The sequence below is a fragment of the Cannabis sativa genome, chromosome 5 (genome assembly GCF_029168945.1).
Source record: "Cannabis sativa cultivar Pink pepper isolate KNU-18-1 chromosome 5, ASM2916894v1, whole genome shotgun sequence".
Taxonomy (NCBI): domain Eukaryota; kingdom Viridiplantae; phylum Streptophyta; class Magnoliopsida; order Rosales; family Cannabaceae; genus Cannabis; species Cannabis sativa.
In genome coordinates this window covers 36,191,112-36,335,290 of record NC_083605.1, presented here as the reverse complement: position 1 = coordinate 36,335,290, position 144,179 = coordinate 36,191,112, and the positions used below count along the sequence as shown (strand labels likewise).

General features: G+C 32.5%; 11 protein-coding genes and 4 long non-coding RNA genes across 17 annotated transcripts; 10 read left to right on the top strand and 5 right to left on the bottom strand.

Moving 5' to 3' along the window:
* Positions 1-4,134: 4,134 nt before the first annotated feature.
* LOC133038312 (uncharacterized) lies at positions 4,135-6,787 on the top strand. The gene is made up of 4 exons (XM_061116418.1): positions 4,135-4,197; positions 4,940-4,992; positions 5,414-5,567; positions 5,672-6,787. The coding sequence occupies exons 1-4, from the start codon at positions 4,135-4,137 to the stop codon at positions 6,785-6,787; spliced, it is 1,386 nt and encodes a 461-aa protein (XP_060972401.1).
* Positions 6,788-10,379: 3,592 nt separating this feature from the next.
* Positions 10,380-13,975, bottom strand: LOC133037893 (uncharacterized). 2 transcript variants are annotated; one of them, XM_061115647.1, is made up of 4 exons: positions 12,025-12,434; positions 11,773-11,934; positions 11,279-11,667; positions 10,380-11,186 (listed from the first exon to the last, which is right to left on the bottom strand). In XM_061115647.1, the coding sequence occupies exons 1-4, from the start codon at positions 12,341-12,343 to the stop codon at positions 10,710-10,712; spliced, it is 1,347 nt and encodes a 448-aa protein (XP_060971630.1). In that variant the 5' UTR covers positions 12,344-12,434; the 3' UTR covers positions 10,380-10,709. The 2 variants fall into 2 exon arrangements, 1 of the variants encoding a protein (XP_060971630.1); XR_009687879.1 differs by lacking the exons at positions 10,380-11,186; positions 11,279-11,667; positions 12,025-12,434 and adding an exon at positions 13,214-13,975 and having other exon boundaries at positions 11,830-11,934.
* A 13,306-nt stretch (positions 13,976-27,281) lies between these two features.
* Positions 27,282-28,880, top strand: LOC133037892 (uncharacterized). Of its 2 annotated transcripts, XR_009687878.1 has the most exons (3): positions 27,345-27,801; positions 27,921-28,171; positions 28,655-28,880. It is a non-coding gene; the product is annotated as an uncharacterized LOC133037892 (long non-coding RNA). The 2 variants fall into 2 exon arrangements; XR_009687877.1 differs by lacking the exon at positions 27,921-28,171 and having other exon boundaries at positions 27,282-27,801.
* A 33,250-nt stretch (positions 28,881-62,130) lies between these two features.
* Positions 62,131-63,006, bottom strand: LOC133038311 (uncharacterized). The gene has a single exon (XM_061116416.1). It carries the CDS (start codon positions 63,004-63,006, stop codon positions 62,131-62,133), a length of 876 nt encoding a protein of 291 aa, XP_060972399.1.
* A 10,579-nt stretch (positions 63,007-73,585) lies between these two features.
* On the top strand, positions 73,586-78,222 carry LOC133037891 (uncharacterized). Its single transcript, XR_009687876.1, has 4 exons — positions 73,586-73,758; positions 73,825-73,947; positions 74,945-75,003; positions 77,562-78,222. It is a non-coding gene; the product is annotated as an uncharacterized LOC133037891 (long non-coding RNA).
* Positions 78,223-78,432: 210 nt separating this feature from the next.
* LOC133038575 (uncharacterized) lies at positions 78,433-78,941 on the top strand. The gene is made up of 2 exons (XR_009688080.1): positions 78,433-78,598; positions 78,684-78,941. It is a non-coding gene; the product is annotated as an uncharacterized LOC133038575 (long non-coding RNA).
* Positions 78,942-83,909: 4,968 nt separating this feature from the next.
* LOC133038310 (uncharacterized) lies at positions 83,910-85,469 on the top strand. The gene has a single exon (XM_061116415.1). The coding sequence runs from the start codon at positions 83,910-83,912 to the stop codon at positions 85,467-85,469; it is 1,560 nt and encodes a 519-aa protein (XP_060972398.1).
* Positions 85,470-96,712: 11,243 nt separating this feature from the next.
* Positions 96,713-100,279, bottom strand: LOC133037890 (uncharacterized). Its single transcript, XM_061115646.1, has 3 exons — positions 99,768-100,279; positions 97,836-98,491; positions 96,713-97,538 (listed from the first exon to the last, which is right to left on the bottom strand). The coding sequence occupies exons 2-3, from the start codon at positions 98,196-98,198 to the stop codon at positions 97,062-97,064; spliced, it is 840 nt and encodes a 279-aa protein (XP_060971629.1). The 5' UTR covers positions 98,199-98,491; positions 99,768-100,279; the 3' UTR covers positions 96,713-97,061.
* Positions 100,280-111,575: 11,296 nt separating this feature from the next.
* Positions 111,576-116,770, top strand: LOC133038308 (uncharacterized). The gene is made up of 3 exons (XM_061116412.1): positions 111,576-112,742; positions 116,267-116,518; positions 116,609-116,770. Exons 2-3 carry the CDS (start codon positions 116,267-116,269, stop codon positions 116,768-116,770), a joined length of 414 nt encoding a protein of 137 aa, XP_060972395.1. The 5' UTR covers positions 111,576-112,742.
* Positions 113,129-114,265, top strand: LOC115703988 (uncharacterized). The gene has a single exon (XM_061116414.1). The coding sequence runs from the start codon at positions 113,129-113,131 to the stop codon at positions 114,263-114,265; it is 1,137 nt and encodes a 378-aa protein (XP_060972397.1).
* Positions 114,267-116,147, top strand: LOC133038309 (uncharacterized). The gene is made up of 3 exons (XM_061116413.1): positions 114,267-114,832; positions 114,921-115,502; positions 115,997-116,147. The coding sequence occupies exons 1-3, from the start codon at positions 114,279-114,281 to the stop codon at positions 116,145-116,147; spliced, it is 1,287 nt and encodes a 428-aa protein (XP_060972396.1). The 5' UTR covers positions 114,267-114,278.
* LOC133037889 (uncharacterized) lies at positions 116,771-119,713 on the top strand. Its single transcript, XM_061115644.1, has 10 exons — positions 116,771-116,827; positions 116,903-116,995; positions 117,075-117,185; positions 117,264-117,376; positions 117,470-118,104; positions 118,185-118,504; positions 118,754-118,927; positions 119,004-119,105; positions 119,201-119,372; positions 119,458-119,713. Exons 5-10 carry the CDS (start codon positions 117,637-117,639, stop codon positions 119,551-119,553), a joined length of 1,332 nt encoding a protein of 443 aa, XP_060971627.1. The 5' UTR covers positions 116,771-116,827; positions 116,903-116,995; positions 117,075-117,185; positions 117,264-117,376; positions 117,470-117,636; the 3' UTR covers positions 119,554-119,713.
* Positions 119,714-126,566: 6,853 nt separating this feature from the next.
* On the bottom strand, positions 126,567-127,019 carry LOC133038574 (uncharacterized). Its single transcript, XR_009688079.1, has 3 exons — positions 126,910-127,019; positions 126,702-126,800; positions 126,567-126,623 (listed from the first exon to the last, which is right to left on the bottom strand). It is a non-coding gene; the product is annotated as an uncharacterized LOC133038574 (long non-coding RNA).
* Positions 127,020-127,707: 688 nt separating this feature from the next.
* LOC115696918 (uncharacterized) lies at positions 127,708-130,074 on the bottom strand. Its single transcript, XM_061116410.1, has 4 exons — positions 129,171-130,074; positions 128,660-129,059; positions 128,473-128,563; positions 127,708-128,397 (listed from the first exon to the last, which is right to left on the bottom strand). The coding sequence occupies exons 1-4, from the start codon at positions 130,072-130,074 to the stop codon at positions 127,708-127,710; spliced, it is 2,085 nt and encodes a 694-aa protein (XP_060972393.1).
* An 8,940-nt stretch (positions 130,075-139,014) lies between these two features.
* On the top strand, positions 139,015-140,541 carry LOC133038307 (uncharacterized). The gene has a single exon (XM_061116409.1). The coding sequence runs from the start codon at positions 139,015-139,017 to the stop codon at positions 140,539-140,541; it is 1,527 nt and encodes a 508-aa protein (XP_060972392.1).
* The last annotated feature ends 3,638 nt before the right edge of the window (positions 140,542-144,179 follow it).

The window sequence follows — 144,179 nt, the reverse complement described above, 5'->3', positions numbered from 1 at the left end:
TATTATATTATTAATCAAAAATAATATTTTATTTAATTACATGGTTATAATAAGAATTTAAAAATTGACCTAAATTAGATTTTGAGTAAGATTGATAAATCTTAGCTATATTCAAAATTAATTAGTCTATTATTTTAATTAAATAAATAATTAACTTAAAACTGAGAGCTTATATAAAAAAAAATAAATGAACAAATATAGAATGTAGTTACATGTCTATTTAAAGAAAATAAGATTTGGGTCGGGTTGAGTACTTAGTGATATGTAAATCAAAAATTCAAAAGTTAAAGCCATTTATTCAGTTGTGTTTCCAATGTAAGAAAAATTCTAAATTTTTATATACTTATGTAATCATTTTAGAAATATATTTTAAGTCGCTAATTAATATAATGTAAAATAAGTTCTAATAGTAATTTGTACTACACTAGAAATCATAGTCGAGGTTACATATTCATAATACCACATAAATCGTAGATAATTCTTGATCGAAATAATCCTCATCCTCATCATCATGCTCATCCTCCTTCTGGTCAACATGATTCAACACTTGATCATCATTATCATCACCATGCTCTTCTTCCTCCTTCTCATGATCATGATGAAGCACTTGATCATTATTACTTGTGGACGAAGATGGTGGCTGATGTACTTCAGGATCAACCTGACCGGGGAGAGAGGCGGTAACAGGTCTTCTGTTAAGTACTTGTTCCCATGCGTGAGCAATACGTAGATCAAGCAAACCGTTGTTAGGGATCATGATCCTGTTATCCACGGTCAAGGTTATAGAGACATCACGACGGTGACGAGAGCGGTGTATGTGAAGGAGAATACTGATGAGGGTGAGGGGCAACGAGACCATGGTGACCATGGTGTCGAAGCTTACCGCCATCTTTAACTGGGACATGTTAGGAAGGTTGGGGTTGCTCCAGTACATGTTAACCAAGGGGAAGGGGATCAGTTCGCCTGAAAACATGGAGGTAATGAGTGTGTTGATGGAAGGTGAGGTCTCTTGGAATAGGTGATCAATTTGGTGTTGGAATCGGTGAGTGGAGTTGTATGAGATGAAGGTGTCGCTGTGATCGGTATCTGAATAGTACATTTGGATCACTTTCAACTCCACCTTCATTAATGGTGATGGTGATGGATTATTTTCTTCAAAACCACTATTAAATTTTGCGTAAATAAAAACTTGAGAGAATGGTTGATTATCCATATTTACTACGTGTGTGTTATCTCTCGTAACATAGGTTTCTTAAATATTCGTTCTTAATTAGTGTATCCCTACCTATATATATAGGGCAGATGATAGAATAATATTAATTCTAATTTTATTAGGAATATGAGTATTCCAATTGATCCATATTATAATCGGAATATGTTTGATTAAAAAAAAAGATATTATTTATTATATAAAATATAATTTTCAAACTTTTTTTAATGAGGTTGAGTAATTATCATATTAATTCCTAACCAAATTAGAATTATATATGACCAATTTAATAATCTATATATTCGTATAGATAAATAATCTTTATAATTAAGTACTCACACTACCCACCCATAGCTAGTCATAGCAGTTCTCGATCGGACGTAGGTACGTATAAGACTATAATCAATTAAAGTATGGGTACTAAACTAAACTCTAAAGTTTTGGTATACATGGAAATAACTGTGGAAATCCCATTCACCTTGGATAACATGTATTTTAAAAAACAAGATCAGCGCTGTCGACCCATGATAAAACGTGTTTGGTTTGACAAGATGGCGAGGATGGTCTCTGAGTCCATCAACAGTGTGGTTCAGACCAAGTTGAAGTACGGTGATGGACAGAGTCTCACTCTACGACTGGCTGTGGAGAAACTTGTCCATATCCCTAAGCTTCGTTTGGAAAATAAAAATCATGATCATCAGCAACATTTATTGGTTCAGAGCTCTTATTTGGAGCAACTCCACCGACGTATAAAGATGCTGAGTTCTATGAACAATGTTGGCGATGATCATAATAATGATGTCGTTCCTACTGTTGCGGATGATGTTGATACTAATGACGATGATTTGTTTAATAACGACTTAAAGACTTTTGCTGGAATCGACCTTGGCTTTCTAGAAGACTAATCATGATTTCTTCTTTATTTATTAAAACAACTTGGAAAGTAATGGGGTTGTATTTTATCTAATAATAATTAAATTATAAAATTATTTAATATTTATTAAAACAACTTGGAAACGAATGGGGTTGTGCGGCAATTTGAAATATTCTTTTGTTTTTTTTTTTTGCAGTAATTTAGATGTTTTAATATTTATTTTATATTTAGATTTTTTTTTTGCAGTGAATTATTAGATATCAATTATTTCAAATTCAAATTTTAAATGTGAATATTAACTATATTTTTTTTATTATTATACTTAAAATAGTTTAAAAAATAGATATATAATTTTAATTAATTAATCAAAAATATTTATAAACTTAATAAAATCAAATACACGGTATTTAATTATTAACCATTAAATTTGATCAAAGGAATGATATTTACTAATTATTTTTTTGAAATTAATATTTTTTATTTTAACCTGATGATATAGAAGTCATCTTATATTTCAAATCTCATCTCATTCTTTGTATTCTTTTTTATTCCCGAATGAATGAAACTATTAAAAAAAATATTAATTTATAAATTAAACTGTTAAAAAAAGAGTTGACTGTAATTGTTGTTACCCTTACTTTTTCCAATTATAAATTTTTGATTGGCTCATGGAAATTTGGTGGAAATATGTTAAACAACCAGCCTTTGAAAAAGCCTTTACGATTTGGGAATTCTTGTTTGGGATTCTTGTTATTGTTATGGGGAGAGAAGTTTGTAGATAATATATCCAGTAATCAATTTTCTAATAGAGATATTGGTTATGACATCAGTGAAACAATTAGTTAAAACTTTGTGGTTTTAAAAGTTTAATGCAGAATTTATCATTGACAAGATCATAATTATTTGCATTATCATTTTAAGGTATCTCTCGTTCTTGAATATGTTAGTGCATGAAGTTCTTTCAAATAAGGGAAAAAAATCATCTGTCACCAACTGTCTCTATCCTGTCCCACCAATTAATTACAGTCACCTCATTAATTTAATTTAATTATTTAATAAAAAATTATGTTAATTTTAACAGTTAAACTAACAGAATTGGTATTCTCTCTCCATATTAATGGCTAACTTTTCTCTTTTCAAAAATATCAAAAGTCTTTTATTAATTAACCTCCAATGTTATAAAAATTCAAGTATTTATATAAACTTACATTTTATAATATTAATTTATTAGATATCTTTCATAATCAAATATCTTTTTTTAGTTTCTTCTCCAAAACATTCATTCATTTTCTTATGGGATTTTGGGGAGAAAATAAAAAGTAAGTATAATATGCTATAGATATCATAGATTGTATTGATATTTATTAATTTCTACTAAAATATTCTATCAAAATATTTTTTTTATTGTTTTTACTGTATAATAACAATACGATTTATCTTCTTCATTTATTTTTTTATACACTGAGTAATATAATTGGATTAGACATAGTTAAGGGTAGGGGCGGAGGGATGTTATGCTATACAGGGGCCATGGCTCCCTCATCTTTCTATGAAATATATACATATATACAATATGTTATAGCTCCCTGGTGTATATATGTATACTAGCAAAAAGCTACGTGCAAGACACATATACTAAATTTTATGTCAGTTTTTTTCTATGTTAGTTGAAAGTGATACAATTAAAAAATTATAGAAAAAATATTATTAGTTATTAGGTGAGATTATTATTATATGTATCTAAATATTATAGTTTATTAAACAAAATCAGAGAGCAATATCATACAAAGAGGAATTATACAAGACAAACATTCTCAGTTTGTTAGAGCAAAAAAAGAACTTTCACCACATCAAAATAACATAAATTCATTTTGCATATATTAGTGGATGGACATATCTTTCTCTACAAAAGAAGATAGCTAAAAATATATAACTCAACAATACACAAACACATAGACACAGACACACACACATATATAAAATTTATTTTTTTCTAACATTGCAACAGAGAGTAGAGTACAAAGACAAATACTACCTGAAATATCCAACAATGAGTGAAGAAGAGGAGAGCCTCAATATTCCAAGAGTGAAACTGAGAAACCAAGGATTAGAAGTAAAACTAAAACTATTACACATATTAAAACGACACTAATACATTGTTAAGCTATGAGAGGTCAAACTAGGAAACCATAAGTTTGTGCTAAAACCTATACCATACATTGATCACCAACATAAGAAAGCTTTGAACCCATTTTACAAAAGAAAAGAATCACATTCAAATATAAAAACATGAAAATTATATATAGTCTTTACAGGAAAGACAACATAAAGTAGCAGGAATCTTGAGGAATTGAAAAAGAAAAAAATCATTAATCTATATAGTCAATCTCAATCTGGTCTAATCACCATTACTGAATATTAATACAAAAATTCATATTCTTATTGGTGCGATGTCGTTAGTTTTCTCGGAGACATATGCATTGATTCTCGGCAAGTCACTATTGAAAAACAAAAAGATCTCTACCACACCTAATTTTTCCCATCATCAATCAACAAATTAATATCTAATTAATAATTTTGTGGACTCCACCCATTTTTATTATTAATCTTTTTTTTTTTTACTAAATTTAACCGAGTCTTCACATAAATATTTTAAATAATTTGTTGCATAATTATATGTATACTCGATATTGGTTAGAGCTTAGAAGGTTCTTAAATTTGTCCACGCATATCAAAACTTCATTTAATTATATGAACTCGGTGATATTAAAATCATACCACTTAATTTACCAGTTATTTGTTAAGAAATTAAGTGATGATTATTATGCTTTGATGAAATATATTATATGTTTCAGGTGAAATTGAATATTGGAGAACAAGGCAACACAAGTAAAGAAATAATTGACCAGTAAAGAAAAAAATGATCATCAGGTGATTTGCATTTATAAGAAATTAAGTAATGATTATTATACTTTGATCATAATATATTATATAATTCAGGTGATAATTTTGCATAAATTTATAACTTATTTAGATAAATATGTTAAATTAAAGCCATATATATATATTTATTTTATATAAAGTGTGCCTATATAACTAAATTCTTGGTTTATGAGAAATTCATGGGTCACTTTATATTTTTATTTAATAAAATAATAAAATATTATTTATATATAATAAAATAAAAATAAAACAAATCATATTAATATTAACTGATATTTGATACGAGTCACAACGCATTTAAAGTGAGGGAAATTAATTTTTTTTATATATAAAACAAGAGGGAAAAAATAAAGTTAAAAAGAAAACAACGGGGATTTGATACGGAGAGTGAAGCTTCTGAATCCTCTGTTTGAGGAATTGAGGGACAACGATAAAGCCCTGGCCAAAGAAGAATTGAAACCACCGAAGCTCGACCTTTCTCTATTCTACGCCACCACACGAAGCCGTTCCTCAGCCTCCACCGTCACCTCCATTAGCAAGGTAAGATTTTAAATTTGATTTTAAGTTTTAGGTTCAATTCTTGATAAGTTTGAAGTCGATACGATTGAGTAGTTGATTGGTTCAATTCTTGATTCCAAATCAAGTGGGAAGAAGATGAAGTCAACTACTACAGTTCCTCTCCAAGAAAAGAGACTCGCAGAGATTCTAGAGTAGACAGACGGCACAACGACAAACGGTCTGAGCCATACCCGACTTCTAACAAGTCAGAGAACCGAAGAAGGGATTACAACCGGCCCACTGACACATATCCTCGAAGTGGACCGAAGATGCCCGAGTACAACTTGTCCATCTCACCTGCTGAGGCTGTTCAAGTACTTAAGGGGCTTGGAAGCAAAGTAAAGTGGCCTGAGAAGATGAGGACTCCAGCTGAGCAGAGGGACAGAAGCAAGTGGTGTGACTTCCACAACGACCATGGCCACCGGACTGAAGAGTGCATTGCCTTAAGATTAGAAGTAATCAACTTGCTAAAACGGGGCCACTTAGTCGACCACCTCACCGACAAAGGAAAGAAGACTTACCAGGGTCAGAGGGACACGATAGACAACCAGAGGGACATAACACCGCCCAGGCCACCTGTTCATGAGAGAACGGTCAACGTAATAACAGGTGGCTCAGAAGTAAGTGGAGTCACCCAGCCAGCTGCAAAGAAACATGCACATCAGGCTAACTGGACCAAAGGTGAGACCAGCAGAACATCTTCCTTACCGGAGCAAACCATCAGCTTCACGACATCAGAATCAACTAGGCTTCTTAACCCTCATCATGATGCTCTTGTTATTTCACTTTATATAGCTAACTATTTGACTAAACGTATACTTGTCGATAATGGCAGTTCAGCTAACATCCTTTTTTTGAGTGTTCTCAGGGAAATGGGAATTGACGAATCCAAAATTATGAGGAATACAACTGTCCTAATTGGATTTAGTGGTGAACAGAAAAATACCTCGGGAGAGATCGAGCTGCCTGTGTATGCTGAAGGAGTCAACTTGTGCACCAGGTTCCTGGTGATAGACTCCCCTTCTGCCTACAACGTCATCCTCGGCAGGCCATGGATCCATGAGATGGAAGTTGTACCTTCAACTTACCACCAAGCTTTAAGGTTTCCAACCAAATGGGGGCCGAAAGAAATTAGAGGGGAGCAGAAAGATTCAAGAGAATGCTACCGAACCACCATGAAGGCAAAACCAGCACAGTCATAGCAATTACAGCAGCGAGAGCTACCCAACTCCCAATCTGACCAACCTAATGTGGAGGAGCTAGACGAAGTCCAAATCCATCCAGACTTCCCAGACCACAAAGTCCAAATCGGAGCCCAGGTGGACCCCGACATGAGATCTAAACTTATTGAATTTTTGATTGCTAACCATGATCAATTTGCTTGGTCCCATGCGGATATGACCGGTATTAACCCTGAGATTATTGTCCACAGGTTACAGGTAGATCCAAATTACCCACCCAGGAGACAAAAGAGAAGAAAGTTTGCCCCTGAGAGAAACCAAGCAATAAATGAAGAAGTCCAGAAGTTAATCGAGAACGGGTTTATAAGAGAAGTCCAGTACCCGGATCGGGCCGGCAAACGTAGTGATTGTGAAAAAGAAAAATGGCAAGTGGAGGGTCTGCATCGATTTTACAGACCTCAACAAGGCGTGCCCAAAAGACTCATTTCCATTACCACATATTGACATGCTGGTAGACGCCACAGCAGGACACGAACTCCTTAGCTTCATGGATGCTTTCTCAGGATATAACCAGATCCTTATGCATCCAGAAGACCAGGAGAAGACAACTTTAATGACCAACCTAGGAATCTTTTGTTACAAGGTGATGCCGTTCGGACTGAAGAATGCCGGAGCAACCTACCAACGCCTCGTGAACAAGATGTTCGCTGACCACCTGGGAAAGACCATAGAAGTCTACATCGACGACATGCTAGTGAAATCACTAGTTGCAGAAGAGCACACTAATCATTTAAAACAATCTTTTGAAATACTTAGAAAATATAACATGAAGTTAAATCCTACTAAGTGTTCTTTTGGTGTAACTGCAGGCAAGTTCTTAGGCTACTTGGTGACACAACGAGGGATCGAAGCCAACCCATCTCAGATTGATTCAATCCTAAGGATCCCCTCACCAACATGCATCAAAGATGTCCAAAAACTAACATGCCGAATCGTTGCGCTAGGCCGATTCATCTCAAAGTCTTCCGAGCGATGCCACTCTTTCTTCAATACACTTAGAAAATCAAAGACATTCGAATGGACAGCCGAGTGTGAAGAAGCGTTGGACAAATTAAAGCAATACCTGACTAGCCCTCCACTATTATCAAAGCCAAAAGATAACGAAAACCTCTTTGTGTACCTAGCTGTCTCTGAGGCGGCAGTCAGCGCAGTCTTAGTAAGAGAGGATAAAGGTAAACAACTTCCAATTTATTATGTCTCTAAATCCTTACTTGATGCAGAAACTAAGTACAGTCAGCTGGAGAAGTTAGCATTGGCACTCATTCACGCAGCCAGAAAGTTGCGTCCATACTTCCAATGCCACCCAATCACAGTACTCACCACCTTTCCCCTCAAGACCATACTACATAAACCAGAGTTGTCTGGAAGATTGACCAAGTGGGCAGTGGAGCTCAGCGAATATGACATCTCCTACAAGCCACGAACCGCATTAAAATCTCAGGTATTAGCTGATTTCATTGCAGACTTTACACCTAACTCTCAAGTGCAAGCGGAAAAAGAACTTTGCCACCTTACAGAGGGACAGGCAAATGGCACATGGGAATTACATGTAGACGGTTCAAGCAATGTAAGAGGAAGCGGATTAGGACTTGTTCTAACCTCACCCCAAGGCGAGAAGATCGAGCAAGCAATCAGATGTGGGTTTAAAGCTACAAACAATGAGGCAGAGTATGAGGCTATGATTCTTTGGACTCGGACTGGCCAAAGAAATGGGAGCCAAAAGAATCAACGTCTTTAGCGATTCACAACTTGTAGTCAACCAAATGCAAGGTAGCTATCAGGCCCGAGATAGCAAAATGACAGCTTATCTTGAGAAAACAAAAGAGTTGCAATCGACCTTCGACGAGTTCACAGTCAGTCAGGTGCCTAGGGAAAATAATAGTCACGCAGACGCCTTAGCCAACCTTGGGTCTTCCATCCAGACAACCAGCCCCAAAACAATCCCAATGGTGTACCTCCAATGGCCTCATTGTACGGAAGAAAGAAGAAGAAGAAGAAGTAAATGACATCGCCAACGAAAAGACATGGATGACGCCCATCATCGAGTACTTAGAAAAAGATGTGCTACCAGAAGATAAGAATGAAGCCCGAAGAGTCAAGGCTCAGGTAGCCAGATTCTCAATAATACGAGGTAAGCTCTATAAACGATCCTATTCTGGTCCATATTTGAGATGTGTTAACCCTGCAGAAGCAAAATATATACTAGCTGAGCTTCACGAGGGCGAATGTGGCAACCATTCGGGAGGCAGAAGCTTAGCACACCGGGCCCTCACACAAGGCTACTATTGGCCTACTATGAGAGCCGACTCATCTGAATATACAAGACGGTGTGACAAATGCCAACGTTTTGCACAAGTATCCCATCAGACTCCTGAACGTCTCACATCGATCACATCCCCATGGCCCTTTATGAAGTGGGGAATGGACATAGTTGGAAAATTGCCAACTGCACCTGGACAGAAGGTATATATGCTTGCAGTGACCGACTACTTCAGCAAGTGGATAGAAGCGGAATTGTTCCACCAAGTTCGAGACAAAGAAGTTAAGGGGTTTATTTTGAGAAATGTTATCTGTAGATATGGAATTCCGAAAGAAATTGTGACAGACAATGGCTCACAGTTCATCAGCCTCGACTTTCAAAACTTTTGCAAATTCTGGAACATTAAGTTAAGCTTCTCAACACCTAGATACCCTCAAGCCAATGGACAAGCAGAATCGTCTAATAAGACCATCATGCACACAATCAAAAAACGGCTAGAGAATGCAAAGGGTAGATGGGCCGATGAATTGCCAGGAGTACTATGGTCCTACCGCACAACAGCCAGAACATCCACAGGAGAAACACCTTTCTCTCTAGCCTATGGAATGGAAGTGGTCATACCAACAGAAAGTGAAGTCCCAACAGCTAGACATGAACTGACTACAGAAATGCAAAATTGGGAAGACAGGTGCCACAAACTAGACACAGTCGACGAGAGAAGAGAAAGGGCATCTATAAGAATGGCAGCCTACCAACAGTGTCTAGCAAAGCATTACAACAAGAATGCCCGTACTCGGTCATTCAAGGTGGGAGACTGGGTGCTTCGTCGAGTTTTTCAAAACACCAAGGAAGCGGGAGCAGGTAAGCTAGCCCCAACATGGGAAGGGCCCTACCTGATCACTAAGGTAGTCGGCAATGGAGCTTACAAAATCCAAACGGACAAAGGACGAGACATCAACAACAGTTGGAATGCTATTCACCTAAAGCAGTATCACACTTAAACCCCAAACTATTGTTCTGTTCTCTTTGCATTTGTTTTCTTTATCGGTCTTACGAGACCCACTCTTCTCAACGCACTATTGCTAACAAATATTCATGCAGGGAGACAGAACTACATTTGGGCTTGATCCCTGGAAAGGGTATGTAGGCAGCTCTACGGAGTGCAGCCCCCTATCATAACCATTTTTTTTCCATTTTAGGATAATGCGTCATTCAAGCTATTTGACATACAACATCCATTTGATAGTTTCATTTGACAACCCACCGAACGAAAATAAATTCAAGACAATATTCTACTGAAGTAGAAGCACAACGCATATAACGAACCACATAGTCCAAACATCATTCTGAACTACTAAGTCTAAATCTAACTCAGCTGACCTACATTTAGACTAAGGGGAAAATAGGGTACCAGACCCATACAAGTCAGCCAAACCAGTTACTACAACAAATACATAGCGCATACAACAAACATCATTCCAAAATACTAAGTCTAAGTCCAATTTGGCTGACCAACATTTAGACTAAGGGGAAAATGGGGCACCAGACCCATGCAAGTCAGCCAACCAGACAAAAGTTCATATTACAACATTAAAAACATAAAACACTTTACATATAGTTAACTCAAGAAAGATGTGAGTCATCCACCGGGAGATCGTTCGTAGTCATCTCTTCAAACGAGTTAGCCAGTTGGCTAGTTCGAGCGTCTTCCTCGGCCCTCATCCGCAACAATTCTTCATAGTCAGCAATGTACTGGGGTATGTCCCAAGACTCGGCCTTGTTGTCTCGATACTCCATCGCCATCTTTCCACGACACTGGATCTCAGCCTCCAGTCCAATTTCGACTAACCGACCTTCCAACATGTCCACACGAGCTTGGGCAGTAGCAAGATCAGCCAAGGCAGACTTCAAACGATTAGAATCTTGCTCCTTAGCATCAAGTTGAGTTCGTAACTCTTCTCTAACACGCTCAAGCTCTTTCTTGCAGCTCTTTAGCTCCTTAATCTCCCCGCGCAAAGTATCACGCTCAGTCCTCATGTCCTTCATTTGCTCCTTCATGTTCTTAATCTTATCCAAGGCGTACATAAGTCCTTGCATACCCTGTCATGCAATATAAAGTACCATAATAGTCAGACACAATAATATCGCGAGTTTGTCCACACATAAATTGTAACATGGGAATGCATGCATACCTGAAAGGAGCGAGAGATGGACAACTCCATGGAAGCTATTTCTCCGATGTTCTCAAAACGAGCTCGATCCTCTGGAAATAATAGCTTACTGGCCTCACCAAGGTGTAGGCCAAACTCAGAATGTGCAGCCGCTGAAGATGGAAAAGAAAGATCAACTGTATTACTCAACCAATCGGTCGACTCAACCGGAGACGGTCTCTTTTTATTCTTCTTCTGAGCCCTCGCAGAAGGACAAGAAGGAGCAGCAGTAGTAACAGCCTCCTTCTCAACACTAGGAGTCGTCCTAGTCTTCTGTTTGCGTGAGCGTAAATGTTCCATAGCAGCGTCACCAGCCAGAGGAAGAGTGAAAGAAGATTGGGCCATGAATCGATCTGCAAAATCTCGTCCGTCTGATGTCAATTCAGGTAGAAATAAAGGTTCGCATCCCAAAATCTCCAAACTTCTTTGGAGTATAGTAACTTGAGACTTAGCACGATTCTTAGGATGAGATATACCTTCGGGTTGACGGGGAACGTGATCCGATAAAGTGCTGTCTCGAAGAGAAGAATCAGACAATAGAACGTTCCAATAGCGCTCCTCCTCCGCAATTCGAAGAACTTGATCAACTCTCCCTGGCGCCTGCCCACACACCCAACTAAATGGAAGGCCAATCCTACCTACAAAGAAGACAAATCAACCAGTTAGGCATGCATCAATAAACCATAACAAATAAGGGCGTAATTCAACACCAAAACTATGACACTCACTAGCAGGAGACCACGAATGGGGAATCCCACGATCAATCGATAATCCTAGAGCATCAAAAGGAACAAAGAAAAAATCCTCCTTCCATCGCTTAGCTTCTTTAATGCCAAGAATCAAATGGTCACTACCGTTTCTAACGGTAAGTTGGTACCTACCTTTATCATGTGGATGCTCTTTCAAGTAGTAGACGTACAAGACTTCAGCAACCGTAAATGTAATGTTATGCCTTTCGGTCAACACTTCTATGGCCATAAGAACACGCCAAGCATTTGGCATTAGCTGACTGGGAGAGATACCATGATAGGAGCATAGTTCAGACATCAATCTAGGGAGAGGAAATCTGAAACCATACTTAAATGGAAGCTTGTACAAACATGTCCAACCCGGTATCTTCCAGTCAGCCCGTTCCCCGCTAGCCGAAGCATACAAACTAATGTGTATGGGAATATTATAACGACGACGAATTTTCGGAAAGTCATTCAAGGTTATTACTGACCTAGGATTAACACCCGAAAGTATATCGCCCGACTCAGTATCACTCCTAGGGCGATCAGTATCTACTCCAACCCCAGACGCATAGCAATAGACATCTGTATCCTCACACCCGTCATCCAACACATAACCTACCACCCCAGTAGGAATATTCGAAGGATCATCAGACGAACTGGTCGTCTTATTAGACGAAGTGGCACAACTACCATGGTTGCTCATAGACATAGCAAAAAACCCACCTAGAACAAAGATACTGGACTAAGAGCGAGTTCACCAAAAATATAATCATATACAAAGCAAAACACCGGCTAGACAGAATAAAAAGATATGTATATATACCTATATCAAAGCTCAAGTGGCAAAAAAAAATAACTAGACATAAAAATGGACGCCATAATAATGCTCACCAACTGGACATACGTGTTCTAAATAGACCACCAGTTATGGTCATTTAATTAACTAAAGGGAGACAATATTCCACTAGCCGGAGACAGTCATTATTCAAATCACACTTACTACTATGTAAAGACAAACGGTAAAATGTAGATTTTTACTACCCATGAAAGATCAAACACAAACACAAATATACAACAAGTAAAATATATTTACTCATCTACATCACAAAAATAAATATGAACATGTACAAGAACATGAAGAACATAACAAGAACATTCAAGGGAGAAGGTTTAGAAAACTTACCTCTTGAAAGCCTCCTTCTAAAACTCCAAGTCTCACTTCACCAAGAGCTCCAACAAATGTGAGCAAGAGTGAAAGTAACTCTCTATATTTATAACCAAAGAGGAGCATTGGATGAGTGACAAGTGTCTCCCATCCCATCTGATCATCACATAAAAAATATATATATTGGAGTATATACGGACATCACAAATATTACTCATATATGCATATGTCTATCTCCCTTGTAAACTGTAGAGGTATCATCAAATAAGACGGACAAGTTGTCTACTCATCTGTGAAATAGACATATGATACACAAGAGTAATATATCATGGAGATAGACATGATAATAATCTACTACAATGATAATATAGGTTTGGTACTTTTCAGTGGACAAGTATGCAATAAGGAGTACTATATACATATGCCTATCTCACAAAGCTGTCAATCTATCAATCTCGTAAAACAAGAACCATCAATATATGTTAGCACATATATATATTACCATTAATATATGTCACCGCATGTCAATCTTGACATCTCACAAAGCTATAACCATCAATATATGTCAGTACATATATATGTATATTACTATCAATATATGTCAGCACATATATATATTACCATCAATATATGTCAACACATTTCTATCTCATAAAGCTATGAATTGGCTATCTCACATTGGTATTAATAAGTACCAGTTAGGCGTGTATCAAAAGAGCTCGTGGGTACCGCTGATCCTCACTTAATGTCCATCTCCTCACAACACTTAATGTATGTCTGTCTACCCCCTTCTATTATTTATATATATGTCTACCTCCTCCCATTATCTACATACATGCCTATATATTATGTCCGTCTACCCCCTTCTATTATTTATATATATGTCTACCTCCTCCCATTATCTACATACATGCCTATATATTATGTCCGTCTACCTCCTTCCATTATTTATATACACGTCTATCTCCTCCCATTATCTACATACATGCCTATATATTATGTCTGTCTACCTCCTTCCATTATTTATATACATGTCTTTCTCCTCCCACTATCTACATACATGCCTATATATTATGTCTGTCTACCTCCTTCCATTATTTATATACATGTCTTTCTCCTCCCATTATCTACATACATGCCTATATATTATGTCTGTCTACCTCCTTCCATAATTTATATATATGTCTATCTCCTCCCATTATCTACATACATGCCTATATATTATGTCTGTCTACCTCCTCTCATTCATATATATATATATATATCCATCTCCCTACAATATATATATGCATATAAATGTCTATTTACTTACACCTCATACACATGTACGTCTATCTACTCTCATCTCATATTTTGAGATAGACAGCCAAATATTTTTTATTTGACCCAACAAGACGACTTGGTCTAGTTAAGAATCTCTTTGAAGAACTAATTGATCACACAAAAATTATTGGCCAAGGTAGCCACATACACGCATGCGACAAGGACTACCCAACCACCATGCTCGAACCGTTCAGACTATTTTCTTGTCTCAAACAGCAAGACAAGCGTACAACGCTTACTTAGACAAAACTCTTGGCCAACACCTAATTTGGTATTAATAACTCTCCAGCTAAAATAAATTCTAGCTAGAGAGTGAGGGACAAACTGTAGAGGTAAAAATTTGCTTAATATTTATGATATTTTTGAGAAGTCCAATATGCAAGTCAGACGAGCCCATCAATAATGGATCCAACAATATTGGGCCCAATAAGACGATCGGACGGACTCGCTAGGCCTTGACATAGACTAACGAGTGTGCCTATGGGCCACAAGCCGGATCGTCCCGCAACCGGGTTTGAGCCGGCCAGTCAGCCAAACGGGTGAAATCAAGTTAATATGGAACCGATCGAAGACGGTTACTACTCCCTAATAATTAGGGAAGTAACCAATTTGAACGAGTCCAACGGTGACGTGGACAGAGGGCAACAGCACTGAGAACACACGATAAAAGGAACCATACGATAGACGCTGGAGAGAACACATTCGATACTCACACTACTCATTGACTCAAGCAGACAGTCGTTTTTTCTAAGCTTTTCTCTTAAGCCTCACCATCGGAGTTACTCTTTTAGTCCGTCTGTCCGCTTGTCCACTCATCCGTCCGGCTACCATTTATATTACATTTATTTTCCATTATTATAATTTTTTACTATAATCGTACTGACTTGAGCGTCGGAGTCCCTTTGGCTGACACCCCACCGGTGCTCCCAATTGAACTTTTGTCTCTCTCTTTGTTCTTGACAGGTTGCTGGTGCCCAAATTCCGTATTGTAGATTTCACCCTCTACATTATCTAATTCATAAAGTCTGAGATTATTATGTGTCAAGTACTTTTATTTATACTATCCTATTAATTGCTTTTGATACAATAATGATGTTTTTCTTATAAACAGTAGTAAAATGCCTTATAAGAATTTGATTTTTTAAAGATTCAATTGTCATGACTTGATCTGTGATACTAAAATTATCAAAACAACTTGATTTAATGTATACTTGCCTTACAAAAATAAATGTATGTAAATTTGTAATCAGTGTTGTTGAGTTGAAGTGTAGCCAGGAGCAAGATTCAAGACTTGAGACTAAGAAGGAAGATACAGAATATCAACCCATGTTCAATATTAAGAAGGATGACATGAAAAAATTGCCTTTTGATTTACCAACAAATCTTCATAGATAATCAATGCTTCTTTTTTGTTGCATTTAGGGTAATCATTTTATCATGGCACCAAATGTTTTTGCTCTGCAGCTTGTATGTTTTTCTACTAGCCTTATCTTATACAAGACTCAAGATATGAAGTTTACTTGTTTTGCATGTTCATATTAGGGTAGATTTTTATTTGATTTTTTTTTTTTGCTAAGTTGTGACTTGTATGCAGTCTTTCTCTCCCCCAACTCTTAGTACCCGAGGCAAGTCTTCTCTATAGTCGCTATTTGAATCTCAATGAGTTCTTTGTAGAAGATATTCTTTGGGTCGATGATGCTGAAGCTCTACACAATGCAACAAGCCACATTGAAGGATGTAAAGTTGTTGGTATTGATTATGAATGGAAACCGAATTATGTAAAAGGCAGCGAACCTAACAAGGTAACTATGTCAATTTTGTGCAATTCATGTTGTATCTCTTATTGCCTTTTGATTTACCAACAAATCTTCATAGATAATCAATGCTTCTTTTTGTTGCATTTAGGGAAATTATTTTATCTTTATATTCTACCTTTTGTATAGCCAAAGTGAGGACCAAGTAAAACTATCCTATTGTTCCTATGTTTTGTTCATATAATAAACTATTTTTCTTTATCTTATTTCAGGTTTCTATTATGCAAATTGCTTCTTATTTCAGGTCTTGCAAAAGAAAATTAAAACCCAACTATTAAGAGTATCCTTATTTTTCTTTTTTACAACTTTTACATGTGTTATCTTCACCTATCAACAATTTAATTTACAAATTAAATTTTAGTATTTTTTTTATTCAACTCAAATTTAAATTCTGTATGCTTTATTTTTTGAACATTGATTTTTGGTTTAGTTTTGGATTAACTTAAGATCAAATTGCAATTAGATTATCAAAATTTCTTAAACTTTCATATATTGTATTTAGTATTTACTTTTAATTATTAACAACATTATTTACATTAATTGAATATACATATTAATGATCTCAATTACAATAATTAATAATATTTTTTTAATTATTTATTGTATTATTTTTAAATAAAACAAGACACACCTAACATAAAACTTATATACGTGCCTTGCACGTAGCATTCTACTAGTATATATATATATATATATATATATATCTAATTTTGAAGTTTGTAAAAAAAAAATAACTACTGCCACTTTTTTTACATTTTATTTGTGGACATTCAAAAAAACTAGTTTTTGTTGTCAAGAAGTTAAGCAATAATATTTCCAATTTTTATTATTATGAGATCATTTATATTTTTCATTATGGATTGTTTGGGTCAAAAGTTATTGTTATTATTTTTCTGATCTCTTGATCTTCTTTTTTCTTTTTTTGGAGTTTTGCTGTCAATTTTGTATAAAATTTTGCTGCCTTGATTCTCTTGATTTCAAATTAAAGTATTTTATTGTATGATAAAATGTCTAACTAATTTATTTTTGTAGGTTAATTATATTATGTTGATTTATTGATAAATGGATGTATGTAATTGGTCAAAAGTTTGTTTATTATTGTCTTGTTCGTTTAATTCTTAGACAATGATGTAGATACTTGCTAAACAAAACAAGTACACGATTTTCATTTACTTACTTTATTTTTTCCTTTGGATATAGAGTAAATTAACAATGACCTCTATATATGGTACTCTTCTAGGTTAAGCATGTGGAAATTGCAGTGCAATAATGACAGATTGTGATATGAAATTATGTGATGAGCTTCTTGCATTCTTGATAAGGAAAGTCACATATATTTATACAATATTTGTGTACTTATTTTTTCTCAATGCTTAATGATAGTTTTGGTGGGACTTTTATCATGATCATTTTTGTTTTGACTATTCAATTTGGTGTGATGTTTCTATTACAGTTGAAGAATTATGGTGCAGGAAATGGTTCATGAGTTCAAAAAATATTCAGAGAGAAAGGCTCAATAGACATACTAAATTAATTGAATTTTTTTACTGTTGAAACATTTTCTAAGCATGTTAGAACGACTATTTGAATGTAAAAATAAAAATTGAACAAATCAGCATACTTTATCACTTGTTAAATAAAATTGAATATATATGACTAAGAATACGTGCAATGCGCACGTAACTTTCGCCTAGTATGATATAAGTGTATGAATAAGAAAATATAAGATATTTATGTCACACATATTTTTATAATATATGGGGTAAATATGCATAAGTACTAAAAGTTTTAAGTTTGTAAGCGGCATAAACTTAATATTTATTTTTAGCGGTATAAGTACCTAAAGTTTGTAAAACTATAATTTTTCTCTAATTTTGTCAGTACTGACTCTGTTATTATTTTAAATAGGGCACACATAAGACCCGAATTCGAAATCATTGGGTCTAAATAGAAACATATAGTATCAGTTACTTCGAAATATTTTTTTTAATAAATTCAAAACGAAATCTGTACTTACGAAACTAGAAGAAAATTACAGTTTTAGAAAAATTGGGTATCTATGTCGCTAAAAATAAACATTGAGTTTATGCTGCTTGCAAACTTAAACTTTTGGGTACTTATGCCGCTATTAACCCTATATTAAACTTATATTATATTATTAATAAAAAATAATATTTTATTTAATTACATGGTTATAATAAGAATTTAAAAATTGACCTAAATTAGATTTTGAGTAAGATTGATAAATCTTAGCTATATTCAAAATTAATTAGTCTATTATTTTAATTAAATAAATAATTAACTTAAAACTGAGAGCTTATATAAAAAAAAATAAATGAACAAATATAGAATGTAGTTACATGTCTATTTAAAGAAAATAAGATTTGGGTCGGGTTGAGTACTTAGTGATATGTAAATAAAAAATTCAAAAGTTAAAGCCATTTATTCAGTTGTGTTTCCAATGTAAGAAAAATTCTAAATTTTTATATACTTATGTAATCATTTTAGAAATATATTTTAAGTCGCTAATTAATATAATGTAAAATAAGTTCCAATAGTAGTTTGTACTACACTAGAAATCATAGTCGAGGTTACATATTCATAATACCACATATAGCGTAGATAATTCTTGATCGAAATAATCCTCATCCTCATCATCATGCTCGTCCTCCTTCTGGTCAACATGATTCAACACTTGATCATCATTATCATCACCATGCTCTTCCTCCTCCTTCTCATGATCATGATCAAGCACTTGATCATTATTACTTGTGGGCGAAGATGGTGGCTGATGTACTTCGGGATCGACGGCGGGGAAAGAGGCGGTAACAGGTCTTTTTTTAAGTACTTGTTCCCATGCGTGAGCAATACGTAGATCAAGCAAACCGTTGTTAGGGATCATGATCCTGTTATCCACGGTCAAGGTCATAGAGACATCACGACGGTGACGAGAGCGGTGTATGTGAAGGAGAATACTGATGAGGGTGAGGGGCAACGAGACCATGGTGACCATGGTGTCGAAGCTTACCGCCATCTTTAACTGGGACATGTTAGGAAGGTTGGGGTTGCTCCAGTACATGTTAACCAAGGGGAAGGGGATCAGTTTGCCTGAAAACATGGAGGTAATGAGTGTGTTGATGGAAGGTGAGGTCTCTTGGAATAGGTGATCAATTTGGTGTTGGAATCGGTGAGTGGAGTTGTATGAGATGAAGGTGTCGCTGTGATCGCATCGAATAGTACATTTGGATCACTTTCAACTCCACCTTCATTAATGGTGATGGTGATGGATTATTTTCTTCAAAACCACTATTAAATTTTGCGTAAATAAAAACTTGAGAGAATGGTTGATTATCCATATTTACTACGTGTGTGTTATCTCTCGTAATATAGGTTTCTTAAATATTCGTTCTTAATTAGTGTATCCCTACCTATATATATAGGGCAGATGATAGAATAATATTAATTCTAATTTTATTAGGAATATGAGTATTCCAATTGATCCATATTATAATCGGAATATGTTTGATTAAAAAAAAGATATTATTTATTATATAAAATATAATTTTCAAACTTTTTTTAATGAGGTTGAGTAATTATCATATTAATTCCTAACCAAATTAGAATTATATATGACCAATTTAATAATCTATATATTCGTATAGATAAATAATCTTTATAATTAAGTACTCACACTACCCACCCATAGCTAGTCATAGCAGTTCTCGATCGGACGTAGGTACGTATAAGACTATAATCAATTAAAGTATGGGTACTAAACTAAACTCTAAAGTTTTGGTATACATGGAAATAACTGTGGAGGCAGACCCAGATGTGTATGATTATAATGATGATTTACTCACGATAGAGTTCAACACCATCCAGAAGTACCATTACCATAATAATCATCACACTGTCGTTAACCACAATTCCACTGTCCATTTTGTATACCCCATAGATGAATTATATGAATCAACAGAGGAGTCATTACTGGCACTAGTTTGCAAAATGTTCTCAACTGTGGAAATCCCATTCACCTTGGATATATAATTTTAATTAATTAATCAAAAATATTTATAAACTTAATAAAATCAAATACACGGTATTTAATTATTAACCATTAAATTTGATCAAAGGAATGATATTTACTAATTATTTTTTTGAAATTAATATTTTTTATTTTAACCTGATGATATAGAAGTCATCTTATATTTCAAATCTCATCTCATTCTTTGTATTCTTTTTTATTCCCGAATGAATGAAACTATTAAAAAAAATATTAATTTATAAATTAAACTGTTAAAAAAAGAGTTGACTGTAATTGTTGTTACCCTTACTTTTTCCAATTATAAATTTTTGATTGGCTCATGGAAATTTGGTGGAAATATATTAAACAACCAGCCTTTGGAAAAGCCTTTACGATTTGGGAATTCTTGTTTGGGATTCTTGTTATGGGGAGAGAAGTTTGTAGATAATATATCCAGTAATCAATTTTCTAATAGAGATATTGGTTATGACATCAGTGAAACAATTAGTTAAAACTTTGTGGTTTTAAAAGTTTAATGCAGAATTTATCATTGACAAGATCATAATTATTTGCATTATCATTTTCTGGGTATCTCTCGTTCTTGAATATGTTAGTGCATGAAGTTCTTTCAAATAAGGGAAAAAAATCATCTGTCATCAACGGTCTCTATTCTGTCCCACCAATTAATTACAGTCACCTCATTAATTTAATTTAATTATTTAATAAAAAATTATGTTAATTTTAACAGTTAAACTAACAGAATTGGTATTCTCTCTCCATATTAATGGCTAACTTTTCTCTTTTCAAAAATATCAAAAGTCTTTTATTAATTAACCTCCAATGTTATAAAAATTCAAGTATATATATAAACTTACATTTTATAATATTAATTTATTAGATATCTTTCATAATCAAATATCTTTTTTTAGTTTCTTCTCCAAAACATTCATTCATTTTCTTATGGGATTTTGGGGAGAAAATAAAAAAAGTAAGTATAATATGCTATAGATATCATAGATTGTATTGATATTTATTAATTTCTACTAAAATATTCTATCAAAATATTTTTTTTATTGTTTTTACTGTATAATAACAATACGATTTATCTTCTTCATTTATTTTTTTATACACTGAGTAATATAATTGGATTAGACATACACTACAACAATAATGGTTTATACCAACGCCACTATTACCAACGCCAAAAAGTCCTCATTAAAAATGGTACTATCAATAACGACACTTACCTGTCGTTGGGACAACTATTATTATTTTTTTTTTTTAAAAAAAATTTATCATCAATAACGACAATGTCGTTATTGAAAATACTTCAATAACGACATTGTCGTTGGGAAAGGTTTTGATTATTTTTGAAAAATGGCCGTTGTAAAAGGCGGTAAATTTCCCTCCTATTTCAGCTCCCAACGACATTGTCGTTGGTGACAGACTGACACGTTGCAGTGATCAGTCTGCCACCAACGACAATGTCGTTGGTGTATGTCGTTGGGAACTTCGGTGTATATAAAGAAAAATTACAGCGAGCCTTCTTCATTTCTCAGCCAAAACTAAAAACCCTAACCCATTTCTCAGCCAAAAATTCCTCTCTATTCAGCCAGCCCCTTCAAAACTCAAAAAACCCTAACCCATTCAACCCTCCGCCTGAAGCTACGTCCGGCCACCACCATCGTCCACCTGAAGTCGCGCGTCAGCTCAGCCCAGCACCGGGTCTCTCCTCCGCCTGAACCTCCGTCAGCCCACCACCGGCGGCGATTTTTGAGGTATACCCTCATTTGTAATATGTATATATACTGTTTTATATTTATATATGTATTTATAAATATGTAGATAAATTTTCTTGTTTAGATGTTTGTAATATTTATTTTAGATATATGTTTAAATATATATGTATTTGAGTTATATGTATGCGTTTTTAATAATGTATGTATTGTTTTAAGTGATTGTAATTTTTCTTTTTTCTTTTTAATATAGATGTGTATAATCTGAAAGTAGTATGTGTGTTTGTATTTGTTTTTTTTGTTATTTTTTGTATTGTAATAAATTTTTGATTTACTTTGAAAATTTGTAATATTTAAAAATGTGTAATGTATTTTAAAGTTGTTAAGATTGTATAAATCAGGTTTAAAATTTTTTGGGTATAGTGTAAAATATAAATGTTATGCTGTCCAATTTTTTTTAAAATTTCCTATAGTAAAAAAAATTAGGTTAATTTAATAAATTAGTAATTTTTTTATAAAAAATATTAAAGTGGTATTTAAAAAGAAAAATTATAAGTTAATAATTATTTATAAAAACTAATGAAATTAATGTTAAAATTAAGTAATTTAAGTAAATCAAATTTGTATTTTGTTTAAAAAATAATAATAAATAATTAAATATTTAATAAATAACTTTTTTTTTTGAATCAATAAATAACTTTTATTAGTTGAGAATAGATAATTAATAATTGAATAAGTAATGAATTTAACATTGAATAAATTCTTTCAATAAAAAATATTAGGAAATAATTATATTAATAAAAAAAATATAATATTTTATTAAATAAAAATAATTTAAATAAAAGAATTTTGGTAAAATTTTGAGGTAATAAAAATTTTGTTATTTTAATAATTTATAATAAGTTAATAGTTTCTTATAAAACTAGTAACAAGTTATTTTTTAAATGGACAATTATTTAAATTAATATTTATTTAACAAAATTAGTGAAATAAATCCTAAAATTAAGTAATTGAATTTAAAAGATTTTTTGTATATTTATAAAAAATAATAATAAATAATTAAATAATTATAAATAACTCTAATTAGTTGAATATAAATAATTAATAATTGAATAAGTGATAAATTTTATAATTAATAAATCCTTGTAATAAAAAAAAATTAACAAATAATTTGATAAATACTATAATATTTAATGTAAGTATAGTTTAAAAGAAAAGTTAAAAAAAGTTTCATAAAATGACGTAAGTGAAATTTGTATTTTGTTTAAAAAATAATAAAAAATAATTAAATATTTAATAGATAACTTTTTTTTTTTTGAATCAATAAATAACTTTTATTATTTTATTAAATAAAAATAATTTAAATAAAAGAATTTCGGTAAAATTTTGAGATAATAAAAATTTTGTTATTTTAATAATTTATAATAAGTTAATAGTTTCTTATAAAACTAGTAACAAGTTATTTTTTAAATGGACAATTATTTAAATTAATATTTATTTAACAAAATTAGTGAAATAAATCCTAAAATTAAGTAATTGAATTTAAAAGATTTTTTGTATATTTATAAAAAATAATAATAAATAATTAAATAATTATAAATAACTTTAATTAGTTAAATATAAATAATTAATAATTGAATAAGTGATAAATTTTATAATTAATAAATTCTTGTAATAAAAAAAATTAACAAATAATTTGATAAATACTATAATATTTAATGTAAGTATAGTTTAAAAGAAAAGTTAAAAAAAGTTTCATAAAATGACGTAAGTGAAATTTGTATTTTGTTTAAAAAATAATAAAAAATAATTAAATATTTAATAGATAACTTTTTTTTTTTGAATCAATAAATAACTTTTATTATTTTATTAAATAAAAATAATTTAAATAAAAGAATTTCGGTAAAATTTTGAGATAATAAAAATTTTGTTATTTTAATAATTTATAATAAGTTAATAGTTTCTTATAAAACTAGTAACAAGTTATTTTTTAAATGGACAATTATTTAAATTAATATTTATTTAACAAAATTAGTGAAATAAATCCTAAAATTAAGTAATTGAATTTAAAAGATTTTTTGTATATTTATAAAAAATAATAATAAATAATTAAATAATTATAAATAACTTTAATTAGTTAAATATAAATAATTAATAATTGAATAAGTGATAAATTTTATAATTAATAAATTCTTGTAATAAAAAAAATTAACAAATAATTTGATAAATACTATAATATTTAATGTAAGTATAGTTTAAAATAAAAGTTAAAAAAAGTTTCATAAAATGACGTAAGATTAGCCTTAGTTCAACTACACATTCAAAATTACCAAATTCGTGTGAGAGTAGTCAATTTGATTATAATGTAGTCAACGTAAATTTTTTGGTAGATGGCAATCGATAAGACTTGGGTGACCATGAGAAATCGTAAGGATCCAGCTTACTGGGAATGTTAAGTCCTGAGCAATTTCACAGTCAAATGTACCAATCATACTTGCAGTTTATGTTTCAGTCGCCAAACAATTCGCAAGTATTGTTGAATATGATGACGCAGTCGCCTCAGACGTCTCATGTGTCAGAGCCTCGGATGCCACAAATGTCACAGATGCCGCAAAATGTTCAGATGTCGACACAAGGGCAGAAATATCAGAACACATCGCGGACGATGCCGACACAACCATGGGAGCAGACATCTCAAATGATGCCGACACATCTAGGACAACAGACTTCTCAGATGATGCCGACACAACAAGGGCAACAGACATCTCAAATGATGCCGACACTACATGGGCAGCAAACATCTCAGATGATGACCAGCTCGCAAATGCCGCCATACTACCCACAGATGCCGGATGTTCCTGGGTCGGATGTTCCTCGAGATGCTAGTGATGAGGACGATGCAACTACAAACTTCTTTTAGAATATCTATTTTAATTTTACGAACTATCGGTCTAATATGTTTGTTAATATTTTATGAACACTAATTTATATTTAGGTAGGCAGCACTATAATGTTTATGACTTACTCTTATTGTAACATTAGTGACTCTAAATATTTTCTTTTAGTTAAATGATTTTATATCTTAATTAATTCAATAATTTTATATATTAATTAATTAAATAATTAAAAAAAATTAAAATTAAAATTAATAATTTTAATATAATAATATATATAAATAATTAATTACAAATAATTTTAATATAATTATTTATTTATTTTTTTCGTAGAAGCTCTTCAATAACGACATTGTCGTCATTGATAATAATATCAATAACGACAATGTCGTTGTTGATGCACTCAGATTTTAAAAAATAAAAAATAAATAAATATTATTCCCAACGACATTGTCGTTGTTGATAATTTTTATTCCCAACGACATTAAAAGTCGTTGTTGATAATCGTTTTTCCCAACGAAGTATTCCCAACGACTTTTTACCAACGAAATGTCCTCATTGATGCGCAATACTGACGAAAACAGGAGTTTTTACCAACGAAATTTGTCCTCAGTAATGCTCATTTTTCTTGTAGTGATAGTTAAGGGTAGGGGCGGAGGGATGTTATGCTATACAGGGGCCATGGCTCCCTCATCTTTCTATGAAATATATACATATATACAATATGTTATAGCTCCCTGGTGTATATATGTATACTAGCAAAAAGCTACGTGCAAGACACATATACTAAATTTTATGTCAGTTTTTTTCTATGTTAGTTGAAAGTGATACAATTAAAAAATTATAGAAAAAATATTATTAGTTATTAGGTGAGATTATTATTATATGTATCTAAATATTATAATTTATTAAACAAAATCAGAGAGCAATATCATACAAAGAGGAATTATACAAGACAAACATTCTCAGTTTGTTAGAGCAAAAAAAGAACTTTCACCACATCAAAATAACATAAATTCATTTTGCATATATTAGTGGATGGACATATCTTTCTCTACAAAAGAAGATAGCTAAAAATATATAACTCAACAATACACAAACACATAGACACAGACACACACACATATATAAAATTTATTTTTTTCTAACATTGCAACAGAGAGTAGAGTACAAAGACAAATACTACCTGAAATATCCAACAATGAGTGAAGAAGAGGAGAGCCTCAATATTCCAAGAGTGAAACTGAGAAACCAAGGATTAGAAGTAAAACTAAAACTATTACACATATTAAAACGACACTAATACATTGTTAAGCTATGAGAGGTCAAACTAGGAAACCATAAGTTTGTGCTAAAACCTATACCATACATTGATCACCAACATAAGAAAGCTTTGAACCCATTTTACAAAAGAAAAGAATCACATTCAAATATAAAAACATGAAAATTATATAGTCTTTACAGGAAAGACAACATAAAGTAGCAGGAATCTTGAGGAATTGAAAAAGAAAAAAATCATTAATCTATATAGTCAATCTCAATCTGGTCTAATCACCATTACTGAATATTAATACAAAAATTCATATTCTTATTGGTGCGATGTCGTTAGTTTTCTCGGAGACATATGCATTGATTCTCGGCAAGTCACTATTGAAAAACAAAAAGATCTCTACCACACCTAATTTTTCCCATCATCAATCAACAAATTAATATCTAATTAATAATTTTGTGGACTCCACCCATTTTTATTATTAATCTTTTTTTTTTTACTAAATTTAACCGAGTCTTCACATAAATATTTTAAATAATTTGTTGCATAATTATATGTATACTCGATATTGGTTAGAGCTTAGAATGTTCTTAAATTTGTCCACGCATATCAAAACTTCATTTAATTATATGAACTCGGGTCACTAAAGAGTTGGGAGTGATTTTTAGTGACATGCAATATTAGACTCTAAAAATTGAGTGTTAGTCTCTTGTAATGTGGGTCACTAAAAATATAGAGTGTCACTAAAGAGTAAAACCCAAAATAATTTTATTTTTATTAATATAAAAAATATTGACATATAGTGACACGCCGTACGCGAATGGATAAATATATCCCCACGCATCTGGCGTGTCACTATATCATTACCTAATATTTTTATAAAAAAAGTACAACTGTAATTAATAAATAAAAAATAATAAAAATATATTTAATAATAGTAAATCTTAATTATTCATGCAACTCTTTCTTTCTTAATCAATTTAAATTCTCAATCAATTAAAACATTTACCAGCTAATATAAAATATTAAATAATAGAATATAAAATAAACATTAAAAAAACTTAATAAAAAAAGAAAAAAAAAAGCTAAGTATAATCAGTCCATTTAAAAAAATAATATAGAATAAACCTCTTTCTCTCTCTCTCGACTATTCCTATTCCATAGCAAGAAAACCCTAATTTCCTTTTCCATCTATCTCTCTCGCCTCCCCTGTCTAATGAGTTGAACGAAACGGGGTGGGAGCTTGGGGACGACGGCGCCGTGGATGTCGAGCTTAGGTCGTGGACGACAGGGAGGAGAAGTTTAGGCCATGGATGTGACGGCGAGTTGGGGATTTGGGCAGGTTTGACCGGGAGTTGCGCGAGGATATTGGTCCTCTCTTTATCTCTTGATCCTCATTTCTTTCTCTCTTTAATTATAACCATTAAAATGCCTTGGCCAAGTGTTCAATTCCAAGTTCCATCGCAAATTCCCCATTTTGGATCCTCATTCATATTGTGATCCCAGAACGACCAACTGAGTGCGAAGTGTTCAATGTTGTAACAGGTATTACACACCCTTCTTTGCAAATGTTGCTCCTTTTTTACTGTCTATGACTATGAGTTTTTGCTTCAATTATAAATCAAATACTTCAGATAACTGTTAAGATATTTTTATGAAATTAGGAACATCATATTTGATCCACAGACATTTTAATAACAAGGTAGATTAAAATGTCTGTCATTTGTTGCTTTGAATTGAGAGCAGTTGATTATTTATACAATGTTGAGCTCATTCATTTTCTCTGTTTTTGGTGGGTTTGGTCCATGGTAACTCATCGAGCCAAAAAAGGGAAATGTTTGAAATCTGCTTCATCAACTTTTCTGCACATTATTTTATCTTAAAGTATTATTACATCATGAAGAAAATAAAAAAGGTCAGTAGTAGTTTTAGGGGAAAAAAATAATTAATCATTTTAAAATTTGAGGTCTGAACGCAAGATTGTTTTCCTGATTTTTGTCTAAAGAGATATAGTAGTTAAATAATTTTATTTAATATAGTGCTTGTTTCTTATCTTCAATAACTTATTTATTAGTTATAATAGTTATATATTAAAGAAAGAATAATATAGAAAGAACAACTTCAATCCTTAGAAGCTAACAGCAGACAATATTACCTTTTATTTTTAGTTAGTTTTCGATTAATGTTAGTTATTAGTGCTGAAATTTTATTTGTAACCATATATTTAAGGTGATTTATTATGGATTCTATATTCTTTCATTTCAATTAGATTTTGAAGCATATGTTAGTTATATATATAATTTGCTATATGTGTATTTAAAATAATTTAGCTTGGAGTTTCTTTTTTCGAGTTTCATATTGATAATGTTTTTTTGGGTATTTTTATTTTCTTTTTTAGGTCCCTAATAATGAAAAAGAAGACATTGGTTTATGGCAAAGAAGCTCATGTGAATAAGCTTACAAGTTCAAGATCTGTTTTGTTTGAAAATATCAGATTGCAATTCTTGAATGTTATACCTATTATGATTTACTCAAGATTTTTATTTTATCTCTTGTATAGATTTGATATAATTTGTAAAAAAATCGACAATTTTATAGTACATTAAGTTTTGTTCTTGTTTAATTAATTTTTAGTTTTAAGTATTATTATTATTTTTTTTGTCAGGAAAAATAAAATAAAATAAAATAATTTTGATATATCATGCATATTTTTTTTTTATTTTTATTTTTTTTAAAAAAAAAATGTGATATAGTGACACTCTATAAGTGTGGCCCTTGGCAGGAAAATTATTAAAAAAAGAAAAAAAAATAGATTTAGTGACACGCTGTGGTTGTGGCTGTTGTCTTTAGGGTCTGACAATGTGAGATTCTAAAAGTCTATAGTGACACGCAGTGAGCGTGTCTAAAAGGTTTCAGTGACTCGTACTGAAAGTCACTAAATATTACTTTTACTGACACCCACATTAGTGACACGCAATGGAGTGTCACTAAAAATCTTTAGAGTCTCTCAAAATGGGTCACTGAATCCCATTTTTCTAGTAGTGTAAAACTATTACACATATTAAAACGACACTAATACATTGTTAAGCTATGAGAGGTCAAACTAGGAAACCATAAGTTTGTGCTAAAACCTATACCATACATTGATCACCAACATAAGAAAGCTTTGAACCCATTTTACAAAAGAAAAGAATCACATTCAAATATAAAAACATGAAAATTATATAGTCTTTACAGGAAAGACAACATAAAGTAGCAGGAATCTTGAGGAATTGAAAAAGAAAAAAATCATTAATCTATATAGTCAATCTCAATCTGGTCTAATCACCATTACTGAATATTAATACAAAAATTCATATTCTTATTGGTGCGATGTCGTTAGTTTTCTCGGAGACATATGCATTGATTCTCGGCAAGTCACTATTGAAAAACAAAAAGATCTCTACCACACCTAATTTTTCCCATCATCAATCAACAAATTAATATCTAATTAATAATTTTGTGGACTCCACCCATTTTTATTATTAATCTTTTTTTTTTTTACTAAATTTAACCGAGTCTTCACATAAATATTTTAAATAATTTGTTGCATAATTATATGTATACTCGATATTGGTTAGAGCTTAGAAGGTTCTTAAATTTGTCCACGCATATCAAAACTTCATTTAATTATATGAACTCGGTGATATTAAAATCATACCACTTAATTTACCAGTTATTTGTTAAGAAATTAAGTGATGATTATTATGCTTTGATGAAATATATTATATGTTTCAGGTGAAATTGAATATTGGAGAACAAGGCAAAGTAAAGAAATAATTGACCAGTAAAGAAAAAAATGATCATCAGGTGATTTGCATTTATAAGAAATTAAGTAATGATTATTATACTTTGATCATAATATATTATATAATTCAGGTGATAATTTTGCATAAATTTATAACTTATTTAGATAAATATGTTAAATTAAACCCATATATATATATATATATCTATTCTATATAAAGTGTGCCTATATAACTGAATTCTTGATTTATGAGAAATTCATGGGTCACTTTTTATTTTTATTTAATAAAATAATAAAATATTATTTATATATAATAAAATAAAAATAAAACAAATCATATTAATATTTGAACTGATATTTGATACGAGTCACAACCCAGAGGGAAACTAATTTTTTTTTTTTTATATATAAAACAAGAGGGCAAAAATAAAGTTAAGAAGAAAACAACGGGGATTTGATACGGAGAGTGAAGCTTCTGAGTCCTCTGTTTGAAGAATTGAGGGACAACGATAAAGCCCTGGCCAAAGAAGAATTGAAACCACCGAAGCTCGACCTTTCTCTATTCTACGCCACCACACGAAGCCGTTCCTCAGCCTCCACCGTCACCTCCATTAGCAAGGTAAGATTTTAAATTTGATTTTAAGTTTTAGGTTCAATTCTTGATAAGTTTGAAGTCGATACGATTGAGCAGTTGATTGGTTCAATTCTTGATTCAGAATTGATCTGTTGTCGATTGGTCCTATTGAACATCAGAATGGTCTCGATGCTTAGAGCTTCACCGTTCTAGGTGAAATGTGATTAGTTTAAAGTCCATTCAATTGACCAGTTGATTGGTCTGATTCTTAATTCAGAATTGGGTTTTGATGTTAGACATTTATATGTATAATATAATATATATGTATGTGTATATAACATGCGGAATAAATAAACATATACACTATATGAATATAAGGATCGAAATACCTCCAGCCATTGATTCTTTGAGTATTAATCCCACATAAGCTTGATCTGCAAAAGAAACCGATTGATGTGGGTAATCGGGCTTCCTCGCTCTCTCAACTCTCTTTAGATGGATTTTGCTGTTATGAACAGAATGAGTGAGGAGCTCGGGGACCGAGACCCTATATTTATAGGTGAGATACTCCATCAGTATCTATGCCACATTAATTGTCAGAATATTATGACAATTAATTCAGGAAATCAAATCAGGTAATGAATATAGAAATCTGACCATATATAGAATATTACGTAATTGATTCTGTCCAGATTCAATGAATATAAAATATTCATTTATCAGAATCAATAATATTATTTTATTTCCTTAATTAGAAATATTCTAATATTCTCCCACTTGGTCAGCATTTAAACTAAAACATTCAAACCCAAACGTTCCTCATTATATAATAAACATACGAATCATAGCGACATGTCCTCATTATAAGTCGAGTATTATCTTCCATGTATTACGATATATTTATTATATAACAATGTACTTTATGTGACAATGTACTTAAGTGAATAAACCCTAACCCTTATGTTTATTCAGGTCCTCTTACGATAATTTTCTCAGATGAAATTAAGGTGCACATAAATATGAGAAAATATCGAAATTAGAGTTTCATTAAATAATTTTTGGTTGTACAAATAAAAAAAAAAAACTGCATATGGGTTAACTGAATCCCATATTTACTTTATGATCCTTGAATTTGTGTTGCGGCATGCCTTTAGTCAAGGATCTATGCGATCACCCAATTCAGTTTGCGTGATTAATGACCACTTATCACGCCTTTTTATGGCTAAATACTTAATGTCGATATGCTAGCTTCGACCAGTACTCTTAGAGTTATTAGCCATAAATATTGTAGCCGAATTTATCGCAAAATTTTCTTAATGGCCTAATGAAACTGTAATTCTGAACTCTAGGCCTACTATGAAACTCTATAATACATCATACGAGATGTATCCTCAAAACAATAAATGAATCTGACTTCTATAGTGAAATAACAATCAAGATTCTCTACAATATAACTTACTGGTAATCTTAAGGACGTAATAAAATATTGATTTACGTTAATAAATACAACCAGTGAAGTATGTTAGAATCTAATTGGTTAACTATATTTCCATATGGTCAATTCATCTTAAAATATGTATGAATATAATTTTTAGTATCTTAAAGATACCTCATCACTTTGTATGAAAAATAAAGTGGTCTTAACTTTAGTTATTCTGATACTACTTAACGATCCTGAAACAAATGTAATGCAAAGTCTTATTCGGACTCTTAGGCATACATTAGGCTTCTAAAATAGAAGCAAATGAATGTTCTTAATTTATTCTCACTCCAGATCATTTTTCAGATGCTGGTTCGAGTTGAATTTATCACACTTAAAGATAAAAGTTATATCAGATGAATAATACATAATTTTAATTAATCAGAAATGCTGTGGCTACTCTCTAATTAATTAAAATTATATATATTATTTATATTCCTTATCTCAAAATAATAATTTGAGATATGAATTATTTCAACTTATATAGAAAACTTTTATCATCATTTGCAAGTAACATATTGTCTACGTATAAAACAAATATTACTCTCACTAACATTCTGGTATATAATTATTTCCATAATTCTCTTTTCAAACCTAAAGGAAAAGATGATATAATACCAATTTGTGAGATGTTTGTTTTAATCTATAGGTAGACATCTTAAGCTTGCATATGTTCACCACTATTAGAGAAAAATCTTTATGGCATTTCGTATACCTTCTTCTCTAGTTCACCCGTTTGGAATTGATTAATGAATTGAAACAAGCAACAAATGCCAAGGTCTATAATAGAATCTTTTTAAAGACAAGTGAGAATGTAAATCTCATTTGTTATTGATTCTTAGTTCAAAATGAATTTCTTAGCAATGAATATTCTTTTATATCTTTATGTTTCTCAATGTTGCCTAATGAATATTATTGGTGAAAAAACCTATGCTTAATTAATGTTCTCCACCCCATTAGACAACTTTACTAAAGATAAACTTTATTGCTATTTAAGATATTCATTTCTTCATTCATGGCATATTGTACTACAACTTCAATTCTTTATCATTCTATAATTTAATTTGTGTCTCAAATTAATATTGTAGTTGAACTCTTATTGTACAAAATGTAATCACTAGAAAACATTGATCTTACTGTTCTAATAAGTCATCTTAAGGATGGACCAACAAACTCTTAAAAGAGCAAATGGTTCAATAACATGTTATTTTAGAAATTGTAAGCAATTACTAAATAACATAACTTATTAGAATTTTACCAATGACTTGTATATTATTAATGATTAGTTATGAATTCTCAATAACCATTAATCTTAAGGGATGTTGTGAATCATAATTAATCTAACACTTGAGGTGGAAGTTTGAGAAAATATGAATGATCTTTCTCGGAAACTAGGTTCCTAGATTGATCACTCCCACTGATCAAGTCAATTCTTAATTCCACAATTCTAGTGTTGTGAGATGGATAATAAAATATGTAACCCTTAAACCTTATAGCTTTTCAAATGAAATATGCTCATTTATGGTTTAGGGCCCAGATCTTTTCTTTGACAATTGTACTCTAACTATATATGGGTATTTATAAAATGTGTACATGTCATCAAGTCGGTTTTCAACCTTATCACAACTCAAAATATGTTTGAGAAACAACTTTGGTTAGAACACGATTCGATATGTACACCCCATTGTTGAGTATCAATAGACAAAGATTTAGGAAAGATTGGAGTTTGCTATGTAGGCTCCACCCCATGTCCAAAAAATGCTTAGTTTCTTAAATCTGTTACACACTATAATTTGGGTGTACCAAGCATATGTATCGGGCAATGAACCCATGCTTTTAAAGAAACTTTACAAATACACTGGGAGTTTATCCATACTCACGAATTTTGATGTAGTATTCTCCATTTTATATTTGATCTCACTATCTTAATATGCAAAATGCACCATTTCTCTACTTAAGATTTAAATGTCTTTGAAACATATAAATCCATACTTTTGTAGAAAAATTATTTATGTGAGTAATCGTTAAAAAAGAGATGCAAAATTTGAGTCCATGTCTTCAAAATTAATTGACTTGTATGATTTCTAATATGATAGAATTCTAGTATGCACCGATTTTGACTTGTTGGAATACATATTCTTAATGAAATTCACACAAGTTCTAAATAAAGTTAGTAAAATCAAGTGTAATGAAGATCCCCACCATTTACTAACATTTATTCTATTTATGGAGATATATTCCATAATATTTGGTGCTATAATGTAGAAGAATTCTTATTAATAACACATTTCTAGCTTACTGTCAGATTGAACTTGCATATCTTTATGAGTGACATCATTTGTAGTAAAGACCTCTAAATGTGTCTAAATCAAGTTTCAATAGAATCTTGGAACATAAAGATCTTTGCCAATTTTAAAACAAAGTCACTACTATATTGCTTGTTCCTTAAACTTCTAAATGTGAGAAGTTATCTTGTCTGTGGATAAGATTTGCTCACAGTTACTGACTTTCTTAGGTTTATTTGTAAACCTTGCAAGAAATTATGAATGTGGAATAACAATCTAAAATAATCCACTATGTGTTAATAATCACATTAACTATATTAGAATGAATTCATACACAATAAATTAAAATTTATTGGTGATAATAAAGTGTGATTTATTTTTCTTAATTATACAGTAAAAACTGTATATGCTAGATGAAATTATCAAAATAAATTTTGAAAATTTCTACTGTTATGGAAGAAATTTTCTACTAGTATGGAAGAAATTTATGAATAGTGATGTAATAAAATTACATATATAGTTTTGAGGTTTAAATGAATCATGTTTTTACCAATGAATAAACATGCTTAAATATGAAATCTTATTAAACAAAAATTGCCTGTGGGCTAAATTTTTAATTTAATAAGATTAGATTTAGATGTAGATTATGATAGATTTACACAATTTATGAAAAACTTAAAGTTTAATATTTCTATCTTAATGAAAGGTATGAAACACTTAATTATTTATAAATGTTTCAAAATTTTATACTTTATGATAAAATTATTAAATTAAATCTACATAATTTCCTGTGGGATAAATTAAGAGAATTTAATTTAACATATTAATCATGTGAATATAATAAAATCCCTGTAGGGTAAGATTATTATGTTCACATAATTCATGTCCATTATGTGATCTTAATCCACTTAATATATATAATTTTATATAATTAAGGATGCTGTGGCTACTCCCTAATTATTTAAAATTATGTGGTTCACTAGACACCAAAGTATAAACTGAAGATTAAAATTTTACTAAATCCAAAATTGCCTGTGGGCTAAATTTTAAATTTAATAAAATTAGATGAACTTTATGATAGATTTAATTAAACAATTAGTTTTGGAAAATGAAGGTTTATTATCTATCTTTAATTAAATTTGTGATAACACTATTAAATTAAATCCCCATAACTCCCTGTGGGGTAAATTAAGAGAATTTAATTTAACATATTATCCTAATTAATTATACAAATATAATAAAATCCCTGTGGGGTAAAATTATTATACCTATATAATTAATTACAAGTTATGTCCATTAAGGTGAATTTTAATTAATATATAATTTTATACAAATAAGGATGCTGTGGCTACTCCCTAATTATATAAAATTATATTTTCACTTTGACATTAGGTATTGGGCTCTACCTAAAAGTAATTTCGTTATTAACATAGTAAACAATCACTGAGATTAATGCTCCTAGTGTGGTCGTCCGAAGATCATTAAAAACCGTTCTAGATATGAGCATTTGTCCCAAATTCATGTTTTCTTATGTCAAACGACAAAATTACTTACATTTTATTCATATTTTATACATTTTAGGAAGTTTTATGAATATTTTATGAAGTTTTATGAAACTTAATGTGCTATATAAAATATTCAACCTATCTTAATGTTTGAATATTTCTAAATATATCTAGCACTATAAAAGGAATTTATGTATAGCATTTAAATCATACAAATCTAAATTAATTGCATTAAACATAAATTTGCCAAATAAATACAAATTAATACAATTATTGTATGATAATAAATTAAATGCTTAATTCCATAATATATAATTAATTATGCATTTATGACCATATAATATCTTAAATATTTATACTAATAATTAATTTGTATAAATAAGGTAATTATACAAATTAGTACAATTAATTATATGGAATGAATTAAATGCAAAATTAAAGACTATACTTAATGGCAGATTTTTCAAATTTTATTAATTTAAACAATAAATTACATAAATTTGGTAATAAATAATTAAATGCACAATTATACAAATTGCACAAATTATTACATGCCTAAATAAATCATGTAATTAATTACCATATTAAAACAAATTTCCATTTTCAGTTTATACTAAATAACATATTAATTCTAAATATATGTATTAAATTAAAAATGGAAATTAATGAATGTAATTTATTGACTAAATTAACAATAGGAGAATAATTTATATTTCCAAATAAATAAAAAATATATAAAAAAAAAATCGAAATTTTTTTCCCTTTTTTTTTTTTTTTTTGAAAAATACACTGCCATAAACGACATGATAAAATTTCCTTAAACTTCCAAAAATCATGAAATCAATTCCAAATGAATCTAAATGCAAAAATTAAGACATTCATATAGATTTTATGCATCGAAAATACATAAAACAAAGACTTTAAAAATCACCAAAATTTTCTGAAAAATAATTTTGAGATTTCTTTGTTTTTTCAAAGTGGATTTTCATGCTTAGAACAATCTATATTAATATATGAATGTATTAATACATATACAATATATATATAAATATATATACATATATATACAGAAAAATAAAAATACTGTATGTATATATATAAACATGAAATGTATATATGTATATATTTGTATATAGCATTTAGATATATAAATAATATATATATACAACATATATACGTAATGAAATGAAGAAAAAATATATATATATATGTATATGAATATATATATATATGATCTGAATGAATAAACAAGTATATATGTATGAAAATACATATGTATATATAATTGGGATTGAATGAATATGAATATATAAATATATACACAAACGAAAATAAATATATATATCAACACTGAATTAAATATATATATAAACACTGTATATACGAGTATGTATATATATATGAAACTCAAACTAAAATCAAGGCAGAGATAAAAACCGCTCTGATACCAACTGTTAGACATTTATATGTATAATATAATATATATGTATGTGTATATAACATGCGGAATAAATAAACATATACACTATATGAATATAAGGATCGAAATACCTCCAGCCATTGATTCTTTGAGTATTAATCCCACATAAGCTTGATCTGCAAAAGAAACCGATTGATGTGGGTAATCGGGCTTCCTCGCTCTCTCAACTCTCTTTAGATGGATTTTGCTGTTATGAACAGAATGAGTGAGGAGCTCGGGGACCGAGACCCTATATTTATAGGTGAGATACTCCATCAGTATCTATGCCACATTAATTGTCAGAATATTATGACAATTAATTCAGGAAATCAAATCAGGTAATGAATATAGAAATCTGACCATATATAGAATATTACGTAATTGATTCTGTCTAGATTCAATGAATATAAAATATTCATTTATCAGAATCAATAATATTATTTTATTTCCTTAATTAGAAATATTCTAATATTTGATTGATTGGATTGTCGATTGGTCCTATTGAGTATCGGAGCCTCGTCGAGTAAGTATCCATTCATACTACGATTATTTCCATGGCCAAATTTTACACAATGTTGTTTTACAAATTTCTTTGTTAAAATGAATAATACAATCTGTATATATTTCAATTGAAATGGAAAATATCTACATCAGGGCTGCCATAGATGAATATTTCAGTTGGGGTAGCACAAGGATTGTAATATCTACATCAGGGTTGCCAAAGATGAATATTTCATAGAGATATTGAGGCCTCTAACATACTACTCACCCAAGATTACGAGGCTCAGGTACTTTCATTTCATTATCTCACCCATTCAAATCCAATCCAATGCACAACCCTCTAAGTAAATTCATTTGTTTTTTTAAATTGATTTTGTTGTTGTATAGTAATAATTAATGCAGATTTTTTATTTTGGACTTCTAAATGTCTTACTGGAAAAATAGACTCACCATATTGTTTTCCCAATTGAAGGCACATTCGGGTTTGCAAACACTTTTTATTACTACCCTTTCTTTCTTCAATTAATTTGTTTTGTTCTATAAATTATTTAGTTTATGGATTTGTTCTTTTTTCAAATGGTTTTAAATATTTGGCACCAGGATACTTCATGCATGGAATTAAAGATGAGAAGTAAATGTCTTTGCTTATGGAGTTTTACTGCTCGAGCTCATAAGCGAGGTCGTCAAGCAAAAGAGATTCAAGCCAACAAAGTTTTGTGATCTATGTAAGAATTTATGACTCTTATTATCTAATTCATAAAGTCTGAGATTATTATGTGTCAAGTACTTTTATTTATACTATCCTATTAATTGCTTTTGATACAATAATGATGTTTTTCTTATAAACAGTAGTAAAATGCCTTATAAGAATTTGATTTTTTTAAGATTCAATTGTCATGACTTGATCTGTGATACTAAAATTATCAAAACAACTTGATTTAATGTATACTTGCCTTACAAAAATAAATGTATGTAAATTTGTAATCAGTGTTCTTTGAGTTGAAGTGTAGCCAGGAGCAAGATTCAAGACTTGAGATTGAGAAGGAAGATACAGAATATAAACCCATGTTCAATGTTAAGAAGGATGACATGAAAAAATTGCCTTTTGATTTACCAACAAATCTTCATAGATAATCAATGCTTCTTTTTTGTTGCATTTAGGGTAATCATTTTATCATGGCACCAAATGTTTTTGCTCTGCAGCTTGTATGTTTTTCTACTAGCCTTATCTTATACAAGACTCAAGATATGAAGTTTACTTGTTTTGCATGTTCATATTAGGGTAGATTTTTATTTGATTTTTTTTTTGCTAAGTTGTGACTTGTATACAGTCTTTCTCTCCCCCAACTCTTAGTACCCGAGGCAAGTCTTCTCTATAGTCGCTATTTGAATCTCAATGAGTTCTTTGTAGAAGATATTCTTTGGGTCGATGATGTTGAAGCTCTACACAATGCAACAAGCCACATTGAAGGATGTAAAGTTGTTGGTATTGATTATGAATGGAAACCGAATTATGTAAAAGGCAGCGAACCTAACAAGGTAACTATGTCAATTTTGTGCAATTCATGTTGTATCTCTTATTGCCTTTTGATTTACCAACAAATCTTCATAGATAATCAATGCTTCTTTTTGTTGCATTTAGGGAAATTATTTTATCTTTATATTCTACCTTTTGTATAGCCAAAGTGAGGACCAAGTAAAACTATCCTATTGTTCCTATGTTTTGTTCATATAATAAACTGTTTTTCTTTATCTTATTTCAGGTTTCTATTATGCAAATTGCTTCTTATTTCAGGTCTTGCAAAAGAAAATTAAAACCCAACTATTAAGAGTATCCTTATTTTTCTTTTTTACAACTTTTACATGTGTTATCTTCACCTATCAACAATTTAATTTACAAATTAAATTTTAGTATCTTTTTTATTCAACTCAAATTTAAATTGTGTATGCTTTATTTTTTGAACATTGATTTTTGGTTTAGTTTTGGATTAACATAAGATCAAATTGCAATAAGATTATCAAAATTTCTTAAACTTTCATATATTGTATTTAGTATTTACTTTTAATTATTAACAACATTATTTACATTAATTGAATATACATATTAATGATCTCAATTCACTACAACATTAAGGACCAATAGCGGCGGGCCCCTCGGCCGCTATTGGTCCACAATCTGGCCGCTAAAGGGCAATAGCGGCGGACCTCGGCCGCTATTGGTCCGCCGCTATTGCTTGGCCGCTATTAATAGTATTAGCGGCCAAAAACAGGGTCCGCCGCTAATACTATTAATAGCGGCGGAGCAATAGCGGCGGGGTCCCGCCGCTATTGCTCCGCCGCTATTACCCATTAGAATAAAAAAAAAATAATAAATATTTATAAATAATAAATAATAATAAATATATATTAATCTTATATATAAATAAATAATTAATTAATATACGAATATTTAATAAACAAATCTAATTAATATAATTAAAACAATTTAATAAAATTTATTAATAATTTAAAATTGTCTCCAAAGTAATTAACTTTAACATAATAATCCTAATAAAATATTGTCTCAAAATTAAACTAAATTATTACAAAACATAAATAAATTATTCATTAACATCTTCATTCAGGTCTCTAATTATGAAGTCTTGATCTGGATTATTTTCGGTACGAGTCCCCGAAGCCCGTGGCGGAGAAGGCACATACGCTTGGTCTGATGATAAACCCAGCGTTAAATTATCGAGCTCAGCTTGGTTGAAAATGGGAGTTGAAAAAAATTGGTTCTCCTGCAATGAACTCCCAAATAATCCAAAATCAACAAAGTTTGAGCCGAGCAGAGGAGACTCTGACGGTGTTCGGTATAAGAACTGATTTCCCATTGGCGGAGCGGTTGTATTCTTCTTGAGAAACCGCTCGAGGAAAAGATTGGGGTTATTCTTCGCAAAAAATTTTCAAATTCGTTGTGACAAATTTTGGAATTGTTGTTGCGAGGAAGGCTGAAATTGTGGTTGCGAAGGAGGTTGTTGTTGCTGTTCCGGAGGAGCGGCATGACTCTGAGAAGACGAACCACCAGGCGACTGCGACTGACTATACGTTTGAATGAAATTGTCAAAGCGTGGGTTAAATATTTGGGCACGTTGTTCAGGCGTCAAATTACCCCCCAAGTGGCACGCATAGCTGAGAATATATCTGCCACAGTGCTCATCATTTCAGTAGTTGGTTGGGGAGGCACCGTTGATTGAGTTTGAGGGATTGGTTTCTTTCCTTTGCCCTTGAGCCTTTTACCCACGCCTATTTGATAGTCAGATCTTTGGCCTAGAACTGTTTCCATAACGTCAAACTGATAACCAGTATCAGATTCAGATTCAGTCCCAGTATCGCTCTGGGATTGTTGTTCCAGCAGCTTCCTATCAAGCTCCTTGATCAGTTCCTCCTATTTAAATCAAAATTATTAGAATATGTAATTAATATAAAATATAAATTTTAATAATAAATCATTTTAATCACTTACATAATCTTTTGCAGCTAATTCATTAACGAAAGTTCCGGTATTTCGCTTTTTTCACATGGATCTCCTTCCATGCTTCAACTACATGCTCTCCAGGAGGACCCCCCTATACAAATATAAACAATTAAATTAGTTTATTATAAGAAAAAAAATATTATTAACTATTAAAGAATTTTTTTTTATGAAACATTTAACAATTAAAGAATTAATACATAGCATTCCGTGGCGTATGGACGCCAACGATTTTGTGCCTTGCGTTGTTGGATATTTCATTAGTTGCCGATTCGATTTATTTTTAGTTGAACGATTCAAAAATGCCTCGCTAACGAACAATTCGCAAACCGGTTTCCAAGTCTCGGTATTCAAGTAGTCAGGGGGGAATTTGAGAACTGTGTCCCAATCTTCTGGTTTTTTGTAATGTTGTTTGAAACGCTTGTGTCTGAGTGTCTTTCGCTCACTATACCGCTCCGCCATCACCGAATATAAAGTCCCCATAAGTAGGTCTCGATGGGGATTCCCATCGATATCAAAGTAGTACTATGTAATAAAAGTAATTTAAAGTAATGTTAATTTATAAATGAGGACATAAAATTATTACAACTTTTAATAATTCAAAGTCACTCACTCTAATTCGATTGAGCACTTGATCCTTGTATTGTTGGGGTACATCAGAAAAATTTAGATGACCACCCGGGCACAACATGCTTACTTGTTGGCCAAGAAATCGAACATAATTGCTTGCTTCAGCGCCAACAACTTTGCCTGTTTCAAGATCTACCTCCACCGGCAAGGGCTTACCAGCATCTCTCCTTTTTTTTTTTCGAGATTAGCGTTTGCGGCAACCCCACGACCCTTTCTGACCGGAGGTGGAACTATATATATTCGAGGGAAAAATAATTTTATTAGTAAATCATACATTCACTATTTATATTCAGAACAATTGTAGATTTGAAAAAATATGAAAACACGCTTCGCAAGACGACGGTACCACTAGAAGGATCAGGGGGATCCCTGCCATCACCATCCCCACCGTGGTATGTCGCTAACGTAGCTAATATAATTTTCATCAAGTTCATTATTCTCTATCTCAGAATCCACTAACTGATCGGACGATTCAACAATTACTGGAGGTTCATTCGATTGCATAATCAACTCTCCAAGATCAACCGTCAACACAAAATTGGCAGAGTTAGAATCACTAACAACATCTACATCAGTCTCATCTTCGTTGTCAGTAATGTCCCAAATTTGTCGATGGCTAATATCTTCAACAACCTTCCAATCGCGACCTCTGAGTGGATCTTCAAGATAGAAAACTTGCTTCGCACAGTTAGCAAGGATGTACGGTTCATCTTGATACCAATATCCACGAGTATTTATACTAGTTATATTATTTTCAGTGATTGTCTTCTTTCTTAATGGATTAGTGTTATACCATTTACATTCAAACAATGACAGTGTATATGCACCAGTATAAGATATAGTGATTACATCTTCAAGTGTGCCGTAATAATTAAACCCTTCAGTTCCAGCAACAGTAACACCACTATTTTGTGTCTTCCGCTTTTGGTCTCGCTTTGATGCAATAAACCGAACACCATTCACTACACAACCTTCGTAAAATGTTGCTAAGTAATCGGACCTGGAAGCGAGAGCGAGTAACTCATCACCATTTTGTAAAGTTCCAAGCTTGTGCAACTCATATATCTAAATACATAAAATGTATTAATATGAGAGGAATATAAATGATTGAATTAAAACTTTACAATTTTGTCGTTATACCTTCTTATGAAACCACGGACGGAAAGTTTGCCTATGCAAGACATCGTGATTACCATTAGGATATTCATGCCTGATCTTGTCCAAATGTTCACTGTGAAGTATGATAATGTCAAGATACAATAGAGGGGAGATAGAAAATAAAAACTAAAAATTTAATAAAATAATTTATAAAAATGTAACAAACTTACTCTAAGTAAGCTTGGATTTCAGGAGAATTTTGAAGAATGTACCACTCAGCTTTTTCACGACTGATATGATCAAGAGGCTTGATAAGTCCGCTAGTTAAAGGACGAGATTGAGAATTAAAAACTGAGAGATAGCGACTAACAGAAGGCGCATCTTCATTTCGATCAAGCCGATTAAATCTTGTTTCACACCCTTTAAAGTACATTGAACAAAAGGTTACTGCCTCATCAGCAACATAACCTTCTGCAATTGACCCTTCAGGACGTGCCTTATTTCCCACATAATTCTTCAATTTTTTCATGTACCTTTCAAAAGGATACATCCATCTCATAAAGACCGACCGCCCAATATCGCTTCTTCGTGCAAATGCAATACCAAGTGTATCATTATGTCAAAAAAAAATTTGGAGGAAAAATCAATTCCATCTTGCACAATAACGAAATTAAATTATTTTGAGCATCCTCCATATCTTTTACATTTAGAGTTCTAGAGCATAATCTTGTCGAAAAAAATTACACGAATTTGAGTAATAGTTGTTGCGGTGTCACGAGGTAGAAATTTACGGACACCAACCGCTAGTACTCGCCGCATAATGACATGACAATCGTGGGATTTTAACTTGATAATGTTAGACTCATCTGGAGAAACTTTGCTCTTTAAATTTGAACAGAAGCCATCGGGAAACTTTATTCCTTTAACAAACTGACAAAAAAGTTGTCTTTTCTCACGAGTCAAAACATAAGGAGCATGCGGTTTCATTAGCCTCCCATTCCCATCTTCATAAATCCACAACGATTCCCTAATACCCATCTTCTTTAAATCATGGCGCGCATTGGTTGTGTCCTTTGATTTATCATTATCCAAGATGGTTCCTAGGAGACTATCACACACATTCTTCTCAACATGCATGACATCAATGTTGTGTTTTAAAATATTCGTGCTCCAATACTCCAACTCGTAGAAAATACTTTTTTTCCTCCAATTATAATTTTTTGCAACTCTTCTACGCTTCACGCCCCCAAAATTTTCATGATGTCCGGGAATTTGGGGTTCGAGAGCATTAACTTGTGATAATATTTCTTCACAAGTAAATCGTCTTGGAGGAGGTCTTCTTTCAACTTTACCATCAAATCGAGTATCCCTTCTCATTGCATGGTTACTTGGCAAGAACCTTCGATGACCAACATATGATGTCTTCCCGATCACTCGAATGGACGTCGTGTCTTCATTACAAGTAGGGCAAGCTTTATAACCTTGACCACTCCACCCAGACAAGCTACTACGAGCAGGAAAATCATTCACTTTCCACAAAAGCGCAGCACGCATGGTGAACATCGAGTTGGTCGAACTATCTCTCGTTGCTACCCCATTATTCCACAACTCCTTTAATTCATCCACCAAAGGTCTTAAAAATATATCCATGTCTTTACCTGGAGATTTTGCACCAGGAATTAGGGTAGATAGAAAAAAATAATTATCTTTCATACATAACCAAGGTGGTAGATTATAGTTAGCCAGCACCACTGGCCACATGCTGTATGCAAGACTCATGTTGCCAAATGGATTAAATCCATCAGCAGCTAACCCAAGTCGAACATTTCTTGGGTCCCTTGCAAACTCGGGATGTTTTGCATCAAAGTCTTTCCAAGCTAAACCATCGGCCAAGGTGTCGCAACACCCCATCATCTTTTGATTTTCCAGTATGATGTCATATCATGCTTTTCGCTGTAATCCTCGAACTATATAATCTTTTAAGTCGAGGTGTCAACGGAAAGTATCGCATGACTTTGCAAGGAACTTTTTTTCCTTTCCCGTTCTCGGAAGTAACCCAACGACTAGTTCCGCAAACTGGACAAGCCTCCTTGGATGCATTCTTCTTATAAAATAAGCAACAATTATACAAACAGACATCGATATTATCATAACCCAAGCCTAATTTCTTCAATCTCTTTTTTGCCTCGTAGTAAGTTGACGGAATATTATTTTCCTTCAGAAACGCAAACTTTAAAAGCTTCAATAATTCTTCAAAGATGTTATTAGGAATTTTTCCCCTAACTTTTAAATGCAATAGCTTTGCTAAAAAGTTAAGAGATGAAATCCAATCACAACCGGGATACAATTCGGCTTCAATTTCCTCAAATAAGTCATCAAATTGTGGGTTTGTGGTTGGTTGTTCATCTTCTCCTTGTGGTTCCTCAGTTGTCGAGGGAAAGAAGTCTTCTAAAATAGGAATCATTTCATCCTCTGATTCAACATCGGCAACTCATCAACGACGGCATCCTCAGGCTCCCCGTGATAAATCCACTTCTCATATCCTTGCATAAAACCTCGATCAAATACGTGTGCTCTAACCCTATCTATTTTTTCAAACCTACTATTTATACATCTCACACAAGGACATCGTATTCGTCCATCACAATCCTTATGTTCTGATGCCATTGCTAAAAAGGCTTGTAGACCATTCCAAAATTCATGGCAACCACGATTTCTGATTTTGGTCCAAGACTTATCGATTGTCGCCATCTACAATTTAGACGACAAATGAAGTATTAAATATTTAAATTTTTGTAAAGTCTTATGAAATTTTATGAGTACGAATTTTATGATATATTTTTAAATATAATTATAAATATGAATTATTATTGTTCTTTATTATTAATTTTTAAATTTTTGTAAAGTCTTATGAAATTTTATGAGTACAAAAGTTATGATATATTTTTAAATATAATTATAAATATGAATTTTGTAAAGTATTATGAAATTTTATGAATATAAATTTTATGATATATTTTTAAATATAATTATAAATATGAATTATTATTGTTCTTTATTATTAATTTTTAAATTTTTGTAAAGTCTTCTGAAATTTTATGAGTACGAATTTTATGATATATTTTTAAATATAATTATAAATATGAATTATTATTGTTCTTTATTATTAATTTTTAAATTTTTGTAAAGTCTTATGAAATTTTATAAGTACAAAAGTTATGATATATTTTTAAATATAATTATAAATATGAATTATTATTGTTCTTTATTATTAATTTTTACATTTTTGTAAAGTCTTATGAAATTTTAGTAGTACAAAAGTTATGATATATTTTTAAATATAATTATAAATATGAATTTTGTAAAGTATTATGAAATTTTATGAATATAAATTTTATGATATACTTTTAAATATAATTATAAATATGAATTATTATTGTTCTTTATTATTAATTTTTAAATTTTTGTAAAGTCTTATGAAATTTTATGAGTACAAAAGTTATGATATATTTTTAATATAATTATAAATATGAATTATTATTGTTCTTTATTATTAATTTTTAATTTTTTGTGTTATTTTTATTATTTATAAAAAAATAAATTTATTTTCTAAATTTAAATAAATATCAAATAATTAAATTTTAAATGAATTATTACTTTTTGAAACTTAAAATTAGTTATCAAAATTTAAACTAATTATATTATAAAAAAATTCATTTTACATATTACACTATAAAAATTCATTAAATTACTAAATTTTTAATTTTTAATTTTTAAATTTTTGAATTATTTATCATTTATATAAAAATAAATTTATTTTCTAAATTAAAATAAATATAAAATAATTAATTTTTACCACCTTAAAAATACAAAAAAAAATTATTTTTTAAAATTCAAATAAAAGTTAATCCATTTAATTTAAATTTTAATTAAAATTAAAAAAATAAATCAAATCTTCTAATTAATCTTTTTAACTTTTAATATTTATATTATTTATTAAGTTACTAAAAAACTAATTATTATTATTTAAAAAAAATCTTTTTATCTATATATATTAAGCTACAAACTAATATTTTTTTTTTCTAATTTTTTAAATTTTTTTCAATATTCTAAATTTGCTAAATTTACTTTTCAAATTATAGCAAACTTAACAACAAATTAATTTAATATCAATAAAATCTAATATAAAATAAACAAATACAAACAAATACAAATTACTAATTACTAAAATTAATTAAAAAACCTACAAATAACAACAATACAATATACAACATTGTTACAATATATAAATTATATATACATTAACATATACTATATATTTTCTTCAAAAAAAAACCATATACTATATATTTTATATACACAAATATATAAATAAAAAAAATAATATATACAAAATATACACTATACTATTATGTTTAAACTGTTATATAAATATAATATATATATATATACAGATTAATATATACAATACATACACTACACTGTTATGTATAATATATATATATAATGTACAGTTTTTATACTTTAAATAATAATACAATACAATATATATACTACACTGCTATATACATATATATATAAACTGTTATATACAAATATATATATAATATACAGTTTTTATAAAGTATATATACACATAAAAAAAATCAAAACTTATATATATACCCAATTATATATACACAAATATACATAAACATATATTTATATATAAATATACCCAATTTTATATACAAAAATATATATACACACAGATTTTTCTATATAAAAACCTACATTTATAAACTCAAAATTATTTAAAACCTAAAATATATAACATTCAAAATTTAAATATACATTATATAAACCAATCTAAAACCTAAAACTATATAATAACAAATCTAAAATAATAATAAAAAAAAACAATACTTACCTAAAATAACCGGTGGTGCGTCGGGGTGGTGGTACGTCGGGGTGGTGGTGCGTCGGGGTGGTGGTGCGTCGGAGATGGAGGCGGTGGAAATTTCAGAAAAGGAGAAGGGGAAGGAGGAGGCGGTTAGGGTTTTTTTTGAGAGAAAATGAAAAAATGGGGATGAGGGGTCTGATGGGGTATATATAGTGTTATTAGCGGCGGACCCGCCGCTAATAACATTTAATTATTTTTTTATTTTTTTAAATAAAACACTATTAGCGGCGGGTCCGCCGCTAATACCCCGCCGCTAATACTTTGAATCAATATGGGCGGGATTTTTCCCGCCCACCTATTAGCGGCGGACCCCGCCGCTAATAGTAATAGCGGCGGGCATTAGCGGCGGACAGCCCGCCGCTATTAATATTTAAAAAAAAAAATAAATTCTGCACCCAATAGCGGCCCAGCAAGAGCTCCGCCGCTAATAGCCCCATTATTAGCGGCGGAGGAGCTCCGCCGCTAATAGGCCCGCCGCTATTGGTGGGAATTCTTGTAGTGATTACAATAATTAATAATATTTTTTTAATTATTTATTGTATTATTTTTAAATAAAACAAGACACACCTAGCATAAAACTTATATACGTGCAAGTTTGAAGTTTGTAAAAAAAAAAATAACTACTGCCACTTTTTTTACATTTTATTTGTGGACATTCAAAAAAACTAGTTTTTGTTGTCAAGAAGTTAAGCAATAATATTTCCAATTTTTATTATTATGAGATCATTTATATTTTTCATTATGGATTGTTTGGGTCAAAAGTTATTGTTATTATTTTTCTGATCTCTTGATCTTCTTTTTTCTTTTTTTGGAGTTTTGCTGTCAATTTTGTATAAAATTTTGCTGCCTTGATTCTCTTGATTTCAAATTAAAGTATTTTATTGTATGATAAAATGTCTAACTAATTTATTTTTGTAGGTTAATTATATTATGTTGATTTATTGATAAATAGATGTATGTAATTGGTCAAAAGTTTGTTTATTATTGTCTTGTTCAGTTTAATTCTTAGACAATGATGTAGACACTACTAAACAAAACAAGTACCTGATTTTCATTTACTTACTTTATTTTTTCCTTTGGATATAGAGTAAATTAACAATGACCTCTATATATGGTACTCTTCTAGGTTAAGCATGTGGAAATTGCAGTGCAATAATGACAGATTGTGATATGAAATTATGTGATGAGCTTCTTGCATTCTTGATAAGGAAAGTCACATATATTTATACAATATTTGTGTACTTATTTTTTCTCAATGCTTAATGATAGTTTTGGTGGGACTTTTATCATGATTATTTTTGTTTTGACTATTCAATTTGGTGTGATGTTTCTATTACAGTTGAAGAATTATGATGCAGGAAATGGTTCATGAGTTCAAAAAATATTCAGAAAGAAAGGCTCAATAGACATACTAAATTAATTGAATCTTTTTACTGCTGAAACATTTTCTAAGCATGTTAGAACGACTATTTGAATGTAAAAATAAAAATTGAACAAATCAGCATATTTTATCACTTGTTAAATAAAATTGAATATATATGACTAAGAATACGTGCAATGCGCACGTAACTTTCGCCTAGTATGATATAAGTGTATGAATAAGAAAATATAAGATATTTATGTCACACATATTTTTATAATATATGGGGTAAATATGCATAAGTACTAAAAGTTTTAAGTTTGTAAGCGGCATAAACTTAATATTTATTTTTAGCGGTATAAGTACCTAAAGTTTGTAAAACTATAATTTTTCTCTAATTTTGTCAGTACTGACTCTGTTATTATTTTAAATAGGGCACACATAAGACCCGAATTCGAAATCATTGGGTCTAAATAGAAACATATAGTATCAGTTACTTCGAAATATTTTTTTTAATAAATTCAAAACGAAATCTGTACTTACGAAACTAGAAGAAAATTAAAGTTTTAGAAAAATTGGATATCTATGTCGCTAAAAATAAACATTGAGTTTATGCTGCTTGCAAACTTAAACTTTTGGGTACTTATGCCGCTATTAACCCTATATTATACTTATATTATATTATTAATCAAAAATAATATTTTATTTAATTACATGGTTATAATAAGAATTTAAAAATTGACCTAAATTAGATTTTGAGTAAGATTGATAAATCTTAGCTATATTCAAAATTAATTAGTCTATTATTTTAATTAAATAAATAATTAACTTAAAACTGAGAGCTTATATAAAAAAAAATAAATGAACAAATATAGAATGTAGTTACATGTCTATTTAAAGAAAATAAGATTTGGGTCGGGTTGAGTACTTAGTGATATGTAAATAAAAAATTCAAAAGTTAAAGCCATTTATTCAGTTGTGTTTCCAATGTAAGAAAAATTCTAAATTTTTATATACTTATGTAATCATTTTAGAAATATATTTTAAGTCGCTAATTAATATAATGTAAAATAAGTTCCAATAGTAATTTGTACTACACTAGAAATCATAGTCGAGGTTACATATTCATAATACCACATATAGCGTAGATAATTCTTGATCGAAATAATCCTCATCCTCATCATCATGCTCATCCTCCTTCTGGTCAACATGATTCAACACTTGATCATCATTATCATCACCATGCTCTTCCTCCTCCTTCTCATGATCATGATCAAGCACTTGATCATTATTACTTGTGGACGAAGATGGTGGCTGATGTACTTCAGGATCAGCCTGACTGGGGAAAGAGGCGGTAACAGGTCTTTTGTTAAGTACTTGTTCCCATGCGTGAGCAATACGTAGATCAAGCAAACCGTTGTTAGGGATCATGATCCTGTTATCCACGGTCAAGGTCATAGAGACATCACGACGGTGACGAGAGCGGTGTATGTGAAGGAGAATACTGATGAGGGTGAGGGGCAACGAGACCATGGTGACCATGGTGTCGAAGCTTACCGCCATCTTTAACTGGGACATGTTAGGAAGGTTGGGGTTGCTCCAGTACATGTTAACCAAGGGGAAGGGGATCAGTTTGCCTGAAAACATGGAGGTAATGAGTGTGTTGATGGAAGGTGAGGTCTCTTGGAATAGGTGATCAATTTGGTGTTGGAATCGGTGAGTGGAGTTGTATGAGATGAAGGTGTCGGCATTTGTGATCGGTATCTGAATAGTACATTTGGATCACTTTCAACTCCACCTTCATTAATGGTGATGGTGATGGATTATTTTCTTCAAAACCACTATTAAATTTTGCGTAAATAAAAACTTGAGAGAATGGTTGATTATCCATATTTACTACGTGTGTGTTATCTCTCGTAATATAGGTTTCTTAAATATTCGTTCTTAATTAGTGTATCCCTACCTATATATATAGGGCAGATGATAGAATAATATTAATTCTAATTTCATTAGGAATATGATTATTCCAATTGATCCATATTATAATCGGAATATGTTTGATTAAAAAAAAAAAGATATTATTTATTATATAAAATATAATTTTCAAACTTTTTTTAATGAGGTTGAGTAATTATCATATTAATTCCTAACCAAATTAGAATTATATATGACCAATTTAATAATCTATATATTCGTATAGATAAATAATCTTTATAATTAAGTACTCACACTACCCACCCATAGCTAGTCATAGCAGTTCTCGATCGGACGTAGGTACGTATAAGACTATAATCAATTAAAGTATGGAAACTAATGGGGTTGTATTTTATCTAATAATAATTAAATTATAAAATTATTTAATATTTATTAAAACAACTTGGAAACGAATGGGGTTGTGCGGCAATTTGAAATATTCTTTTGTTTTTTTTTTTTTTGCAGTAATTTAGATGTTTTAATATTTATTTTATATTTAGATTTTTTTGAAATTAATATTTTTTATTTTAACTGATGATATAGAAGTCATCTTATATTTCAAATCTCATCTCATTCTTTGTATTCTTTTTTATTCCCGAATGAATGAAACTATTAAAAAAAATATTAATTTATAAATTAAACTGTTAAAAAAAGAGTTGACTGTAATTGTTGTTACCCTTACTTTTTCCAATTATAAATTTTTGATTGGCTCATGGAAATTTGGTGGAAATATGTTAAACAACCAGCCTTTGAAAAAGCCTTTACGATTTGGGAATTCTTGTTTGGGATTCTTGTTATTGTTATGGGGAGAGAAGTTTGTAGATAATATATCCAGTAATCAATTTTCTAATAGAGATATTGGTTATGACATCAGTGAAACAATTAGTTAAAACTTTGTGGTTTTAAAAGTTTAATGCAGAATTTATCATTGACAAGATCATAATTATTTGCATTATCATTTTCTGGGTATCTCTCGTTCTTGAATATGTTAGTGCATGAAGTTCTTTCAAATAAGGGAAAAAAATCATCTGTCACCAACTGTCTCTATCCTGTCCCACCAATTAATTACAGTCACCTCATTAATTTAATTTAATTATTTAATAAAAAATTATGTTAATCTTAACACTTACACTAACAGAATTGGTATTCTCTCTCCATATTAATGGCTAACTTTTCTCTTTTCAAAAATATCAAAAGTCTTTTATTAATTAACCTCCAACGTTATAAAAATTCAAGTATATATATAAACTTACATTTTATAATATTAATTTATTAAATATCTTTCATAATCAAATATCTTTTTTTAGTTTCTTCTCCAAAACATTCATTCATTTTCTTATGGGATTTTGGGGAGAAAATAAAAAAGGTAAGTATAATATGCTATAGATATCATAGATTGTATTGATATTTATTAATTTCTACTCATAAAATAAAATATTCTATCAAAATATTTTTTTTATTGTTATTACTGTATAATAACAATACGATTTATCTTCTTCATTTATTTTTTTATGCACTAAGTAATATAATTGGATTAGAGATAGTTAAGGGTAGGGGCGGAGGGATGTTCTGCTATACAGGGGCCATGGCTCCCTCATCTTTCTATGAAATATATACATATATACAATATGTTATAGCTCCCTGGTGTATATATGTATACTAGCAAAAAGCTACGTGCAAGACACATATACTAAATTTTATGTCAGTTTTTTTCTATATTAGTTGAAAGTGATACAATTAAAAAATTATAGAAAAAATATTATTAGTTATTAGGTGAGATTATTATTATGTGTATCTAAATATTATAATTTATTAAACAAAATCACGGAGCAATATCATACAAAGAGGAATTATACAAGACACAAACATTCTCAGTTTGTTAGAGCAAAAAAAGAACTTTCACCACATCAAAATGACATAAATTCATTTTGCATATATTAGTGGATGGACTATCTTTCTCTTCAAAGGAAGATAGCTAAAAATATATAACTCAATAATACACAAACACATAGACACAGACACACACACATATATAAAATTTATTTTTTTCTAACAATGCAACAGAGAGTAGAGTACAAAGACAAATACTACCTGAAATATCCAACAATGAGTTAAGAAGAGGAGAGCCTCAATATTCCAAGAGTGAAACTGAGAAACCAAGGATTAGAAGTAAAACTAAAACTATTACACATATTAAAACGACACTAATACATTGTTAAGCTATGAGAGGTCAAACTAGGAAACCATAAGTTTGTGCTAAAACCTATACCATACATTGATCACCAACATAAGAAAGCTTTGAACCCATTTTACAAAAGAAAAGAATCACATTCAAATATAAAAACATGAAAATTATATCTAGTCTTTACAGGAAAGACAACATAAAGTAGCAGGAATCTTGAGGAATTGAAAAAAAAAAAATCATTAATCTATATAGTCAATCTCAATCTGGTCTAATCACCATTACTGAATATTAATACAAAAATTCATATTCTTATTGGTGCGATATCGTTAGTTTTCTCGGAGACATATGCATTGATTCTCGGCAAGTCACTATTGAAAAACAAAAAGATCTCTACCACACCTAATTTTTCCCATCATCAATCAACAAATTAATATCTAATTAATAATTTTGTGGACTCCACCCATTTTTATTATTAATCTTTTTTTTTTTACTAAATTTAACCGAGTCTTCACATAAATATTTTAAATAATTTGTTGCATAATTATATGTATACTCGATATTGGTTAGAGCTTAGAAGGTTCTTAAATTTGTCCACGCATATCAAAACTTCATTTAATTATATGAACTCGGTGATATTAAAATCATACCACTTAATTTACCAGTTATTTGTTAAGAAATTAAGTGATGATTATTATGCTTTGATGAAATATATTATATGTTTCAGGTGAAATTGAATATTGGAGAACAAGGCAACAATAATTGACCAGTAAAGAAAAAAATGATCATCAGGTGATTTGCATTTATAAGAAATTAAGTAATGATTATTATACTTTGATCATAATATATTATATAATTCAGGTGATAATTTTGCATAAATTTATAACTTATTTAGATAAATATGTTAAATTAAAGCCATATATATATATATATATCTATTCTATATAAAGTGTGCCTATATAACTGAATTCTTGATTTATGAGAAATTCATGGGTCACTTTTTATTTTTATTTAATAAAATAATAAAATATTATTTATATATAATAAAATAAAAATAAAACAAATCATATTAATATTTGAACTGATATTTGATACGAGTCACAACCCAGAGAGAAACTAATTTTTTTTTTTATATATAAAACAAGAGGGCAAAAATAAAGTTAAAAAGAAAACAACGGGGATTTGATACGAAGAGTGAAGCTTCTGAGTCCTCTGTTTGAGGAATTGAGGGACAACAATAAAGCCCTGGCCAAAGAAGAATTGAAACCACCGAAGCTCGACCTTTCTCTATTCTACGCCACCACACGAAGCCGTTCCTCAGCCTCCACCGTCACCTCCATTAGCAAGGTAAGATTTTAAATTTGATTTTAAGTTTTAGGTTCAATTCTTGATAAGTTTGAAGTCGATACGATTGAGCAGTTGATTGGTTCAATTCTTGATTCAGAATTGATCTGTTGTCGATTGGTCCTATTGAACATCAGAATGGTCTCGATGCTTAGAGCTTCACCGTTCTAGGTGAAATGTGATTAGTTTAAAGTCCATTCAATTGACCGATTGATTGGTACGATTCTTAATTCAGAATTGGGTTTTGATTGATTGGATTGTCGATTGGTCCTATTGAGTATCGGAGCCTCGTCGAGTAAGTATCCATTCATACTACGATTATTTCCATGGCCAAATTTTACACAATGTTGTTTTACAAATTTCTTTGTTAAAATAAATAATACAATCTGTATATATTTCAATTGAAATGGAAAATATCTACATCAGGGCTGCCATAGATGAATATTTCAGTTGGGGTAGCACAAGGATTGTAATATCTACATCAGGGTTGCCAAAGATGAATATTTCATAGAGATATTGAGGCCTCTAACATACTACTCACCCAAGATTACGAGGCTCAGGTACTTTCATTTCATTATCTCACCCATTCAAATCCAATCGAATGCACAACCCTCTAAGTAAATTCATTTGTTTTTTTAAATTGATTTTGTTGTTGTATAGTAATAATTAATGCAGATTTTTTATTTTGGACTTCTAAATGTCTTACTGGAAAAATAGACTCACCATATTGTTTTCCCAATTGAAGGCACATTCGGGTTTGCAAACACTTTTTATTACTACCCTTTCTTTCTTCAATTAATTTGTTTTGTTCTATAAATTATTTAGTTTATGGATTTGTTCTTTTTTCAAATGGTTTTAAATATTTGGCACCAGGATACTTCATGCATGGAATTAAAGATGAGAAGTAAATGTCTTTGCTTATGGAGTTTTACTGCTCGAGCTCATAACTGGTCGTCAAGCAGTAGATTCAAGCCAACAAAGTTTTGTGATCTATGTAAGAATTTATGACTCTTATTATCTAATTCATAAAGTCTGAGATTATTATGTGTCAAGTACTTTTATTTATACTATCCTATTAATTGCTTTTGATACAATAATGATGTTTTTCTTATAAACAGTAGTAAAATGCCTTATAAGAATTTGATTTTTTTAAGATTCAATTGTCATGACTTGATCTGTGATACTAAAATTATCAAAACAACTTGATTTAATGTATACTTGCCTTACAAAAATAAATGTATGTAAATTTGTAATCAGTGTTGCTGAGTTGAAGTGTAGCCAGGAGCAAGATTCAAGACTTGAGATTGAGAAGGAAGATACAGAATATCAACCCATGTTCAATGTTAAGAAGGATGACATGAAAAAATTGCCTTTTGATTTACCAACAAATCTTCATAGATAATCAATGCTTCTTTTTTGTTGCATTTAGGGTAATCATTTTATCATGGCACCAAATGTTTTTGCTCTGCAGCTTATATGTTTTTCTACTAGCCTTATCTTATACAAGACTCAAGATATGAAGTTTACTTGTTTTGCATGTTCATATTAGGGTAGATTTTTATTTGATTTTTTTTTTGCTAAGTTGTGACTTGTATACAGTCTTTCTCTCCCCCAACTCTTAGTACCCGAGGCAAGTCTTCTCTATAGTCGCTATTTGAATCTCAATGAGTTCTTTGTAGAAGATATTCTTTGGGTCGATGATGCTGAAGCTCTACACAATGCAACAAGCCACATTGAAGGATGTAAAGTTGTTGGTATTGATTATGAATGGAAACCGAATTATGTAAAAGGCAGAGAACCCAACAAGGTAACTATGTCAATTTTGTGCAATTCATGTTGTATCTCTTATTGCCTTTTGATTTACCAACAAATCTTCATAGATAATCAATGCTTCTTTTTGTTGCATTTAGGGAAATTATTTTATCTTTATATTCTACCTTTTGTATAGCCAAAGTGAGGACCAAGTAAAACTATCCTATTGTTCCTATGTTTTGTTCATATAATAAACTGTTTTTCTTTATCTTAATTCAGGTTTCTATTATGCAAATTGCTTCTTATTTCAGGTCTTGCAAAAGAAAATTAAAACCCAACTATTAAGAGTATCCTTATTTTTCTTTTTTACAACTTTTACATGTGTTATCTTCACCTATCAACAATTTAATTTACAAATTAAATTTTAGTATCTTTTTTATTCAACTCAAATTTAAATTGTGTATGCTTTATTTTTTGAACATTGATTTTTGGTTTAGTTTTGGATTAACATAAGATCAAATTGCAATTAGATTATCAAAATTTCTTAAACTTTCATATATTGTATTTAGTATTTACTTTTAATTATTAACAACATTATTTACATTAATTGAATATACATATTAATGATCTCAATTCACTACAACATTAAGGACCAATAGCGGCGAGCCCCTCGGCCGCTATTGGTCCACAATCTGGCCGCTAAAGGGCAATAGCGGCAGACCTCGGCCGCTATTGGTCCGCCGCTATTGCTTGGCCGCTATTAATAGTATTAGCGGCCAAAAACAGGGTCTGCCGCTATTACCCATCAGAATAAAAAAAAATAATAAATATTTATAAATAATAAATAATAATAAATATATATTAATCTTATATATAAATAAATAATTAATTAATATACGAATATTTAATAAATAAATCTAATTAATAAAATTAAAATAATTTAATAAAATTTATTAATAATTTAAAATTGTCTCCAAAGTAATTAACTTTAACATAATAATCCTAATAAAATATTGTCTCAAAATTAAACTAAATTATTACAAAACATAAATAAATTATTCATTAACATCTTCATTCAGGTCTCTAATTATGAAGTCTTGATCTGGATTATTTTCGGTACGAGTCCCCCGAAGCTCCGTGGCGGAGAAGGCACATACGCTTGGTACGATGATAAACCCGGCGTTAAAATTCACAGGAAAGCTCGACTTGGTTGAAAATGGGAGTTGAAAAAAATTAGTTCTCCTGCGATGAACCCAAATAATCCAAAATCAGCAAAGTTTGAGCCGAGCGGAGGAGACTCTGACGGTGTTCGGTATAAGAACTGATTTCCCATTGGCGGAGCAGACTGTTGTTGCTGCTGAGGAAACTGCTGAGGAAAAGATTGGGGTTGTTGCTGCTGCAAAAAATTTTCAAATTGCTGCTGTGACAAATTTTGGAATTGTTGTTGCGAGGAAGGCTGAAATTGTGGTTGCGAAGGAGGTTGTTGTTGCTGTTCCGGAGGAGCGGCATGACTCTGAGAAGACGAACCACCAGGCGACTACGACTGACTATACGTTTGAATGAAATTGTCAAAGCGTGGATTAAATATTTGGGCACGTTGTTCAGGCGTCAAATTACCCCCCCAAGTGGCACGCATAGCTGAGAATATATCTGCCACAGTGCTCATCATTTCAGTAGTTGGTTGGGGAGGCACCGTTGATTGAGTTTGAGGGATTGGTTTCTTTCCTTTGCCCTTGAGCCTTTTACCCACGCCTCTTTGATAGTCAGATCTTTGGCCTAGAACTGTTTCCATAACGTCAAACTGATAACCGCATCGCATTCGTATTCGGTCCCGCATCGCTCTGGGATTGTCGTTCCAGTCGCTTCCTATCAAGCTCCTTGATCAGTTCCTCCTATTTAAATCAAAATTATTAGAATATGTAATTAATATAAAATATAAATTTTAATAATAAATCATTTTAATCACTTACATAATCTTTTGCAGCTAATTCATTAACGAAAGTTCCAGACGGTTTTTTCACATGGATCTCCTTCCATGCTTCAACTACATGCTCTCCAGGAGGACCCCCTATACAAAGATAAACAATTAAATTAGTTTATTATAAGAAAAAAATATTATTAACTATTAAAGAATTTTTTTTTATGAAACATTTAACAATTAAAGAATTAATACATACCATTCCGTGGCGTATGGACGCCAACGATTTTGTGCCTTGCGTTGTTGGATATTTCATTAGTTGCCGATTCGATTTATTTTTAGTTGAACGATTCAAAAATGCCTCGCTAACGAACAATTCGCAAACCGGTTTCCAAGTCTCGGTATACAAATAGTCAGGGGGGAATTTGAGAACTGTGTCCCAATCTTCTGGTTTTTTGTAATGTTGTTTGAAATGCTTGTGTCTGAGTGTCTTTCGCTCACTATACCGCTCCGCCATCACCGAATATAAAGTCCCCATAAGTAGGTCTCGATGGGGATTCCCATCGATATCAAAGTAGTACTATGTAATAAAAGTAATTTAAAGTAATGTTAATTTATAAATGAGGACATAAAATTATTACAACTTTTAATAATTCAAAGTCACTCACTCTAATTCGATTGAGCACTTGATCCTTGTATTGTTGGGGTACATCAGAAAAATTTAGATGACCACCCGGGCACAACATGCTTACTTGTTGGCCAAGAAATCGAACATAATTGCTTGCTTCAGCGCCAACAACTTTGCCTGTTTCAAGATCTACCTCCACCGGCAAGGGCTTACCAGCATCTCTCCTTTTCTTTTCGAGATTAGCGTTTGCGGCAACCCCACGACCCTTTCTGACCGGAGGTGGAACTATATATATTCGAGGGAAAAATAATTTTATTAGTAAATCATACATTCACTATTTATATTCAGAACAATTGTAGATTTGAAAAAATATGAAAACCTGCTTCGCAAGACGACGGTACCCTAGAAGGATCAGGGGGATCCCTGCCATCACCATCCCCACCGTGGTATGTCGCTAACGTAGCTAACATAATTTTCATCAAGTTCATTATTCTCTATCTCAGAATCCACTAACTGATCGGACGATTCAACAATTACTGGAGGTTCATTCGATTGCACAATCAACTCTCCAAGATCAACCGTCAACACAAAATTGGCAGAGTTAGAATCACTAACAACATCTACATCAGTCTCATCTTCGTTATCAGTAATGTCCCAAATTTGTCGATGGCTAATATCTTCAACAACCTTCCAATCGCGACCTCTGAGTGGATCTTCAAGATAGAAAACTTGCTTCGCCTGGTTAGCAAGGATGTACGGTTCATCTTGATACCAATATCCACGAGTATTTATACTAGTTATATTATTTTCAGTGATTGTCTTCTTTCTTAATGGATTAGTGTTATACCATTTACATTCAAACAATGACACTGTATATGCACCAGTATAAGATATAGTGATTACATCTTCAAGTGTGCCGTAATAATTAAACCCTTCAGTTCCAGCAACAGTAACACCACTATTTTGTGTCTTCCGCTTTTGGTCTCGCTTTGATGCAATAAACCGAACACCATTCACTACACAACCTTCGTAAAATGTTGCTAAGTAATCGGACCTGGAAGCGAGAGCGAGTAACTCATCACCATTTTGTAAAGTTCCAAGCTTGTGCAACTCATATATCTAAATACATAAAATGTATTAATATGAGAGGAATATAAATGATTGAATTAAAACTTTACAATTTTGTCGTTATACCTTCTTATGAAACCACGGACGGAAAGTTTGCCTATGCAAGACATCGTGATTACCATTAGGATATTCATGCCACGATCTTGTCCAAATGTTCACTGTGAAGTATGATAATGTCAAGATACAATAGAGGGAGATAGAAAATAAAAACTAAAAATTTAATAAAATAATTTATAAAAATGTAACAAACTTACTCTAAGTAAGCTTGGATTTCAGGAGAATTTTGAAGAATGTACCACTCAGCTTTTTCACGACTGATATGATCAAGAGGCTTGATAAGTCCGCTAGTTAAAGGACGAGATTGAGAATTAAAAACTAAGAGATAGCGACTAACAGAAGGCGCATCTTCATTTCGATCAAGCCGATTAAATCTTGTTTCACACCCTTTAAAGTACATTGAACAAAAGGTTACTGCCTCATCAGCAACATAACCTTCTGCAATTGACCCTTCAGGACGTGCCTTATTTCCCACATAATTCTTCAATTTTTTCATATACCTTTCAAAAGGATACATCCATCTCATAAAGACCGGACCGCCCAATATCGCTTCTTCAGGCAAATGCAATACCAAGTGTATCATTATGTCAAAAAAAGCTGGAGGAAAAATCAATTCCATCTTGCACAATAACAGAATTAAATTATTTTGAGCATCCTCCATATCTTTTACATTTAGAGTTCTAGAGCATAAGCTGTCGAAAAAAATTACACAAACCGAGTAATAGTTGTTGCAGTGTCACGAGGTAGAAATTTACGGACACCAACCGCTAGTACTCGCTGCATAATGACATGACAATCGTGGGATTTTAACCCAATAATGTTAGACTCATCTGGAGAAACTTTGCTCTTTAAATTTGAACAGAAGCCATCGGGAAACTTTATTCCTTTAACAAACTGACAAAAAAGTTGTCTTTTCTCACGAGTCAAAACATAAGGAGCATGCGGTTTCATTAGCCTCCCATTCCCATCTTCATAAATCCACAACGATTCCCTAATACCCATCTTCTTTAAATCATGGCGCGCATTGGTTGTGTCCTTTGATTTATCATTATCCAAGATGGTTCCTAGGAGACTATCACACACATTCTTCTCAACATGCATGACATCAATGTTGTGTTTTAAAATATTCGTGCTCCAATACTCCAACTCGTAGAAAATACTTTTTTCCCTCCAGTTATAATTTTCTGCAACTCTTCTACGTTTCACGCCCCCAAAATTTTCATGATGTCCGGGAATTTGGGGTTCGAGAGCATTAACTTGTGATAATATTTCTTCACAAGTAAATCGTCTTGGAGGAGGTCTTCTTTCAACTTTACCATCAAATCGAGTATCCCTTCTCATTGCATGGTTACTTGGCAAGAACCTTCGATGACCAACATATGATGTCTTCCCGATCACTCGAATGGACGTCGTGTCTTCATTACAAGTAGGGCAAGCTTTATAACCTTGACCACTCCACCCAGACAAGCTACTACGAGCAGGAAAATCATTCACTGTCCACAAAAGCGCAGCACGCATGGTGAACATCGAGTTGGTCGAACTATCTCTCGTTGCTACCCCATTATTCCACAACTCGTTTAATTCATCCACCAAAGGTCTTAAAAATATATCCATGTCTTTACCTGGAGATTTTGCACCAGGAATTAGGGTAGATAGCAAAAAATAATTATCTTTCATACATAACCAAGGTGGTAGATTATAGTTAGCCAACACCACTGGCCACATGCTGTATGCAAGACTCATGTTGCCAAATGGATTAAATCCATCGTGCTAACCCAAGTCGAAGATTTCTTGGGTCCCTTGCAAACTCGGGATGTTTTGCATCAAAGTCTTTCCAAGCTAAACCATCGACCGGGTGTCGCAACACCCCATCATCTTTTGATTTTCCAGTATGATGCCGTATCATGCTTTTCGCTGTAATCCTCGAACTATATAATCTTTTAAGTCGAGGTGTCAACGGAAAGTATCGCATGACTTTGCAAGGAACTTTTTTTCCTTTCCCGTTCTCGGAAGTAACCCAACGACTAGTTCCGCAAACTGGGCAAGCCTCCTTGGATGCATTCTCCTTATAAAATAAGCAACAATTATACAAACAGACATCGATATTATCATAACCCAAGCCTAATTTCTTCAATCTCTTTTTTGCCTCGTAGTAAGTTGATGGAATATTATTTTCCTTCAGAAACGCAAACTTTAAAAGCTTTAATAATTCTTCAAAGATGTTATTAGGAATTTTTCCCCTAACTTTTAAATGCAATAGCTTTGCTAAAAAGTTAAGAGATGAAATCCAATCACAACCGGGATACAATTCAGCTTCAATTTCCTCAAATAAGTCATCAAATTGTGGGTTTGTGGTTGGTTGTTCATCTTCTCCTTGTGGTTCCTCAGTTGTCGAGGGAAAGAAGTCTTCTAAAATAGGAATCATTTCATCCTCTGATTCAACATCGGCAACTGCTACATCAACGACGGCATCCTCAGGCTCCCCGTGATAAATCCACTTCTCATATCCTTGCATAAAACCTCGATCAAATACGTGTGCTCTAACCCTATCTATTTTTTCAAACCTACTATTTATACATCTCACACAAGGACATCGTATTCGTCCATCACAATCCTTATGTTCTGATGCCATTGCTAAAAAGGCTTGTAGACCATTCCAAAATTCATGGCAACCACGATTTCTGATTTTGGTCCAAGACTTATCGATTGTCGCCATCTACAATTTAGACGACAAATGAAGTATTAAATATTTAAATTTTTGTAAAGTCTTATGAAATTTTATGAGTACGAATTTTATGATATATTTTTAAATATGAATTATTATTGTTCTTTATTATTAATTTTTAAATTTTTGTAAAGTCTTATGAAATTTTATGAGTACAAAAGTTATGATATATTTTTAAATATAATTATAAATATGAATTTTGTAAAGTATTATGAAATTTTATGAATATAAATTTTATGATATATTTTTAAATATAATTATAAATATGAATTATTATTGTTCTTTATTATTAATTTTTAAATTTTTGTAAAGTCTTATGAAATTTTATGAGTACGAATTTTATGATATATTTTTAAATATAATTATAAATATGAATTATTATTGTTCTTTATTATTAATTTTTAAATTTTTGTAAAGTCTTATGAAATTTTATAAGTACAAAAGTTATGATATATTTTTAAATATAATTATAAATATGAATTATTATTGTTCTTTATTATTAATTTTTACATTTTTGTAAAGTCTTATTAAATTTTATTAGTACAAAAGTTATGATATATTTTTAAATATAATTATAAATATGAATTTTGTAAAGTATTATGAAATTTTATGATATATTTTTAAATATAATTATAAATATGAATTATTATTGTTCTTTATTATTAATTTTTAAATTTTTGTAAAGTCTTATGAAATTTTATGAGTACAAAAGTTATGATATATTTTTAATATAATTATAAATATGAATTATTATTGTTCTTTATTATTAATTTTTAATTTTTTGTGTTATTTTTATTATTTATAAAAAAATAAATTTATTTTCTAAATTTAAATAAATATCAAATAATTAAATTTTAAATGAATTATTACTTTTTGAAACTTAAAATTAGTTATCAAAATTTAAACTAATTATATTATAAAAAAATTCATTTTACATATTACACTATAAAAATTCATTAAATTACTAAATTTTTAATTTTTAATTTTTAAATTTTTGAATTATTTATCATTTATATAAAAATAAATTTATTTTCTAAATTAAAATAAATATAAAATAATTAATTTTTACCACCTTAAAAATACAAAAAAATTATTTTTTAAAATTCAAATAAAAGTTAATCCATTTAATTTAAATTTTAATTAAAATTAAAAAAATAAATCAAATCTTCTAATTAATCTTTTTAACTTTTAATATTTATATTATTTATTAAGTTACTAAAAAACTAATTATTATTATTTAAAAAAATCTTTATATATATATATTAAGCTACAAACTAATATTTTTTTTTCTAATTTTTTAAATTTTTTTCAATATTCTAAATTTGCTAAATTTACTTTTCAAATTTTAGCAAACTTAACAACAAATTAATTTAATATCAATAAAATCTAACATAAAATAAACAAATACAAACAAATACAAATTACTAATTACTAAAATTAATTAAAAAACCTACAAATAACAACAATACAATATACAACATTGTTACAATATATAAATTATATATACATTAACATATACTATATATTTTCTTCAAAAAAAACCATATAATATATATTTTATATACACAAATATATAAATAAAAAAAATAATATATACAAAATATACACTATACTATTATGTTTAAACTGTTATATAAATATAATATATATATATATACAGATTAATATATACAATACATACACTACACTGTTATGTATAATATATATATAATGTACTGTTTTTATACTTTAAATAATAATACAATACAATATATATACTACACTGCTATATACATATATATATAAACTGTTATATACAAATATATATAATATACAGTTTTTATAAAGTATATATACACATAAAAAAAATCAAAACTTATATATATACCCAATTATATATACACAAATATACATAAACATATATTTATATATAAATATACCCAATTTTATATACAAAAATATATATACACACAGATTTTTCTATATAAAAACCTACATTTATAAACTCAAAATTATTTAAAACCTAAAATATATAACATTCAAAATTTAAATATACATTATATAAACCAATCTAAAACCTAAAACTATATAATAACAAATCTAAAATAATAAAAAAAAAACAATACTTACCTAAAATAACCGGTGGTGCGTCGGGGTGGTGGTACGTCGGGGTGGTGGTGCGTCGGGGTGGTGGTGCGTCGGAGTGGTGGTGGGTCGGAGATGGAGGCGGTGGAAATTTCAGAAAAGGAGAAGGGGAAGGAGGAGGCGGTTAGGGTTTTTTTTGAGAGAAAATGAAAAAATGGGGATGAGGGGTCTGATGGGGTATATATAGTGTTATTAGCGGCGGGGTAATAGCGGTGGACCCCGCCGCTAATAACATTTAATTATTTTTTTTAATTTTTTTAAATAAAATACTATTAGCGGCGGGGTCCGCCGCTAATACCCCGCCGCTAATACTTTGAATCAATATGGGTGAGATTTTTCCCGCCCACCTATTAGCGGCGGGGTATTAGCGGCGGACCCCGCCGCTAATAGTAATAGCGGCGGACAGCCCGCCGCTATTAATATTTTTAAAAAAAAAATAAATTCTGCCCCCCAATAGCGGCCAAGCAGGGGCTCCGCCGCTAATAGCCCCATTATTAGCGGCGGAGGAGCTCCGCCGCTAATAGGCCCGCCGCTATTGGTGGGAATTCTTGTAGTGATTACAATAATTAATAATATTTTTTAATCATTTATTGTATTATTTTTAAATAAAACAAGACACACCTAGCATAAAACTTATATACGTGCCTTGCACGTAGCATTCTACTAGTATATATATATTTATAATTTTGAAGTTTGTAAAAAAAAAAAATAACTACTTCCACTTTTTACACTTTATTTGTAGACATTCAAAACTACTTTTAATTGTCAAGAAGTAAAGCAATAATATTTCAGTTTTATTATTATGAGATCATTTATATTTTTCATTACCGATTATTTGGGTTAAAAGTTATTATTATTATTTTTTTGATCTCTTCATCTTCTTTTCTTTTTTCTTGGAGTTTTACTGTCAATTTTGTATAAAATTTTGCTGCCTTGATTCTCTTGATTTCAAATTAAAGTATTTTATTGTATGATAAAATGTCTAACTAATTTATTTTTGTAGGTTAATTATATTATGTTGATTTATTGATAAATGGATGTATGTAATTGGTCAAAAGTTTGTTTATTATTATCTTGTTCAGTTTAATTCTTAGACAATGATGTAGACACTACTAAACAAAACAAGTACCAGATTTTCATTTACTTACTTTATTTTTTCCTTTGGATATAGAGTAAATTAACAATGACCTCTATATATGGTACTCTTCTAGGTTAAGCATGTGGAAATTGCAGTGCAATAATGATAGATTGTGATATGAAATTATGTGATGAGCTTCTTGCATTCTTGATAAGGAAAGTCATATATATTTATACAATATTTGTGTACTTATTTTTTCTCAATGCTTAATGATAGTTTTGGTGGGACTTTTATCATGATTATTTTTGTTTTGACTATTCAATTTGGTGTGATGTTTCTATTACAGTTGAAGAATTATGGTGCAGGAAATGGTTCATGAGTTCAAAAAATATTCAGAGAGAAAGGCTCAATAGACATACTAAATTAATTGAATCTTTTTACTGCTGAAACATTTTCTAAGCATGTTAGAACGACTATTTGAATGTAAAAATAAAAATTGAACAAATCAGCATATTTTATCACTTGTTAAATAAAATTGAATATATATGACTAAGAATACGTGCAATGCGCTCGTAACTTTCGCCTAGTATGATATAAGTGTATGAATAAGAAAATATAAGATATTTATGTCACTCATATTTTTATAATATATGGGGTAAATATGCATAAGTACTAAAAGTTTTAAGTTTGTAAGCGGCATAAACTTAATATTTATTTTTAGCGGTATAAGTACCTAAAGTTTGTAAAACTATAATTTTTCTCTAATTTTGTCAGTACTGACTCTGTTATTATTTTAAATAGGGCACACATAAGACCCGAATTCGAAATCATTGGGTCTAAATAGAAACATATAGTATCAGTTAATTCGAAATATTTTTTTTTAATAAATTCAAAACGAAATCTGTACTTACGAAACTAGAAGAAAATTACAGTTTTAGAAAAATTGGGTATCTATGTCGCTAAAAATAAACATTGAGTTTATGCTGCTTGCAAACTTAAACTTTTGGGTACTTATGCCGCTATTAACCCTATATTATACTTATATTATATTATTAATCAAAAATAATATTTTATTTAATTACATGGTTATAATAAGAATTTAAAAATTGACCTAAATTAGATTTTGAGTAAGATTGATAAATCTTAGCTATATTCAAAATTAATTAGTCTATTATTTTAATTAAATAAATAATTAACTTAAAACTGAGAGCTTATATAAAAAAAAAATAAATGAACAAATATAGAATATAGTTACATGTCTATTTAAAGAAATAAGATTTGGGTCGGGTTGAGTACTTAGTGATATGTAAATAAAAAATTCAAAAGTTAAAGCCATTTATTCAGTTGTGTTTCCAATGTAAGAAAAATTCTAAATTTTTATATACTTATGTAATCATTTTAGAAATATATTTTAAGTGACTAATTAATATAATGTAAAATAAGTTCCAATAGTAATTTGTACTACACTAGAAATCATAGTCGAGGTTACATATTCATAATACCACATATAGCGTAGATAATTCTTGATCGAAATAATCCTCATCCTCATCATCATGCTCATCCTCCTTCTGGTCAATATGATTCAACACTTGATCATCATTATCATCACCATGCTCTTCCTCCTCCTTCTCATGATCATGATCAAGCACTTGATCATTATTACTTGTGGACGAAGATGGTGGCTGATGTACTTCAGGATCAGCCTGACTGGGGAAAGAGGCGGTAACAGGTCTTTTGTTAAGTACTTGTTTCCATGCGTGAGCAATACGTAGATCAAGCAAACCGTTGTTAGGGATCATGATCCTGTTATCCACGGTCAAGGTCATAGAGACATCACGACGGTGACGAGAGCGGTGTATGTGAAGGAGAATACTGATGAGGGTGAGGGGCAACGAGACCATGGTGACCATGGTGTCGAAGCTTACCGCCATCTTTAACTGGGACATGTTAGGAAGGTTGGGGTTGCTCCAATACATGTTAACCAAGGGGAAGGGGATCAGTTCGCCTGAAAACATGGAGGTAATGAGTGTGTTGATGGAAGGTGAGGTCTCTTGGAATAGGTGATCAATTTGGTGTTGGAATCGGTGAGTAGAGTTGTATGAGATGAAGGTGTCGCTGTGATCGGTATCTGAATAGTACATTTGGATCACTTTCAACTCCACCTTCATTAATGGTGATAGTGATGGATTATTTTCTTCAAAACCACTATTAAATTTTGCGTAAATAAAAACTTGAGAGAATGGTTGATTATCCATATTTACTACGTGTGTGTTATCTCTCGTAATATAGGTTTCTTAAATATTCGTTCTTAATTAGTGTATCCCTACCTATATATATATATATATATATATATATATAGGGCAGATGATAGAATAATATTAATTCTAATTTTATTAGGAATATGATTATTCCAATTGATCCATATTATAATCGGAATCTGTTTTATTAAAAAAAAGATATTATTTATTATATAAAATATAATTTTCAAACTTTTTTTAATGAGGTTGAGTAATTATCATATTAATTCCTAACCAAATTAGAATTATATATGACCAATTTAATAATGAATATATTCGTATAGATAAATAATCTTTATAATTAAGTACTCACACTACCCACCCATAGCTAGTCATAGCAGTTCTCGATCGGACGTAGGTACGTATAAGACTATAATCAATTAAAGTATGGGTACTAAACTAAACTCTAAAGTTTTGGTATACATGGAAATAACTGTGGAGGCAGACCCAGATGTGTATGATTATAATGATGATTTACTCACGATAGAGTTCAACACCATCCAGAAGTACCATTACCATAATAATCATCACACTGTCGTTAACCACAATTCCACTGTCCATTTTGTATACCCCATAGATGAATTATATGAATCAACAGAGGAGTCATTACTGGCACTAGTTTGCAAAATGTTCTCAACTGTGGAAATCCCATTCACCTTGGATAACATGTATTTTAAAAAACAAGATCAGCGCTGTCGACCCATGATAAAACGTGTTTGGTTTGACAAGATGGCGAGGATGGTCTCTGAGTCCATCAACAGTGTGGTTCAGACCAAGTTGAAGTACGGTGATGGACAGAGTCTCACTCTACGACTGGCTGTGGAGAAACTTGTCCATATCCCTAAGCTTCGTTTGGAAAATAAAAATCATGATCATCAGCAACATTTATTGGTTCAGAGCTCTTATTTGGAGCAACTCCACCGACGTATAAAGATGCTGAGTTCTATGAACAATGTTGGCGATGATCATAATAATGATGTCGTTCCTACTGTTGCGGATGATGTTGATACTAATGACGATGATTTGTTTAATAACGACTTAAAGACTTTTGCTGGAATCGACCTTGGCTTTCTAGAAGACTAATCATGATTTCTTCTTTATTTATTAAAACAACTTGGAAACTAATGGGGTTGTATTTTATCTAATAATAATTAAATTATAAAATTATTAACCATTAAATTTGATCAAAGGAATGATATTTACTAATTATTTTTTTGAAATTAATATTTTTTATTTTAACCTGATGATATAGAAGTCATCTTATATTTCAAATCTCATTCTTTGTATTCTTTTTTATTCCCGAATGAATGAAACTATTAAAAAAAATATTAATTTATAAATTAAACTGTTAAAAAAAGAGTTGACTGTAATTGTTGTTACCCTTACTTTTTCCAATTATAAATTTTTGATTGGCTCATGGAAATTTGGTGGAAATATATTAAACAACCAGCCTTTGGAAAAGCCTTTACGATTTGGGAATTCTTGTTTGGGATTCTTGTTATGGGGAGAGAAGTTTGCAGATAATATATCCAGTAATCAATTTTCTAATAGAGATATTGGTTATGACATCAGTGAAACAATTAGTTAAAACTTTGTAGTTTTAAAAGTTTAATGCAGAATTTATCATTGACAATATCATAATTGTTTGCATTATCATTTTTTGGGTATCTCTCGTTCCTTGAATATGTTAGTGCATGAAGTTCTTTCAAATAAGGGAAAAAAAATCCCCTCTCCTCAACTGTCTCTATCCTGTCCCACCAATTAATTACAGTCACCTCATTAATTTAATTTAATTATTCAATAAAAAATTATGTTAATCTTAACAGTTAAACTAACAGAATTGGTATTCTCTCTCCACATTAATTGCTAACTTTTTTCTTCTCAAAAATATCAAAAGTTTTTTATTAATTAACCTCCCACGTTATAAAAATTCAAGTATATATATAAACCTACATTTTATAATATTAATTTATTAAATATCTTTCATAATCAAATATATTTTTTTGGTTTCTTCTTCAAAACATTCTTTCATTTTCTTTTGCAATTTTAGGGAGAAAATAAAAAAGGTAAGTATAATATGTTATAGATATTATAGATTGTATTGATATTTATTAATTTCTACTAATAAAATAAAATATTCTATCAAAATATTTTTTTTATTATTTTTACTGTATAATAACAATACAATTTATCTTCTTTGTTTTTTTTATGCACTGAGTAATATAATTGGATTAGACATAGTTAAGGGCAGGAGCGGAGGGATGTTCTGTTGTACAGGAGCCATGGCTCCCTCATCTTTCTATGAAATATATACATATATACAATATGTTATAGCTCCCTGGTGTATATATGTATACTAGCAAAAAGCTACGTGCAAGACACATATACTAAATTTTATGTCAGTTTTTTTCTATTTTAGTTGAAAGTGATACAATTAAAAAATTATAAAAAAAATATTATTAGTTATTAGGTGAGATTATTATTATATGTATCTAAATATTATAGTTTATTAAACAAAATCAGAGAGCAATATCATACAAAGAGGAATTATACAAGACAAACATTCTCAGTTTGTTAGAGCAAAAAAAGAACTTTCACCACATCAAAATAACATAAATTCATTCTGCATATATTAGTGGATGGACATATCTTTCTCTACAAAAGAAGATAGCTAAAAATATATAACTCAACAATACACAAACACATAGACACAGACACACACACATATATAAAATTTATTTTTTTCTAACAATGCAACAGAGAGTAGAGTACAAAGACAAATACTACCTGAAATATCCAACAATGAGTTAAGAAGAGGAGAGCCTCAATATTCCAAGAGTGAAACTGAGAAACCAAGGATTAGAAGTAAAACTAAAACTATTACACATATTAAAACGACACTAATACATTGTTAAGCTATGAGAGGTCAAACTAGGAAACCATAAGTTTGTGCTAAAACCTATACCATACATTGATCACCAACATAAGAAAGCTTTGAACCCATTTTACAAAAGAAAAGAATCACATTCAAATATAAAAACATGAAAATTATATATAGTCTTTACAGGAAAGACAACATAAAGTAGCAGGAATCTTGAGGAATTGAAAAAAAAAAAATCATTAATCTATATAGTCAATCTCAATCTGGTCTAATCACCATTACTGAATATTAATACAAAAATTCATATTCTTATTGGTGCGATATCGTTAGTTTTCTCGGAGACATATGCATTGATTCTCGGCAAGTCACTATTGAAAAACAAAAAGATCTCTACCACACCTAATTTTTCCCATCATCAATCAACAAATTAATATCTAATTAATAATTTTGTGGACTCCACCCATTTTTATTATTAATCTTTTTTTTTTTTTTTACTAAATTTAACCGAGTCTTCACATAAATATTTTAAATAATTTGTTGCATAATTACGATATTGGTTAGAGCTTAGAAGGATCTTAAATTTGTCCACGCATATCAAAACTTCATTTAATTATATGAACTCGGTGATATTAAAATCATACCACTTAATTTACCAGTTATTTGTTAAGAAATTAAGTGATGATTATTATGCTTTGATGAAATATATTATATGTTTCAGGTGAAATTGAATATTGGAGAACAAGGCAACACAAGTAAAGAAATAATTGACCAGTAAAGAAAAAAATGATCATCAGGTGATTTGCATTTATAAGAAATTAAGTAATGATTATTATACTTTGATCATAATATATTATATAATTCAGGTGATAATTTTGCATAAATTTATAACTTATTTAGATAAATATGTTAAATTAAAGCCATATATATATCTATTCTATATAAAGTGTGCCTATATAACTAAAATATTCTTGGTTTATGAGAAATTCATGGGTCACTTTTTATTTTTATTTAATAAAATAATAAAATATTATTTATATATAATAAAATAAAAATAAAACAAATCATATTAATATTAACTGATATTTGATACGAGTCACAACGCATTTAAAGTGAGGGAAATTAATTTTTTTTTATATATAAAACAAGAGGGAAAAAATAAAGTTAAAAAGAAAACAACGGGGATTTGATACGGAGAGTGAAGCTTCTGAATCCTCTGTTTGAGGAATTGAGGGACAACGATAAAGCCCTGGCCAAAGAAGAATTGAAACCACCGAAGCTCGACCTTTCTCTATTCTACGCCACCACACGAAGCCGTTCCTCAGCCTCCACCGTCACCTCCATTAGCAAGGTAAGATTTTAAATTTGATTTTAAGTTTTAGGTTCAATTCTTGATAAGTTTGAAGTCGATACGATTGAGCAGTTGATTGGTTCAATTCTTGATTTAGAATTGATCTGTTGTCGATTGGTCCTATTGAACATCAGAATGGTCTCGATGCTTAGAGCTTCACCGTTCTAGGTGAAATGTGATTAGTTTAAAGTCCATTCAATTGACCAGTTGATTGGTCTGATTCTTAATTCAGAATTGGGTTTTGATTGATTGGATTGTCGATTGGTCCTATTGAGTATCGGAGCCTCGTCGAGTAAGTATCCATTCATACTACGATTATTTCCATGGCCAAATTTTACACAATGTTGTTTTACAAATTTCACTACAAGAAAGGGGACCTTTTATCCCACTTTTTTAGTTAACAAAAATAAAAAATGGGATAAAAGATATATACAGACTTTTTATCCCACTTTTAGATTTGGCGTCTCAAATATGCAGCAAATATTTTTTTAGACAAGGGCTCTGTTTGGTAGAAAGTTAAAAAAAAAAAATATTAAAGGCAAAAAATAATTTCAAGATTCGATTTTTATGAGTTTGCCAAACAAGGGATAAATTTTGTAGGGAAACCTTTTATCCCGGTTATTAGTTAAAAACCGGGATAAAAGGGTTTAGTGTGAAACCCTTTTATCCCGGTTTTAACTAAATAACCGGGATAAAAAGTCATCCCTAAAATCCCAAAACCTCAACCAGCTCGATCGACATATCAGACGTACAACCCAGAAACCCTCGCCCAAACCCTCACGCAAACCCTCTCTCCCAAACCCTCTCGTCTAAATCCTCGCCCAAACCCAAAAATTAACCCCAGCCCAAACTCCAGAATTCCATCCACTCCAATCGACATTGGCGGCGCCGTAGAAGCTAATAACGCCTCCCGTTTGGACTTTATTCCCAGGTTTGCTCTTTCTTTTTATTTCTTTCTATATTAATTCAGTTTTATTAACTGGCCTTCATCTTTCAGCAAGTGCAAATACTTAATTGTTGAAGCCTTGTCAGTCGGCTCATGGGGAATTTTTCAGCTTTGGAACATTTCTGATGGTATAGTTTAAAGGAATTTTTATGCTAACGGCAAAAGGCATGCTGAGTAAGTTTTAGTTTATTATCTTGCACAGTTGCTTTGTTTAAAGTATATCTATGACTTAGTTGTGGATAGATATTAAAACTCGTTGACTCCTGAGAATATTTAAGGTAGACTTGTTCTTTTTGGCCGGATCAGCCTCTTGTAAATTTATCTACAATTCGAGAGATGAAAAGGGAATTTAAATGGTCCATTTGTGTTATATTAATGTATTTCTATATTTTCCTGTGAGATGCGGTTCTGCTTGCCATTATTTTATGTACTAATTACAAACATATAAGACAGAGACACCAAGAAGGGAATCATGAACTATTTCATTATGAAAAGATGTTTGAATGATGACTATTTCAACCTTCAAAATATATTAGTTTGGTTCAATTTATTGATTCTGTTACCCTTTCCCTCTCAGTAGACATTTTATATATATGTTATATAAAAGGGTGATATGATGCATTGCTGAATTCCCCTCTTCATCAAACAGTTGATATTGAGCCTGAGTAGTTAAAAAATGAGCTAAGAAATTGTTATTCAGTTTCTAATTTTCAGTGGCCAAATTATAATATTGCTTGCTGGGGATTATTAAAGAAGAGGGCTCGTTGGCAGTAGTCTATTATTTGGAATTGTCTTGGGGTTCCAAAGCATAAATTTAATTTTTTATTCTCTAAAGAATAGATTGCGAACCCCAAATAGATTGTTTCAGTTTGGGTTCATTGCTATCATTTTAGCTTGCAATGTATCCAACAGCTTGCAATTAGTCTATTAAACTAATTTCACTTCATTATTTTTTAGGGATTTGATAGGCTTTAAGTTTTTTTTTTTTCCTTTTACCTTAAAGTTTCAATGTTTAAGATGGCCATTCCTATTTTCCTTTAGTTTTTAGTCGAAATGCTTAGTTAATGTATGTTTGATTGCTTAATGAGAAGATGAAAGTTCAGTTTTTGTTCTTTTTATCTATTATATTTTAATTAGTTAATTTTGGTTTGTGTTTAAATTGTTGGTGTAGGTAATTGGGAACAAGTGGGACACTTACCTTGATCTTCTCCAGGCTGATTATTCTGAAGGGTGAGTAGAATTTGAAGTTTATGATATATGTATGTACTTCTATTGAGCCTTGTTTTGCTAGAATAGTAGAAAGGCTTACAATGTTAGAACCACACCACTTAGGTAGAACTCACCCCAAAAGACTAGCTTTAGAGAGATGAGAATACAGTCAATTTGGGATCCTAACATTCAACAACACTTAATCTTCTCTTATTGCTGTAATGATATTGTAATGTGTTTATCATAGTAAAAATTAATGTGTTTATATAAGTTTCAGCTTCCTAGGTTAATCAATTGGATTAATTAGAAGATGCAAGAAATCAATCCAACCATCTTTACTTGTGCTATAAGTGCAAGTATTTACAATATTTGAAGGTTAGGAATGAAATTTTTTGCAACTTTAAAATTCTTTTAGTTTTTGTTGTAGGTGAGAGACATAAAGAGAGATGTATGTAATAAAATGATATAGTTGAATAAAAAAAAAAAGATAAATAATAAAAAAAAAAGATAAATACCAAAAAGTAGTAGTATAGGTCTTAGAAATAATTTTAGTGATCAAGTCTAACTATCAAAAATTAAAATTTATTTTTCTTATGACACTCATTGTTAACAACAATTTATTTACTTAGCTAACATTGGTTTATGTAATAGTTAGTAACTAATAGTCCTTGAAAAAGTCATTTTGAATGTGATGCAGGAGAAACTAATAAAATAAAATTAATAAAATTACAATTAGCTTATTATATATATATTTATTAGTAGATTAATTTAATTTAATTTAATTACAACAGATGATGAGAGAAAGGTGAAGTTTCTGAAAAGCTTTCCAGGAGCTAAGACAAGGTTGGTTCTGATCGCTGATATTTACACTCCTTATTTTACTAATTCTAAAGCTATTAGAGGAGTTTGAATATGTTAGATATTCATCCATAGTGAAGTAGTTTCTGCGATATAAATGTACTGCGGTCGGATGGGTGACAATTATTATATTGTTAAATGCTATTTTGATTAATTTTTCTTGTTATCTGATTTACTTGCGTGCATTGTTAGATAGTTATTAAATTGAGAAATGTTGTAGAAATAGGGGAAACTATGGCCAATTTTTTTTAGGATTCTTAAACGAACATGTGTTTTAATATTTAAGTGTGCTTAGGATTTTTCTAGCAACTTGTAAGTTTTTTATTTCAATCTTGTTTGTTAGGAATTTTATTTTTATTTTTAAAATGGATAAGTCATGGATGGAAGAGAAGAGAGAAACCCCACAATTCGTAGAAGGATTTAATAACTTTTTAGAGTTTGCCCTAAAGAATTGTAGCGATCCTGAAAAAATTCGCTGTCCTTGTATCGATTGTGGTAATATATCATAAGGAAATATTACCATGTGAAAGAATCATGTATTTTGTCGTGGAATCGATAAAAGTTATACTAAATGGTATTGGCATGGGGAATCGATGAAGGGAGACCCATATCCGTTAGGTAGGCGAGGGGTCGATGATCATTTTGAAAGTAATGATTGTGATGATCATCCTACAGAATTGCTTGATGATGCTCAAGAAGAGTTTATTCATGATCCTGAAAAATTTGATAGCATGGTTAGAGATGCAGATAAGTCGTTATTTAGTGGTTGTGAAAAACGCCGACTATCAACTATGGTGAAATTTTATAACATAAAGGCGGAGAATGGAGTAAGTGATAAGTGTTTTAGTCAACTTCTATCTGCTTTTAAAGAGATCCTGCCGATGGAAAATTGCTTTCCAGAGTCGACATATGAGGTGAAGAAAACAAAAGATTTCTACCGTGTTTGGTAGAACTCAAAGAAAGAAAAGAGTTGAGGTCAATGTCGATAGTGAACATGTCGCTGAAATCCAAAGATTAAAAGCTGAAATTGAAAGGCTAAAAGCACAAAAAAAATGCACAAACAGAAGAGCTTCAAGCCTTAGACAATGAATATAGAAATGAACAGCGACATGAAGACCAAGAACCGACCGACATCTATGAAGAACAAGAACAACCCTTGGCAAATGAAGACCAAGAACCGACCAACATCTATGAAGAACAAGAACAACCCTTGGAAAATGAAGACCAAGAACCGAGTGGCAACTATGAACACCAAGAACCGAGTGGCAACTATGAACACCAAGAACCAATGGACTATGAGGATGTAAGTCAATGTGTAAAATTATGTTCGGATAACATTGACAATGTTGTGGCTGAGGGTGTCATAATTGAGGCGGTTGGTTACTTTTCATATCATGGTGACATAATTACAAATGATTATGCACGGGTTCAAATCACACAAGTTATTCAAGGGGAAGCTGAAATCCCATATCCAAGAGGTGCAATACGCTATGGAATAATTTACTTGTATTTACATTAATGTTAAATTATATATGAATTGTATTACAATTTTACTTGTAATTATGTAGGGTTCTCTAATTAAGAAGCTTCATAGTTCAAACAACTCGAAGGGGAAAGAGAAATGTAAAGGAAAAGAGAAGATAGTGGAATATCTTGATTCCACTAAATCTTATGAGAAATTCATTGCAGAGGTACTTGACAAGACTCATATTTCTCTTCAGGCCATGTTCTTGGAATATATGAGAGTAAAAGGTAAAAATGAGTTTGTGAGGGTTCCTGTTAACCCATCCTTATTCTACCGAGTTCACATCTACATAACTTCCGAAGATGTCATACAAGTGGCCACCCAAGATGAACTTACGGGTTCAGCTATGTTATTTGGACTAAGGTATTTCATTAACTTTGATTAATATATCATATAGTCATATATTATGTTAGTGGAGTTTGAATATCTTAGATATTCATCCGTAGGGAAGTAGGTTCTGGGTTTGATTGACTGTGTGGAGATATAAGGAAAAAATCTACCCATTTGTTGTATTGCTATGCACTTAAAAAAATTTCGGGAATGTTATGGAAATAAGGGAAACTCTGCCCATTTTTTTTTAGGACTCTATTTGATTTTTTTTCTTTTTTAAACAAATGCATTTGGGAAAATTTAAATCAAAGACAAAAAGAGTTATACAAGTTTTATGATGTCGAGCTTCTTAGTTATAACAATGAGCAGGACAAGGTGATAGCCATCAATCAATTATCAATTTGGTTAAACACTATGACTCATGTAGGACAATATTATTTTATACCATGGAACATAGGGTAAGAATCACACATCTCTTTCACTTTCCCTATGATATTTATTTTTATATTAATATAACATTGTTACTTTTTTCAGCAAGCATTGGATGTTGATTATAGCAATGACATCAGGAAGAGTTGTATTCTTAAACCCGCTTAAATCTAAAATCCCGTCAGACATTGCTCAGATGATAAAAGCGTAAGTTTAGAACTTTAAGTTATTCATTATAATATAATCATCAATTAATAAATTATAAATGCTTAAATTATAATTTTTTTTAATGCCTTTATCAGTGCATATGCAAATATTAGTTCAAATGCTATTGTATTTGGCAAAAATGGACCGGAGATATGGACCTTTGCTTGTCCAAAGCAACCATACAATTACGAATGTGGTTACTATGTACTAACTTACATTCGTGATATGCTTCAACATTCAAATCCCATTGAAGCCATAAAAGCAAAAGTAAGTATATACTCATTTTTACTATAAATACAAACATATAAAAGTATTATCTTCTTAATTAGTTTTATTTTTTTTAAATTGACAGTTTGGCGGCCTATCCCAATATTCTGAGGACGATCATCTCTTACCGCTTCGACAACAGTGGTTAAGTCAATTGCTTCCTTTGATATATAAAAATTAACTAGTAGTCTTTTATTGTATTTTTTTAGACAATGCGTAGTATTTAATATAGAGATTTATGCATAATATGTAAAGTGTTATTTAGAATTGAACTTACAAATTATTATTGTTGTTATTAAAAATGATATTAATCATTTATTTTAAATTAAGTTTTTTTTATACATACTCTATATAATTATAAAAATAAAAATTATATTTATTATTATTGAAAAAAAATGAAATGAAATGTAATAAAATTAAAATAAAAAAAATAAAAAACCTATACATTTCAAATTAAAGGTCACTTTTAAATTTTATAAAAAAAAAAAAAAAGTGGGATAAAATGCACCTTTTTATCCCAGTTTTTTCATAAAAAGTGGGATAAAAGGGTACATTTTATCCCACTTTTTTCATCAAAAGTGGGATCAAAAGTACCCTTTTATCCCACTTTTCTCTAAAAACCGGGATAAAAGGGGTACTTTTTATCCCGGTTTTTTAGAAAAAACCGGGATAAAAAGTACCCCTTTTATCCCGGTTTTTTAAATACCTTTTATCCCACTGGCATACATCCCGGTTTTCATATTAGCGAAAACCGGGATAAAAAGCCTTAAAAACCGGGATAAAAGGCCTTTCCTTGTAGTAGTGTTTGTTTGTTAAAATAAATAATACAATCTGTATATATTTCAATTGAAATGGAAAATATCTACATCAAGGGCTGCCATAGATGAATATTTCAGTTGGGGTAGCACAAGGATTGTAATATCTACATCAGGGTTGCCAAAGATGAATATTTCATAGAGATATTGAGGCCTCTAACATACTACTCACCCAAGATTACGAGGCTCAGGTACTTTCATTTCATTATCTCACCCATTCAAATCCAATCCAATGCACAACCCTCTAAGTAAATTCATTTGTTTTTTTAAATTGATTTTGTTGTTGTATAGTAATAATTAATGCAGATTTTTTATTTTGGACTTCTAAATGTCTTACTGGAAAAATAGACTCACCATATTGTTTTCCCAATTGAAGGCACATTCGGGTTTGCAAACACTTTTTATTACTACCCTTTCTTTCTTCAATTAATTTGTTTTGTTCTATAAATTATTTAGTTTATGGATTTGTTCTTTTTTCAAATGGTTTTAAATATTTGGCACCAGGATACTTCATGCATGGAATTAAAGATGAGAAGTAAATGTCTTTGCTTATGGAGTTTTACTGCTCGAGCTCATAACTGGTCGTCAAGCAGTAGATTCAAGCCAACAAAGTTTTGTGATCTATGTAAGAATTTATGACTCTTATTATCTGTAGAGGTAAAAATTTGCTTAATATTTATGATATTTTTGAGAAGTCCAATATGCAAGTCAGACGAGCCCATCAATAATGGATCCAACAATATTGGGCCCAATAAGACAGTCAGACGGACTCGCTAGGCCTTGAAATAGACTAACGAGTGAGCCTATGGGCCACAAGCCGGATCGTCCCGCAACCGGGTTTGAGCCCGGCCAGTCAGCCAAACGGGTGAAATCAAGTTAATATGGAACCAGTCAAGAAGACAGTTACTACTCCCTAATAATTAGGGAAGTAACCAATTTGAACGAGTCCAACGAGTGACGTGGACAGAGGGCAACAGCACTGAGAACACACGATAAAAGGAACCATACGATAGACGCTGGAGAGAACACATTCGATACTCACACTACTCACTGACTCAAGCAGACAGTCGTTTTTTCTAAGCTTTTCTCTTAAGCCTCACCATCGGAGTTACTCTTTTAGTCCGTCTGTCCGCTTGTCCACTCATCCGTCCGGCTACAATTTATATTACATTTATTTTCCATTATTATAATTTTTTACTATAATCGTACTGACTTGAGCGTCGGAGTCCCTTTGGCTGACACCCCACCGGTGCTCCCAATTGAACTTTTGTCTCTCTCTTTGTTCTTGACAGGTTGCTGGTGCCCAAATTCCGTATTGTAGATTTCACCCTCTACAATTTGGCGCCGTCTGTGGGAACCTAGCAATCGTTCATTCGACAAAGACTCCAAAGGTTCACCTTGAACACCATGGCCGACGTAACTGAGACTCCAGACCTAGCTTCCCAGATCGCTATCCTCACTGCCGAGGCAGCCAAGGAGCGAGAGCAAGCAGCCAAAGATCGAGAGCAAGCGGCTAAAGACCGTGAGCAACTAGAAAAGCTGCAAGCTGAAAACGCGTACCCGTTGGTGAGGATGGAGACCTTGTCATCCCGAACATGACCGACCCTCCGCCACCTCCATCCCGCTTTCGAGTTCCAATCATCCGTTGCAGCCTTGGGGAGCCTCACTCCCAACTCCTCTATTGGCGGATCGAGTCAGATGGATCCGCCAGCCTTGGTAAGGAACCAACAAACTCCAACCATTGTCACTAACACACCAAACTCTTCTATTAATGCAGGTGGACAAGTAACCTTAACGACACCAGAAGCCCAGACAATTTCAGACAATGGGCAGACAGCTCAAGGGGTTAACCTCCCCTCCTCCGGTGATGGTAGACAGCCCATCACCTTGGAGCAACAGGTTACAACAACTGAGGCAGCCCGCCAGACGGTTAGCGCATCCCCAATTGCAGATCCGGGTTTGGCCCGCAAGCTAGCCGAGATGGAAGCCCTCATTCAGCGTATCCCTGGAATGCCTGCTCCTATCAAGAAGAGTGCCGCAAGCTGCTACGCCGACTCACCATTTGTCGATGAGATAGCTTTAGTGGAGATGCCTAAGAAATTTAGCTTCCCCAACATGAAGATGTTCGACGGGACATCTGACCCAGACGACCACATCGCCCAATATCGACAAAGGATGTTCACCGTGGCCATTCCACGTGACATGAGGGAAGCATGCATGTGTAAGGGGTTTGGTTCGAGTCTAATCGGACCAGCCCTCCAGTGGTATACTAATTTGCCTAATAATTCTATTAAAACTTTTGCACAACTCACTGATACTTTTGTTGAGCAGTTTGCCAGTAGCAGGAAATTAGAGAAGCAATCAGAAGACCTTTACGTCATCGTCCAACGACGTGGGGAAGCACTGAGAGATTACGTGGGGCGCTTCAATAAAGAAAAAGTGTCTATCACCAATTGTAACCAACACACGTACCATCTCAAATTTTCCGCAAAGGACTTCGCTACGACTCGATTTATACAAAGAACTCACCAAGTACCCCCGTAAGACTATGGAAGACGTCCTCGCCAAGGCATGGGCCCAAATCAAGTGGGAAGAAGATGAAGTCAACTACTGCGTATCCTCTCCAAGAAAAGAGACTCGCAGAGATTCTAGAGTAGACAGACGGCACAACGACAAACGGTCTGAGCCATACCCGACTTCTAACAAGTCAGAGAACCGAAGAAGGGATTACAACCGGCCCACTGACACATATCCTCGAAGTGGACCGAAGATGCCCGAGTACAACTTGTCCATCTCACCTGCTGAGGCTGTTCAAGTACTTAAGGGGCTTGGAAGCAAAGTAAAGTGGCCTGAGAAGATGAGGACTCCAGCTGAGCAGAGGGACAGAAGCAAGTGGTGTGACTTCCACAACGACCATGGCCACCGGACTGAAGAGTGCATTGCCTTAAGATTAGAAGTAATCAACTTGCTAAAACGGGGCCACTTAGTCGACCACCTCACCGACAAAGGAAAGAAGACTTACTGTGGTCGAGGGACACGATAGACAACCGCAGGGACATAACACCGCCTGTGCCACTGTTCATGAGAGAACGGTCAACGTAATAACAGTGGCTCGAAGTAAGTGGAGTCACCTGGCACCGCAAAGAAACATGCACGTCAGGCTAACTGGACCAAAGGGGAGACCAGCAGAACATCTTCCTTACCGGAGCAAACCATCAGCTTCACGACATCAGAATCAACTAGGCTTCTTAACCCTCATCATGATGCTCTTGTTATTTCACTTTATATAGCTAACTATTTGACTAAACGTATACTTGTCGATAATGGCAGTTCAGCTAACATCCTTTTTTTGGGTGCTCTCAGGGAAATGGGAATTGACGAATCCAAAATTGTGAGGAAGACAACTGTCCTAATTGGATTTAGTGGTGAACAGAAAAATACCTCGGGAGAGATCGAATCGCTCGTGTATGCTGAAGGAGTCAACTTGTGCACCAGGTTCCTGGTGATTGACTCCCCTTCTGCCTACAACGTCATCCTCGGCAGGCCATGGATCCATGAGATGGAAGTTGTACCTTCAACTTACCACCAAGCTTTAAGGTTTCCAACCAAATGGGGGCCGAAAGAAATTAGAGGGGAGCGGAAGATTCAAGAGAATGCTACCCGAACCACCATGAAGGCAAAACCGAAGATACCATAGAAATTACAGCAGCGAGAGCTACCCAACTCCCAATCTGAGCAACCTAATGTGGAGGAGCTAGACGAAGTCCAAATCCATCCAGACTTCCCAGACCACAAAGTCCAAATCGGAGCCCAGCTGGACCCCGACATGAGATCTAAACATATTGAATTTTTGATTGCTAACCATGATCAATTTGCTTGGTCCCATGCGGATATGACCGGTATTAACCCTGAGATTATTGTCCACAGGTTACAGGTAGATCCAAATTACCCACCCAGGAGACAAAAGAGAAGAAAGTTTGCCCCTGAGAGAAACCAAGCAATAAATGAAGAAGTCCAGAAGTTAATCGAGAACGGGTTTATAAGAGAAGTCCAGTACCCAGACTGGCTGGCAAACGTAGTGATTGTGAAAAAGAAAAATGGCAAGTGGAGGGTCTGCATCGATTTTACAGACCTCAACAAGGCGTGCCCAAAAGACTCATTTCCATTACCACATATTGACATGCTGGTAGACGCCACAGCAGGACACGAACTCCTTAGCTTCATGGATGCTTTCTCAGGATATAACCATCCTTATGCATCCGGAAGACCAGGAGAAGACTTTCATGACCAACCTAGGAATCTTTTGTTACAAGGTGATGCCGTTCGGACTGAAGAATGCAGGAGCAACCTACCAACGCCTCGTGAACAAGATGTTTGCTGACCACCTGGGAAAGACCATAGAAGTCTACATCGACGACATGCTAGTGAAATCACTAGTTGCAGAAGAGCACATCAATCATTTAAAACAATCTTTTGAAATACTTAGAAAATATAACATGAAGTTAAATCCTACTAAGTGTTCTTTTGGTGTAACTGCAGGCAAGTTCTTAGGCTACTTGGTGACACAACGAGGGATCGAAGCCAACCCAGCTCAGATTGATTCAATCCTAAGGATCCCCTCACCAACATGCATCAAAGATGTCCAAAAACTAACAGGCCGAATCGCTGCGCTAGGCCGATTCATCTCAAAGTCTTCCGAGCGATGCCACTCTTTCTTCAACACACTTAGAAAATCAAAGACATTCGAATGGACAGCCGAGTGTGAAGAAGCGTTGGACAAATTAAAGCAATACCTGACTAGCCCTCCACTATTATCAAAGCCAAAAGATAACGAAAACCTCTTTGTGTACCTAGCTGTCTCTGAGGCGGCAGTCAGCGCAGTCTTAGTAAGAGAGGATAAAGGTAAACAACTTCCAATTTATTATGTCTCTAAATCCTTACTTGATGCAGAAACGAGGTACAACACTGAGAACTTAGCATTGGCACTCATTCACGCGGCCGTAAAGTTGCGTCCATACTTCCAATGCCACCCAATCACAGTACTCACCACCTTTCCCCTCAAGACCATACTACATAAACCAGAGTTGTCTGGAAGATTGACCAAGTGGGCAGTGGAGCTCAGCGAATATGACATCTCCTACAAGCCACGAACCGCAGTAAAATCTCGTGTATTAGCCGATTTCATTGCGTACTTTACACCTAACTCTCAAGTGCAGGCGGAAAAAGAACTTTGCCACCTTACAGAGGGACAGGCAAATGGCACATGGGAATTACATGTAGACGGTTCAAGCAATGTAAGAGGAAGCGGATTAGGACTGGTTCTGGCCTCACCCCAAGGCGAGAAGATCGAGCAAGCAATCAGATGTGGGTTTAAAGCTACAAACAATGAGGCAGAGTATGAGGCTATGATTGCTGGACTCGGACTGGCCAAAGAAATGGGAGCCAAAAGAATCAACGTCTTTAGCGATTCACAACTTGTAGTCAACCAAGTGCAAGGTAGCTATCAGGTCCGAGATAGCAAAATGACAGCTTATCTTGAGAAAACAAAAGAGTTGCAATCGACCTCCGACGAGTTTACAATCAGTCAGGTGCCTAGGGAAAATAATAGTCACGCAGACGCCTTAGCCAACCTTGGGTCTTCCATCCAGACAACCAGCCCCAAAACAATCCCAATGGTGTACCTCCAATGGCCTGCTGTCTGGAAGAAAGAAGAAGAAGAAGAAGTAAATGACGTCGCCAACGAAAAGACATGGATGACGCCCATCATCGAGTACTTAGAAAAAGATGTGCTACCAGAAGATAAGAATGAAGCCCGAAGAGTCAAGGCTCAGGCAGCCAGATTCTCAATAATACGAGGTAAGCTCTATAAACGATCCTATTCTGGTCCATATTTGAGATGTGTTAACCCTGCAGAAGCAAAATATATACTAGCTGAGCTTCACGAGGGCGAATGTGGCAACCATTCGGGAGGCAGAAGCTTAGCACACCGGGCCCTCACACAAGGCTACTATTGGCCTTCTATGAGAGCTGACTCATCTGAATATACAAGACGGTGACAAATGCCAACGTTTTGCACAAGTATCCCATCAGCCTCCTGAACGTCTCACATCGATCACATCCCCATGGCCCTTTATGAAGTGGGGAATGGACATAGTTGGCAAATTGCCAACTGCACCTGGACAGAAGGTATATATGCTTGCAGTGACCGACTACTTCAGCAAGTGGATAGAAGCGGAATCGTTCCACCAAGTTCGAGACAAAGAAGTTAAGGGGTTTATTTGGAGAAATGTTATCTGTAGATATGGAATTCCGAAAGAAATTGTGACAGACAATGGCTCACAGTTCATCAGCCTCGACTTTCAAAACTTTTGCAAATTCTGGAACATTAAGTTAAGCTTCTCAACACCTAGATACCCTCAAGCCAATGGACAAGCAGAATCGTCTAATAAGACCATCATGAACACAATCAAAAAACGGCTAGAGAATGCAAAGGGTAGATGGGCCGATGAATTGCCAGGAGTACTATGGTCCTACCGCACAACAGCCAGAACATTCACACGAGAAACACCTTTCTCTCTAGCCTATGGAATGGAAGCGGTCATACCAACAGAAAGTGAAGTCCCAACAGCTAGACATGAACTGACTACAGAAATGCAAAATTGGGAAGACATGTGCCACGAACTAGACACAGTCGACGAGAGAAGAGAAAGGGCATCTATAAGAATGGCAGCCTACCAACAGTGTCTAGCAAAGCATTACAACAAGAATGCCCGTACTCGGTCATTCAAGGTGGGAGACTGGGTGCTTCGTCGAGTTTTTCAAAACACCAAGGAAGCGGGAGCAGGTAAGTGTTGGGTTTTATGCCCTAAATAAAACTCATTTCAATATAATCAGATTTACTTATTAATATAGATCAGAAATAACATTTAATGTTGCATGGTTCACATGATTTATTTCATGTTTATATGTACATAATGTATAAATTCATCTGAAACCCTTTTCACATACTTGATCCTGTTTATTGTGCCGTCAACACATTGGAAAGTAAACATGACTATGTGAATAAAGTTTCCTAGATTTATCAGACATAGGGTTTTACTGATATGATAATCTACAACAGAGTTTACTTGCATTTGGAGAAGTGCTATGTTCTTTCCAGAGCATTGGTTAAAGTAAAGCTCAGGTTGGATGCATGGAGTATGCATCGGAAGGGACCGATATTGAACTTTGACTTAGATTTATTAAACTTACCGTAATATCTATTCAAGTCAATATCGCCTAGTTGATCCTAGATCAAATGATCTTAATCCTGTTATGATTAGGCTCAATCTTGAAAGGCTATTCGTGTTCCTTGAATTGTTAATTAAGCCTGCTTTTAGGTCAGGGTGATACGTACTTTTTGGGAACACGGTAGTGCAATTGAGTGGGAGCGCTGACTTGAACATGGAATCTATAGCTTCTATCTGGCGAATAGTAAGCAAAGGATGATCTCCTTCGAGCTTGACCAAACGAACATAAATGGTGGAGTACTCATTTCACATAAGCTGAAATATCATTTATACGGGGTCAAGTGTTTTAAGGATAAAATACATTGTAGGGTGTAACGGTAATTTAATCCCTTTACAGTGTAGATCTTTCATATAGAGGATCATTGATCACATTAGGATTATAACAATGGATAACTAATGATGTGTCTATATGGTGGAACATATAGAGCATTCTATATACTGAGAGTGCAATTCTAAGTTCTATGCGTGGATTCAACGAAGAATTAATAAGTTAGTGAATTTTAGTGCTAAATTCTTGATCTACTTATTGGAAGCTCGGTTATATAGACCCATGGTCCCCCCACTAGTTGAGATAATATTGCTTGTAAGACTCATGTAATTTGTTTTGATTAATCAATTATAATTCTCAAATTAGACTATGTCTATTTGTGAATTTTTCACTAAGTAAGGGCGAAATTGTAAAGAAAGAGTTTATAGGGGCATATTTGTTAATTATGATACTTTGTATGGTTCAATTAATAAATATGATAAATGACAATATTATTTAATAATTATTTATAGTTATTAAATAGTTAGAATTGGCATTTAAATGGTTGAATTAGAAAATTGGCGTTTTTGAGAAAATCAGATGCAGAAAAGGTAAAACTGCAAAATTGCAAAACGTGAGGCCCAAATCCACTAGTATAGGGCCAGCCACTTTTGTAGGAAATTTAAACTGATTTTTTCATTATTTTAATGCCAAATAATTCAAACCTAACCCTAGTGGAATGCTATAAATAGATAGTGAAGGCTTCAGGAAAATTACACTTAAATTTTCTATTTTTCCTTCAGAGAAAAACCTGAGCCTTCTCTCTCCCTATCTTTAGCTGCCACTTCTTCTTTCTCTTCCCTCTTGAATTTCGAAATCCTTAGTGATTAGAGTAGTGCCCACACACATCAAGCAATACCTCAATCATAGTGAGGAAGATCGTGAAGAAAGACTTTCAGCGAGAAGGAGGTTTCAAAGATCAAAGATTCGAGAAAGAGATCCGGGTTCGGATATTGATAATGCTCGCTACAGAAAGGAATCAAGGGCTAGATATCTGAACGGAAGGAGTCATATTATTCCGCTGCACCCAATGTAAGGTTTCCTAAACTTTATATGTGTTTATTTCATCGTTTTAGAAAGTTCAAATTTAGGGTGTTAATCAACATACTTGTGAGTAGATCTAAGATCCTGGTAAAATAAATTCCAACAACTGGCCTCGGAGCCATGGTAATTGATTTACTTGCAAGAAATTTGGACTTTAAAACGATTCTTTGTATGTTCTTTGGATGGTATCATGTTGTATTGAGTGTTATTTGATGATTGATTGATGTTTGTGAAATTTTCGTGAAAAATAATTGCGATTTCATCTCTGGAATTATTTTTATTGGATAGATGGAAAAAATTAAGCAAGTTAGCCTTTTACAGAACTTAATTTGGATTTTATTTGAATTAGTTATGATTTTTTGAAGATTTGAAAAAATCGGGGTTGTGCTGATATTTTCCTGCGATCGCAAATCTGTCCGTACAGTTTCGAATTTTTTTGTTTTTCTTCGATTTTTCATGCTTTTTCATGTAATTAACTTCCAATTTTTTGTATAGTTTTGTATTTATACTATCACTATTCCTAATTCAATTCTAATTATCATTTTGAATTAATTTAATATTTTTTAAATTTAATTCAAGATATTAGTGTAATTTGAATTTGAATAGAATTAGTATCTATCTTCTTGCTTAAAAATCTATCTTATTTTTAAATTTGATTATATCTTATTTTTTTTTTAAATTTAAAGTCAGATTTATAAGATATTTATAAAATCTTTTAAGATATTTTTAAGATATCTTATCTTTTAAGATATTTTTAATTATATCTTATCTTTTAAGATATTTTTTTTAAATTAAATCTTTTTAGATATTTTGACCTTATTTAAATTTAAAATAAGATATTTATAATCATGTAATTTTAAATAGATGTAAGATATTTTGCTAACTTTTAAATTTTGTTATTTTATTTATTTAAATTAAATTTAAAATCTGAAAAGATATTTCATTTATCTTTTCTAATTTTTTATTTAATTTTTATTTTTAAATAACATTTAATTTTTAAAAGTAGTTAGCAAATTTTTTGAAATGATATTTAGGTTGGTTGAAACCTAATTTTTCAAAAATTGTAGGTTTAATTTTAAATTTTTATTTAAAATTTCGAATTTTTTCAATTTTTTTTTAAATTTTTCGAATTTTTTTTTATTTAATTAATTATTTTCGAAATTAAATATTTAATTTAAAATTAAATAAATCCTACATCCAACTATCCAGCTAACCTTGTTGCAGGAGTATGTGGTTTTAGCTTGTATGTAAGTTTTTAAAAACCTATTATTACTTGATTGCAAATAGTCATGGTTACCTTTTGCCAGATCTAATGATCTGATGGCTCCCTTGGTCAAGATAATAATTTGTAACAGGTATATTTACAATCTTCTTTCATCTGTGTATGACCTAGCAACATGATAGGACCCATCCAAAGTGTGCCTGTGTGAGCCTATGTGTTTAATTTGATTATAGATACATATAGGTTGTTGTTGCTAAAATAAATTATCATAGTTCTTGATAGAATTTATTTAGGCCCATTTAGTTATTGGACTTATTCAATTAATAACAGTTGTTCTTATTAAGGTTAAATTCCTCTCTTTTGGGCCTTGTGTGAGAGTTGGGAGCCATAGAAGTGGGTACGACATACTGAACCCAGCACCCCCTCACATAAACCACCCCAATTGTGAAGGCCCATTTGCCTGATTTGAATGACTGTACTAGGTTAATTACACTAGTTTAACCTAATAAAAATTGATTAGCAACATAATTAATTTTATTTTTTTTTAAATTAATTTAAGAAAATTATATTTTAAAGAATTCTTTATTCTAAGCTAAACTATATGTACTTTCTTGTATTTAATTAAATATAGAATTATAACCATCTAGATTCTTTCTGGAACTTAATTTAAATTTTTCATTAAATATTCTTATTTAAGTTGATATTTAGTTATCTACAACTAACCAACTTAAATCTGAATATCTTTTGAATTTCAAATTTCAAAATTAAGTTGAGGAATTTTAGGCATTGGTTATTAAGATTCTTTAGATATTTTTTAAGTTAATATCTTTTCGAATATTAACTTAAAATGGAATATTTTTCAAATTAAGTGGTTACAACTTAATTTTTGATATTTAATTAAATTTAAATTTGAAAAATATTTAAGTTCTAGATTTTTTCTAATAACAACTTAAATTAGATATTTTTTCAAATTTTGTGGAAAAGATACTTAGTCAAATAAGATATTTTCTAGATAGTTATTTCTAGACTACTTATTATTTCTAATATTAAATAGGAAAATATTATAAATTGTGAAGTTAATTATTTAATTAATTTTGGTACAATTTATTTTAAGTATATTTTTCCTAGTATTAAACTAGAAATTAATAATTAAGCCTTCTCTACACTTAATTATTTATTTCTTGAATTTAATACATTTAATTAATTTAAAAATTAAATATCTAAGTTGATTTTTATCATCATACTTAAATATTTCTTTTTCATGACATTAAATAGAAAATTATTTTTAGTTGAAATTTATTTTTTCAACTAAATTTAAATAATTTTCAAAATATATTTTTTCTTCATTTTATTAATCAATTTTCGAAATTGCATTTCTTAAATGCTAGAATTTCGAATTTTATCTTGAAAAATAGATTAAGTTGTAAATTAATTATTTATTTAATTAATTCTTGGATCAACTTAAATCAATGATTTTTTTCATTTATTGATTAATTTAAAATAAATTGAATTAAAGTATATTATTAGAAATTAAATTAATTAGTCAAAGGAAAATCTAGATAGGTGATATTTTTGCTTGAAGTATTTTTTTAGTGTATTTAATTAAATAGAAATTAATATTTAAGTGTATTTTCATCATCATACTTAAATATTTAAAAATTTTCTTATATATTTAATTAAATAGGACAATTATATTTTTTGTTATAAATTAATTTTATTAATTAATTTTGGGCCAACATTAAATTAGAATAATTTTTCCAGGATTAATTTTTTATTTTAACATGCATTTTCGAAAATTGTATTCTTAAATACTTTAATTTTTCGAAATGCAATATATATTTATAGAAAATTAAATTTGAGTTGTAAATTAATTTATATTAATTTTGTAACAACTTAAATTGAATATTTTTCTAAATATTTATTGGAAATTATTACTAAGATGGAAATAATTCATCTAAGTAAAATTTATAAATATTAAATTAAAATTTATATTTAGAATTTTTCATTCTAAATTGGAAATTTTAAATAAATATATATATTTAAAATAAATAAATTAAATAAAGAGAATCAAAGAAAATACAACTCACTTTAAATAATGAGCTTGATTATTATTAAGATATTCAATCTCCATTTTTGGTCTTACAAAAGTTAAATGTTTTCAATATAATCTCGAGACGCTAGACTTCGTCCCCCTATGGATGGTTATTCGTTGAACGCATTTAACACCGTAAGATTTTATTTGATAAGTGTTTTGTAAGTTTTCGTCTCTATTAGACTCTCCCCTACGATGACTACTTAGAGATAAACTTATGAAACATGAAACAATGGTGGAAGCTCATAAAATGAGAATAACCTTGACTCTCGCCTACCGGGACAACGTTGGATTCTTATTTTGATCGAATAAAAGGTTGCTAGAATGGTTTCTATTTTAGATGAGCTGACAACTCTATTCAATAAATGATGCTTTGACTCTCGCCTACCGGACCTTCGTATCGGTTGTTGAAAACCTTGGAAATTATTTAGGATTGTATGTTTTAGTATTTTCACTACTCATTCCTACTTGCTATATGCTTATAATTTACGAATTGTGTATGAATTTATATTGAACCATGTTATTTTCTGTTATTAAGTTGTAGTTTAATCTCGAATCTTCATTGTTGGTCTAACATGTTTGTTTTTCTAATGAGATAAATCTCTAATGGATTTTCACCATTAGACATACATAATAGTGTAAGATCTCGAAAGATAAATATTGTATATGCAACATCTATCTGTTCATCAATTGATGATACCTTAGACTAGTATTTTTACAATATGAAACAAGAAGATTACATAAATAAGATTACTTTGTCTTTCGCTAATCGAAGCATCGTTGGATTCTTATTTTAAACGAAATTATCCTAATTCCTCTTAGATATCATTGGATGAATGGTCTATAAATCATTTCATGTCATTATATTTTTTTTCTTAAGAAATTAAATGACGCATATGATTATAATCCCGAAATTCTATTCCCAATTGATATAAATCCTCAATCTTAGAAATCTCCTACTTGTATGGGCAAATCAAACTTAGAGTTATATTAGTAGTGTTGGTCCAAGATAGAATTACTCATTATATTTGGTATAAATTTAAGTCTTTGACTTTAATTTTAGACTCCAAATAGAAATTTTCTTATATTTTTAATTCCAGAATACAATACGATTACACTTTCTCAAGTGTTTAATATCCATCTTCTATTAATGGATTCAAACTGTATGGAATATGAGTTAGGTATTCTGTGACCAGGATCCACTTGCAGTATTCTAAGAACTCTTTGATGTAACTAAACCTATGTCATCAATAGACACTACCATCTTTTAATCTATGGCATTTGTATCTTGTTCATAGTGGATTTGACAACATCAATCTCTGCAAAGAGTTAATATGCCTATATCCACTGAAAGTAGTTCATCTCATTCGCAGATGGATGTACATTCAGGGGTGGATATGAGTTTTTCGTTGTATTCTTAAAACGATAACTCTAGATTATACCTTTTAGCAAAGAAATTTGAAATGTTTAAAAATTTCATTAATTTCTAGCAATGGTTAAAACCATTAAGGTAAGTGGTTAAAGATCTTGCGAACTGATAGGGGTGGAGAAATAGTTAGTAGATATGCAGTTCAAAGATCATTAAATTGATTTTTGAATTATATCCAAACTTACCTCCCCAGAAATTTCGAGTTGCATGTTGATGATTAGTTACTAGTCGTTGCCTAATCCTTCTATGGTAATACAATTTCAGAATGATGTAATGGTTGTATACTTAATGTAAATCATTACTAGATTCATGGATCACCTAATCAAAATCTTAAGAAAAGCTAGAACTGTTAACCATGGTTTCTTAGCTATTCTAAGTGATTAGGGGTGGACCATCCCATTGTCAATAGATAAGAAAGTGTTTGTTCAAACAAATACTACTTTTCTAAGAAAATGACTAAGTCTGAAAAACAAGTAGCAAATAATGGAGATATTTTTCTTGATTCCAAAAGTGTTCTATCATCTTATATAACATATGATGATCCCACTGCCTCTGTTGTCTTGTCACAACCGAAGAGATCAATACCATTTAGTTTTCTTCGACATAATTCACGGTACCTTGTCGTAGTGGGAGAGTTTCTAGGAACTCACCTTCTTATGACTTGGGACACACTAGTGATTAAAATCCATTCTGAGTTTAAACAAGTAATGGATTGTCAAGATAAGAAACTAAGAAGAAAGCCAATAGATCTATGGTTTAATCCATTCACATGGAATAACCTAAATCTTTCTATTACAAGGACATAAAAGGAAATTTCGTGTATGTCTATTCAATGGACTTAACAAAACTTCTTGTTCCTAGTATTATAGGTTTGAGTTTATCTAAACCTATGGCTTATGGTATACCTGGTAATTACTTACTCTAATGCAAGCAACTTACTTTAGTAAGATGCTGAAGCATTTTCTTTCTAATGGCAATCTATAGAAGCTTCACAACTTCTTAGACATAGACTTTATTTATCTAAGGAAAAGTCTCAACTATTCCAGAAAAGATAAAGCCATGAAAGAATTTCTTATATCAACAGTGAGAGGTCTTAGATATGCTTTTGTATGCCTTAGACCAGACACCTACTGTTGAGTGGGAGTAATGAGTAGGTATCAGATTAATCCAGGAGAAGAACATTGGAAGACAATCAAGTAAATCTTAAGATTAAGAAGAGGAACTATATGTTAGTCTATAAGGGTGTGTTTAAAACTCTTAGACTACACCATATCAGATTTCAAAATTTGCCTTTGTGCTAGTAAATCTTTCTGATAAGATGGTGGTTACTCTGGGGGTGGAATAGTGATTTTGGAGAAGTGTAAAAACCTATCTGAAGTCTCTAGGTCTACCAGAGAGGACCGAATGTTAAGGTTGCGGGGAAAGGTACTTATTCGGTCTAAGGAAAGTTCTATACATCTTTGGCACCATTCCAAATTGCCTTAAACTACTAGTGTTAATTTCCCGATTAACCAAAAGTAGTTGCCAAAGATATAGAATCCAAACATCCCAAGAGAGTAGACATATAGAGAGGAATTTCACATTATCAATGATTTTGTGATTAAAGGAAGAGTAATAGTGGAGAAAAGGTTGTGGTTAATTCAACCTTTCAGATCCTATTACGAGGAGTTTACTACTACTACACTTGATTTGTATATCAAGGTGTTGAGATTATTTGAAACGCACTTTTTGTTTTATATTAGTGCAAGTGGGAGTTTGTTGGGTTTTATGCCCTAAATAAAACTCATTTCAATATAATCAGATTTACTTATTAATATAGATCAGAAATAACATTTAATGTTGCATGGTTCACATGATTTATTTCATGTTTATATGTACATAATGTATAAATTCATCTGAAACCCTTTTCACATACTTGATCCTGTTTATTGTGTCGTCAACACATTGGAAAGTAAACATGACTATGTGAATAAAGTTTCCTAGATTTATCAGACATAGGGTTTTACTGATATGATAATCTACAACAGAGTTTACTTGCATTTGGAGAAGTGCTATGTTCTTTCCAGAGCATTGGTTAAAGTAAAGCTCAGGTTGGATGCATGGAGTATCCATCGGAAGGGACCAATATTGAACTTTGACTTAGATTTATTAAACTTACCGTAATATCTATTCAAGTCAATATCGCCTAGTTGATCCTAGATCAAATGATCTTAATCCTGTTATGATTAGGCTCAATCTTGAAAGGCTATTCGTGTTCCTTGAATTGTTAGTTAAGCCTGCTTTTAGGTCAGGGTGATACGTACTTTTTGGGAACACGGTAGTGCAATTGAGTGGGAGCGCTGACATGAACATGGAATCTATAGCTTCTATCTGGCGAATAGTAAGCAAAGGATGATCTCCTTCGAGCTTGACCAAACGAACATAAATGGTGGAGTACTCATTTCACATAAGCTGAAATATCATTTATACGGGGTCAAGTGTTTTAAGGATAAAATACATTGTAGGGTGTAACGGTAATTTAATCCCTTTACAGTGTAGATCATTCATATAGAGGATCATTGATCACATTAGGATTATAACAATGGATAACTAATGATGTGTCTATATGGTGGAACATATAGAGCATTCTATGTACTGAGAGTGCAATTCTAAGTTCTATGCGTGGATTCAACGAAGAATTAATAAGTTAGTGAATTTTAGTGCTAAATTCTTGATCTACTTATTGGAAGCTCGGTTATATAGACCCATGGTCCCCCCACTAGTTGAGATAATATTGCTTGTAAGACTCATGTAATTGGTTTTGATTAATCAATTATAATTCTCAAATTAGACTATGTCTATTTGTGAATTTTTCACTAAGTAAGGGCGAAATTGTAAAGAAAGAGTTTATAGGGGCATATTTGTTAATTATGATACTTTGTATGGTTCAATTAATAAATATGATAAATGACAATATTATTTAATAATTATTTATAGTTATTAAATAGTTAGAATATTTTAATGCCAAATAATTCAAACCTAACCCTAGTGGAATGCTATAAATAGATAGTGAAGGCTTCAGGAAAATTACACTTAAATTTTCTATTTTTCCTTCAGAGAAAAACCTGAGCCTTCTCTCTCCCTATCTTTAGCTGCCACTTCTTCTTTCTCTTCCCTCATGAATTTCGAAATCCTTAGTGATTAGAGTAGTGCCCACACACATCAAGCAATACCTCAATCATAGTGAGGAAGATCGTGAAGAAAGACTTTTAGCGAGAAGGAGGTTTCAGCATCAAAGATTCAGAGAAAGAGATCCGTGTTCGTATATTGATAATGCTCGCTACGTAAAGGAATCAAGGGCTAGATATCTGAACGGAAGGAGTCATATTATTCCGCTGCACCCAATGTAAGGTTTCCTAAACTTTATATGTGTTTATTTCATCGTTTTAGAAAGTTCAAATTTAGGGTGTTAATCAACATACTTGTGAGTAGATCTAAGATCCTGGTAAAATAAATTCCAACAGTAAGCTAGCCCCAACATGGGAAGGGCCCTACCTGATCACTAAGGTAGTCGGAAATGGAGCTTACAAAATCCAAACGGACAAAGGACGAGACATCAACAACAGTTGGAATGCTATTCACCTAAAGCAGTATCACACTTAAACCCCAAACTATTGTTCTGTTCTCTTTGCATTTGTTTTCTTTATCGGTCTTACGAGACCCACTCTTCTCAACGCACTATTGCTAACAAATATTCATGCAGGGAGACAGAACTACATTTGGGCTTGATCCCTGGAAAGGGTATGTAGGCAGCTCTACGGAGTGCAGCCCCCTATCATAACCATTTTTTTTTCCATTTTAGGATAATGCGTCATTCAAGCTATTTGACATACAACATCCATTTGATAGTTTCATTTGACAACCCACCGAACGAAAATAAATTCAAAACAATATTCTACTGAAGTAGAAGCACAACGCATACAACGAACCACATAGTCCAAACATCATTCTGAACTACTAAGTCTAAATCTAACTCAGCTGACCTACATTTAGACTAAGGGGAAAATAGGGTACCAGACCCATACAAGTCAGCCAAACCAGTTACTACAACAAATACATAGCGCATACAACAAACATCATTCCAAAATACTAAGTCTAAGTCCAATTTGGCTGACCTACATTTAGACTAAGGGGAAAATGGGGCACCAGACCCATGCAAGTCAGCCAACCAGACAAAAGTTCATATTACAACATTAAAAACATAAAACACTTGACATATAGTTAACTCAAGAAAGATGTGAGTCATCCACCGGGAGATCGTTCGTAGTCATCTCTTCAAACGAGTTAGCCAGTTGGCTAGTTCGAGCGTCTTCCTCGGCCCTCATCCGCAGCAATTCTTCATAGTCAGCAATGTACTGGGGTATGTCCCAAGACTCGGCCTTGTTGTCTCGATACTCCATCGCCATCTTTCCACGACACTGGATCTCAGCCTCCAGTCCAATTTCGACTAACCGACCTTCCAACATGTCCACACGAGCTTGGGCAGTAGCAAGATCAGCCAAGGCAGACTTCAAACGATTAGAATCTTGCTCCTTAGCATCAAGTTGAGTTCGTAACTCTTCTCTGACACGGTCAAGCTCTTTCTTGCAGCTCTTTAGCTCCTTAATCTCCCCGCGCAAAGTATCACGCTCAGTCCTCATGTCCTTCATTTGCTCCTTCATGTTCTTAATCTTATCCAAGGCGTACATAAGTCCTTGCATACCCTGTCATGCAATATAAAGTACCATAATAGTCAGACACAATAATATCGCGAGTTTGTCCACACATAAATTGTAACATGGGAATGCATGCATACCTGAAAGGAGCGAGAGATGGACAACTCCATGGAAGCTATTTCTCCGATGTTCTCAAAAGGAGCTCGATCCTCTAGAAATAATAGCTTACTGGCCTCACCAAGGTGTAGGCCAAACTCAGAATAATATAAACTACCATAATAGTCAGACACAATAATATTGCGAGTTTGTCCACACATAAATTGTAACATGGGAATGCATGCATACCTGAAAGGAGCGAGAGATGGACAACTCCATGGAAGCTATTTCTCCGATGTTCTCAAAACGAGCTCGATCCTCTGGAAATAATAGCTTACTGGCCTCACCAAGGTGTAGGCCAAACTCAGAATGTGCAGCCGCTGAAGATGGAAAAGAAAGATCAACTGTATTACTCAACCAATCGGTCGACTCAACCGGAGACGGTCTCTTGTTATTCTTCTTCTGAGCCCTCGCAGAAGGACAAGAAGGAGCAGCAGTAGTAACAGCCTCCTTCTCAACACTAGGAGTCGTCCTAGTCTTCTGTTTGCGTGAGCGTAAACGTTCCATAGCACCGTCACCAGCCAGAGGAAGAGTGAAAGAAGATTGGGCCATGAATCGATCTGCAAAATCTCGTCCGTCTGATGTCAATTCAGGTAGAAATAAAGGTTCGCATCCCAAAATCTCCAAACTTCTTTGGAGTATAGTAACTTGAGACTTAGCACGATTCTTAGGATGAGATATACCTTCGGGTTGACGGGGAACGTGATCCCACAAAGTGCTGTCTCGAAGAGAAGAATCAGACAATAGAACGTTCCAATAGCGCTCCTCCTCCGCAATTCGAAGAACTTGATCAACTCTCCCTGGCGCCTGCCCACACACCCAACTAAATGGAAGGCCAATCCTACCTACAAAGAAGACAAATCAACCAGTTAGGCATGCATCAATAAACCATAACAAATAAGGGCGCAATTCAACACCAAAACTATGACCCTCACTAGCAGGAGACCACGAATGGGGAATCCCACGATCAACCGATAATCCTAGAGCATCAAAAGGAACAAAGAAAAAATCCTCCTTCCATCGCTTAGCTTCTTTAATCCCAAGAATCAAATGGTCACTACCGTTTCTAACGGTAAGTTGGTACCTACCTTTATCATGTGGATGCTCTTTCAAGTAGACGTACAAGACTTCAGCAACCGTAAATGTAATGTTATGCCTTTCGGTCAACACTTCTATGGCCATAAGAACACGCCAAGCATTTGGCATTAGCTGACTGGGAGAGATACCATGATAGGAGCATAGTTCAGACATCAATCTAGGGAGAGGAAATCTGAAACCATACTTAAATGGAAGCTTGTACAAACATGTCCAACCCGGTATCTTCCAGTCAGCCCGTTCCCCGCTAGCCGGAGCATACAAACTAATGTGTATGGGAATATTATAACGACGACGAATTTTCGGCAAGTCATTCAAGGTTATTACTGACCTAGGATTAACACCCGAAAGTATATCGCCCGACTCAGTATCACTCGTAGGGCGATCGCATCTACTCCAACCCCGTACGCATAGCAATAGACATCTGTATCCTCACACCCGTCATCCAACACATAACCTACCACCCCAAAGAGGGAATATTCGAAGGATCATCAGACGAACTGGTCGTCTTATTAGACGAAGTGGCACAACTACCATGGTTGCTCATAGACATAGCAAAAAACCCACCTAGAACAAAGATACTGGACTAAGAGCGAGTTCACCAAAAATATAATCATATACAAAGCAAAACACCGGCTAGACAGAATAAAAAGATATGTATATATACATATATCAAAGCTCAAGTGGCAAAAAAAAATAACTAGACATAAAAATGGACGCCATAATAATGCTCACCAACTGGACATACGTGTTCTAAATAGACCACCAGTTATGGTCATTTAATTAACTAAAGGAAGACAATATTCCAGCTAGCCAGACAGTCATTATTCAAATCACACTTACTACTATGTAAAGACAAACAGTAAAAATGTAGATTTTTACTACCCATGAAGATCAAACACAAACACAAATATACAACAAGTAAAATATATTTACTCATCTACATCACAAAAATAAATATGAACATGTACAAGAACATGAAGAACATAACAAGAACATTCAAGGGAGAAGGTTTAGAAAACTTACCTCTTGAAAGCCTCCTTCTAAAACTCCAAGTCTCACTTCACCAAGAGCTCCAACAAATGTGAGCAAGAGTGAAAGTAACTCTCTATATTTATAACCAAAGAGGAGCATTGGATGAGTGACAAGTGTCTCCCATCCCATCTGATCATCACATAAAAAATATATATATTGGAGTATATACGGACATCACAAATATTACTCATATATGCATATGTCTATCTCCCTTGTAAACTGTAGAGGTATCATCAAATAAGACGGACAAGTTGTCTACTCATCTGTGAAATAGACATATGATACACAAGAGTAATATATCATGGAGATAGACATGATAATAATCTACTACAATGATAATATAGGTTTGGTACTTTTCAGTGGACAAGTATGCAATAAGGAGTACTATATACATATGCCTATCTCACAAAGCTGTCAATCTATCAATCTCGTAAAACAAGAACCATCAATATATGTTAGCACATATATATATTACCATTAATATATGTCACCGCATGTCAATCTTGACATCTCACAAAGCTATAACCATCAATATATGTCAGTACATATATATGTATATTACTATCAATATATGTCAGCACATATATATATTACCATCAATATATGTCAACACATTTCTATCTCATAAAGCTATGAATTGGCTATCTCACATTGGTATTAATAAGTACCAGTTAGGTGTGTATCAAAAGAGCTCGTGGGTACCGCTGATCCTCACTTAATGTCCATCTCCTCACAACACTTAATGTATGTCTGTCTACCCCCTTCTATTATTTATATATATGTCTACCTCCTCCCATTATCTACATACATGCCTATATATTATGTCCGTCTACCCCCTTCTATTATTTATATATATGTCTACCTCCTCCCATTATCTACATACATGCCTATATATTATGTCCGTCTACCTCCTTCCATTATTTATATACACGTCTATCTCCTCTCATTATCTACATACATGTCTATATATTATGTCTGTCTACCTCCTTCCATTATTTATATACATGTCTTTCTCCTCCCACTATCTACATACATGCCTATACATTATGTCTGTCTACCTCCTTCCATTATTTATATACATGTCTTTCTCCTCCCATTATCTATATACATGCCTATATATTATGTCTGTCTACCTCCTTCCATAATTTATATATATGTCTATCTCCTCCCATTATCTACATACATGCCTATATATTATGTCTGTCTATGTAACACCCTAACTAACTTAGGCATATTACGTGATTTTTAAACGTACTGTGCAGCTCGTTGCTAATCAACGAGGTTTATGGAAAAACGTGATTAATTAAAATTTTGCTTTTTAATTAAACTTATAAACCATATTACAAAAGACTCGGGATCCCGATTATAAAATCATTTACAAAAAGATTTAACTGTTTAACCATTACATAAAAATAAAAGTCGTCTAACGACCAGTTACAAAAATTCAGCCTTGCTGTCCCGAGGATCGTACGCTCCAGGCCTAACCGCCCCGACATGTACAATCTCATAAGCTCGCTCACGGTCCATCAGCTATAGCCTTGCCTTTACCTACACATGAACATAAACTGTGAGTCGACAGACTCAGTAAGAAAAGCATAATAATATCATACATAATTCTAACTGCCGTGTCCAACACGATACTGAGTCCCGCTACTGCCATGTCCAACATGGTACTGAGCCACTACCGCCATGTCCAACATGGTACTGAGTTCTGAACGTTCATAGGGACGGTACTATTGACAAGTATCCTCCTGATCGGTCGAACCGGTCATACTCCGGCTGCTGGTCATACTCCAGCCTGTACCGACGGGATAGGTCAATAGCACGGAACCACCAACCAAATGTCAGCCTGATCGGTCGAACCGGTCATACTCCGACTGCTGGTCATACTCCAGCCTGTACCGACGTGACAGGGTTGGATGGTTCGAAGCCTATATACATAACTAATGTAATCTAACAGGCTTCCTACATGCACGCTAAACATGTAATCTACATATGCATACTGTTATACTAATCTTACCTGGATTCCGATTTCAGGTGTGCCGTCAACCCGACCGGAACCGAAGCCGAGCGGCGGACATGCGGCTCCTAAACCATAAAAATCACAACGCTATAAGTGACACGCTAAATCACTTCCCGGGGACTAAAACTAGGAACTAAAAGTTTCCCTATCGATAAAAAGCATGGCAATACCCCTAAAAACATAAAAACGAGGAAAACTAGGGTCCCTGAATTTTCCCCAACCGGAATTCCGGTTCTGGAAAATTCAGAACCCTCATCCGGAATTCCGGTTCCTCGCAGGCAGCAAACCAAATTTTTCATAACTCGACCAATTCAACCCCAAATGGTTCCAAACTTTCCAGACCTGTTCTGTACCTTCCCTAGAACATTTCTAAGGACTCAAACTAACCCAGAAACCACAGAATCAAAAATCACCATTGGAGCTTAAGCTTTGAGTTCTAAACTCAAACTTGAGCAAATCCACCTAATAAGCAATCAAACCAACTTAATTCTACACAATCAAGCTTAGAATGACCTCAGGAAACTCAAGCAAACATCCTCAACATCACAGCAACCAAATATAACCTTTTTTCTCAAAAATCACATATTTTTACATTGAAAACTTAAAGCTTTGCATAACCTATCTAACATGCTTCAACACAGCTCATTTTAACTTCAATTAACATGCTTTAAACCACATAAATTAACACAAAAGCACAGCAGCAACAACAACTAAAAATCATGCAAGAATCATCATATTTTCATCAAAATTTCAATCCAATTCAAGAGAAAACAAAAGGAGCTAACCTAGCTTGAAGAATGCTTAGCTTTGAATGAGAATCCACTAGAAAATCAAAGCAAAAACCACCCCTTTGCACCCACATGCACAGCCGAAATAGGGAGGAAAGAAAGAGAGAGTTTTTCTAAATTTTTCTAAGTGTTGGGTTTTGTTTTGCAAAATGAAGGAAATGGAGTAAAAGTCACTTAATACACATTTCATTTCAGCCAACAAATAAATAAAATAAACAATTAATTTTCAAATAAAAAGCCACTAAAAGACAAAACACTAATGGGGCAAAAAGACCATTTTGCCCCTCCTCCATAAAATCACATAAAAAATCACTAAAGGGGTATTTTTGGGAAATTCTAAATTCCCGGCCATTCCCGACATTCCCAATGTCTAAAACCCGTCCCCAAACTACTAACATACTAAGTTGTGATTTCTACTGAGCCAAACGCCGAGTTCCAAAATACCGGGCACCGGAATTACGAAATATGCAAGCTACTGAATAACATAAATAACAGTATAATAAATTATTTAAATAGCTATAAATAATTTCATAATTAATCATAAACAACTGCTAATTTCCAAATTAACTAAGCGGGCTTTACAGTCTACCTCCTCTCATTCATATATATATATATATCCATCTCCCTACAATATATATGCATATAAATGTCTATTTACTTACACCTCATACACATGTACGTCTATCTACTCTCATCTCATATTTTGAGATAGACAGCCAAATATTTTTTATTTGACCCAACAAGACGACTTGGTCTAGTTAAGAATCTCTTTGAAGAACTAATTGATCACACAAAAATTATTGGCCAAGGTAGCCACATACACGCATGCGACAAGGACTACCCAACCACCATGCTCGAACCGTTCAGACTATTTTCTTGTCTCAAACAGCAAGACAAGCGTACAACGCTTACTTAGACAAAACTCTTGGCCAACACCTAATTCGGTATTAATAACTCTCCAGCTAAAATAAATTCTAGCTAGAGAGTGAGGGACAAACTGTAGAGGTAAAAATTTGCTTAATATTTATGATATTTTTGAGAAGTCCAATATGCAAGTCAGACGAGCCCATCAATAATGGATCCAACAATATTGGGCCCAATAAGACAGTCAGACGGACTCGCTAGGCCTTGAAATAGACTAACGAGTGAGCCTATGGGCCACAAGCCGGATCGTCCCGCAACCGGGTTTGAGCCCGGCCAGTCAGCCAAACGGGTGAAATCAAGTTAATATGGAACCAGTCAAGAAGACGGTTACTACTCCCTAATAATTAGGGAAGTAACCAATTTGAACGAGTCCAACGGTGACGTGGACAGAGGGCAACAGCACTGAGAACACACGATAAAAGGAACCATACGATAGACGCTGGAGAGAACACATTCGATACTCACACTACTCACTGACTCAAGCAGACAGTCGTTTTTTCTAAGCTTTTCTCTTAAGCCTCACCATCGAAGTTACTCTTTTAGTCCGTCTGTCTGCTTGTCCACTCATCCGTCCGGCTACCATTTACATTACATTTATTTTCCATTATTATAATTTTTTACTATAATCGTACTGACTTGAGCGTCGGAGTCCCTTTGGCTGACACCCCACCGGTGCTCCCAATTGAACTTTTGTCTCTCTCTTTGTTCTTGACAGGTTGCTGGTGCCCAAATTCCGTATTGTAGATTTCACCCTCTACATTATCTAATTCATAAAGTCTGAGATTATTATGTGTCAAGTACTTTTATTTATACTATCCTATTAATTGCTTTTGATACAATAATGATGTTTTTCTTATAAACAGTAGTAAAATGCCTTATAAGAATTTGATTTTTTTAAGATTCAATTGTCATGACTTGATCTGTGATACTAAAATTATCAAAACAACTTGATTTAATGTATACTTGCCTTACAAAAATAAATGTATGTAAATTTGTAATCAGTGTTGCTGAGTTGAAGTGTAGCCAGGAGCAAGATTCAAGACTTGAGACTGAGAAGGAAGATACAGAATATCAACCCATGTTCAATATTAAGAAGGATGACATGAAAAAATTGCCTTTTGATTTACCAACAAATCTTCATAGATAATCAATGCTTCTTTTTTGTTGCATTTAGGGTAATCATTTTATCATGGCACCAAATGTTTTTGCTCTGCAGCTTGTATGTTTTTCTACTAGCCTTATCTTATACAAGACTCAAGATATGAAGTTTACTTGTTTTGCATGTTCATATTAGGGTAGATTTTTATTTGATTTTTTTTTTTTTTTGCTAAGTTGTGACTTGTATGCAGTCTTTCTCTCCCCCAACTCTTAGTACCCGAGGCAAGTCTTCTCTATAGTCGCTATTTGAATCTCAATGAGTTCTTTGTAGAAGATATTCTTTGGGTCGATGATGCTGAAGCTCTACACAATGCAACAAGCCACATTGAAGGATGTAAAGTTGTTGGTATTGATTATGAATGGAAACCGAATTATGTAAAAGGCAGCGAACCCAACAAGGTAACTATGTCAATTTTGTGCAATTCATGTTGTATCTCTTATTGCCTTTTGATTTACCAACAAATCTTCATAGATAATCAATGCTTCTTTTTGTTGCATTTAGGGAAATTATTTTATCTTTATATTCTACCTTTTGTATAGCCAAAGTGAGGACCAAGTAAAACTATCCTATTGTTCCTATGTTTTGTTCATATAATAAACTATTTTTCTTTATCTTATTTCAGGTTTCTATTATGCAAATTGCTTCTTATTTCAGGTCTTGCAAAAGAAAATTAAAACCCAACTATTAAGAGTATCCTTATTTTTATTTTTTACAACTTTTACATGTGTTATCTTCACCTATCAACAATTTAATTTACAAATTAAATTTTAGTATTTTTTTTATTCAACTCAAATTTAAATTCTGTATGCTTTATTTTTTGAACATTGATTTTTGGTTTAGTTTTGGATTAACTTAAGATCAAATTGCAATTAGATTATCAAAATTTCTTAAACTTTCATATATTGTATTTAGTATTTACTTTTAATTATTAACAACATTATTTACATTAATTGAATATACATATTAATGATATCAATTACAATAATTAATAATATTTTTTTAATTATTTATTGTATTATTTTTAAATAAAACAAGACACACCTAACATAAAACTTATATACAAGGCACGTAGCATTCTACTAGTATCTTTATATATTAAAAGTGCCTATCTAACGGCATTTCTTGGTTTAACAGAATATACTTAAAAATAAAAGAATATTCTGTTAAATTTAACGATTAGGTTTGATCTCCCGTTAACAAATAAACCCAATAATTAAACTCAAAAAATTAAACAATCTTTTAAATATTAATAATCTCTTTTTAAATTAAAAAAATCATCTTAGCCACATATCTCTCTAACAAACCTATCTTGGAAGAATATTAATAATTTTTTTTTATTTATTTTTTGAAAAAGAAAAATATAGATAAATAATTAATAACAGAAGGACGACCCCAACCAAATTATAAACATATAAATTCTTGACTTTTCTCGATCCTTGATGGATGTATAATACATAATACATAATGTACATTTAAAATATGTATAATAATAATCTGATCAATCGAAGTATGTATAATATATATCGAGTACATTTATCGAAGTATCTGATTAATTAATGGTGATTTCTTCCTATACACATAATAATAATCTCATCTAATAACTAATAATATTTTTTTCTTTAATTTTTAATTTAAAATATGTATATCATGTATTAAACGGTAATAATTATGATAAATAAATTAGCATAAAGAAGTGTAAGTCCTATTGTGATTCTCAAATATATGTAAGAGAATTTAATTCAAAAAAAATAATATAAATAATTACAGAAGGGACAACTCATTGCTATCGGGGAAGAAGAAGATTGATTGTGTTGGCTTAGAGATTTTTGGGCTTGGGCTTAAAAAAATAAAAAGAAGATGAAATGGGCTGTAATTAGTATTTACCTTATATGTTTGTGCTTATTTTTAGTTTTATTTTTAATTTTACCACCAAGAGGAGAAGGTTGAAAAATATTAGAATATAAAAATATTATTGGTGCTTATTAGTAATTTACAAAGAATGTGAAAGTCTATAAATATATAGTTGTGTAGCTATTATTAGATATGAAATGAGATAATAGAACTTTTTTCAATTAGAAGATTAATGTACATTTTACTATTAATAACATACATTATTATAACACATCTATGTTTTACTTACTAAATATACTGACACATATTTTATTTTTATAAAATAAATCGTTCAAATAATTTTACTATTTTAATTATTAATTAAAATAAAAAACTAAAATATTAAATAAAACTAACACTACGTGGCTTGTCACGTAACAATCACCTAGTATATATATATATATATATATATATCTAATTTTGAAGTTTGTAAAAAAAAAAAATAACTACTGCCACTTTTTTTACATTTTATTTGTGGACATTCAAAAAAACTAGTTTTTGTTGTCAAGAAGTTAAGCAATAATAATTCCAATTTTTATTATTATGAGATCATTTATATTTTTCATTATGGATTGTTTGGGTCAAAAGTTATTGTTATTATTTTTCTGATCTCTTGATCTTCTTTTTTCTTTTTTTGGAGTTTTACTGTCAATTTTGTATAAAATTTTGCTGCCTTGATTCTCTTGATTTCAAATTAAAGTATTTTATTGTATGATAAAATGTCTAACTAATTTATTTTTGTAGGTTAATTATATTATGTTGATTTATTGATAAATGGATGTATGTAATTGGTCAAAAGTTTGTTTATTATTGTCTTGTTCAGTTTAATTCTTAGACAATGATGTAGATACTACTAAACAAAACAAGTACCTGATTTTCATTTACTTACTTTATTTTTTCCTTTGGATATAGAGTAAATTAACAATGACCTCTATATATGGTACTCTTCTAGGTTAAGCATGTGGAAATTGCAGTGCAATAATAACAGATTGTGATATGAAATTATGTGATGAGCTTCTTGCATTTTTGATAAGGAAAGTCACATATATTTATACAATATTTGTGTACTTATTTTTTCTCAATGCTTAATGATAGTTTTGGTGGGACTTTTATCATGATCATTTTTGTTTTGACTATTCAATTTGGTGTGATGTTTCTATTACAGTTGAAGAATTATGGTGCAGGAAATGGTTCATGAGTTCAAAAAATATTCAGAGAGAAAGGCTCAATAGACATACTAAATTAATTGAATTTTTTTACTGCTGAAACATTTTCTAAGCATGTTAGAACGACTATTTGAATGTAAAAATAAAAATTGAACAAATCAGCATATTTTATCACTTGTTAAATAAAATTGAATATATATGACTAAGAATACGTGCAATGCGCACGTAACTTTCGCCTAGTATGATATAAGTGTATGAATAAGAAAATATATGATATTTATGTCACACATATTTTTATAGGAAGAGGTTTCAATGGTTACATTTTTATTGCAACCATCATGGTTACATTTTTTTAAGCCATTGGATTACTATTAAATGGTTGTGATTAATTTGGAAATTAAATAAAAATAAATAATAAATAACTTGTAACCTGAAAGTAACCTAATCATTTATTTCCTTATAAACTTTAATTAAGATTAATTATATTTTAAAATTAAATTAATTATAATTATTAATTAATTTTTTTTTAATTTATTACTATATAAGGATCTTTTAGCAATTTATTTTTTTTATACTTAAATTATTTAAAATTTTATAGCAAAACTTTTTATAATTTAAAATTATACACATATAATTTCATAATTTAAATTTTATTATACTTGTAATCTTAATTTTAAATTATTACACTTAATTATTTAATTTTTTTATTTAAATATTTAAAAAGTAAAAAATGAAATAAGTTGAAGGACTTTTTAGAAAAAAAAATGGCTGCACTTGTTATCGATTGATTAGCTTGAGACCTCATACTTAATTCATATAATTGTAACAAAATAATTAAATATCATTTAAAAATAATTAATTATTTGAAAATTTATTATAAGAAGAGAATTTTAATTTGTGTCAAAAGAAGTTTAATTTTTGTAAAAAAAATAAATTTTATTGTAAATATTATAATTAAATAGCTTAATTATTAAAATAATTTAAGTAAGAATTTAAATATAAATATTAATTGTTAAAAGAGGTCTTGTTAAATATTTAATTAATTATTTTAAGAAAATAGTTAATTATAATTAAATAATTCTAAAAAAGGAATGTCTATTTAATTAATTATTTTAAGAAAAAGATTAATTATAATTAATTAAATCTAAAAAAAGAAAGTCTACCTGTTAGTAACCTACTATTACAGGTTAAAGAAAAATGTAACCATATGGTTACAATAAAAATGTAACCATTGAATAGTCACCCATTTTTATAATATATGGGGTAAATATGCATAAGTACTAAAAGTTTTAAGTTTGTAAGCGGCATAAACTTAATATTTATTTTTAGCGGTATAAGTACCTAAAGTTTGTAAAACTATAATTTTTCTCTAATTTTGTCAGTACTGACTCTGTTATTATTTTAAATAGGGCACACATAAGACCCGAATTCGAAATCATTGGGTCTAAATAGAAACATATAGTATCAGTTACTTCGAAATATTTTTTTTAATAAATTCAAAACGAAATCTGTACTTACGAAACTAGAAGAAAATTACAGTTTTAGAAAAATTGGGTATCTATGTCGCTAAAAATAAACACATTGAGTTATGCTGCTTGCAAACTTAAACTTTTGGGTACTTATGCCGCAATTAACCCTATTTTATACTTATATTATATTATTAATCAAAAATAATATTTTATTTAATTACATGGTTATAATAAGAATTTAAAAATTGACCTAAATTAGATTTTGAGTAAGATTGATAAATCTTAGCTATATTCAAAATTAATTAGTCTATTATTTTAATTAAATAAATAATTAACTTAAAACTGAGAGCTTATATAAAAAAAAATAAATGAACAAATATAGAATATAGTTACATGTCTATTTAAAGAAAATAAGATTTGGGTCGGGTTGAGTACTGATATGTAAATAAAAAATTCAAAAGTTAAAGCCATTTAGTCAGTTGTGTTTCCAATGTAAGAAAAATTCTAAATTTTTATATACTTATGTAATCATTTTAGAAATATATTTTAAGTCGCTAATTAATATAATGTAAAATAAGTTCCAATAGTAATTTGTACTACACTAGAAATCATAGTCGAGGTTACATATTCATAATACCACATATAGCGTAGATAATTCTTGATCGAACTAATCCTCATCCTCATCATCATGCTCATCCTCCTTCTGGTCAACATGATTCAACACTTGATCATCATTATCATCACCATGCTCTTCCTCCTCCTTCTCATGATCATGATCAAGCACTTGATCATTATTACTTGTGGACGAAGATGGTGGCTGATGTACTTCAGGATCAGCCTGACTGGGGAAAGAGGCGGTAACAGGTCTTCTGTTAAGTACTTGTTCCCATGCGTGAACAATACGTAGATCAAGCAAACCGTTGTTAGGGATCATGATCCTGTTATCCACGGTCAAGGTCATAGAGACATCACGACGGTAACGAGAGCGGTGTATGTGAAGGAGAATACTGATGAGGGTGAGGGGCAACGAGACCATGGTGACCATGGTGTCGAAGCTTACCGCCATCTTTAACTGGGACATGTTAGGAAGGTTGGGGTTGCTCCAATACATGTTAACCAAGGGGAAGGGGATCAGTTCGCCTGAAAACATGGAGGTAATGAGTGTGTTGATGGAAGGTGAGGTCTCTTCGAATAGGTGATCAATTTGGTGTTGGAATCGGTGAGTGGAGTTGTATGAGATGAAGGTGTCGCTGTGATCGGTATCTGAATAGTACATTTGGATCACTTTCAACTCCACCTTCATTAATGGTGATGGTGATGGATTATTTTCTTCAAAACCACTATTAAATTTTGCGTAAATAAAAACTTGAGAGAATGGTTGATTATCCATATTTACTACGTGTGTGTTATCTCTCGTAATATAGGTTTCTTAAATATTCGTTCTTAATTAGTGTATCCCTACCTATATATATAGGGCAGATGATAGAATAATATTAATTCTAATTTTATTAGGAATATGATTATTCCAATTGATCCATATTATAATCGGAATATGTTTGATTAAAAAAAAAGATATTATTTATTATATAAAATATAATTTTCAAACTTTTTTTAATGAGCACTACAAGAAAGGGGACCTTTTATCCCACTTTTTTAGTTAACAAAAATAAAAAACAAGATAAAAGGTATATTGAGATATTTTATCCCACTTTTAGATTTGGCGCCTCAAATATACAGCTAAAATATTTTTAGATAAGGGCTCTGTTTGGTAGAAAGTTAAAAAAAAAATATTAAAGGCAAAAAAATAATTTCAAGATTCCATTTTTATGATTTTGCCAAACAGGGGATAAATTTTTTAGGGAAACCTTTTATCCCGGTTATTAGTTAAAAACCGGGATAAAAGGGTTTAGTGTGAAACCCTTTTATCCCGGTTTTTAACTAATAACCGGGATAAAAGGTCATCCCTAAAATCCCAAAACTTCAACCATCTCTGCTCGGTCGATTGACATAGTACAACCCAGAAACCCTCTCGCCCAAACCCAGAAACCCTCGCCCAAACCCTCACGCAAACCCTCTCGCCCAAACCCTCTCGTCTAAATCCTCGCCCAAACCCAAAAATTAACCCCAGCCCAAACTCCAGAATTCCATCCACTCCAATCGACATTGGAGGGCTCTTGCTCTCTACCACTGTAAGAGTTCATACTCAATATTGTTTCTTTTCTACTGTAAGAGATATATTCTCTATTTTCATTGAATATATAACAGCTCACTACTTCTCCACTCTTCTCTTGCATCTGTTTGTTTCTATTAATTGTTGTTGCTGGAAATTGTTACTGTGTGAGAAAGATATATAACAGCAGCAGGTACTCATTCCCAGATTTGGTTCTCGGCAACTTTTCCAAACATTCCTTTATGCTATATAATAATAATAATATATTCCTTTGGAAACTGTAATACACTGCTTGGAAAATATGTCTAATAATAATAATATATTCCAGGTTTGTTAGTAAGGCATTCCTCTAATCGCAATGCCTTCTTCTTTCAGATTTAGCAATTCTCTCATTTTTAAAATTTCTGAACTGCTCAATAATTTTTATATGTACACACACTAGTGGGGATGGCACATGCTTTGCCTATGCTGCCAATTTCATTCTTTATTTTCTATTATTATTTCCATATAAGCTTGGCCTGTTGCAGAATCTCCACCCTTTATTTTTTGACAATAGAAGCTATGTTTAAACCGAAGATAACCTTTCAAGGAGAAGTAATATTAGTACACCATTCTTTATTATTCTTTCCTTGCTTTAGTGTTTTCTATTGAGGCGCAGAATTATAGCAAGTCAAAAATAGATATGATTGTATATAATGAACCAAGAAAAACTTGAGCAGCCAATTTTCCATGTTTGTTAAAGTTATAATGAACCATTACTAAGAATATTTGTCAATAAAAAACTGAACTTTTACTCGTAACAAAAGTACATGCTCTGTCTTCAACAAGTAATACATATTATATATTCATACATGTGTGCATGAAATGGAGGGCCTGTTTCACCCTTTCAATTCTACTTTGTTTTTATATTTATATTTATATGGTTTATAAATGTAATATCACACCATATGTTGATTTGCATACTCTAGTGGGCCCCGCCCATTTAATGGAAATGATAGTATCATTACCATTCACCATATCTATCTATCTTATACAAAAGGACCAGCTCATGTGGAATGATTCCATTGTATGGGCTGGTGGGTACCATATTAGGATGTCCTCTTTCTATTGTTGAAAAAGAACTATGAAGAGCTATGCAAAGAAAAATTTAGAGTCAATATTTTCTTTTATTGAAATTCTAATGTGCACCCCACGATGTACCAATTTTGTATTTTCACTCCAGAGTTTTCTTTAAATGCTTTTGCTTTTGCTGTACTGAGTTTTGTTCTCCCTGTCATTGAATGAGTTGAGTTGACTGAAATTCTAATTTAATTTAATTACAACAGATGATGAGAGAAAGGTGAAGTTTCTGAAAAGCTTTCAAGGAGCTAAGACAAGGTTGGTTCTGTTCGCTGATATTTACACTCCTTATTTTACTAATTCTAAAGCTATTAGAGGAGTTTGAATATGTTAGATATTCATCCATAGTGAAGTAGATTCTGCGATATAAATGTACTGCGGTCGGATGGGTGACAATTATTATATTGTTAAATGCTATTTTGATTAATTTTTCTTGTTATCTGATTTACTTGCGTGCATTGTTAGATAGTTATTAATTTGAGAAATGTTGTAGAAATAGGGAAACTATGGCCAATTTTTTTTAGGATTCTTAAACGAACATGTGTTTTAATATTTAATTACTAAGTGTGCTTTAAATTTTTCTAGCAACTTGTAAGTTTTTTATTTCAATCTTGTTTGTTAGGAATTTTATTTTTATTTTTAAAATGGATAAGTCATGGATGGAAGAGAAGAGAGAAACCCCACAATTCGTAGAAGGATTTAATAACTTTTTAGAGTTTGCCCTAAAGAATTGTAGCGATCCTGAAAAAATTCGCTGTCCTTGTGTCGATTGTGGTAATATATCAAAAGGAAATATTACCATGTTAAAGAATCATGTATTTTGTCGTGGAATCGATAAAAGTTATACTAAATGGTATTGGCATGGGGAATCGATGAAGGGAGACCCATATCCGTTAGGTAGGCGAGGGGTCGATGATCATTTTGAAAGTAATGATTGTGATGATCATCCTACAGAATTGCTTGATGATGCTCAAGAAGAGTTTATTCATGATCCTGAAAAATTTGATAGCATGGTTAGAGATGCAGATAAGTCGTTATTTAGTGGTTGTGAAAAACGCCGACTATCAACTATGGTGAAATTTTATAACATAAAGGCGGAGAATGGAGTAAGTGATAAGTGTTTTAGTCAATTTCTATCTGCTTTTAAAGAGATCCTGCCGATGGAAAATTGCTTTCCAGAGTCGACATATGAGGTGAAGAAAACTTTAAGTTCGATAGGGTTGAAGTATGAGAAGATTCATGCATGTCCAAATGATTGCATTTTATATCGTAAAGAGCATGCCCACATGGACACTTGTCCGGAATGTGGTTTGCCACGGTACAAGCCGAACAAGAGTAAGGAGATCCGAAAACTTATTCCAGAGAAAGTCTTGTGGTACATGCCTTTAATTCCGCGACTGAAGCGGTTCTATCGAAGTGCAGAAACTGCTGAAAACTTATTATGGCACGAGAAAAGGCGAGTGAAAGACGGTAAACTCCGACATCCTGCTGATTCACAGGCTTGGAAAAAAGTAAATTATTTGAATCCAGACTTCGCAGCTGAACCAAGACATCTACGGCTTGGTCTATCAGCCGATGGAGTAAATCCACATAGATCTCTTAGCAGCCGACATAGTTCATGGCCTGTGTTTCTTGTTATGTACAACCTTCCTCCTTGGTTGGTGATGAAAAGGAAATTTACGATGTTATCGCTAATGATTTCAGGGCCTAAACAGCCGGGACATGATATCGATGTTTATTTGGCACCATTAGTTGATGACTTGAAAGAGTTGTACGCATGATTGTCACACGTTAATGCAACAATTACTTCCAATTGCCATTCGATCAGTCTTACCTAAAAAAGTTCGACAAACTTTGACAAAGGTTTGCATATTCTTTAATCAATTGTGTGGGAAAGAATTAGAAATGAAGAAATTGAATTCATTGCATGATGACATAGTTAAAACTCTATGCAATCTTGAAAAATATTTCCCTCCATCATTCTTTGACATCATGATACATTTGATGGTCCATCTAGTAAGAGAAGCGAAGTTGTGTGGGCCAGTTTGGGCGAGATGGATGTATCCATTTGAACGAAATATGAAGGTATTGAAAGGTTACGTGCGTAATCACAATCGGCCTGAAGCTTGTATGGTTGAGTGTTATATATCAGAGGAGGCAGTGGAATTTTGCACGGAGTACATAGCAGGAGTTGATGCAATCGGACTTAGCAAGCCACGAAATCATTCAAACGGGGTTGATAGAGGATTACGAGGGAAAGGATCAATGGTGACTGTATCTAGATCGGAATTGGATCAAGCTCATTTGCTTGTGCTTGAGAATAACCCTGAAGTCCAACCATATATAACGTAAGTTATGTATTTTCTATTCAACTTTATACTTTATATTCTTCTACTTCAAATGAAATTTGATATGACTTATACTATATCGTTTCAGTGATCACTTGGAATTATTACAATCAATGATTCCAACTAAGGTCAAGAATAAACAGAGATGGGTACTAGAGGAGCATCGTAAAACATTTATTGGATGGTTAAAGAATACCATTCTAGCTATTGATCATGGTGTGTCGAAAGAGTTAGAATACATATCGTTTGGACCAGATACTCAAGTAGTAAAGCATCATGCTTACATTGTGGGGGGGAAAAGATTTCATACAAAGGAAAGAGATGATGCTCGAACGGTTCAAAATAGTGGAGTAAGTATTGTTGCAGAAGCAATGCATTTTGCATCAACAAAGGACAGAAACCCGGTGCAATCCACTATGACATATTACGGGGTTGTTGATGAAATTTGGGAGCTTGATTATGGATTGCTTCGAATTCCACTTCCTAAATGCTCTTGGGTGGAGAATAAAGGCGGAGTTAGAACAGACGAACTTGGTTTCACTTTGGTTGATTTAAGCAAAAGAGGTAGCAAGAACGATCCTTTTATCATGGCTACCCAAGCGAAACAAGTATTTTACATAACTGATCCCATTGATTCTAAATGGTCAGTTGTTTTACGGACACCAGAGCTGTAACGTCCCCGCTTCAAGCCTCCATTGGGTCCTTACACCCACGGAATAAATGGCTCTTATACACGAGTACGTCACTCTGGCTGCTTCCCGGATTGATGACTGACCCTACAAACCAACACGAGTGTTTTCAGCGTGCTTTGTCCTCACTCGCACGCATCCTGGGAAAACTTCCCAGGAGGTCACCCATCCTTGAAATTGCTCCCAAGCCAAGCACGCTTAACTGTGGAGTTCTTTCGTGATGGGCTACCGAAAAACAAGATGCACCTTGTTGATATAGGTAGTACCAATCAATCCATTTAAGCTCTCTTTAACTGTGTAGTCCCATACCTACACAGTCTCAGAATCATCCCACTAGACCTTCCCCAGGCGATGTGGGATTGCACAGCTTACCCGGTATTTCCCCTTACGGATCACGGGACTACTGACTGTCACAAGAGCGACAACATTTAGATAACGAAAATGAAGAAGAAAATGTTGATTTATGTCATGATAGTTTTGTTGATCATCAACGGATACACGAACAAGTCGATGAACTCAATGATACATATGAAGATGATGATGATGAATACATTAGAAGCGATGTTAGTGAAGGGATATGGGTTGATTGTGCATCATCTAAAAAGAAAAGAAAACGTGTTAAATGAGTAGGTATGATGTTTAGTTTACTAATAATGTGTTAATACAAATGATGTTTAGTGAGTAGGTATGATGTTTTCAGTATGATGTTTCCTACTAAACGATTTAATTAGTGTATTTCTTGCAGATGACAAAGCAAAAGGATGCAAATAAGCCAAAAGGACGAGGCAGGACAAAAAAGAATGACATCAACAATCTGAAAGCTCAAGGACGCAAGACAAAACTAGAGTGGAATGAGAAAGGAGAACCTATAGGAACAGCATATGCAGATATGCAATCATGGATTGGGGTTAAAGCAAGATCTACAGTCCCTCTAACTTATGATGATTGGAGACATGTAGATTCGAAACTCAAGGAGAAAATATGGAAAGACACATACGTAAGACTTAAATTTTTTTTCAATATATATTTCAACACATTTAATTCAACACTGTTAATGGGTACTAATCAATTCTTTTTGTGATTTTAGGATGCTTTCGAGCTTCCAGAAACGTATAAGCCTAAACTACTATCAGATGCGGGGAAAATGATGAAAAGTTTCAAGAAGCTCCTGACCCGGACGATTATCCTCCCGATTGCTAAAAGTGGTAGGATAGAAGAACTTCGTGCTACTCCGCAGAAGTATCCGTAACTTAACAATAAAGACTGGAATGAATTTGTTCTAACTCGTCTTACCCCTGAATTTCTGGTACAATTCCACTTAGTAATCTTTGTTGATAGTTTATTTTATGAAGTTGTTTCTAATTTTGATTATATTGTGTAGGCTTTGAGTGAAGCGCAAGTCGCCAGAGCCAGGATGAATCTATCTCATCATCGTTCATCTCGTAGAGGCATGCCCAACGTCGAACAAGATTTGGTAAGTAGCTTGTATCACTTCTTTTACAATGTTAAATTTTAATCACGCCAATAGAATTTAATCTAGTTTTTATATATAGAAAAAAGAACTCGGTGTTGACAATGTTGAGAGATACCAACTCTGGATGAGAGCACGGACAAAGAACAATATTTTGATCGCAGAATATGACAAGGAAATTGAGCAGAAAATAGTAAGTATGTCAATTATGGTAAGAAAAAACAATAACATTTATTTTTGTTACTAACTTTGTCATTGGTTTGTTTCATAGAATGAATTAAAAGAGAAAGTTAGTACTGGTGAAATCGAAGCTAAGGGTCGGAATGATATCTTAACGCAAGCTTTAGGCACACCTGAGCACCCAGGTCGTGTTAGAGCTGCTGGGTATGATGTTTCTTTAATTGAGTCATATTACTTCTTTTTTTTTATATATATATATATTTTAGAGTCTAACTAAGTTGGTACATTATGTTGCAGGTCATTTGCCAAGATTTCTACCGTGTTTGGTAGAACTCAAAGAAAGAAAAGAGTTGAGGTCAATGTCGATAGTGAACATGTCGCTGAAATCAAAAGATTAAAAGCTGAAATTGAAAGGCTAAAAGCAGAAAAAAATGCACAAACAGAAGAGCTTCAAGCCTTAGACAATGAATATAGAAATGAACAAATGGCATGAAGACCAAGAACCGACCGACATCTATGAAGAACAAGAACAACCCTTGGCAAATGAAGACCAAGAACCGACCGACATCTATGAAGAACAAGAACAACCCTTGGAAAATGAAGACCAAGAACCGAGTGGCAACTATGAACACCAAGAACCGAGTGGCAACTATGAACACCAAGAACCAATGGACTATGAGGATGTAAGTCAAAGTGTAAAATTATGTTCGGATAACATTGACAATGTTGTGGCTGAGGGTGTCATAATTGAGGCAGTTGGTTACTTTTCATATCATGGTGACATAATTACAAATGATTATGCACGGGTTCAAATCACACAAGTTATTCAAGGGGAAGCTGAAATCCCATATCCAAGAGGTGCAATACGCTATGTTTGTGATGCATGTAACAAATTGGTTCCTTGGCCTAGGGAATTGATTTTGACTGAAGAGGTATGGAATAATTTACTTGTATTTACATTAATGTTAAATTATATATGAATTGTATTACAATTTTACTTGTAATTATGTAGGGTTCTCTAATTAAGAAGCTTCATAGTTCAAACAACTCGAAGGGGAAAGAGAAATGTAAAGGAAAAGAGAAGATAGTGGAACATCTTGATTCCACTAAATCTTATGAGAAATTCATTGCAGAGGTACTTGACAAGACTCATATTTCTCTTCAGGCCATGTTCTTGGAATATATGAGAGTAAAAGGTAAAAATGAGTTTGTGAGGGTTCCTGTTAACCCATCCTTATTCTACCGAGTTCACATCTACATAACTTCCGAAGATGTCATACAAGTGGCCACCCAAGATGAACTTACGGGTTCAGCTATGCTATTTGGACTAAGGTATTTCATTAACTTTGATTAATATATCATATAGTCATATATTATGTTAGTGGAGTTTGAATATCTTAGATATTCATCCGTAGGGAAGTAGGTTCTGGGTTTGATTGACTGTGTGGAGATATAAGGAAAAATTCTACCCATTTGTTGTATTGCTATGCACTTAAAAAAATTTCGGGAATGTTATGGAAATAAGGGAAACTCGCCCATTTTTTAGGACTCTATTTGATTTTTTTTTTCTTTTTTAAACAGATGCATTTGGGAAAATTTAAATCAAAGACAAAAAGAGTTATACAAGTTTTATGATGTCGAGCTTCTTAGTTATAACAATGAGCAGGACAAGGTGATAGCCATCAATCAATTATCAATTTGGTTAAACACTATGACTCATGTAGGACAATACTATTTTATACCATGGAACATAGGGTAAGAATCACACATCTCATTCACTTTTCCTATGATATTTATTTTTATATTAATATAACATTGTTACTTTTTTCAGCAAGCATTGGATGTTGATTATAGCAATGACATCGGGAAGAGTTGTATTCTTAAACCCGCTTAAATCTAAAATCCCGTCAGACATTGCTCAGATGATAAAGGCGTAAGTTTAGAACTTTAAGTTATTCATTCTAATATAATCATCAATTAATAAATTCTAAAAGCTTAAATTATAATTTTTTTTAATGTCTTTAACAGTGCATATGCAAATATTAGTTCAAATGCTATTGTATTTGGCAAAAATGGACCGGAGATATGGACCTTTGCTTGTCCAAAGCAACCATACAATTACGAATGTGGTTACTATGTACTAACTTACATTCGTGATATGCTTCAACATTCAAATCCCATTGAAGCCATAAAAGCAAAAGTAAGTATATACTCATCTTTACTATAAATACAAACATATAAAAGTATTATCTTCTTAATTAGTTTTATTTTTTTTAAATTGACAGTTTGGCGGCCTATCCCAATATTCTGAGGACGATCATCTCTTACCGCTTCGACAACAGTGGTTAAGTCAATTGCTTCCCTTGATATATAAAAATTAACTAGTAGTCTTTTATTGTATTTTTTTAGACAATGTGTAGTATTTAATTTAGAGATTTATGCATAATATGTAAAGTGTTATTTAGAATTGAACTTACAAATTATTATTGTTGTTATTAAAAATGATATTAATCATTTATTTTAAATTAAGTTTTTTTTATACATACGCTATATAATTATAAAAATAAAAATTATATTTATTATTATTGAAAAAAAAAATAAATGAAATGAAATGTAATAAAATTAAAAGAAAAAAATAAAAAATCTATATATACATTTCAAATTAAAGGTCACTTTTAAATTTTATATATAAAAAAAAAGTGGGATAAAATGCACCTTTTTATCCCAGTTTTTTCATAAAAAGTGGGATAAAAGGGTACATTTTATCCCACTTTTTTCATCAAAAGTGGGATCAAAAGTACCCTTTTATCCCACTTTTCTCTAAAAACCGGGATAAAAGGGGTACTTTTTATCCCGGTTTTTTCTAAAAAACCGGGATAAAAAGTACCCCTTTTATCCCGGTTTTTTAAATACTTTTTATCCCACTGGCATACATCCCGATTTTTATATTAGCGAAAACCGGGATAAAAAGCCTTAAAAACCGGGATAAAAGGCCTTTCCTTGTAGTAGTGGAGGTTGAGTAATTATCATATTAATTCCTAACCAAATTAGAATTATATATGAGCAATTTAATAATCTATATATTCGTATAGATAAATAATCTTTATAATTAAGTACTCACACTACCCACCCATAGCTAGTCATAGCAGTTCTCGATCGGACGTAGGTACGTATAAGACTATAATCAATTAAAGTATGGGTACTAAACTAAACTCTAAAGTTTTGGTATACATGGAAATAACTGTGGAGGCAGACCCAGATGTGTATGATTATAATGATGATTTACTCACGATAGAGTTCAACACCATCCAGAAGTACCATTACCATAATAATCATCACACTGTCGTTAACCACAATTCCACTGTCCATTTTGTATACCCCATAGATGAATTATATGAATCAACAGAGGAGTCATTACTGGCACTAGTTTGCAAAATGTTCTCAACTGTGGAAATCCCATTCACCTTGGATAACATGTATTTTAAAAAACAAGATCAGCGCTGTCGACCCATGATAAAACGTGTTTGGTTTGACAAGATGGCGAGGATGGTCTCTGAGTCCATCAACAGTGTGGTTCAGACCAAGTTGAAGTACGGTGATGGACAGAGTCTCACTCTACGACTGGCTGTGGAGAAACTTGTCCATATCCCTAAGCTTCGTTTGGAAAATAAAAATCATGATCATCAGCAACATTTATTGGTTCAGAGCTCTTATTTGGAGCAACTCCACCGACGTATAAAGATGCTGAGTTCTATGAACAATGTTGGCGATGATCATAATAATGATGTCGTTCCTACTGTTGCGGATGATGTTGATACTAATGACGATGATTTGTTTAATAACGACTTAAAGACTTTTGCTGGAATCGACCTTGGCTTTCTAGAAGACTAATCATGATTTCTTCTTTATTTATTAAAACAACTTGGAAACTAATGGGGTTGTATTTTATCTAATAATAATTAAATTATAAAATTATTTAATATTTATTAAAACAACTTGGAAACGAATCGGGTTGTGCGGCCATTTGATTTTTTTTTTTGCAGTAATTAAGATGTTTTAATATTTATTTTATAATAATTAAATTATAAAATTATTTAATATAATTTTAATTAATTAATCAAAAATATTTATAAACTTAATAAAATCAAATACACGGTATTTAATTATTAACCATTAAATTTGATCAAAGGAATGATATTTACTAATTATTTTTTTGAAATTAATATTTTTTATTTTAACTGATCATATAGAAGTCATTTTATATTTCAAATCTCATCTCATTCTTTGTATTCTTTTTTATTCCCGAATGAATGAAACTATTAAAAAAATATTAATTTATAAATTAAACTGTTAAAAAAAGAGTTGACTGTAATTGTTGTTACCCTTACTTTTTCCAATTATAAATTTTTGATTGGCTCATGGAAATTTGGTGGAAATATATTAAACAACCAGCCTTTGGAAAAGCCTTTACGATTTGGGAATTCTTGTTTGGGATTCTTGTTATGGGGAGAGAAGTTTGTAGATAATATATCCAGTAATCAATTTTCTAATAGAGATATTGGTTATGACATCAGTGAAACAATTAGTTAAAACTTTGTGGTTTTAAAAGTTTAATGCAGAATTTATCATTGACAAGATCATAATTATTTGCATTATCATTTTCTGGGTATCTCGTTCTTGAATATGTTAGTGCATGAAGTTCTTTCAAATAAGGGAAAAAAATCATCTGTCACCAACTGTCTCTATCCTGTCCCACCAATTAATTACAGTCACCTCATTAATTTAATTTAATTATTTAATAAAAAAATATGTTAATCTTAACAGTTAAACTAACAGAATTGGTATTCTCTCTCCATATTAATGGCTAACTTTTCTCTTTTCAAAAATATCAAAAGTCTTTTATTAATTAACCTCCAACGTTATAAAAATTCAAGTATATATATAAACTTACATTTTATAATATTAATTTATTAAATATCTTTCATAATCAAATATCTTTTTTTAGTTTCTTCTCCAAAACATTCATTCATTTTCTTATGGGATTTTGGGGAGAAAAAAAAAAAGGTAAGTATAATATGCTATAGATATCATAGATTGTATTGATATTTATTAATTTCTACTCATAAAATAAAATATTCTATCAAAATATTTTTTTTATTGTTTTTACTGTATAATAACAATACGATTTATCTTCTTCATTTATTTTTTTATGCACTAAGTAATATAATTGGATTAGAGATAGTTAAGGGTAGGGGCGGAGGGATGTTCTGCTATACAGGGGCTATGGCTCCCTCATCTTTCTATGAAATATATACATATATACAATATGTTATAGCTCCCTGGTGTATATATGTATACTAGCAAAAAGCTACGTGCAAGACACATATACTAAATTTTATGTCAGTTTTTTTCTATATTAGTTGAAAGTGATACAATTAAAAAATTATAGAAAAAATATTATTAGTTATTAGGTGAGATTATTATTATGTGTATCTAAATATTATAATTTATTAAACAAAATCACGGAGCAATATCATACAAAGAGGAATTATACAAGACACAAACATTCTCAGTTTGTTAGAGCAAAAAAAGAACTTTCACCACATCAAAATAACATAAATTCATTTTGCATATATTAGTGGATGGACATATCTTTCTCTACAAAAGAAGATAGCTAAAAATATATAACTCAACAATACACAAACACATAGACACAGACACACACATATATAAAATTTATTTTTTTCTAACAATGCAACAGAGAGTAGAGTACAAAGACAAATACTACCTGAAATATCCAACAATGAGTTAAGAAGAGGAGAGCCTCAATATTCCAAGAGTAAAACTGAGAAACCAAGGATTAGAAGTAAAACTAAAACTATTACACATATTAAAACGACACTAATACATTGTTAAGCTATGAGAGGTCAAACTAGGAAACCATAAGTTTGTGCTAAAACCTATACCATACATTGATCACCAACATAAGAAAGCTTTGAACCCATTTTACAAAAGAAAAGAATCACATTCAAATATAAAAACATGAAAATTATATATAGTCTTTACAGGAAAGACAACATAAAGTAGCAGGAATCTTGAGGAATTGAAAAAAAAAAATCATTAATCTATATAGTCAATCTCAATCTGGTCTAATCACCATTACTGAATATTAATACAAAAATTCATATTCTTATTGGTGCGATATCGTTAGTTTTCTCGGAGACATATGCATTGATTCTTGGCAAGTCACTATTGAAAAACAAAAAGATCTCTACCACACCTAATTTTTCCCATCATCAATCAACAAATTAATATCTAATTAATAATTTTGTGAACTCCACCCATTTTTATTATTAATCTTTTTTTTTTTACTAAATTTAACCGAGTCTTCACATAAATATTTTAAATAATTTGTTGCATAATTATATGTATACTCGATATTGGTTAGAGCTTAGAAGGTTCTTAAATTTGTCCACGCATATCAAAACTTCATTTAATTATATGAACTCGGTGATATTAAAATCATACCACTTAATTTACCAGTTATTTGTTAAGAAATTAAGTGATGATTATTATGCTTTGATGAAATATATTATATGTTTCAGGTGAAATTGAATATTGGAGAACAAGACAACACAAGTAAAGAAATAATTGACCAGTAAAGAAAAAAATGATCATCAGGTGATTTGCATTTATAAGAAATTAAGTAATGATTATTATACTTTGATGATAATATATTATATAATTCAGGTGATAATTTTGCATAAATTTATAACTTATTTAGATAAATATGTTAAATTAAAGCCATATATATATATATCTATTCTATATAAAGTGTGCCTATATAACTGAATTCTTGATTTATGAGAAATTCATCGGTCACTTTTTATTTTTATTTAATAAAATAATAAAATATTATTTATATATAATAAAATAAAAATAAAACAAATCATATTAATATTTGAACTGATATTTGATACGAGTCACAACCCAGAGAGAAACTAATTTTTTTTATATATATAAAACAAGAGGGCAAAAATAAAGTTAAAAAGAAAACAACGGGGATTTGATACGGAGAGTGAAGCTTCTGAGTCCTCTGTTTGAGGAATTGAGGGACAACAATAAAGCCCTGGCCAAAGAAGAATTGAAACCACCGAAGCTCGACCTTTCTCTATTCTACGCCACCACACGAAGCCGTTCCTCAGCCTCCACCGTCACCTCCATTAGCAAGGTAAGATTTTAAATTTGATTTTAAGTTTTAGGTTCAATTCTTGATAAGTTTGAAGTCGATACGATTGAGCAGTTGATTAGTTCAATTCTTGATTCAGAATTGATCTGTTGTCGATTGGTCCTATTGAACATCAGAATGGTCTCGATGCTTAGAGCTTCACCGTTCTAGGTGAAATGTGATTAGTTTAAAGTCCATTCAATTGACCAGTTGATTGGTCTGATTCTTAATTCAGAATTGGGTTTTGATTTATTGGATTGTCGATTGGTCCTATTGAGTATCGGAGCCTCGTCGAGTAAGTATCCATTCATACTACGATTATTTCCATGGCCAAATTTTACACAATGTTGTTTTACAAATTTCTTTGTTAAAATGAATAATACAATCTGTATATATTTCAATTGATATGGAAAATATCTACATCAGGGCTGCCATAGATAAATATTTCAGTTGGGGTAGCACAAGGATTGTAATATCTACATCAGGGTTGCCAAAGATGAATATTTCATAGAGATATTGAGGCCTCTAACATACTACTCACCCAAGATTACGAGGCTCAGGTACTTTCATTTCATTATCTCACCCATTCAAATCCAATCGAATGCACAACCCTCTAAGTAAATTCATTTGTTTTTTTAAATTGATTTTGTTGTTGTATAGTAATAATTAATGCAGATTTTTTATTTTGGACTTCTAAATGTCTTACTGGAAAAATAGACTCACCATATTGTTTTTCCAATTGAAGGCACATTCGGGTTTGCAAACACTTTTTATTACTACCCTTTCTTTCTTCAATTAATTTGTTTTGTTCTATAAATTATTTAGTTTATGGATTTGTTCTTTTTTCAAATGGTTTTAAATATTTGGCACCAGGATACTTCACGCATGGAATTAAAGATGAGAAGTAAATGTCTTTGCTTATGGAGTTTTACTGCTCGAGCTCATAACTGGTCGTCAAGCTGTAGATTCAAGCCAACAAAGGGCAATAGCGGCAGACCTTGGCCGCTATTGGTCCGCCGCTATTGCTTGGCCGCTATTAATAGTATTAGCTGCCAAAAACGAAGTCTCGCCGCTAATACTATTAATAGCGGCGGAGCAATAGCGGCGGGGTCCCGCCGCTATTGCTCCGCCGCTATTACCCATCAGAATAAAAAAAAATAATAAATATTTATAAATAATAAATAATAATAAATATATATTAATCTTATATATAAATAAATAATTAATTAATATACGAATATTTAATAAATAAATCTAATTAATATAATTAAAACAATTTAATAAAATTTATTAATAATTTAAAATTGTCTCCAAAGTAATTAACTTTAACATAATAATCCTAATAAAATATTGTCTCAAAATTAAACTAAATTATTACAAAACATAAATAAATTATTCATTAACATCTTCATTCAGGTCTCTAATTATGAAGTCTTGATCTGGATTATTTTCGGTACGAGTCCCCGAAGCCCGTGGCGGAGAAGGCACATACGCTTGGTCTGATGATAAACCCAGCGTTAAATTACCGAGCTCAGCTTGGTTGAAAATGGGAGTTGAAAAAAATTGGTTCTCCTGCGATGAACTCCCAAATAATCCAAAATCAGCAAAGTTTGAGCCGAGCGGAGGAGACTCTGACGGTGTTCGGTATAAGAACTGATTTCCCATTGGCGGAGCAGACTGTTGTTGCTGCTGAGGAAACTGCTGAGGAAAAGATTGGGGTTGTTGCTGCTGCAAAAAATTTTCAAATTGCTGCTGTGACAAATTTTGGAATTGTTGTTGCGAGGAAGGCTGAAATTGTGGTTGCGAAGGAGGTTGTTGTTGCTGTTCCGGAGGAGCGGCATGACTCTGAGAAGACGAACCACCAGGCGACTGCGACTGACTATACGTTTGAATGAAATTGTCAAAGCGTGGGTTAAATATTTGGGCACGTTGTTCAGGCGTCAAATTACCCCCCCAAGTGGCACGCATAGCTGAGAATATATCTGCCACAGTGCTCATCATTTCAGTAGTTGGTTGGGGAGGCACCGTTGATTGAGTTTGAGGGATTGGTTTCTTTCCTTTGCCCTTGAGCCTTTTACCCACGCCTCTTTGATAGTCAGATCTTTGGCCTAGAACTGTTTCCATAATGTTAAACTGATAACCGCATCGATTCGCATTCGGTCCCGCATCGCTCTGGGATTGTCGTTCCAGTCGCTTCCTATCAAGCTCCTTGATCAGTTCCTCCTATTTAAATCAAAATTATTAGAATATGTAATTAATATAAAATATAAATTTTAATAATAAATCATTTTAATCACTTACATAATCTTTTGCAGCTAATTCATTAACGAAAGTTCCAGACGGTTTTTTCACATGGATCTCCTTCCATGCTTCAACTACATGCTCTCCAGGAGGACCCCCCTATACAAATATAAACAATTAAATTAGTTTATTATAAGGAAAAAATATTATTAACTATTAAAGAATTTTTTTTTATGAAACATTTAACAATTAAAGAATTAATACATACCATTCCGTGGCGTATGGACGCCAACGATTTTGTGCCTTGCGTTGTTGGATATTTCATTAGTTGCCGATTCGATTTATTTTTAGTTGAACGATTCAAAAATGCCTCGCTAACAAACAATTCGCAAACCGGTTTCCAAGTCTCGGTATACAAGTAGTCAGGGGGGAATTTGAGAACTGTGTCCCAATCTTCTGGTTTTTTGTAATGTTGTTTGAAATGCTTGTGTCTGAGTGTCTTTCGCTCACTATACCGCTCCGCCATCACCGAATATAAAGTCCCCATAAGTAGGTCTCGATGGGGATTCCCATCGATATCAAAGTAGTACTATGTAATAAAAGTAATTTAAAGTAATGTTAATTTATAAACAAGTACATAAAATTATTACAACTTTTAATAATTCAAAGTCACTCACTCTAATTCGATTGAGCACTTGATCCTTGTATTGTTGGGGTACATCAGAAAAATTTAGATGACCACCCGGGCACAACATGCTTACTTGTTGGCCAAGAAATCGAACATAATTGCTTGCTTCAGCGCCAACAACTTTGCCTGTTTCAAGATCTACCTCCACCGGCAAGGGCTTACCAAAGATCTCTCCTTTTTTTTCGAGATTAGCGTTTGCGGCAACCCCACGACCCTTTCTGACCGGAGGTTGAACTATATATATTCGAGGGAAAAATAATTTTATTAGTAAATCATACATTCACTATTTATATTCAGAACAATTGTAGATTTGAAAAAATATGAAAACCTGCTTCGCAAGACGACGGTACCCTAGAAGGATTAGGGGGATCCTTGCCATCACCATCCCCACCGTGGTATGTCGCTAACGTAGCTAACATAATTTTCATCAAGTTCATTATTCTCTATCTCAGAATCCACTAACTGATCGGACGATTCAACAATTACTGGAGGTTCATTCGATTGCATAATCAACTCTCCAAGATCAACCGTCAACACAAAATTGGCAGAGTTAGAATCACTAACAACATCTACATCAGTCTCATCTTCGTTGTCAGTAATGTCCCAAATTTGTCGATGGCTAATATCTTCAACAACCTTCCAATCGCCACCTCTGAGTGGATCTTCAAGATAGAAAACTTGCTTCGCCTGGTTAGCAAGGATGTACGGTTCATCTTGATACCAATATCCACGAGTATTTATACTAGTTATATTATTTTCAGTGATTGTCTTCTTTCTTAATGGATTAGTGTTATACCATTTACATTCAAACAATGACACTGTATATGCACCAGTATAAGATATAGTGATTACATCTTCAAGTGTGCCGTAATAATTAAACCCTTCAGTTCCAGCAACAGTAACACCACTATTTTGTGTCTTCCGCTTTTGGTCTCGCTTTGATGCAATAAACCGAACACCATTCACTACACAACCTTCGTAAAATGTTGCTAAGTAATCGGACCCGGAAGCGAGAGCGAGTAACTCATCACCATTTTGTAAAGTTCCAAGCTTGTGCAACTCATATATCTAAATACATAAAATGTATTAATATGAGAGGAATATAAATGATTGAATTAAAACTTTACAATTTTGTCGTTATACCTTCTTATGAAACCACGGACGGAAAGTTTGCCTATGCAAGACATCGTGATTACCATTAGGATATTCATGCCTGATCTTGTCCAAATGTTCACTGTGAAGTATGATAATGTCAAGATACAATAGAGGGAGATAGAAAATAAAAACTAAAAATTTAATAAAATAATTTATAAAAATGTAACAAACTTACTCTAAGTAAGCTTGGATTTCAGGAGAATTTTGAAGAATGTACCACTCAGCTTTTTCACGACTGATATGATCAAGAGGCTTGATAAGTCCGCTAGTTAAAGGACGAGATTGAGAATTAAAAACTAAGAGATAGCGACTAACAGAAGGCGCATCTTCATTTCGATCAAGCCGATTAAATCTTGTTTCACACCCTTTAAAGTACATTGAACAAAAGGTTACTGCCTCATCAGCAACATAACCTTCTGCAATTGACCCTTCAGGACGTGCCTTATTTCCCACATAATTCTTCAATTTTTTCATGTACCTTTCAAAAGGATACATCCATCTCATAAAGACCGGACCGCCCAATATCGCTTCTTCAGGCAAATGCAATACCAAGTGTATCATTATGTCAAAAAAAGCTGGAGGAAAAATCAATTCCATCTTGCACAATAACAGAATTAAATTATTTTGAGCATCCTCCATATCTTTTACATTTAGAGTTCTAGAGCATAACTGTCGAAAAAAATTACACAGCTGAGTAATAGTTGTTGCAGTGTCACGAGGTAGAAATTTACGGACACCAACCGCTAGTACTCGCTGCATAATGACATGACAATCGTGGGATTTTAACCCAATAATGTTAGACTCATCTGGAGAAACTTTGCTCTTTAAATTTGAACAGAAGCCATCGGGAAACTTTATTCCTTTAACAAACTGACAAAAAAGTTGTCTTTTCTCACGAGTCAAAACATAAGGAGCATGCGGTTTCATTAGCCTCCCATTCCCATCTTCATAAATCCACAACGATTCCCTAATACCCATCTTCTTTAAATCATGGCGCGCATTGGTTGTGTCCTTTGATTTATCATTATCCAAGATGGTTCCTAGGAGACTATCACACACATTCTTCTCAACATGCATGACATCAATGTTGTGTTTTAAAATATTCGTGCTCCAATACTCCAACTCGTAGAAAATACTTTTTTTCCTCCAATTATAATTTTCTGCAACTCTTCTACGTTTCACGCCCCCAAAATTTTCATGATGTCCGGGAATTTGGGGTTCGAGAGCATTAACTTGTGATAATATTTCTTCACAAGTAAATCGTCTTGGAGGAGGTCTTCTTTCAACTTTACCATCAAATCGAGTATCCCTTCTCATTGCATGGTTACTTGGCAAGAACCTTCGATGACCAACATATGATGTCTTCCCGATCACTCGAATGGACGTCGTGTCTTCATTACAAGTAGGGCAAGCTTTATAACCTTGACCACTCCACCCAGACAAGCTACTACGAGTAGGAAAATCATTCACTGTCCACAAAAGCGCAGCACGCATGGTGAACATCGAGTTGGTCGAACTATCTCTCGTTGCTACCCCATTATTCCACAACTCCTTTAATTCATCCACCAAAGGTCTTAAAAATATATCCATGTCTTTACCTGGAGATTTTGCACCAGGAATTAGGGTAGATAGCAAAAAATAATTATCTTTCATACATAACCAAGGTGGTAGATTATAGTTAGCCAACACCACTGGCCACATGCTGTATGCAAGACTCATGTTGCCAAATGGATTAAATCTATCAGCAGCTAACCCAAGTCGAACATTTCTTGGGTCCCTTGCAAACTCGGGATGTTTTGCATCAAAGTCTTTCCAAGCTAAACCATCGACCGGGTGTCGCAACACCCCATCATCTTTTGATTTTCCAGTATGATGTCATATCATGCTTTTCGCTGTAATCCTCGAATTATATAATCTTTTAAGTCGAGGTGTCAACGGAAAGTATCGCATGACTTTGCAAGGAACTTTTTTTCCTTTCCCGTTCTCGGAAGTAACCCAACGACTAGTTCCGCAAACTGGACAAGCCTCCTTGGATGCATTCTTCTTATAAAATAAGCAACAATTATACAAACAGACATCGATATTATCATAACCCAAGCCTAATTTCTTCAATCTCTTTTTTGCCTCGTAGTAAGTTGATGGAATATTATTATGAAATATGAATTATTATTGTTCTTTATTATTAATTTTTAAATTTTTGTAAAGTCTTATGAAATTTTATGAGTACAAAAGTTATGATATATTTTTAAATATAATTATAAATATGAATTTTGTAAAGTATTATGAAATTTTATGAATATAAATTTTATGATATATTTTTAAATATAATTATAAATATGAATTATTATTGTTCTTTATTATTAATTTTTAAATTTTTGTAAAGTCTTATGAAATTTTATGAGTACGAATTTTATGATATATTTTTAAATATAATTATAAATATGAATTATTATTGTTCTTTATTATTAATTTTTAAATTTTTGTAAAGTCTTATGAAATTTTATAAGTACAAAAGTTATGATATATTTTTAAATATAATTATAAATATGAATTATTATTGTTCTTTATTATTAATTTTTACATTTTTGTAAAGTCTTATGAAATTTTATTAGTACAAAAGTTATGATATATTTTTAAATATAATTATAAATATGAATTTTGTAAAGTATTATGAAATTTTATGAATATAAATTTTATGATATATTTTTAAATATAATTATAAATATGAATTATTATTGTTCTTTATTATTAATTTTTAAATTTTTGTAAAGTCTTATGAAATTTTATGAGTACAAAAGTTATGATATATTTTTAATATAATTATAAATATGAATTATTATTGTTCTTTATTATTAATTTTTAATTTTTTGTGTTATTTTTATTATTTATAAAAAAATAAATTTATTTTCTAAATTTAAATAAATATCAAATAATTAAATTTTAAATGAATTATTACTTTTTGAAACTTAAAATTAGTTATCAAAATTTAAACTAATTATATTATAAAAAAATTCATTTTACATATTACACTATAAAAATTCATTAAATTACTAAATTTTAAATTTTAAATTTTTAAATTTTTGAATTATTTATCATTTATATAAAAATAAATTTATTTTCTAAATTAAAATAAATATAAAATAATTAATTTTTACCACCTTAAAAATACAAAAAAATTATTTTTTAAAATTCAAATAAAAGTTAATCCATTTAATTTAAATTTTAATTAAAATTAAAAAAATAAATCAAATCTTCTAATTAATCTTTTTAACTTTTAATATTTATATTATTTATTAAGTTACTAAAAAACTAATTATTATTATTTAAAAAAATCTTTTTATATATATATTAAGCTACAAACTAATATTTTTTTTTTCTAATTTTTTAAATTTTTTTCAATATTCTAAATTTGCTAAATTTACTTTTCAAATTTTAGCAAACTTAACAAAAAATTAATTTAATATCAATAAAATCTAACATAAAATAAACAAATACAAACAAATACAAATTACTAATTACTAAAATTAATTAAAAAACCTACAAATAACAACAATATAATATACAACATTGTTACAATATATAAATTATATATACATTAACATATACTATATATTTTCTTCAAAAAAAACCATATAATATATATTTTATATACACAAATATATAAATAAAAAAAATAATATATACAAAATATACACTATACTATTATGTTTAAACTGTTATATAAATATAATATATATATATATATAGATTAATATATACAATACATACACTACACTGTTATGTATAATATATATATAATGTACAGTTTTTATACTTTAAATAATAATACAATACAATATATATACTACACTGCTATATACATATATATATAAACTGTTATATACAAATATATATAATATACAGTTTTTATAAAGTATATATACACATAAAAAAAATCAAAACTTATATATATACCCAATTATATATACACAAATATACATAAACATATATTTATATATAAATATACCCAATTTTATATACAAAAATATATATACACACAGATTTTTCTATATAAAAACCTACATTTATAAACTCAAAATTATTTAAAACCTAAAATATATAACATTCAAAATTTAAATATACATTATATAAACCAATCTAAAACCTAAAACTATATAATAACAAATCTAAAATAATAAAAAAAAAACAATACTTACCTAAAATAACCGGTGGTGCGTCGGGGTGGTGGTACGTCGGGGTGGTGGTGCGTCGGGGTGGTGGTGCGTCGGAGTGGTGGTGCGTCGGAGATGGAGGCGGTGGAAATTTCAGAAAAGGAGAAGGGGAAGGAGGAGGCGGTTAGGGTTTTTTTTTTGAGAGAAAATGGAAAAATGGGGATGAGGGGTCTGATGGGGTATATATAGTGTTATTAGCGGCGGACCCCGCCGCTAATAACATTTAATTATTTTATTTATTTATTTTTAAATAAAATACTATTAGCGGCGGGGTCCGCCGCTAATACCCCGCCGCTAATACTTTGAATCAATATGGACGGGATTTTTCCCGCCCACCTATTAGCGGCGGGGTATTAGCGCCGGACCCCGCCGCTAATAGTAATAGCGGCGGGCATTAGCGGCGGACAGCCCGCCGCTATTAATATTTTAAAAAAAATAAATAAATTCTGCCCCCCAATAGCGGCCAAGCAGGGGCTCCGCCGCTAATAGCCCCATTATTAGCGGCGGAGGAGCTCCGCCGCTAATAGGCCCGCCGCTATTGGTGGGAATTCTTGTAGTGATTACAATAATTAATAATATTTTTTTAATTATTCATTGTATTATTTTTAAATAAAACAAGACACACCTAGCAATAAAACTTATATACGTGCCTTGCACGTAGCATTCTACTAGTATATATATATATCTATATCTATATTTATAATTTTGAAGTTTGTAAAAAAAAAAATAACTACTACCACTTTTTTTACATTTTATTTGTGGACATTCAAAAAAACTAGTTTTTGTTGTCAAGAAGTTAAGAATTAATATTTCCAATTTTTATTATTATGAGATCATTTATATTTTTCATTATGGATTGTTTGGGTCAAAAGTTATTGTTATTATTTTTCTGATCTCTTGATCTTCTTTTTCTTTTTTTGGAGTTTTGCTGTCAATTTTGTATAAAATTTTGTCGCCTTGATTCTCTTGATTTCAAATTAAAGTATTTTATTGTATGATAAAATGTCTAACTAATTTATTTTTGTAGGTTAATTATATTATGTTGATTTATTGATAAATGGATGTATGTAATTGGTCAAAAGTTTGTTTATTATTATCTTGTTCAGTTTAATTCTTAGACAATGATGTAGACACTACTAAACAAAACAAGTACCTGATTTTCATTTACTTACTTTATTTTTTCCTTTGGATATAGAGTAAATTAACAATGACCTCTATATATGGTACTCTTCTAGGTTAAGCATGTGGAAATTGCAGTGCAATAATGACAGATTGTGCAATAATTTGTACTACACTAGAAATCATAGTCGAGGTTACATATTCATAATACCACATATAGCGTAGATAATTCTTGATCGAACTAATCCTCATCCTCATCATCATGCTCATCCTCCTTCTGGTCAACATGATTCAACACTTGATCATCATTATCATCACCATGCTCTTCCTCCTCCTTCTCATGATCATGATCAAGCACTTGATCATTATTACTTGTGGACGAAGATGGTGGCTGATGTACTTCAGGATCAGCCTGACTGGGAAAAGAGGCGGTAACAGGTCTTTTGTTAAGTACTTGTTCCCATGCGTGAGCAATACGTAGATCAAGCAAACCGTTGTTAGGGATCATGATCCTGTTATCCACGGTCAAGGTCATAGAGACATCACGACGGTAACGAGAGCGGTGTATGTGAAGGAGAATACTGATGAGGGTGAGGGGCAACGTGTGTGTTATCTCTCGTAATATAGGTTTCTTAAATATTCGTTCTTAATTAGTGTATCCCTACCTATATATATATATAGGGCAGATGATAGAATAATATTAATTCTAATTTTATTAGGAATATGATTATTCCAATTGATCCATATTATAATCGGAATATGTTTGATTAAAAAAAAGATATTATTTATTATATAAAATATAATTTTCAAACTTTTTTTAATGAGGTTGAGTAATTATCATATTAATTCCTAACCAAATTAGAATTATATATGAGCAATTTAATAATCTATATATTCGTATAGATAAATAATCTTTATAATTAAGTACTCACACTACCCACCCATAGCTAGTCATAGCAGTTCTCGATCGGACGTAGGTACGTATAAGACTATAATCAATTAAAGTATGGGTACTAAACTAAACTCTAAAGTTTTGGTATACATGGAAATAACTGTGGAGGCAGACCCAGATGTGTATGATTATAATGATGATTTACTCACGATAGAGTTCAACACCATCCAGAAGTACCATTACCATAATAATCATCACACTGTCGTTAACCACAATTCCACTGTCCATTTTGTATACCCCATAGATGAATTATATGAATCAACAGAGGAGTCATTACTGGCACTAGTTTGCAAAATGTTCTCAACTGTGGAAATCCCATTCACCTTGGATAACATGTATTTTAAAAAACAAGATCAGCGCTGTCGACCCATGATAAAACGTGTTTGGTTTGACAAGATGGCGAGGATGGTCTCTGAGTCCATCAACAGTGTGGTTCAGACCAAGTTGAAGTACGGTGATGGACAGAGTCTCACTCTACGACTGGCTGTGGAGAAACTTGTCCATATCCCTAAGCTTCGTTTGGAAAATAAAAATCATGATCATCAGCAACATTTATTGGTTCAGAGCTCTTATTTGGAGCAACTCCACCGACGTATAAAGATGCTGAGTTCTATGAACAATGTTGGCGATGATCATAATAATGATGTCGTTCCTACTGTTGCGGATGATGTTGATACTAATGACGATAATTTGTTTAATAACGACTTAAAGACTTTTGCTGGAATCGACCTTGGCTTTCTAGAAGACTAATTTTTCCCATCATCAATCAACAAATTAATATCTAATTAATAATTTTGTGGACTCCACCCATTTTTATTATTAATCTTTTTTTTTTTTACTAAATTTAACCGAGTCTTCACATAAATATTTTAAATAATTTGTTGCATAATTATATGTATACTCGATATTGGTTAGAGCTTAGAAGGTTCTTAAATTTGTCCACGCATATCAAAACTTCATTTAATTATATGAACTCGGTGATATTAAAATCATACCACTTAATTTACCAGTTATTTGTTAAGAAATTAAGTGATGATTATTATGCTTTGATGAAATATATTATATGTTTCAGGTGATGAAATTGAATATTGGAGAACAAGGCAACACAAGTAAAGAAATAATTGACCAGTAAAGAAAAAAATGATCATCAGGTGATTTGCATTTATAAGAAATTAAGTAATGATTATTATACTTTGATCATAATATATTATATAATTCAGGTGATAATTTTGCATAAATTTATAACTTATTTAGATAAATATGTTAAATTAAAGCCATATATATATATCTATTCTATATAAAGTGTGCCTATATAACTAAATTCTTGGTTTATGAGAAATTCATGGGTCACTTTTTATTTTTATTTAATAAAATAATAAAATATTATTTATATATAATAAATTAAAAATAAAACAAATCATATTAATATTAACTGATATTTGATACGAGTCACAACGCATTTAAAGTGAGGGAAATTAATTTTTTTTTATATATAAAACAAGAGGGAAAAAATAAAGTTAAAAAGAAAACAACGGGGATTTGATACGGAGAGTGAAGCTTCTGAATCCTCTGTTTGAGGAATTGAGGGACAACGATAAAGCCCTGGCCAAAGAAGAATTGAAACCACCGAAGCTCGACCTTTCTCTATTCTACGCCACCACACGAAGCCGTTCCTCAGCCTCCACCGTCACCTCCATTAGCAAGGTAAGATTTTAAATTTGATTTTAAGTTTTAGGTTCAATTCTTGATAAGTTTGAAGTCGATACGATTGAGCAGTTGATTGGTTCAATTCTTGATTTAGAATTGATCTGTTGTCGATTGGTCCTATTGAACATCAGAATGGTCTCGATGCTTAGAGCTTCACCGTTCTAGGTGAAATGTGATTAGTTTAAAGTCCATTCAATTGACCAGTTGATTGGTCTGATTCTTAATTCAGAATTGGGTTTTGATTGATTGGATTGTCGATTGGTCCTATTGAGTATCGGAGCCTCGTCGAGTAAGTAGCCATTCATACTACGATTATTTCCATGGCCAAATTTTACACAATGTTGTTTTACAAATTTCTTTGTTAAAATAAATAATACAATCTGTATATATTTCAATTGAAATGGAAAATATCTACATCAAGGGCTGCCATAGATGAATATTTCAGTTGGGGTAGCACAAGGATTGTAATATCTACATCAGGGTTGCCAAAGATGAATATTTCATAGAGATATTGAGGCCTCTAACATACTACTCACCCAAGATTACGAGGCTCAGGTACTTTCATTTCATTATCTCACCCATTCAAATCCAATCCAATGCACAACCCTCTAAGTAAATTCATTTGTTTTTTTAAATTGATTTTGTTGTTGTATAGTAATAATTAATGCAGATTTTTTATTTTGGACTTCTAAATGTCTTACTGGAAAAATAGACTCACCATATTGTTTTCCCAATTGAAGGCACATTCGGGTTTGCAAACACTTTTTATTACTACCCTTTCTTTCTTCAATTAATTTGTTTTGTTCTATAAATTATTTAGTTTATGGATTTGTTCTTTTTTCAAATGGTTTTAAATATTTGGCACCAGGATACTTCATGCATGGAATTAAAGATGAGAAGTAAATGTCTTTGCTTATGGAGTTTTACTGCTCGAGCTCATAACTGGTCGTCAAGCAGTAGATTCAAGCCAACAAAGTTTTGTGATCTATGTAAGAATTTATGACTCTTATTATCTGTAGAGGTAAAAATTTGCTTAATATTTATGATATTTTTGAGAAGTCCAATATGCAAGTCAGACGAGCCCATCAATAATGGATCTAACAATATTGGGCCCAATAAGACAGTCAGACGGACTCGCTAGGCCTTGAAATAGACTAACGAGTGAGCCTATGGGCCACAAGCCGGATCGTCCCGCAACCGGGTTTGAGCCCGGCCAGTCAGCCAAACGGGTGAAATCAAGTTAATATGGAACCAGTCAAGAAGACGGTTACTACTCCCTAATAATTAGGGAAGTAACCAATTTGAACGAGTCCAACGGGTGACGTGGACAGAGGGCAACAGCACTGAGAACACACGATAAAAGGAACCATACGATAGACGCTGGAGAGAACACATTCGATACTCACACTACTCACTGACTCAAGCAGACAGTCGTTTTTTCTAAGCTTTTCTCTTAAGCCTCACCATCGGAGTTACTCTTTTAGTCCGTCTGTCCGCTTGTCCACTCATCCGTCCGGCTACCATTTATATTGCATTTATTTTCCATTATTATAATTTTTTACTATAATCGTACTGACTTGAGCGTCGGAGTCCCTTTGGCTGACACCCCACCGGTGCTCCCAATTGAACTTTTGTCTCTCTCTTTGTTCTTGACAGGTTGCTGTGCCCAAATTTCGTATTGTAAATTTCACCCTCTACAATTTGGCGCCGTCTGTGGGAACCTAGCAATCGTTCATTCGACAAAGACTCCAAAGGTTCACCTTGAACACCATGGCCGACGTAACTGAGACTCCAGACCTAGCTTCCCAGATCGCTATCCTCACTGCCGAGGCAGCCAAGGAGCGAGAGCAAGCAGCCAAAGATCGAGAGCAAGCGGCTAAAGACCGTGAGCAACTAGAAAAGCTGCAAGCTGAAAACGCAGACCTGTTGGTGAGGATGGAGACCTTGTCATCCCAGAACATGACCGACCCTCCGCCACCTCCATCCCGCTTTCGAGTTCCAATCAGTCCGATGCAGTCCTTGGGGAGCCTCACTCCCAACTCCTCTATTGGCGGATCGAGTCAGATGGATCCGCCAGCCTTGGTAAGGAACCAACAAACTCCAACCATTGTCACTAATACACCAAACTCTTCTATTAATGCAGGTGGACAGGTAACCTTAACGACACCAGAAGCCCAGACAATTTCAGACAATGGGCAGACAGCTCAAGGGGTTAACCTCCCCTCCTCCGGTGATGGTAGACAGCCCACCACCTTGGAGCAACAGGTTACAACAACTGAGGCAGCCCGCCAGACGGTTAGCGCATCCCCAATTGCAGATCCGGGTTTGGCCCGCAAGCTAGCCGAGATGGAAGCCCTCATTCAGCGTATCCCTGGAATGCCTGCTCCTATCAAGAAGAGTGCCGCAAGCTGCTACGCCGACTCACCATTTGTCGATGAGATAGCTTTAGTGGAGATGCCTAAGAAATTTAGCTTCCCCAACATGAAGATGTTCGACGGGACATCTGACCCAGACGACCACATCGCCCAATATTGACAAAGGATGTTCACCGTGGCCATTCCACGTGACATGAGGGAAGCATGCATGTGTAAGGGGTTTGGTTCGAGTCTAATTGGACCAGCCCTCCAGTGGTATACTAATTTGCCTAATAATTCTATTAAAACTTTTGCACAACTCACTGATACTTTTGTTGAGCAGTTTGCCAGTAGCAGGAAATTAGAGAAGCAATCAGAAGACCTTTACGTCATCGTCCAACGACGTGGGGAAGCACTGAGAGATTACGTGGGGCGCTTCAATAAAGAAAAAGTGTCTATCACCAATTGTAACCAACACACAGCCATCTCAGCTTTCCGCAAAGGACTTCGCTACGACTCAGATTTATACAAAGAACTCACCAAGTACCCATGTAAGACTATGGAAGACGTCCTCGCCAAGGCATGGGCCCAAATCAAGTGGGAAGAAGATGAAGTCAACTACTACAGATCCTCTCCAAGAAAAGAGACTCCCAGAGATTCTAGAGTAGACAGACGGCACAACGACAAACGGTCTGAGCCATACCCGACTTCTAACAAGTCAGAGAACCGAAGAAGGGATTACAACCGGCCCACTGACACATATCCTCGAAGTGGACCGAAGATGCCCGAGTACAACTTGTCCATCTCACCTGCTGAGGCTGTTCAAGTACTTAAGGGGCTTGGAAGCAAAGTAAAGTGGCCTGAGAAGATGAGGACTCCAGCTGAGCAGAGGGACAGAAGCAAGTGGTGTGACTTCCACAACGACCATGGCCACCGGACTGAAGAGTGCATTGCCTTAAGATTAGAAGTAATCAACTTGCTAAAACGGGGCCACTTAGTCGACCACCTCACCGACAAAGGAAAGAAGACTTACCAGGGTCAGAGGGACACGATAGACAACCAGAGGGACATAACACCGCCCAGGTCACCTGTTCATGAGAGAACGGTCAACGTAATAACAGGTGGCTCGGAAGTAAGTGGAGTCACCCAGTCAGCTGCAACGAAACATGCACGTCAGGCTAACTGGACCAAAGGGGAGACCAGCAGAACATCTTCCTTACCGGAGCAAACCATCAGCTTCACGACATCAGAATCAACTAGGCTTCTTAACCCTCATCATGATGCTCTTGTTATTTCACTTTATATAGCTAAGTATTTGACTAAACGTATACTTGTCGATAATGGCAGTTCAGCTAACATCCTTTTTTTGAGTGCTCTCAGGGAAATGGGAATTGACGAATCCAAAATTGTGAGGAAGACAACTGTCCTAATTGGATTTAGTGGTGAACAGAAAAATACCTCGGGAGAGATCGAGCTGCCTGTGTATGCTGAAGGAGTCAACTTGTGCACCAGGTTCCTGGTGATTGACTCCCCTTCTGCCTACAACGTCATCCTCGGCAGGCCATGGATCCATGAGATGGAAGCTGTACCTTCAACTTACCACCAAGCTTTAAGGTTTCCAACCAAATGGGGGCCGAAAGAAATTAGAGGGGAGCAGAAAGATTCAAGAGAATGCTACCGAACCACCATGAAGGCAAAACCAGCACAGTCATAGCAATTACAGCAGCGAGAGCTACCCAACTCCCAATCTGACTAACCTAATATGGAGGAGCTAGACGAAGTCCAAATCCATCCCGACTTCCCAGACCACAAAGTCCAAATCGGAGCCCAGCTGGACCCCGACATGAGATCTAAACTTATTGAATTTTTGATTGCTAACCATGATCAATTTGCTTGGTCCCATGCGGATATGACCGGTATTAACCCTGAGATTATAAGAGAAGTCCAGTACCCAGACTGGCTGGCAAACGTAGTGATTGTGAAAAAGAAAAATGGCAAGTGGAGGGTTTGCATCGATTTTACAGACCTCAACAAGGCGTGCCCAAAAGACTCATTTGCATTACCACACATTGACATGCTGGTAGACGCCACAGCAGGACACGAACTCCTTAGCTTCATGGATGCTTTCTCAGGATATAACCAGATCCTTATGCATCCAGAAGACCAGGAGAAGACAGCTTTCATGACCAACCTAGGAATCTTTTGTTACAAGGTGATGCCGTTCGGACTGAAGAATGCAGGAGCAACCTACCAACGCCTCGTGAACAAGATGTTTGCTGACCACCTGGGAAAGACCATAGAAGTCTACATCGACGACATGCTAGTGAAATCACTAGTTGCAGAAGAGCACATCAATCATTTAGAACAATCTTTTGAAATACTTAGAAAATATAACATGAAGTTAAATCCTACTAAGTGTTCTTTTGGTGTAACTGCAGGCAAGTTCTTAGGCTACTTGGTGACACAACGAGGGATCGAAGCCAACCCAGCTCAGATTGATTCAATCCTAAGGATCCCCTCACCAACATGCATCAAAGATGTCCAAAAACTAACAGGCTGAATCGCTGCGCTAGGCCGATTCATCTCAAAGTCTTCCGAGCGATGCCACTCTTTCTTCAACACACTTAGAAAATCAAAGACATTCGAATGGACAGCCGAGTGTGAAGAAGCGTTGGACAAATTAAAGCAATACCTGACTAGCCCTCCACTATTATCAAAGCCAAAAGATAACGAAAACCTCTTTGTGTACCTAGCTGTCTCTGAGGCGGCAGTCAGCGCAGTCTTAGTAAGAGAGGATAAAGGTAAACAACTTCCAATTTATTATGTCTCTAAATCCTTACTTGATGCAGAAACTAGGTACAGTCAGCTGGAGAAGTTAGCATTGGCACTCATTCACGCAGCCAGAAAGTTGCGTCCATACTTCCAATGCCACCCAATCACAGTACTCACCACCTTTCCCCTCAAGACCATACTACATAAACCAGAGTTGTCTGGAAGGTTGACCAAGTGGGCAGTGGAGCTCAGCGAATATGACATCTCCTACAAGCCACGAACCGCATTAAAATCTCAGGTATTAGCTGATTTCATTGCAGACTTTACACCTAACTCTCAAGTGCAGGCGGAAAAAGAACTTTGCCACCTTACAGAGGGACAGGCAAATGGCACATGGGAATTACATGTAGACGGTTCAAGCAATGTAAGAGGAAGCGGATTAGGACTTGTTCTAACCTCACCCCAAGGCGAGAAGATCGAGCAAGCAATCAGATGTGGGTTTAAAGCTACAAACAATGTGGCAGAGTATGAGGCTATGATTGCTGGACTCGGACTGGCCAAAGAAATGGGAGCCAAAAGAATCAACGTCTTTAGCGATTCACAACTTGTAGTCAACCAAATGCAAGGTAGCTATCAGGCCCGAGATAGCAAAATGACAGCTTATCTTGAGAAAACAAAAGAGTTGCAATCGACCTTCGACGAGTTCACAGTCAGTCAGGTGCCTAGGGAAAATAATAGTCATACGCCTTATCCAACCTTGGGTCTTCCATCCAGACAACCAGCCCCAAAACAATCCCAATGGTGTACCTCCAATGGCCTGCTGTCTGGAAGAAAGAAGAAGAAGAAGAAGTAAATGACGTCGCCAACGAAAAGACATGGATGACGCCCATCATCGAGTACTTAGAAAAAGATGTGCTACCAGAAGATAAGAATGAAGCCCGAAGAGTCAAGGCTCAGGCAGCCAGATTCTCAATAATACGAGGTAAGCTCTATAAACGATCCTATTCTGGTCCATATTTGAGATGTGTTAACCCTGCAGAAGCAAAATATATACTAGCTGAGCTTCACGAGGGCGAATGTGGCAACCATTCGGGAGGCAGAAGCTTAGCATACCGGGCCCTCACACAAGGCTACTATTGGCCTACTATGAGAGCCGACTCATCTGAATATACAAGACGGTGTGACAAATGCCAACGTTTTGCACAAGTATCCCATCAGCCTCCTGAACGTCTCACATCGATCACATCCCCATGGCCCTTTATGAAGTGGGGAATGGACATAGTTGGCAAATTGCCAACTGCACCTGGACAGAAGGTATATATGCTTGCAGTGACCGACTACTTCAGCAAGTGGATAGAAGCGGAATCGTTCCACCAAGTTCGAGACAAAGAAGTTAAGGGGTTTATTTGGAGAAATGTTATCTGTAGATATGGAATTCCGAAAGAAATTGTGACAGACAATGGCTCACAGTTCATCAGCCTCGACTTTCAAAACTTTTGCAAATTCTGGAACATTAAGTTAAGCTTCTCAACACCTAGATACCCTCAAGCCAATGGACAAGCAGAATCGTCTAATAAGACCATCATGAACACAATCAAAAAACGGCTAGAGAATGCAAAGGGTAGATGGGCCGATGAATTGCCAGGAGTACTATGGTCCTACCGCACAACAGCCAGAACATCCACAGGAGAAACACCTTTCTCTCTAGCCTATGGAATGGAAGTGGTCATACCAACAGAAAGTGAAGTCCCAACAGCTAGACATGAACTGACTACAGAAATGCAAAATTGGGAAGACAGGTGCCACGAACTAGACACAGTCGACGAGAGAAGAGAAAGGGCATCTATAAGAATGGCAGCCTACCAACAGTGTCTAGCAAAGCATTACAACAAGAATGCCCGTACTCGGTCATTCAAGGTGGGAGACTGGGTGCTTCGTCGAGTTTTTCAAAACACCAAGGAAGCGGGAGCAGGTAAGCTAGCCCCAACATGGGAAGAGCCCTACCTGATCACTGAGGTAGTCGGCAATGGAGCTTACAAAATCCAAACGGACAAAGGACGAGACATCAACAACAGTTGGGAATGCTATTCACCTAAACCAGTATCACACTTAAACCCCAAACTATTGTTCTGTTCTCTTTGCATTTGTTTTCTTTATCGGTCTTACGAGACCCACTCTTCTCAACGCACTATTGCTAACAAATATTCATGCAGGGAGACAGAACTACATTTGGGCTTGATCCCTGGAAAGGGTATGTAGGCAGCTCTACGGAGTGCAGCCCCCTATCATAACCATTTTTTTTCCATTTTAGGATAATGCGTCATTCAAGCTATTTGACATACAACATCCATTTGATAGTTTCATTTGACAACCCACCGAACGAAAATAAATTAAAGACAATATTCTACTGAAGTAGAAGCACAACGCATACAACGAACCACATAGTCCAAACATCATTCTGAACTACTAAGTCTAAATCTAACTCAGCTGACCTACATTTAGACTAAGGGGAAAATAGGGTACCAGACCCATACAAGTCAGCCAAACCAGTTACTACAACAAATACATAGCGCATACAAC

What these genes read in the sequence shown, in the direction of transcription:
- LOC115703988 (XM_061116414.1), top strand. Translation starts at nt 113,129, where the DNA reads ATGGATAAGTCATGGATGGAAGAGAAGAGAGAAACCCCACAATTCGTA.
- LOC133038312 (XM_061116418.1), top strand. Translation starts at nt 4,135, where the DNA reads ATGAGTGAAGAAGAGGAGAGCCTCAATATTCCAAGAGTGAAACTGAGA. An exon ending in TGAGAAACCAAGGATTAGAA is followed by an intron (nt 4,198 to 4,939) that starts GTAAAACTAAAA and finishes TATATGTTTCAG; the next exon opens with GTGAAATTGAATATTGGAGA. An exon ending in AGTAAAGAAATAATTGACCA is followed by an intron (nt 4,993 to 5,413) that starts GTAAAGAAAAAA and finishes TTTGATACGGAG; the next exon opens with AGTGAAGCTTCTGAATCCTC.
- LOC133038309 (XM_061116413.1), top strand. Translation starts at nt 114,279, where the DNA reads ATGCAACAATTACTTCCAATTGCCATTCGATCAGTCTTACCTAAAAAA. An exon ending in GAAGTCCAACCATATATAAC is followed by an intron (nt 114,833 to 114,920) that starts GTAAGTTATGTA and finishes ATATCGTTTCAG; the next exon opens with TGATCACTTGGAATTATTAC. An exon ending in GTTTTACGGACACCAGAGCT is followed by an intron (nt 115,503 to 115,996) that starts GTAACGTCCCCG and finishes ATGTCATGATAG; the next exon opens with TTTTGTTGATCATCAACGGA.
- LOC133038308 (XM_061116412.1), top strand. Translation starts at nt 116,267, where the DNA reads ATGACAAAGCAAAAGGATGCAAATAAGCCAAAAGGACGAGGCAGGACA. An exon ending in AAATATGGAAAGACACATAC is followed by an intron (nt 116,519 to 116,608) that starts GTAAGACTTAAA and finishes TTGTGATTTTAG; the next exon opens with GATGCTTTCGAGCTTCCAGA.
- LOC133038307 (XM_061116409.1), top strand. Translation starts at nt 139,015, where the DNA reads ATGTTCACCGTGGCCATTCCACGTGACATGAGGGAAGCATGCATGTGT.
- LOC133038311 (XM_061116416.1), bottom strand. Translation starts at nt 63,006, where the DNA reads ATGGCATCAGAACATAAGGATTGTGATGGACGAATACGATGTCCTTGT.
- LOC133037889 (XM_061115644.1), top strand. Translation starts at nt 117,637, where the DNA reads ATGAATATAGAAATGAACAAATGGCATGAAGACCAAGAACCGACCGAC. An exon ending in AATTGATTTTGACTGAAGAG is followed by an intron (nt 118,105 to 118,184) that starts GTATGGAATAAT and finishes GTAATTATGTAG; the next exon opens with GGTTCTCTAATTAAGAAGCT. An exon ending in TTTATACCATGGAACATAGG is followed by an intron (nt 118,928 to 119,003) that starts GTAAGAATCACA and finishes TACTTTTTTCAG; the next exon opens with CAAGCATTGGATGTTGATTA.
- LOC133037890 (XM_061115646.1), bottom strand. Translation starts at nt 98,198, where the DNA reads ATGGCCCAATCTTCTTTCACTCTTCCTCTGGCTGGTGACGGTGCTATG. An exon ending in CCATCTCTCGCTCCTTTCAG is followed by an intron (nt 97,539 to 97,835) that starts GTATGCATGCAT and finishes ATTGCATGACAG; the next exon opens with GGTATGCAAGGACTTATGTA.
- LOC133038310 (XM_061116415.1), top strand. Translation starts at nt 83,910, where the DNA reads ATGAAGTTAAATCCTACTAAGTGTTCTTTTGGTGTAACTGCAGGCAAG.
- LOC133037893 (XM_061115647.1), bottom strand. Translation starts at nt 12,343, where the DNA reads ATGTCTGAACTATGCTCCTATCATGGTATCTCTCCCAGTCAGCTAATG. An exon ending in CCATTCGTGGTCTCCTGCTA is followed by an intron (nt 11,935 to 12,024) that starts GTGAGTGTCATA and finishes TCTTCTTTGTAG; the next exon opens with GTAGGATTGGCCTTCCATTT. An exon ending in CGTTCCCCGTCAACCCGAAG is followed by an intron (nt 11,668 to 11,772) that starts GTATATCTCATC and finishes AATTGACATCAG; the next exon opens with ACGGACGAGATTTTGCAGAT.
- LOC115696918 (XM_061116410.1), bottom strand. Translation starts at nt 130,074, where the DNA reads ATGGATATATTTTTAAGACCTTTGGTGGATGAATTAAAGGAGTTGTGG. An exon ending in AACAACTATTACTCAGCTGT is followed by an intron (nt 129,060 to 129,170) that starts GTAATTTTTTTC and finishes TTTTTCCTCCAG; the next exon opens with CTTTTTTTGACATAATGATA. An exon ending in GTCCGTGGTTTCATAAGAAG is followed by an intron (nt 128,398 to 128,472) that starts GTATAACGACAA and finishes TTATGTATTTAG; the next exon opens with ATATATGAGTTGCACAAGCT.